The sequence below is a fragment of the Pseudopipra pipra genome, chromosome 20 (genome assembly GCF_036250125.1).
Source record: "Pseudopipra pipra isolate bDixPip1 chromosome 20, bDixPip1.hap1, whole genome shotgun sequence".
Taxonomy (NCBI): Eukaryota; Metazoa; Chordata; class Aves; order Passeriformes; family Pipridae; genus Pseudopipra; species Pseudopipra pipra.
Window position 1 is genome coordinate 4,492,964 of NC_087568.1, and position 131,311 is coordinate 4,624,274.

General features: G+C 42.4%; 1 protein-coding gene across 1 annotated transcript; it reads left to right on the forward strand.

The window, feature by feature from the left end:
• Positions 1–25,259: 25,259 nt before the first annotated feature.
• Positions 25,260–108,084, forward strand: MED27 (mediator complex subunit 27). Its single transcript, XM_064676846.1, has 8 exons — positions 25,260–25,496; positions 28,033–28,177; positions 58,257–58,387; positions 83,346–83,439; positions 92,682–92,789; positions 99,040–99,081; positions 105,117–105,194; positions 107,620–108,084. The coding sequence occupies exons 1-8, from the start codon at positions 25,291–25,293 to the stop codon at positions 107,752–107,754; spliced, it is 939 nt and encodes a 312-aa protein (XP_064532916.1). The 5' UTR covers positions 25,260–25,290; the 3' UTR covers positions 107,755–108,084.
• The last annotated feature ends 23,227 nt before the right edge of the window (positions 108,085–131,311 follow it).

Genomic DNA, 131,311 nt, shown 5'->3' on the forward strand with positions numbered 1-131,311 from the left:
GCGTGGATAAAAACAGGAGGACTGTTTAAAGGAGGGATCTATAATTAACAACCCCTCAGAAGGGGAACTTTCCTTTTAACTTACTATTAAAATGGAAGTGTTTGGAGAATATACAGTTTTGGCTCTGGGGATCTCCTCTGTATATTTGACAGAGCCCTGTGAATTCCTCTACTCCCTGCCTTGGAGTGTGTCTGTGCTTTCAAATCAACTCCTGTCGCCCCACAGAGGGCTCACCTCAATGCCTGGATGGATTCCCATGGGAAGCCCCAGCGTTGCCCCCCCAGCCCTGATCAGGGAGGGCATGGATGGGAGAGGAGCTCCCTTCCCAGGGCAGGGCTGTGTCTCCCCAGCCCTGTGCTTCCACAGACGCTTTTTAACCTGAGGAAGGAATGTGTCACTTCTAATGGAGCTGACAGCAGCAGGGAGGGTTTTTGGGGTAGTGGTTGAAGAACACACTTGTAATGAGTAAAGTAATTGAATAAATGCTGACAATTTGATGTGGAAAATGCATAATCAGCTCGCTGTGGAAGGTTGACTTGTTCTTTTTTCTCTCTTCCCTTAACACTGGGATAAACACTTATCCTTTTCCAAGCAGGTGATGTGTTCAGCAGCACAGAACCAGGAGACCTGTGCACATGCTCCCTCCCAGGCACACGTGTCCCCATCACCAAATAATTGACCTAGTTATGCTACTGTGCTATTAGTAAATACATATATAATAAATCTCAACACTTAACTTCTTCTTGAGTCACATGCTGGTTGAACACTCCCTTCAGTCGTTCACTGGCTCCAGCCCAGACACAGTCCCTGTGCCTGTTTCAGGGAGAAAGGTGCCAGTCCCTGGCACCCTGGTGGTGACAAATGAGGCCACACCAAGTAGCACCAAGAGCTGATCATGCAGGAATAACTCACATTCTAACTGGCTTTTCAGATCCCAAGTGCAGCTAATAAATTGTGGAGGTAGACAGTGGAGCTGACATATTCCAGTGCAGTGTCTTTCCCTATCCGACCATCATCTCAGGTTTATGCAGATGGAAATTGAGTGAATTTCTTGTCATCAAGCCCCCAGTTTTAGTGTGACAATGGGAACAGCATCATCTGTGTCATGTATGTTGGAAGCAATGAATAGAGAGCTGAGCTCACTAATCTATTTGCATATTGAAGATATGGAAAAAACCTCTCTTCTTGCTTACTCTGCTGCCTACTCAGATCTCTGTGAATCAAGGAGGAGATATGGGCCCTCTTTGTACTTCAGATCTTAGTGCCCTTGAATAAAATAATTGCTCAGTCCAGCCTTCTGGGGTGAGTGTGAGACTCAGACAGTGACAGGAGCTCTCCATATCTGCAGGCTGGTGGACGAGAGGCAGTTTCTGGATTAAAAATGCTCATCAAGGTGGGTACTTTGACTTTATGTCATCAGGACACCTTCTCCACTCCACATCCGAATCAGCACTTGCATATCTGGGGCAGGGAGGCTTGACCTGCCAACTGGTAAATAAATCACAGCATACTCCCCCCAAACCATTAGCATGGAACAGCACACATCCACGGGAGAGACGAGCTAAGGACACGGCGCTGCACAGGAACAATGAGCCATAGGAGCCTCTTCCTTTTGGATAGAGTTGAAAGAGTTGTTTATCACAGGAAAAGTGAAATAGCAGCACAGAGCAGTTCATCCATATCCAATGGAGGCACTGGGCTATGACTCCATAGCCGAGGCTGAGCTCAAGTTTGGACTTGGCTCTCCCAAGCCAACTCTGGATTACCTTCTTTTTCACTTGAACAGCTAGTTTTCCTCCAGGTTACAGCTTACTTAAGCAGTAGAAGTGAGATCCAGATCAGGCTTTAAGGACTGGCATTTACATGTTGGTTTTTTTTTCTTGTGCTTCTGGTATTAATTTCATATGCAGTGGAAAAGTAATATCCTGTCTGTCACTAGAGAGGAAGGTGCGTGCGTGCGTGTATACACACAGTCACTGCTGACTGTTGGGCTTTTTCACTCAAATTTAGTTTTTGGGAAAATTTCTAAATTAAAATGAAAATGGGCTGCAGAAGCGACGGATGTGAAATGCCAATAAGGCCAAAGCATGAGGTGTTTTCTCTTGTTTTGGTAGCTCGTGGTCTTTGTGTGTAAGAGTGTATTGCATGGCAACTGCATTCACACTTCCCTTTAATAAAAGATCCAAGCAGATGGACCCACTATTAACGTGTATCCCCCAGATTTGCATATTTCATATTCATGCCAACATGGCACCGAGCACACATGGGATGAACAAGGCTGATATAAACACAATTGCACCAGATTAATGCAGTGATCAAAGAGTATTGTCCCAGCATCCCCCTTAGGAATCCACTTTAATATTAGTTATTAATATTGTTAAACTCCTACCGGAGTCAAATTAAGGTCTTCCAAATACAGTCGGACAGGGCTCTTAGGTACTACAAGTTGATGAATATGTTATGATTCCTGAGAGAGAGGGCTGAGAAACAGCATTTGCATCTGAGCTGTGAGGAACCCAGTGCTGGAAATATGCAGACCTCGAGCTTTGGTCCAGCGTGCTGTGTAATTAGGACTCGCTTGAAATTCAGATCTTATCCAAGATCTGTATCTGGGTTTCTCAGAATTCAAGTGCAATCGCATCTAGTCAGAAGGCAAGCCTATCTGTAATATCTCATCAAATATTAGGCATTACAAAGTGGTATTCTGGAGCCCAAAATATATTTGATCGCATTGTTCCAGTCCATTAATCAAACACTGTGCTGTACATACTAATAGGATCAAACATTAGGAAATATTTATGAATGAGCATTGTTGTGACTGCAAAAATTAAACACAGCAGGTTTTAAATACACAGGATCTCGAAAAGGAAAACTTGATTATCTACATATCTGGTGCCAAATTCAGAGTGAATTTTAAGTGAATCTTAGGTAGCTTGTGCTTGAGTAATTTACACCTCCTTCCAGCTCCCTCCAGTGTGTAAATTATGCCCTCTCCCACCCCTGTTGAACTGACCCAGTGCACTGAGGATACCAATGAAATGCTGTAGCACCAGGTAAAGCAGTTTTGGAGAGGGACTGTGTGCCCATGACGTGATGGTACTCTGGGGGTACAAAACTCAAACCCACATGTGAGATCCCCGGACTACATTCTGCCTCTGCAGCTCTCAGTGAAAATAAACTCCTGCTTACCCCCGGGAGCACTAATGTGATGGTGTTTCCTCCACTTCTGCGGGCTGGGTGGAATCTGGACAAGGTAAAGTCCTTGGATGCTGGGAGTTTTTGTCCCTTACTTCAGCAGGGACAGAATTGTGCTCACTAGATCCAAAGGCATGGCATGGGCATGAGGGATGCAGTAGCCCCACAAGCCGTGGTTCTGTCAGGAATAAATCATGTCAAACCAATCTAATTTTCCCGTGACAGGGCAGCAGGTCTCTGAGAGGAGAGACTGGAGGTGTGATACATCTTGACTGCAGCGAGGCTTTTGACACTCACTCATATGGTGTTCCCAGGAGCAAGGTGGGGGAATGTGGTCGAGGAGAAATGCTGTGAGGCACCAAACCAGCTGGGCAAACACACTGAAAAGCTGTTGGCTGTTTGCTGTCGAAGCGGAAGGATGGCTTGAGCCTGGCGCTGCAGGGGTCTGTGCAGGGTCTGGTATTACTCAATATTTTCATTAGTGGCTTGGGTAATGGAATATGGAATAGACTTATTGCATCTGCTGACGGTGTCAAGCTGAGAGGGGCTGTAAGTGCTCTCAGAAAACAGGAGAAAGATTCAAAAATCTTAACAAACTGATGAAACAGGCTGGAAGGAAGAGGTTGGTGTTCTAAAAGGACAAGAGCAGAGCTGAATGTATGAGAACTACTGAAATGTGCATCTGGAAATGGCTGCATAGGCAGCATTTCTAAGGCAAATGGGTAATATCATGGGCAAGAAATTAATCCTGAGCCAATTGTGGTGCCTTGGTGTGAGCAAAGCAAAGCTGACACCTCTGTGTGTAGAGTGTGCTGTGGTACACTGCTCCCATCTCTTCTGAGTGTTGGGGAGGAGCAGTTTAGGTCATCAGACTGCCAGAGAAATAAAGAAAATGGAAAGAACAGTTGGAGTTCTAGAAAATAAGCCTTCCAAGAAGGAAAGAAGGAAAGAACTGTGGTCCATTACCTAAGGCTGATGAAAATACAGTAATGATCTCCCCAAATGTAAAAGATGCTACAAAAGTAATGAACTCTCGCTCACAGACAGAAGTAGTGGGATTAAACTGCAGCAAATGCAATTTGGGTTAGAATATGGGGAAACTGTTCCATCTATAAGAATAGCTGACACCCAGAATAGACCATCTGGGGAGCTTGTGGAATCTCCTTAAAAACCTCCAGGGATGAACAGGTTAGAGCAACTCCTGTCAAGACTGATTTAGGCGGGGTTGATCCTACCCTGGGGGAAGGAGATGGACTAGGTGACCTCTCAAGATGCCTTTTCCTCTTATCCCCTGTGGCTCTGTTTGTTCTGTGTGGTGATGATACTGTGAGAGCAGAGAGCTTTGATTGTGCATATAGGGTAAACATTTCACATTTAAATTGGAAAGTCTCGTTTACTTGTCAGTCCGTTGTTGTTTCAGTTTAAATTTTACTAATTTAAGTTGAATACTGAATTATAAATTACAGTGATGGGCGTATGAGGAATGTCTGAGGAGACAGGTACTGAAAACTATTAATCCATCGATCCCATTGATTGGAGCGTTTAATTTGGAGTAGCCTGTTCCTATTTTTAAATATGTTTTAAAAGACTCTTTTATAAACAACTTTGTTTTATTGCAGTGCAGGAACTCTCCTCCTCTCTGATAGGTGTGTATTCCTAAGCACACACATGGAAAAAATTGATGTTGGCATATACAAAAGATGCAGGATGAAACCTTTTGCTACCACAATGAAAGGAAACCATCAGGGTTTTTAAATGAAGTCAGGCAGTGGTCTGGCTGCCAATTAATGAACACATTACTGTTAAGTGATAGCTTTAAAAAAAAAAAAGCTGCTGAGTTCTCATAATGGTTCTTACTCCCTTTTCATCCAAGCCTGACCATTTACTGGGAGAGGAGCCCCTCTGGCAGTGGGATGCAGCAGCTCAGGGCCTGGCAGTGAATGAGGATCCCGGACTGTGAGTGTGAGGGGGGGGATCTACGACAGCAGAATGTAATTCCACAAATTAATTTGTTCAGGACCCAGGGGTTAGCACTAATTTTGCACTAAATACCAGGAGAGCTTTAATGACCGCAGATAGCAAACACTTCGGGTTTTGCTTGGTCCCATTCCGGAGCCAAAACTGCCAGGTTTACAGTGCCCTCTAGTATCGCACCGGAGCATTAGCTTTCCCTGCCACCTCCGGAGCTGCCACATCGCAGAGCATCGCTCACTACCGCAGATTTTTCCTTCGGAGCTTTGGCAGCGGAACCGCAGCGCTGGGAGAGCGGAGCGGGGCTGGCCGGGGCTGTGCTCAGCACTGCTGCAGCCAGGCAAGGTCCTGCCTTTTAGCCTTTTTTAGGATAAAAAAGCATGTGAAGATAGAAATGCATGCTCTGCTTAGGGGGTTGCAGTGAGCAGGCTGCCTGGAAGAATGATGCTTGGAAGGTGTCCCTGCCCGTGGAACAAGATGATCTTTGGTCCCTCCGAAGCCAAACCACTCTGTGGTTCCTTTTCCAATAGTTTGTGGCAGTTTGGCAAAGTGATATTAAGAATAATTTGCCTTAAAATGGTACTTTGCAGCTGTTGCTGCATAACCACTAACTAGCAAAATGCTCACTGGTGAAGGAGAGGGAAGGACAAAGGAGGAAAACCTGAGTCATATGAAACCCATCAGACATTACCCGGGACCACATCCCAGCCAGCTGAGGTCACTTAACACAAGGACTTCTCAAAGCTGTGACCTTCAGCCTCACACAGATTTCTTTGTGGAGCAGATGCAGGAAAATTCCTTGGTGGAGTAGGATGTGGCACCTCAAGCCTTTGGAGACTGCCTGGGTAAGACTGAGCTGATGTTGTGCAGCATTCCTGCTGCTCTGAGCGGTGCCGTGGGAAAGGCACCATTCCCATGGAGGCACAGGGAACTTGAACTCCTGCTTGCCTCCAAATGTGCCTTGCCCAGGAATTCTTCCTCAGAAAATCTTTTTCACAGGGGTTGAACTTAGAGTGATTTGTAAAAAAGGTTCCTAGATCTTTGTTATTCTAAGAAATCAGACCAGTTCCTGGTAGTGAATGAGCTGGTCCAGATGATGTCCATGGAACATTTTCCTTACAGGGAGGACTACTCAACTAGTGAACTCCAGCAGGCACAGTCAAGCTGGTGGTATGTGGAAATTACTAAGTTTACGCTAGCTAAGCAAATTTAGGAAATGAATTGTTAATATTCAGATTTTTCACATCATTTTCTATGAGACTGTCATGGACAAAAATTGGCATAAAGGTGGATCTCCTTTAGTATCCAGCATGACTGTGCCTGCACTTTCCTTGGAAACACATAGCCATAGGACAAAGCTTCCTGTCAACTTAGGCATTGACTTTTAGTTGCTTCAATTCCTGGGTAGACACTTGAGCCACCTTTTCCTGATGGCACTGCAGACACCAAAATCTGGTTAATAGCAACTGTTGCTACTTTTTGAGAAGATAAATAACTTTTCCTGCTTTTAAACTTTGTGTGAGGTTATCACACATATTAAAAATGAAAATATCATATGGAATAGTAACCAGTGTATCTAAAGGACACGGAGAAGGCAGAAAAAGTGTTAGTAAAATAAAATAATAGTAAAAGTAGGAGGTGTAAAAGGTAACGAGGAATCATAAGGTGAAACCATTGGTATGTATCTAAGGGCTGAACTGAATCTTATTTTTCTTACTTTAAGATGGTTTTCTCTCTCTCTTTTGCATTGTAGAGCTGTGTAGTACATGCAAATGGATTTATTTTCCTTGGTGTCATTCCTAACAGCAGGACAAATAACAAAAGATGTACAGGGAGAACCTGCATCCCAAACAGGTACTGTCCCTTCACACACCCCCAGACTGGTAGCACACTGACAATTTCTGAAGCTCAGAATGTTTAGCCAGGTCCTTTTGCATCAAAACATTTTCATGCCCTCTCACGTACTGTGCATTCAATGTAAATGATGAACTTTCATTATTGCCAATGTGATTTTCTCACTTGGAGCCACAAGAGTCTGAAATAAGAGGTCTGGAGCCCTTCTGCTTTAAATTCTACCTCCTGCAACTAGTGTGCTAGAAATGAAGAGCTATCTCATTGTATATGCAATATGTAAGTAGTTTGACAAGGATGTCTCTCTACAGCTTAAGTGTCAGCTCTGGATAGATGGATCTGGGGTCTTGAAAGACACGTTACACGTCTCTGCATCATTGTTCGTAAAAACTTTAGTAAGTATCTCAAATTCCTTGCACAGCAGTACAAGCAACGGCCTCAGCTTCTCAAGGGCACTATACCTTTGATAATGAATATATTTAAACAAAGGGGGGAAAAAAAACCCCACACCTTTGCTGAATATAATAGAAATGCAGCTTTCTACTTTCATATTTCATGGGACATGAAGGTTCATCATTTATTGAAAACAAGATTTGGACCATCAGTAACATCCTGTCTGGATTTCATTTTCAGGCTGAAATGCCTTTCTGGTAAAATACAAGAGAGTGCTTTTTTTCAGACAAAACCCTTGTATTCCAGCTGTGTTGCAGTATTCTCCAGACTATTTTCCCCCTTTTGCTGTGTTCTCTGCTATAGCTTGTTTTGCCAGAGAAACTTCCTTTGCAAATCCGTTTTCTCCTTCATGTTTAAAAATGATATCGTTCATGTGGGCCAATTTCCATAAGCCTTCAGGGACTTCAGATTTACTGTTATTCCTCACTGGCCAAGAGACAAATTAATTTGATTAGAGCTCAACTCTCAAGAGAGAATTTTGAGGGAAGCAGAGTCCAATTAAGGAATACCTGAGGTCAGCTAATGAGTGAACACCCCCTCCACAGTATATTCTCCCTCTTCCACGAGCAGAACTCGCTGTACATGAGCAACATCTCCAGCTCCAGATGTCACAGGACATCTCCACTGTGGCAAAAGGACCAAGGCTTGTGCTGCTGGAGAGCTCATGACCTGCAGTAACAGGCACTGAGCTGATGTGGAGGAGGCAACTGAACGTCAAAAACAAGGCAAAAGCACCCAAGGAAGAGGCTAAAAATGACACCTGACCCCCATTCCATAGCAACCAACTGATGCCAAACGCTGCTGAGGACTGGGGACTTTGAATGAGGAACAGAGATGGCAGATAGCATTTTCTAGCAATAGAAAAACCAGAATAACTCTCCTCAGTTTCTGAGGCAGCTCTCTTGCCTGCAGTACGTCTCTGACATCCAGGCTGAACTGGGCAATGGATGCATTCCCAGAGGACGAGGATGAGACCATCAAATCAATGGGCTGCACCCGCATCAGCAATGTGATATTTGCTGCTCTCACAGCCACCAGGAGTGCTGGGTCAGTGGCTGGAGGACAGAGCTCAATGGAAACCTTCTGTGCTGCAAAACATTGTTTGGGTGGTTCAGAAGCTCTGTTTCCTCAGAATCGATATCGGATTAATGCAGGGGTATTAGATTGGAGGCACCAGGCTCTGGGAGATGCTGGCTGTAAGATGAGATATGGAACTGAAGTGTACTTGTAATACCTTCTTGTAATATTTTAACAATTCAGCAACAACTTTGTAGGGCAGGTTATTAGCAGGACAGCGCGAAGCAATTCCAGCCTGAGTAGCCGAGTTCTCTCACTATGAACGTTGCCCCTGCATTTTTATTTCTGTATAATATTCCTGACTTGAGTTCTTGCATGGTGTTGCTATGCATTATTAAACACCCACTATTCTCCACTCCAGAAATGGCTGCATTTAGATTTAGGTGAAATTTTGGTGGAGAGGTTAATCTGCAGAAATGCTATATAAGTGCAAACTATTAATTACTACTCCTGTACTTTTAAGCTCAGAACCCCTGGCTGCAGGGATGAAGTTGGTGCATTGGCTCACTAAGTCACTGAATACTCATTCTCTCCCTGGAGAAGAGCAACTTACACTCTCTCTTTTTCTTTTCATTTTTTTAATCTTTTTCCCCAGAAGAATGCAGATTGTTCATCCTCTTTCTCATTTTGAGTGGTCTCCTAAACAGTGAAAGATGGCTTGGGGAGGGGTTGTTCAGAAGATTGGCATCTCTTCCAAGGGTTGGTCCCCTACTGTATTCACATTTATGAATCCATGGAAAGGACCCTGAAGAATAATATAGAACCTAATGATGCAACAAGCCAGGAGACAAAAAAACCCCAGCCTGTTCAGAGGACAAAGCTAATCAATACTAATAGCAAAGATGAAGATTTTAAAAGCCTCTCAATGAAGTCAGGCACAATGTTACCAGTCAGTCAATGAAAAATGAAGTGTGCTGGAGAGGGAGGCCTGGGGCAGGTCAGGGAGGAAGCAGACCCTGTTTTGGGAGGAACTCAGATGGGTTGGTTCCCCTGGATGGTGCAGCGTGTCCTGTCTGCAGCTGGGTGAGGTGGCAGGAACAGCACTGCCTGAAGTTGTAAAATGCAGACAGGACATGGGAGGGATCAATTTGGTTAGTTCCTCCTGCCTCTGCTTTTCCTGAACTCTTCCAGGTGCAGTTTAAGGATCTGAGCAGCAGGATTACAGTCTGTGTCAATGCCTCTGTGCTCAGCTTTCCTCTTCTGCTCCCAGATCTGCTCTCTTCTGGAGACAAAGGTACTGTGGTTTCACCCCCTACCTGGGATTAACTAATTCTTCCAGGAAACTATCAGTGGTTCCTTCTAACTGCTCATCTCCACAAGGGCAGTTAGGAATTCAGTATTTCTCAGTCATGGAAAAGACACTTCAGATGATCATCTGGTTTTTTGACTATTTTTTTTTTTGGTTTGGCTTCCAAAATTCCTAGACAACTTTCCTAGCCCCTTCTTGCTCTAGGTCAAGCTCTCTGGTACATTTTCTGTTCCCTTTCATGTCACTGAAAGTTTCTCTGGTATTCCCAAAACACAAACACTGCAGGTTTTCCTTCATCAGAGCCATGCCAATCCCTCTCTCATGCCTGCCATGGTGCCCCATCTGTCCTGCCTCTCCCACCCTGTCCTCACCTCCAGTTTAGATTGTACAGCTTTTTTTCTGTGTAGCATCTATGAAATACAGCCTCTCATATCCGTCCACAGAAATGAAATTCAGGTCTAGAATCAATCCTGTGGTTTCTACTGCTGTGTGCTGATAACATCATCCTTCCTCTTGGCCACATCTGACACAAGCCATGTCTTCCCATGCTCTTACAGAAGCTGCTGGTAAAAGTGTTTTCCTACCTGTCTTTGCACCTTTTATCTGACTTCTCAGCATATCCCCATGGGGGAATCCTCCATGAGTATTTGAGAAACCACCTAGTGCTCTTTCAGATGCCTCCTACTCACTCATTTTCTATCCTGCTCCTGCCCACCATGCCGTGAATCCTCCCTGCTGTGTATTGCACTCCCTCTCTCTCTCACACTCCAGCTGGGGGCAACCCCCCCACTCCCCACCACCCCCTGCCTCTCACTCCACCCCAGCCCTGCTAGAAAAATGCTGGTTCTGTGACCCAGAACATCCTTCCCTCATCCCCTGCAGTCCAGCCAAGCTGGAAGGCAGAAGGAAGAGCAGTGTCTTTGTGCAGCAATGAGCATCCAAACACAGGCACCACGTCAGCCAGTCCAGCTGCTCCCAGAGCTCTTGTAAGTCATAGAACCACAGAGTCACAGAATGGCTTGGGTTGGAAGGGACCTTAAAGACCATCTCATTCCAACCCCCTGCCATGGGCAGGGACACCTTCCAGTAGCCCAGGTTCTCCAAGCCCTGTCCAACCTGGCCTTGGGCACTTCCAGGGATGGGGCAGCCACAGCTTCTCTGGGCAACCTGTGCCAGGGCCTCAACCACCCTCACAGAAAAGAATTTCTTCTTAATAGCTAATCTAAACTTACCCTCTTCCAACTTAAAGCCATTCCCCCTTGTCCTACCACTACATGCCCTTGTCAAAAAAAGCCCGAGAGGACTGAGCATCCCTTTGCCCTGTGCGTCAGCACTGGTGCCTGGCTGTGAGCTGCCTGGGAAGAAGAGGAAGGTTGCTCAGCTGCTATAGTTCTGCCAGTCCTTGGCCCCTCTACTGAAACTGCTACAAAAGCAGAAAATCACTTCAGCCAGAACCAAAGGCAGCAGCAGTGCTGTGGAGCTGCGCTGGGATCGTTAGGGTGGTTAATATTCAGCAGGCATATTGCTAAAAAGGCAGTGCATGCTAAGGAAAAAAGCAACAAACCCCAATGCTGCACAGAGGTCCTTCTGGCAGAGATATCAGCAGTGACAATGTTGTTTGTACAACAGACAACTTGTATCCCCTAAGAGCAGACCCTCTGCCACGCCACATCTCCCTGAGGTCATTGTGGAGCCATTGTGAAACCAGTCCTGAAAAACATGGGCCATCTGAAGCCCATGAAATGGAGATTAAATGCTTTTTAGTGCTTTACTGGTCCTAAGATGACTGCTGTACTTCAGCACAAAATATTCTGGTCAAGCTGATAATGTGGCTTTGGTCAGGGGTCCAATATAAAAGGCACTAACTAGCACCCACATCTCCACATATGGATACATATTTTGCAAGAAACCTTACTTAATTCATTGAAAAAAAAATCAGAACTCAAGGAACACTTTTAGAAGGCCCTCAACTGGAGAGAAACGATGTATCATCATATATGCAAGGTAAGAGGAAATTTTCAGTGTATGTAGAGACTCTGTAGTCCAAAATGTGTTATCAGGCAGAAAACCCAAATCCCTGTAAAGGGCCACCTCTTGCTATAATGCAGGTCTTTTCCATAATAGACTCAGCTCTGATGTAGGACTATTGCTGCACTGCAAGATGCAATAAATATTAATGTGTCAAACTGTATGCCACCTCTATTTCAAGATGGAGGCAAAAGCCTTTTGGAGGATGAGTTGCAGCCCTGCCAGGGAGCTGGTGCATTCCCAGGGCTTTTGGTAAGGAATTTTTATCTCTGCAGTGGTTGCATCCTGCATTTCTCTAAAGAACCACCAAACCCTCCATTTTACTCTATAAGAAAGGCATGAAATCTGGCTGTGCTTGGGGCTGTGCCTTGGGGGAGTGATATTTGCACTTCATGCTGTGTTCATTGGAAATCTGCCCTCGTGCCAGTCCAACATTTTTGTATGCAACCCCTCAAGGTCATTCCCTACCAGGTGACAAGTCTGATGTTAAAACCCCAACATCTAGCACCTTGCACAGAGATTCTGGTATGTACATTGTATTTTTTTCTTAGAGCACAATTACTTTACAAATAAAACTAAGTATGCATATAGTTATGTGGATATATCTTACAAACTAATCCTTTCCTTTTCTTACCTGCATCATGACACTGTTTTAAGTATCTTAGCTAAGCAGGTGTCTATGAGTAGTATTACCAGACCAAACATTTGGATGTATACTTGTCTTTAAACATAATATTATTCTAAACGTAGGATATAAATGTAAATAAATATTATACTAAATATTAATGTTTACTATCCCGTGCAACAATGGTGTTTAAATATTTACTAGGCTACTTACCTGTGCTCTTGTGGGCATAGCTGGGTAACTACTTATGCTACAGAGTGATTTTGTGGTTGATTAAAATGCAGCTGTGTGTATATCTGCAATGTTTGGCAGGCCTGGTTAAGCAGCCACTTACAGAAACAAGCAGTGAATGTTCCTTCTTTTAAAAAGTGGAGCTTCTTGTTACAGATTCTGCAGCATCCCTTATGTGAAGGTCTTATTAGTGCCCTGCTCGGTACCTGAGGAGCAGCAGGTTGGTTTTGAAGTTCTGGGATGGCACACACAGTGTTGGTCTGCAAAAAAAAAAATAAAACCCAGGAAGGAGGAGCAGCCTCCATTTGTAATGAGCCCTGATCAGTAGCTTCAGAGAACTATTTTCCTTTCACAGGATTGTGTGTTTCTACTCTGTTAGGTCAGGAGACAAGAGAGAACTGGAAGAGTGTCCCAACATTTTCTTCAGCAGAAAATGGAACAACGTGGCGAGTGGGATGATGATCCCACACTCCCACATCACGGACTGAAGAGGGAAGGGGATTATACACTCCCACTGCAGGAGGATTCAGGTAGCATTTAGTGTTTCTTCCATCCTTTCTGCTCTACAGGCAAGCACTGTTGCTGCTGTTCACTCAATACATTCCAGCAGAAGCAATTTGCCTGCAATTAATCAGCAATGCAACTCAGTTCCTGGGCAATCTCAGGTCGAATGGAGCACAGTTCTCTCTTTAAGCAAGTTTCATACCCTCATGATGCAGAAGAACTGCACCTGCCAACAGGAGATGACAAGCCCTACTTTTTGAAAAGTCACTGTATAAGACTCCCAACAGAAATTATCGCTTTTATTCAAATTTAATTAAATTTAAAAACCTTGTTCGTGAAACTCATTGAGAATTAAGTTACCCACAGAAATACAACAGGAATGAGGAAGAAGCACATGGTAGCACGTGCTTTTATGGTAGATTCTAAGCAAATAACCTTAAAGGCAAGAGGTTGATGTAGTTACAATGCCATTAATTTGAAAGAAATTACCTCCTCTGGGTCAAATTATAACCTGGTGGCAGGTTGTTACACTGGAAAACATCTGGTCAACCAACTCCACAACCACGCAGTATCAACCAGCAGGGCTGAGGAAGGTGAACTTTATAAGGAAGAAGAAACTGCAATGAACATGAAAAAAAATACCTCAAAAGAAAACCATGAAGTGCTTTTTCATCCTAACTAAGTTCATTGTGAAGGGTGGTTGGGAAAAGGGGTAATATGAGACCTTCTTATTGAAAAAAGTATTGATTGTTAGGAATCAATAGCATTAAAAAGCTGTGTCTTAAGCACCAAGCTTTGAAGGACTCCACAAGCTTTTCCATTCCCTGTCTATTCTCCTGCCAGAACTTTGATAGATTCAGCCTGCAAACCAGCAAATGCAGTGATTTGATGGTGGCCAATATATATTAAAAAAATTAAGGTGTCAAGCATGAATTTTATTACATCTGCAATCAGATGTACTTCCTTCAGTCAGCTCATCTGCAATTAAGTCCAGCTGTTCTCAGTGGAAAGGACTCTTCCAAGGAAATTGCTGTAAAATTTAATGGGAATATTTTCCTTGGTGCTTTGTTGTAAATATTGTTTTCCTAATAGGCTTGTAAAGGGCTTTGCTTTTTCATTCAATGGGCGAGAGAAGATCTGTGATTTTTCAGGCATTAGAAAATGAATAGATCAGTGATAGAGCTCATAAAACTTATACAAAGATTCTCATTGTATAGCAACAGAAAGAGCTTTAATAACCTGAAGAAGAGGAGGTTTTTGAAGATTTTTATTTTTTTTTTGGTCTGCATAGTTTTTTGTTTACATATGAAGAGCTATTTTTTAACTGACACATCAGACAGTTCGATCAATGTGCTTTATTGGGTTTCTTCTGCCTAGAATTGGGTCTGACAGCCAGAGAGGGGCACCAGATTGCAGACTTCAGAGGATGATCCTTCATTTCAATATTGCAGTGTAACATCCCACAAGGGCCAAAATATTACACCACGAACCCACGACACTGCAGTGCTTTCATTTACTGTCCCAGAATCCTGTTCAGCCTTTAAGCAAATGACAAGCATTAGAAACTTTTTTATCTCCTTGCTGCTGTGTCCAAAGAGCATTTCTTTCCTTTTTACCAGTTAGGCATAGCTTAGATGTGTTTTTCCTCTCTTCCAGCAATCCTCTCAGTGACATTTTCAATCTGTGTGCTTCTGTCACTCCGGGAGAACAGTGCCTAAAATAAAACAGTGAGATTTGTAATTATTGGCATTATTTTAAGATGTAATGCTTCAGCATTAAATATAACAAAATGAAACTATTTTTGAGAGGGAATGTTGAGGCATGAATGATAGCAAATAGTGTTACTGTGGATTTATTTTCACCCAACCACAATCACACTCCTTCTCTAATGGTGAAATATGACCTGGCTCTTGCAGAGAGAGTAATTTGCTAATTTGTTTAATGTTGTTCTCTGTGCAGGAAAGCCTTCCAAGAGAAAGAATTCAGAATGGATCAAAAGTGCACGTTATTTTTGGGGACAAAATTGAGCCACTTGTTATACCTTAAGACAGTGATCATATTCCTTTTCCTGGCAGCTGTGAATATTGAGGAGAAAACAACTCACCCTGGTCAAAAGCTGCATTATCACTGCTGTATTGGTTTGCAGTGAAAGAGGTGAAATTATCTATCAGCAAAACCCTTCTGCTGAGGCAGAAGTCCTTCTACTAGTACAGTTTATTTGACAGTAGGAGAAATATCCTTTTGCTAGTATACTCATATAGCTACCTTGGCAAATCCTCATGGTTTAGAATCCCATCTCCCATGTCTGCAAATAGCAAGAGTCAGCTGGCACAGTTTGGAGCAGTTCTCCAAAATAGTGTAGCAGGGAAAGTTACAAATATCTGCTGAACATGTATGTTCCTGCATGCAGGAACAGATTGATAAACCTGTTCAGAGATGATTAATCACAGGGGTTTGGATCAGGAAATGATGAGGGAGTCGGAGGTAGCTGCAGAGGAGTGCAAGATTAGGTCTCTGTAGGAGAAGGCTGCCTTCATGGAAGTGATTAGAAAATGAACATGAGAAGCACGTGCTTAACAGGAAAGGCTAGAACATCATCAAGTTCATACTTCAGGTGAACCTGTATATATGTGTTTTATATTTATAGATTGCTTGGTTTTGGTTAAGTCACTGCCTGCAAAATAGAGGATGTGATTTTCATCTTGACGTAGTTCCTGCAATTACAATTGGGGGCTTTTTGCTGTTGTTATGAATTAATCTGCTGGGTCTCCCCAGCCATAAGGAATAGAACAGGTCTCCTTATCCAGGCAATGGCCAGTGCTTGCCTTTCCCTTTTCGAATCCATGTGGGTAATATTTAAAAATGGGCCCAAAACACCATGGGGACTGTGGATAAATGGCATCACTTGGATGAGAAAGCTGCAAATAGCACTGAGGCGCCTTGGTCTGTTCATGCACTCAGGTTCTTTGTATGCCTCTTTCCCAGCTTATATTCAAAACTTACACCTGATGTATAGGACCTTTAAAGGTGTCTGGGTCACATCTTAGCCAGTACCTGGTAAGACAAACAAGCACACATGCACCTTTTAGCTCCCTAGCAGAGCAGGTGCTGTAGGAAGGCGGAGATCTGGTCTTGCCTGCTCCCAACATTAAATGCATTTATGGTTTGTGAGCAGTGATCCATCAGGGAGGTGCATGACAGCTTCTGCAGAAAGCTTTCTTGGTCTCTGAAGGATTCCTGCAAACATTATTCAGCCATCAAATTCACAGCCCCTGTATCAGCATTTACTGACGGGTTTGGCTTAAGTGAAGAAGAGCATGTATAGAAGTCTGGCTCTGTTTAAAATAGTAGATGTGTCTGAGGCAAGAGTCTGGGATCCAGTATTGTATTGCTTGAGACTAAGCAGGTTCTACCTTGCATCTAAATGTTTTGCTGGTTTTTTCCCCCCTTCAGCTTCACTCTGAAGGTGACCAGAATTAATCCCTGTGTCTTAAGTAGAAAAATTCCTCATAGAACTTTAGAGGCTGGAGTGCTCCAAGCCCTCAGGATAATACTTTCCATTCTCTCTGGGCTTCAAAAAGCTGAAAGAATCTTTCCATGATGTGATGGGAATCCTCATGAGAGCACAAGAGAGCATCTTCTCCACAGGAGGTCATGGGAGGTTTCCTTGAGGAACCTGACTGGCAGTTCCTGCTTTTCACAAAACATCTCTCCCTCCGGTATCTGAAGTTTTCATTTGCATCCAAAGCCTCAAACCCAGCTCTGGGACACCTTGTAGGCTGAGCTACGCAGGCAAATGACATTTATGTGCTGTTCCCTTTGTCCATCAGGAAGAGCCTGGTGTCTATAGACAAGTTATCTTCCAGCAGCTTGTCTCACCACTTAGAGGGAACTAATTAAACAGCTCTAGAATGAAAACAAAATCGCTTGGCACCTCTCTTGTCCACTCCTTTTGCATTTCTTGCTGCAGCTCAGAAGGGACACAAGCCAGGTCCCTGCACACAGCTCAGCCCCACAAATGATCAATATAGAGAAGATAAATCTGCTGGAATTGACTACAGGCTGTTCTGTCACTAAGTGACGATGAAAAATGATCACTACTTGAATACACTGCATTTTTATCTATAAATCTTTCAATAGAAGCAGTGTCAATAACAGAGCACTAAATAATCTCTAGATAGAAGGAAAATCTTTCTTTTTTTTTTCTTTTTTGTTAAGAGGGAAGATGGATGCCACTTTTTTGGAGACCTTAAATACTGAAGTATGGAATTAGAACTGCAAATTCCAGGAAGTGATTGTCTGTTTAGACAAACTATGTCTCATTTTAGGAAAGTCTGGCTGGATTCTGTTTGAAAACATTCCTCAGTTCCATATCATGAATGCACCAGCGTAACTGTAAGTGGGATATGCATAAATAAAGTAAATAAGGATTTTTTTTTTCTCATGTTCCTTTGGGGATAATTTATCTCTCTGAATTGGATACACCTGCCAGAGATGGCCTTTCTTTGCTCTAAAATATGTCTGACCTTTCCCTGAGCTAACTGGATGCAGTTTACCATATTGGCCTGAGTATAAAGCAAAGTCTTTTTCAGATAATAGCCTTTGGAAGAAATCCAATCTGTTCCGTCTCCGCTGCCCACACCAACATCCTGATCCCGTGGACACTGTGAGCTGGCACACCAGGGTGGCATCAGGCTGGCACCTCCAGCTCACACCCCTCCGTGTTGCTTTTGGGTCTGCAGCTCTTGGTGGAGCCAGACCCCGACGGGCTGACCCTGGCTGGGGGTGCTGGTGAGTCTGTGGCCCCACTGTGTGTGCTCGTGCTCCAGGTTCTGTCCTGACAAAACCAAGCTGGGCTTTTATTTAAAGCCACTTTATTTCCACATCATCTGGCACCTCCACTATCTCCAAGTGTCGATGTCCCTTTTATCTCATTTGTGAGACAGCAACAAACACGCTGCTGCCTTTGACAACAAATTGGTTAACTTTTTTTTTCCCACCCCTCATTGTTTTCCATAACAGTGTCTGAGGGATTAGAAGCTTCTGGGTGAACCCAGTCCAGTGGCACTTTGAGCAATGCCAGTCAGGTCCTGATGCCATGCAGAGTGACTCTAGGATGCTCTGTACAGTTTTTGGGTACGTGTCTTCCACATGGAGCCCTCTCCAGTGGAAATGTTCTCTTGTTCTTGGACTCTGTGAGCTTAGTTCTGTTTAGCTGCCCTGCAGATTCCAAAGCAGGGTCTTGAAGAAGGCAGCAGTGGTGTAGAAAGGCTTATCGATTGAAAACTCCCTTTGTATGTACTCCAAGTTTAGTTCAGCCTCTTTCCCGAATAAAGGTCAAGGTGAAGTACTGAATTTCTGAAATGCTGAAGTTTTGAATGTCCCAGAACTTTGCTTTATTCTGCCTGTTTTGTCTAGATGTCTGTTAAAAAGTATGGCTGTCTGTCCTCTTTGATGGATTGATGAACAATAGTGAGTGTGAAACAGTTTGAAAGAAAATACTGATCTATGCAGTTCCTAGAAATGCTTGACTTGTCTGGAAAACTGCAGGTTTCCATGCCCTCATTCAGCCTTAAGCATATTTGACTAGGTTTATTTTTGTTGTTAGCCTCCCCTTTTGACAGCTGGAAAAGAAAAAGGGCCTGCAAGAAAAGCAGCAAAGAGTAAAGAAAACGACCTTGTTGTTTCAGAATGGCTGGTGCTTTAAGGGGAAATCAGCCCAGTTTTGTCTGTTAAATATCCTGCAGAGACTGATGGATGTATGGAGAGGTGATTATAAAAGCCAGCAAGTAGCTTAATTAGGATGGAGAGTTATGAGAAGTAGCTTGGCTTTTGTGAGAAGTACTGGAGCAAATGACTCTTGGCAAGTGTCTGGTGGAATGGGGAATGCTAAGCTCAGGAGTTAGCAGGATTGTTGCTTGGCATGCTGCATTTGTATTTAGAAGGAATAAAGCTGAAGATTGCCAAAAACATGCCTGAATCTGGTTCATGTCAGGCCTTATTGTCCTGAGATTACACTTTTCACGAGTAACATTTGCTAATCAGGGACTTGAGAACTCTTTGAACTTGTTTTAGAGATTGTTACTGCGTGGGGTTTTTTAATGAGCCGGGGGAAAAGCAGCCTCTGCTGTTCCAAGCTGCAGGTGAGACTTTGCTCCTGGCAAGAAGAAATACCATCATAGTTACTGTCATAGCACTGGATACACTGCCATCTAAAACTTCCCTGTGCCTGTTCAATGGAGAGCAATATCTAATGGATGTGCTCAACCAGGTATGGAATAACCATCGTGCTTCAAGCTTCCCCTTGCCTGCTGCAAAATCCTGCCTCTGCAAGGGACTGGTAAGGAGGAGAATCGAGCATTATGTATTCAACAAATTCTGCTGACTGCTGCTAGGCAGTGAGGCTGGAATGATTGTGCCAAATCCTGATCTTTCGTGATAATGGAAGCAGAATTTTCCCCAGAGCAAGCCAGTATCAGAGAGAAAACCCAGGGGACAAGACAGAACACTTGAAAACACAGCCCAGGCATTAAAAAAGGCAGATAGACGTTAACTAGTTAAATTAGAGAATACACAAATATCCCAGAATTATGTAAAAGCCTGATCCTGCAGTCTGTGGATTGGGAAAACAATGTTTAACTGTCTCTTAATACTGCAGAATCATCAGTGTAGTCAAGAAGAAACAACTGGGTCATTCTGTCTCAGTCACTTGCATATTGCAGAACTGCTTGTCTGTTCTTGCTACTATTTCATCCCTGCCAATGTCTTATTTAACCTGCTCAGGATAGTTGTCTTTTTGGAAATATGCAAAATATATTAAATTTTAACTGCCTCATTTAAAAATACATATTTGTGCAGATTTTGGGATCTGAATGTGTAGGGCAACAGAACACGACTCAAAGCCCAATTTAAAGAAAGTCTGTTTTGAGCAGCCATCAACAGATAGACTGAAAAGCAAGGCAAAAGCATAGGGGTTTTTTTTAGATGTCGAGTGGACTAAATGCAATGTGAATTTATCTGCAAACCATCTGTGATTTCTGGTATTTTTTGATGCCTTCACAGCTCTAATTTTAAGCAGCTCTGTAGCCTTTAAATAATGGTACTTTCTTCCCATTCGGTTTTACATCAGATTCCCCACTTGATCACTGAATGTTTAAAGAAAAGAAGTGGCTGAGTTCTCTGCAGATTGCACACATACAGAATAAAACAGCAGCCTTTTATTTTTGCAAGTAAAATTTGACATATTTCGGGACAGAAGTCTGCATGCATAAAATAGCACCATGAGTTTTGCTGGGCAGGGTTTACTTTTTGTATTTTGCTTTGCACTTCTCATGTAAATTCGGTGCTGGGATAAGGTGTTAAGTTGACATCTCCAGGGACTGAAGTTCCAGAAGCATCACAAACCAACAGCAGATCTCTTTGAATTATCTTGAAATTCATATCAAGAGTGCCAGTTTCATCAGGCAAGAGGGAATCGAAGAGTCATAATCCATCCAGTCTGTAGTGGTTCTGCAGACAAATCTGTTACGTGCTGGATTTTCTCTCTGTGATGGGGACACTTTATAACCATAAACCGAAAGAGAACACTCTGGATTACCAAATAGCTGCCCGAAAATTGTAGTTCCTACAGTTACAGAAATCCCCTAAGGGGCCTGGGAGGCCTCCAGGTCTGGTTTCCACACACCACGATGTGGGGGAAGATCCTTTTAGAATGTGAGCCTGGTCGCCTGAGAGCATGAAACAATGGGAAGCTGACTCTATTCATCCCCCAGGAAAGCTGATGATAACTACATCATTGTCAGCTCAGCTCATTGTTTCACTGGTTCTTCTGGCAGGAGTGTTCAGAGAAGGTTTTTGCTCACTATTGTGGGATATAGTGGGGGATTCTCATTCAGGGAACAATAGGAAAGAAATAGCACTGAAGAGCAAGTCTCCCCCACATCAGAAAATGTCTTGCCATTCCAACCTTCTCTAAAAGGAGGCAGGACTAATTCCCTTCTCTTGGCAGAAGCCCCAAACATGAGTCGATAACCCCTCAGCTGCTCTTCTCCTTCAATAATGCACAGTGTAGTAAACTCTGTGGCTAACTGAAGACTGAAAACCTGAAAGAAATTAATAGGAGTGTAAAACCAGCAAGAATATCTTACCAATTGCATTACAATTATTTGAACAACAACAACAAAATCAGTTTACTGTATTTATCTGAAGTGCTGTCGAAAATGTAGCAATGAAGTGTAAAGAAATGAAGAGGCTCTGGTGATGAATATCAGTCCAGCTTGCCATAGAAAAAAATATCAGCATTTATCTATGTCATAGGAAGATAAAGATAATTTCTTATGATGTGAGTTATTTCAAATATTGAGCCCTGTTCAGACACGGCATGAGAGATTATCTGCACTTGCTATGAAACCCAATAGTCACCATTAATTGTCTCTCCTGACAACAAAATTAATTTCTCTTAAATGAGAATGCATTTCTAATTGGGCACTTTCTTCCCTAACAAATTGTTTACAGTACCTCTGCAAGGATTCTGAAGTCATCCCTTTGCTTTGATGTTGCTGATTAATTACAGCCCACGTGGTTCTTAGGAGCTGCAATTTGAGTAAAATTGCCATAACATACTTTGCTGTGAAAGGTTCATCTTAATTACACACTCCCCAGCCAAGCTTCTGCTTGAGGAGGGAACTGAACTTCTCTTGCTGCATGTGCTGCCAGGTTGGGTTGTTACTTTTTCCCCCTCTTTCTCTCCGAGTGAGCTCAGAGCTTATGTACGTTACGAGACTGACAGCGCCCAAAATGAAATTCTCTCTTTAGCCACAGAACAGATCCAGAACTGGCAGTTCAGCACAGCCTCCCCTCTCCCATCTCAGTCTATCTGCTCAGCACAGTGCAGCAGTGATGGGGGGAACTGTAGCATCACCGTGTTAGCACAGGGGTCTGCCAGAGCTAATTAGCAAGGCTGAGAGGCAGGTTTATTAGCTTGGTCAGGATGCTGAACTAACAGCAGGCTGCTTCCCGGGCTGCTGTTTGCATCTCTTTACACAACACCTGAGTTGTGCAATGTGGATATACCCCCTGTGCTTTAAATGTGATCTTTTTTTGGAAGAAGATCACTAGGTCCTTGAAATTCTGGTGGAGAGGATAAAAGATACCAGTTCTGGTGCTTGCTCAGGTGTGGATTCTTGCCCATATTGAGCCACTCCAATAATTTTGCAGGAGCCTAAACTCAACAGCTGTCAGATAATAAGATTTTTGGATGTTTTGAACATCAGCTGGATCCTTGCTTCTATGTTTTATTAATGATTTTAAGGCAAGAAGACTTTTATCAGTACCTTGGAGATATCCTGGTTCCACATATTTTATATCCATAATGCCCACTTCCAATGTACCTATAATGAAATTAAATCAGCATACTGCCTTCATTTGGGCAGGCTGCCAGTTAGGGAATATTGCCTAAAAGAGAGAAACATAGGCATGGTGATGCCCTACAAATGAGCACACCAAATTATGCAGTCTTTTCCTTCCAGATGTGGCAAAACAGGAGGAGAAATAACAAGAGGAATGGGAACTCCTGCTCTCTTCTCCAGCCATTATCTTGAGGTGTTGAAGCAGAGTCTGCCTTAACTCCCCACGGAGCCAATGGGGCTCTTAATGCTCTGAATTGCTTGTTGTCTGTTTAGGGGAACTTGGCTCCTCATTTATGCAAGAAAAAGCAGATCCCTGGAGCAAAAAATGTGAATGCCCTCCTTTGAGTTTTTAAGGCAAAGCTGTGCTGTGCTCTTTGTTCCACAGGGGCAAGTTCCAAATGGTTCCTTATACATTTATGGATTTGTTTTCAGGCCACTGTTTTGTCGTTAGTTTAAAAATAGTAAAAGAACTGTCAAACCCTTTCACCCTTCCAGGTAGGATGTAAAATCAGAACTCCTTCATTTGGGTACCTCAATGACAGGGATCTTGGAGATAATTAAAATAAATGAAATATTGACAGCTGAAAATAAATGTTTAAAAATAGTAAATCTCAAATGGAAAAGAATCACCCATTTCCAAGTGATAACATATAAAATAAGCTACAGATATCTGCAATGTGCACCCAGAGTCCAAACCTTGTACCGAGAGGAAAAAAGAATAATGCAGTGCAGGAAGGATCTCTCAGCCTGCAAGTATTCCCTTATAACACAGTACTTTCTTGACCAATCTATTATAGACCAAAGAAAGGTATTTTATGTTTAAAATAACTAATATTATAGATCCATAAACAGCTTAGGTTGCCAGTCTGGCTGAGATAGTCCTGTCTTTTCTGGCTCTGGCTGCTATTCTTTGATTCAGTGCTTTTTTACATAAAGAAATATTCCTGTCTTGTTCCTATTTGCCTTACTAAGTGTGCTCAGTCCATTGCTGATCCTTTGAAGTACGTTGCTATATATTTCACTGTTTATGTATTGCTTCCAGGTTTGCTTTGCCTCAGTGCTCAGATACAACAGCATCACTAAGCTCAAGAGAAGAGGAACCGCAGCCCTTTCATTTTCTCATTCTTCATGCTAAGTAATAGGGTTTCACTTATCAATAACCTCTCATGTTGCCTGAGAACACTTAATTGATTGGATGCAATTTTCAGAATCCGTCGCTTGACAGACAGAAAAGTGTCACTGAGTGGAGGGCAAAGCCTCGCTTCACTTGGCCACTGACATCTCAGCTGCTTCTTGCCGTACTCATTTCCATTTTACATCTAAAAAAAGTCACCTCTGACTAAAGGATCTGTGTGGATTTTGCTTACTGACTTTAATTAATGCCTTTATGAAAGAGGTTGTTATTTACTTTAGAAGCTGAGAAAACAAAAAGCCTATCCTTGTGCTGCAGTTTACTCTGGGTGCAGTGACTATTGGCCTGTGCAGCTCTTCATTTACTTTAGCTCTATTTATTTTAGCTGCGCTCCGAGGGTGAAAAGAGCTGTCGGCGGCATCGGAAACACAAGCAGCTCCTACAAAATCAAACTGTTTAGTGATGTGATAGCACTCAAACTTCACAGTGCTTCGTAAAGGTTGGGTGATGAAGGCCTGGTCTATGTCCTGTTGGATTCAGAAGTGATCATGACTGAAATATAGACAGAATCACAGACTGGAAAGAACCTTAGAGATTATCTCATTCCAACCCCTGCCATGGGCAGGGGCATCTTCCCTAGACCAGGTTGCTCCAAGCCCCAGTTCTGAGAATGGAACTGTAACACGGGGCCCAACTTTCACATCGTCAGTCTTCCCAGGAACATGACGATGGAACTGCTCTCACCTGCTTCAAGCTCAGCACAGTCATTGCAGCAGGAGCAGAGACCTTGCTTGCCATTCTAAATGGTTTTGTTTGTGTTTCTATGCCTGGGAGATGCCCTACAGATCCACAGAACATCCAGAGGATGGAATATGCCCTATATATTCTTCATCATGGTCTGCAGCTTCATTACGTTCTTTAATCTCTGGTGACCAGAGAATGGTGACCAGGGAATGTCATGAGGCTGTGGCAGGGGAGGTTTAGGTTGGATTTCAGGAAAAGGTTCATCCCTCAGAGGGTGGTTGGGCACTGAACAGGCTCCCCAGGGCAGTGGGCACAGCCCCAAGGCTGCCGGAGCTCAAGGAGTGTTTGAACAACTCTCTCAGGAACAGGGTGGGATTGTTGGGGCATCTTGTGCAGGGCCAGGAGTTGTACTCGATGATCCTTGTGTGTCCCTTCCAACTCAGGATAGTGTTTGACTCTATGATTTTGTGGCTCTATAATTCTACGATGCTATGATTCTATGATGCTACTATTCTATGATTTGGGGTGTCTGCATTTGGCACTGGGTGATGTGATTTAGGGGTTACAGTTATAGTGCTGGTGGACGGTTGGACTTGACGATCTTAAATGTCTCTTTCAATCTTGACAACTCTGTGATTCTTGACGTGGCGGGGCAGCAGTGGACACAGCGGCGGAGAACCCCCTGAGGCTGGAGAAAGAGCATAAAAGGCTCCAAAAGAAGCGACTTTTGGCCACCAAGAGCCCCCGCCCCGGCCACGCCCGGACTACATTTCCCAGCGTGCCCCGCGCCCTCGCGCCGGCGCGGCCGGGGGCCGTTGCCAAGATGGCGGACGGGGCGCTGAGCCCCGGCGTGAACCTGGAGGCGTTTTCCCAGGCCATCGCCGCCATCCAGGCACTGCGCTCTAGCGTCACCAGGGTCTTCGACTGCCTCAAGGATGGGATGCGCAACAAGGAGACCCTGGAGGGCCGCGAGAAGGGCTTCATGGCCGCCTTCCAGGAGAGCCTGCACTCCGTCAGCCGCGACCTGGGGTGAGCACCGGGTTCCCCCCGGTGGGCAGGGAAGGGTGTCCCGGGGGTGCCCCGGCCCCTCGCAGCGCCCGGCGGGGCCGTTTACACTCCCCGGGGGAAGCTCGTAGGCAAATAAACGCGAAAACGCTCCGGTTTATTCCCCCCAACACCGCGCGCGTCGCCCCTTCGTGGTGTTCCATTCCAGAGTCCCCAAAGGGCTGGATATGCTCGTAATATTCCTCGTGGTCTTCACCTGTTTCTTGTTCTCGTTTTAAGGAGGGAGCTGTCGGTGGGGTTGCGGTGGCAAGGTGGAGGTGTTCGGTTGCAGGGAGATTTTTCTCTGGTTTTTTGACGGTTTTTGCCAAAAATTCAGACACTTTGTTCAGTAGCAACCAAGAGGTTCAAGAGTGACCATTTTACTACCAAAACTTGTCAGGTTGGTAAGTTAGCCCAGGTAAGTGTAGTTGTTTAGTGCCAGCAGGTGTGTTTTTTGTTAAGTAGAAACTGCTGAGGCTGAAGACACGGAGAAAAGTTATGGGCGGAAGAGAGAGGCTGGTTCATTCAGTTTCACTCAACAATATTGAATACAACATTCAATATTTCATTCAACAATATTCATACAGTTTCATTCAACAATATTGTTCATTTTAAATTAAATTCCCTTTGAAGACAGGAACTGAGTACTAAATGTACGTTTAGGGACGTGGTTTAGTGGCGGACTTGGCAGTGTGAGGTTTGGGTTTGGATTCAGTGATCATAGAGGTCTTTTCCAACCTGATGGATTCTGTGATGGTCCATGTGGATCTTGCCACTGGGCTGCTGGGTTGGGCTGGATCCCCCTGGGAGCCACCAGCACTGTCCAGGGAGGTGTCCGAGGGCAGGGCAAGCACTTGACCACCCTTTCCCAAAACATCTTTTTGGCCTCCAGGGATTCAGTGTTCAGGGGTTTGTGTACAAGAATTTGTTTCTTGCTGGCTGGTAGGCCTTGCTGATTTTTGGTTCTGATTGTGGTGATACAATTCGTTGCCCACTCCTTCCCTTCTGTTGGGAAAGGTGGTAGATATCCATTCTCACGATATTGTACCCAGCTCTAGAAACTTGTGTTTATCCCTTGGTTTTTAGTTTCCAAGTTGAGGTTTCATGGTTCCTTCCATGGAAGCTGAGCTGTTCCTTTTGTTATCCTTCTTGTCTTACACTGGGGCTTTTTGAAGAATTATCTATTAAGACCCCAAAATCTTGTTTCCAAACAATTCAGGAGTTGGACTTTGATCCTTGTGGGTCCCTTCCAGCTCAGGATATTCTATGAATTAGTAAGGGAATACTCCAAGGTGCACTGAAGTCAATTCTAGCAGTGGACCTTTACACCATAAAAGTATTGACTGGGATCCCTGTTCAGCAAATCCTCAGTTATTATGTCTATTCACATTTACTTAGTGTATTCTTTTGACAAGAAGTTTTAAGCAGATTTGTGAGTGTTCACAGAACCAGAGGCTTAGAAATAAAGTAGGCCATGGAAACTCGTAGGAATGATGATTAATAAAGAGGAATTTTGTGGTAGTAAAGTAGGGAAGTCTCTACTGTCAGTTCCCTTATTTTTAGAGTTTGTTTTTGTAGCTTTCATTAAATGCAAATGGAGATATTTGGGATTTTTCTTTACAGAGATTTTCAGAAGTTGCCCTTTGAAGTGGTCAAGCCCTGCTTTTAATTTAGTGGAAGTTCTGAAGTTCGGACCAGGATGTAACATTTGGAAACCAAAAAGAAAGGCACCTGATTAGTCATGCCACTTGAAAAACTGCATTTTATATCTGTGCAGAGTGGCCAGTCTTCCTTCTTCAGATGATTAATGCAAGTTTTAAAAATTGCTTAACTTCTGTTATGATTAAATGTTGTGTTTGACAAATGGAGATATGAAACAATGATAGATCATTTCACAGTGAGGTTGCTTCATGGGAAAATGGTGCTTATTATGCTGCAGTTGAGTATTTTATGGACACCTGAAAATGTACAACTTGCTTATGGGAGTCAGGAGATTCTTCCTTGCCCTGAGAACTTGGAATGCAGATAAGTGCCTGGAGTAATCACAAACTTTGCAGGGGCATCACCAGGCTTAGGACTGATACCAGGTCTTGGGTGTATTTATGTGAGGACAGTGTTAATCTGGAGTTCTCTGATGAGATGATGAGCCATCAGCCTGCTTGATGGTCAAAAGATTACTGCAAGCAATGCTAAAGTCAGAATTGGGTAGTTTCTGAGGGTCTGCATTGCTCAGAAGATGCCCTGGGTTATAAACAGGACCTGCCATAGTCTGACTCTTTCCAGGTTGTCTTCAAGGACTCTTGACTTTCTCTCCTAGAAGAAAAGCTCATTCACAACTAACAGACAACTTTGAATTGTTTGGGTGATGAGAGTGATTATGTTTTCAATCAAATTGGGGAGGTATTTAGTATCACTTAGATTCTAAAATGGAGTTGGTGCTTGATGGCTGCCCCTGCAGGAGGACTGTACAGCTCAGATTCCCAGATCTGACCTTCAAAAATGCCGTTCTGTTTTCTTGCAGTGAACTGGAGCGTCTGAGCACCCTGGTTGGGAAACCCTCCGAGAACCACCCCCTGCACAACAGTGGGCTCCTGAGCCTCGACCCTGTGCAGGACAAAACCCCTCTTTACAGCCAACTTCTTCAAGCCTACAAATGGTCCAATAAGGTAACATTGATATAACTTGGTTGTGTGTTCCCACAGAACGTTTGATTTGCGACACAGCAGACTACGAAAAACTTGCTGAGTTTTTATGAAGTTGAGAAGCATAATATCTACCTAAATATACTTTCAAGGATAAAATGGTGTTTTAATTGAGAGGAGACCTTGTTTTTCAAACTTCCAAGCAGAACAATATTTAAAAAGACAATGCTTTCCATGTTTAACATCTTATGTAGATATAATATAAAAGTATATTGTGTCCTTGCATCTGGCAGTAACACTGTAGCAGAGGGCAGTGGGATATTAGAGCAGAGAATCAACAGTTTATGTCACCTCCAAACTAGGTGTTTTGGATCAAGGAATCCTTTTAGAATTTTCCTAGAAAAATCTAGGAAAGAATCATGCAAGGTTAAGTCTTCATCATCAGAAATCTTGAAGCCTTGTGCAAGACAGCAAGAGTAATAAATCTGAAAATATTTAGAGCATTAACAGAAACAGTTCCACTTTAAATTATTTATCAGGATGTGTGAGCCAGGAAGACTTTGAAAGTACACAAATACTTCATAGGCAAATTCTTGTTATACCTTGAGCCAACCAATCTAATATTGTTCAGATTTAAAATAGAATACTGCAGTAAAGTTTGTATGAATACCACAATAATATTTGTCTGGTCATGTTTCAGAATACAGATATATGTTAGTCTTTTAGAATCAACAGAATTTGGTATTTATAAGAATTTGGTATGATTGGAAAATGGAGGATAGGAAAGATTGTTAAGTAGGGATTTATAAATTGAAAAAAAAACTTCATGTTTGCTTGTGTTTCTTCCTGTTAGCAGCAGATTATTGGCACTGAAGAAAAAAAGAATTCATATGCTACTTTCAGCAAAAACAAAAGTATGAAAACTTCTAACTTGTAATGCAGTTAAGTCTTCAGGGATTTAATTACTTCTCTAGGTCATTATCAGAGTAAACTCGGTTGGTAATGAAATAGCTTTGACAGAGCTGTTCTGATGTCGTTTTTTATTAACTTAGAGTGTTATGGAGCTTTGAAGAGGAATTTTTTGTAATCCTGGATTCTGATTTCAGAAAGCAGGAAGTTTCAGTATCCTGTGCACTCGTATATGCAGTGAAATGTTGCAGGACAAAGCCAGTTGGGTTTTTTTTCTTTCTTTTATCTCTTCGGTCTCTGATTTCTGTTTGACAGCTAAAGGGAAGGTTTCAGTTGCAGGTGATGTGTTGCCTGTGGCAGGGTGTGAGCTGCTGGGTTTGCCATCAGCAGCACAGACTCTGGTGATGCTCCTGTTTACTGCTGCTCAGTTCCTCATTGCTAAAGACACTCCTTGAATAAGTGTTATTTCGTGACTCCTTTTGGCCTCCTTCTGTTCTTGTTACGTGTCTTGTTTTCAGTTGCTTTGCAGGGAGGGTTTAGAAGTGGTGGTGTGTCAATGCACTTTAGGTCTGCCTGCATTTAATTTTTAATTTGTGACCCCTTTGTGGCTCGCCTGCTTGTATTTTTGATGAGCTGAGATAAGGGCATTTTGCTCTCCCTTTGATTGTTCATGCATTTCTGATGGCAGGAGTGGCCCCATGGCTGCCAGGGGAGGAGAGGTGGAGGAGAGTTCTGCAATTCCAGAAGGACATTCAGGAAATACAGGGAAAATGAATACATGGACTTTGTGTTACATGTTTCAGTGCATTCTGTTTAAGACGTGAAGAGACTGTTAGAAGTCACTTTTAAAACAATAATAAGTAAGGTTGATAATAACTGGGTTATCTCATGAGAACAATATATGCAAACACTATTCATAGAACTGTGGATTTAAAAAACCCTCCACTTTGCTGCATTATTTTTGTCTAACATTGAAAGGACAATCAGAGGCCTGAAATGGTTAAAGAAACCCTACCCAAATACCAAAACACCAAACAAAATACCCCTAGCACTTCAGAAGTTATTTTATAGTCTGTTTAAAAGCTGAGATTTTTAGCTGGGCCACTTATCTCGGTGTTTCTGCTTTTGAAATGAGTCTCAGCCAGTTTTTGGAGAATATAGTGACAGTAACCTTCCCAATACCATAAACCACATAAACCTCTTTAAAGCACAGTGCTACCAAATTGGCTCTTTTTTTTTTATGTGTATGAATAAACCTGAAACTTAAGCAGTTCTGTAAATCTGGAGGTGGATCATATCTACCTATATGAGCCTTATTTTTATTGGTCGTACAATAATAACTTGTTTAGTTTTCTTTTCTTAAATTTAGGCTGAGGCTTTAGTAATCATTGTTCCTTGTGGTTCACGAGATACAGGATGTTAGAATAGTTGTTTCTTTATATTTGCAGCTTTGTTTTGATGTTGGGTCCAGCAAATGTCCAATTTTGTTCTGATCTTATATACATTGGCAAGTTTTTGGGTTAAAGAGCAATGCTGGGTGTTAAATGTAATGAAGATGCCACAGACATAAATGGAAAATATGTGTTTAAGATGTGACTGTTAATACAGGAGATTAGACTGAGCTGACACTAATCAACTTGTTTTATTTATCACAATTAATACTTGTAGCTGTGCTTGGCTATGTCTTGTGAGAAGACCCACCTTTAGGTGCAAATTTACTGACCTCTTTGGCTAAGTGCAGTAGAGAGGGGCTGCATTTAATTGTGATTTCACAGATGCTTGCCCTCAACATTATTTTACTGCTCCTGTTAGTCACAGCACTGGTTCCTCCAATTCTGAGTATCTTCAGTTTACCTGCTCCAGGAGCGTGGAAAAGTACAGTGGGGAAAATGAAAACTTCCCTTCCAGAAGTGTGTTTTCTTGGCAGTGCTTGTTATTTATTAGCACCTGCTCTCCTGATATTTACTTTCTGTAGTTTACCCAATAGTTTTGCAGATGGTAAAGTTGTCAGTATAATGGAAGCAGCTGTTTGGGAACACAACAGCTTGTCAAATGCATTAATTACATACACATGCAGCTGTAAAGGAACTTTCCTTTTCCAGGTGTTTAATAGCACTCACCAAACTATAGCTGAAAACATAGGAAGTTTATTTTATTGCAAGCAGCAGCTAAGTGGTTTTTCTTCTTTGCTTGAACTTCTTTTATGTACCAGTAGAAATCATAGAAGTGAATTACTTGGCTGACTGTGGGGTGCATGGAGACATGCAGTAGCCATGGAACAGTATTTAGCTCTACTTGATACATTTCTTTTCCCTTTCTCTTCAATTTTATTTAAGAAAAGAGGTTATCTTTATTACAATTGAAGTGCTGTTTCCCAGAAGGATCCGTATGTGCCCTCTAATGTAATGCTGAAGATACAATATTAGATAAGATAAAAATGAGCTATCATTCTTCAAGGGTAATGCAGAGAGTATTATGGGTAAGACAGGGAGTTTGTAGATAGCAGTAGGTGTTTTTTTGTGGACTGTCTCTGTTTAGTCCATTGTACTTGAATTCTGGTTTTAGTAGTTATGTACATCTCGACTGTTGAGGTTTTTTCTTGGTAATATACTGTTGTATCTGAGCAGGTGAAATCTGAGCTGACAGTAACAGTCAGAAGGCTTTCTGGTTTTTGTGTACATGGCCTGATACTGCCTGGAACTGGCTCTGCAGTGCTACTGCTTTATCCCTCATTACCAGGTGCCTGCTTCCTGCATTATCTTGGAATTCAAGGGAAACCACCATGGGGAAAAGGCATCAGCTCTAAGTTTAGATTAAAGGATATTTTAAAAGTCACTTACTGGACTGAAATACTGATTAAGATTTGGTCTTTTAAAAAAAAAAAAAAAAAAAAAGAAAAAGATATGTGACCTCAGATTTGTAACAGACATTGGAAGAACTCTCTTCTCTTACTCTTCAGGACATTTTTGTGACAAGTGCCCGCTCCTGGTGCTGTTTATTTTATGCATGATGAGACCATCAGCTCATGAATAAGAGCATCATTTAATAAGCAACTACATGTTTGTTGATATTTGTTCTCAGTACTTGGTGACAAGGAGGTTTTCTGGGGGGAAAAGTACTTTAAACCAATATTAGATATTTCTCCATATATAAAATATTCAATGAGGCTTGTGCTGTTGTGGTTGCTCGGTCCATCTGCAGTAATGCTGGTGTGCAGAGTAGGTGCAGATTTTTGGAATGCAGGAGTGTGAACTCATTCTCTGAGTGGTTTAAACTTTGTGGGTTTTCATCTGCAGCCTTAGTGAGGTGGTTTGTTGCCCACAGTCTGCACTGGTGCATCCTCTCTGCCCTTGGCAAAGCATCTCGTGCCCTCGCCCGGTGGGTGCCCGAGGCAGTGGCTGTTCAGGGGTTTCCATTGGCACCAGTGGAACACAAAGTAGTCTGTTGTATGTCCACTGAGCAGGGCAAATGCTTTTATGGGAAGGTTTCTACTCTCTTGATGAGCTGCTCTCAAGCAGCTCATGCCCAACATTTGAGCTGTAATCACTGTAGAGGTCTTTTGCCTGTTTGCTTTTATTTGTTTAGTTGAAGGGTGTGTGCAAAATGGATCAACTCCCAAACCAGTGCTCCAGAATGACCCTTTCTACCAGACTGCAGAAATGCTGTGTTTGTTGGAAAGCAGCAAACTTAGTCTTCCCTGAGTTGCAGCATTGGCAGAGTTCACTTGCCCAAGTGAAAAAGCTCTTCTGCAAGTTGTGTTTCCTTTCCCCCTCCTCTTGGCAGTAAGGGATTTGTTTTCAGACTTTCAGATAATATTATTAACAGCAGTAGAAGTGGGGAGAAGTTACAGCATTTGTGGTCTTGACTAGGTGATGTTATTTGAATTTTTTCCTCGACTTTTAACTTCACTGAAATGCAGTATTGTTTTCCCTGCTGTTTTCAGAGTTGCATTTGTCCATGTGCTTTACTCCAATTCCAGCCCTTCTTGAACCTGTGTGTGTGGATGTCTGTGAGTGGTGGTGGTCTCGTTTTACCTTCGTGAGGTGGTACTTCCAAAGCATGACAACTGTGTGTTTGGGAAGGCTGTTTGCTGCTTTGAGCAGAAAGCAAAAAATCAACTTTTCTAACTTTATGACTTTCTGGGGGAGTAGGATTTAAATCACCTTATTTAATTTACTCATCTGTGAGAAGATGATTTTGGCAACTTGCATAAACTTTACAGTATCTGCGCATTATAAATTTTCCAAGGGAACAGGCTGAACAGGAGCTGTCATAAATTTATTTAAAAGTAATATCCTGGCAAATACAAAATGAAATAAAAATTACTGTTGCTCTGCATGTGGAAATACACTAAAAATATTTGGATTTAAATTTGTTGCTTCATAGCTTCCTCTTGTTTCTACATAAATTTAAAATCGAACTGTTAAGATTACCATTAATGAGTTAAAATGATTTTCTGTCACATGACTGAAGAGAAAAGGTATATATAGGTTTTGTTTATTAAATTATTTTGATGTGTTCCCTGATAAATTATTTGTATAAATTGTGTTTGTTGTAGGACTCAAAAAAAAGAAATCAATAGAGTGTGTAGAGAAAGTCCAGACTTGTTATGACTGCCCTTGGTAGCTTAGTATTGATTAGACACAAATATTGAGTTTAATGACAATAAATGACATTAAATGTTAACCATGATAGTAGAGAAACACTGTTGAACAGGAAAAAAAAATTACTTCATCTTGATTGTAAAAGGAAGTGTTCATTCCAAGGAACATTAATTTTGAATTTCGGATGTGCTCAAACATTTTGAATTTAATGTAGTTTTACAGTAGCATGGACAATGTAACTGAATTAGTGTGTTGGCAGTGCTTTGGAATTTCAGGCAGATGGCCAAGATTTTGTCCTTTTCAGGACTTTTTTCTCCAAAAATGCAGCGTTATGATTTCGTGCCATCCTGTTGCATGGAGACCCAGCTCGTTCTGCTGAGATTTCATCCACCCAAATTGGGAAAGATGTTCTTTCCATGTGATGGACGTGTGGCACTGAGGAGAACTGGGCCATGGCAGCTGGATCTCTCTACCCAGTGCTTCTAGAGGTGGCTTTTGGGGATCACCTGTGTTTGCCAGGATAGGAATGGGAAGGTTAGTGGTGCCACTGGTGTTCTCAGTGAGCTCTAAAGATGTTACTTCAAGAAAGGGTTTGACTGAAATCCCTTGGTTTGATCACAGAAGGGAACAAATGAAAATATAAAATAGGATTTGAATTGAAGCAAAGTGACAAGTCCCTACAAAGGTTTCTCTGGTGGACACTGAAAAGCACATTTTAATCTGCTTTGTAAGAGCAGAATTGGTGCTTCCTAGAGGGACCTGCATTGGAAAGGCTCGTAGGGATTACCAGCTGTGGACTCCTTTCCTGTGCAGATAAGCCATGGGAGTTTGTCTTCCTGTCACTGGAGAAATGCATGATACACAGACTGGTGTTTTCTTGTACACTGGGCACAAAATAGGAGCTGGGCCACTTGGATTCTATTCCTGCTTTTCTTATTAATTGCTGTTGTAACCTTGAACAGGATGCATGTTTTTTTTTTCTGTGCCTCATTTTTCTTGCAGATAAAATAGGATAATAATATTTAACCTATTTCTTCTAGTCTAAATGTGTCTCAAGTGCATTGGGTTCTTTGGACAGAAATGCCTTGTGGATGCCAAGTGTTATATAGCCAGTGACTAATGTTGTTTGCCTGGCAGTCTGGAAAAATGCCCTTTATGGGCTCTTAATTCTGTGTGATTTTAGGCAAATGTTTTGGTGAAATGCCCTTGCTGTTCAGAATTACATTAATGTTCTTTTTTTTCTTTTATTTTTTTCCTTGATATGACTAGGAAACAGGTGGTTACCTCTCTGCTTCCAACTGCTGCAGTTATTAATTACTGCTCAGTTGTCTGCCTGGAGAATACTGACTTTTATTATTGCAGGGTTGATTTTAGTGACCAGCAATGGCAGGGATGGCAAATTCAGGTGGTGTGCAAATTATCCTTGATATTTACAGTGGTGAGAAAGAAAGTGTTTGTACCAGAAGTAGTGGGGAGAGTCAGGAATTCCAGTACTCTACATTTACTTTACTGGAGAAGGAAGAAGGTGGGACATGAAATTTTTCTGAGTGGCATTAGGGATGGATAACATTAATTATGTCCATCTTCTTTTTGGAGGATGCATCTTCCCTCCTCAGCTGTGAATCCCTGGAATCTTCAGTTCTTGGGCTCTTCTGGTTTTTTGCCTTTGATTCCTCTGTTGGTTTTGAACAAAAGTCCAACCCAGTGCTATTACAACTATTTTATTGCTACCCTGTCTAGCTGTAAAAGTGGTTTTGCCATCTAATAATCTGAAGGAAAGGGAGTTAAAGTGTCTTTTTTTCTGTGCACTGCAGAAAGATGCTATGGCAGGGGAGAATTTGCCACAATCTGCCTTGTGCCAATAGAGAGATGAGTTGAATTTCTTCGATATTTTAGTAGACTGAGGTTAGTTTGTTACTTCAGGAAGAGAAGAGTGAGAATGAGTAACTTGTTGCTTAAAAAAATGAGAAGTAATTAGCCTTTGATTCTGACTTGTCTGCTACATGGTTTGAATGGTTTATATCTGGGATCTTCCCAGAGTTATCATAGTAATAATTCACACCAGGCTGCTATTGTAAAGTAAGGTTCTATGTGTCCAAACAGAATTTGCCATTCTTACTGGGTTTTGTTTCGAATGTGAAGCAGTTTGAGAGCATGATATGGTGATTTTCTGTTGTTGTGCCTGGTGTTTGTTATTATTCAGCAGTATTTTTCAAGGCTCTGATCAAAATAATGCTGTAAGCAGTACCAGTCTCACTTTTCCTAATTATGGGAAGTGATCTATCAATACACACTATTATAAATCACAACCCCCTTGTCAGCTAGTGGGAATTATTTAATGCTTTGCAACACCTTTATTTGCTAATGAGTGGGTTTTTTTTTCCCTGTTTCTTTGATAGGTATTAATGTTCTAGCTGTTAGCCTATTTCAGGATGGAAATGATTGATGTGGCTCTGTTTTAACCAAAACACTTCTGCCCAACTCCTGCTTCTTCCTCCTCTCTTTTTTTCCCTCTGCAAGGACTCTTCACACAGGTCATGCTGGATGGCTCAATTCTGTAATTTGTGTGACAGTGATCACTGTATGATGTGATCATCAAGCCAAATTGCTTAAAACTGCATTGCTTTGTTTTAATGGATTTTGAGTCAAGCTAAGCCAGGCACAGACCCAGAACCGTGGGCTGTAGGTGAGTAACTCCTGGTACAGCCATTAGATCAGCAGGAGAGGCTTTACTTTTAGAAGCTGAGGAATACAACAAAGTACAGCTGGAAATCCATGTTTTCTGAGGATTAATTGATGAATATGTAGGACTGCAGAACGAGAGAGTTGTGAGAAAGCCTCGGACCCAGCATTCCTTTGAATTTGCAGTTTGCTGCTACCCCAGCTCCGGGTGCCTCAGACTGACTCTGCTGCTGCTGAAAGCCTCACCATCTCTTGGATGGTGGCCACCCTGAAAGCACAAAGGATTGTTTTCTCAGAGACTCAAAGTTCTGTCTCGCTTCCTTTGAGGCAAATTAAAGATGTTTGTAAAGCATTCAGTAACCTTCATGTGAAGGGCATTCAAAGAATACGAACACTAATATAAAATAACGGATGCAGGTGATAAGCATCCCACTGATATTCTTTATATGGAAAAGATGTTTTTGTAGCTTCTAGAGGAAATCAAATAAAATGGAAAATTTAATGATGTCACCCTGTTGCTCTCTACTTTTGTTGTTGTCAGATCTTTTTGTGTGACTGTTATTTGGTTTTTGTGGTTTTTTTTTTTTTTTTTTTTTAATGCAGAGCTGTGCTCATCTCTATTCTTCTTTGGAGTTCTCTTTTGAAGTTATTGAAGTTGCCCCCCTCAGACAGTTCACAGAGTGATTTAATTGTTTGGATTGTATATAAGCAATACTCAGTTCTTCCCCCATTGTCTCTTAATCAGATGCTGTTGGTAATTGGGCTGCAAAACACAGAGATGGCCTAAAAGCAAGTCAGATTGAGAGTAGTCTGTGTAAGGAGCTGTTTGTAATCAGAAGTGCAGTTCTGCCCACTGGTTTGGCTGCTGCTTTGTGGAAGTGTACATTTGGGAAAAATGTGGCAGCAGTTTTATACTCAGCAGTTAATACTGAGTTTGTGATGTTGAAGGTGGGTGACCCGGAGGGTCTGTGGTGATCCTTGAAATCTCTTCCCTCTTGGGGGTCATTGAAAAATGATTTTTATTTTCCTGGGAGGGAAGAATAATCCTGCCCTGGAGGAGTGGTGGTGTTTTGTGGCTCTGATGCTGTGACAGTTGAAGAATTTGAGTAAGAAATTATAGACCAGGACATCAGGACCATTACTGGACTGAGCCTGGTAACTCTGTGTGTGACTGTCAGGCTTCTTGAGTAGTTTCAGAAACATGTCTTGGCTCTCCTGGAATCTGAGTAGTGCCGTGGTTGGGCAGATTTGGGAGTTGACAGTAAAACAGAGATCAGAATATGAGCATTGCACTCAGAGCTACTTGACTACTAACTCCTAACTGGTATATCTCTTGGTATGAGCTAGCATTTAAATCTGCTAGAGTTGTAAAATCCTGAAGTTCTGGAAATAAAGACGACGTACCAGTACATGTTATCACTTCCTTTGCTGATACAAGATTAGCCCAGGAACGTATAACAGTTCATTTAATCTAATTTTAAATGCCTGAATGTAAAACTGCCACTTGCAGGGGAAACAAAAACCATGAATAAAATCTCTTGGCTACTGACATTTGTTCAGTTACAGTATACCTAGAAAAAGATGTCCTCTGAATTAGTAAAAGCAGATTTAATGAAAGCTGATTGATTCTACCAGGTGCTAGTCTTTCACATTTTTGATCTTTACAGAGAAAGATCAAAAGTTTCTGTATCCTGAGCAGCATTACCTTGTTGTGCTCTTTTATAAGGTTCTTGGCTTAGTGGGAAGCATTCAGTCAGGCTTTGGAGCTCCACTGAGTGTGCTGAGAACTCAAGTTAAATGCCTAAAACCAGACTGTGTGAGTAATCTGAAAGTTGAATTGCCCATGGCTGCAGTTGCACACTTGCCTGGTGTTTTAGTGAGTTAAAAATGCATTTCTTGGAGTGTACATTTTTTTAATAAACCCATTAATTGGCTTGTTCCCAGACACCTCTTCTTCCAAAGCCCATGTACTGACAAGCTGACAGTAATAACTAATATCCTTATTAGTTTGAATTAATACATATCATGGTTATGAGAAGTAATGACCATGTTGAAATGCTAAGGATATTTTCAATTTTACTTCAGACTTGGTTGGAAAGTAGGGTCTTACATGTAATAAAATCAGAGGGGTCTTTGATGTTCAGAGTTGTGCTTTGGAACAAATAGTTCTATTCAAAACCAGCACCAGTCTTGATTCATTTGGCTGCTGTATCTGGATTTTTTAAGCTTCTCTAAGTGGCAGTGCCACAATATCAGAGGTGCTTTGTGTACTGCCTGGGCCATTAGACACAAAGGAGTTGTATCTAGAGGTGGCATTTTACAGTGTATTCTTAAATGCATGTATTTACTTCTCATTATATGAAACTGCAATTCCCGTGGAAATCAATATTGAAAATACCCACTAAAAGGTTCCCAGGATCTGCAAGCATGCACAAAAGGAGCTGGATGCATGTGCTGTTACCCACAAGTGGTGGGTTAAAGTGAATTATTTTAATCTCTTTATGTCAACAGCAATTGAGTGTATTTTGCTTATTGCACCAGCCTGTTACTGCTACAGAAGATGCAGAGAATGTGGACTGGAGCAGAAAGAGTCCTCAGGTGTCTTTAAACTGTTTTAAGCTGCCCATGGTTTGAAAATATTCAAGAATCTGTGATATGAGCTGTTTGACATTTTTCCTCTTCCAAATGCTCAAAGGAATAAATCTACATGAAGAGTGTTAAAATGAGAGAGTCTCTGTGACAACGTCTGGATCTCAGAATGTTACTTTATTTCTCTCTTTTGGCTGACCACCGTGGTAAAACAGCTGAATCAAATACATTCCTTTATGTATAAAATATATTTTTTTGGGTTTTGACAGCTTGTTTCCAGTTTTAGTCTAATTCGGTTTGAAACAGCTGTTCCTGATCTCTGCAAAACAGTTTTTTGATGGAAATCATGACATTTCTCAACTACTGCAGTGTTACTGGGCTCTACCTCATTTCAGATGTTGGCTTTTCTTTATGGAAAAAGAATTCTTCATTCAGCTATCAAATAAGCTGCAGTTAAAAGGATAATGGCTCCTCCTCCCTCTGAGGTTATCCCTCAGTGAGGGTGGATGTGTGTTTCTCTTTCAAGAAAAAACATCTCTGTGTGTTTTACCATTAGTTAGATTTTGATTCTAATGTTCCCTGCCCTACCCATCTGCTTTCAGTTGGGTTCTATTTAGAGTCTTCTCTGCAGTTGTCTCTGCACTCAGACTTAACAAGTTCTCTGCTTTGCCTTATGGTTTAGTTTTACTCTGGAGTCAAATCTGGTATTTTCAGAATTTTCAGTGTAGCATTTTCAGTTTGCTCAGTGACATCTCTTTTCTTTTTTTTTTTTTTTTTTGAGTTGGCTGCACTGTCTTGGTGCCTTTTCCAAAGCTGTTTGTAGAAATTTCATAGATCACAGAGCTGATCAAGTCTGTATCAGGCACAAGAGAACTTAAAACAAAATCTGACCTTTCATCTCCAATTTTCTGGTTCTTTTGGGCACCCTGGCATGTAATATAGAGGGAAGTTAATGACTTTCTGATTAAAAGAACTTGCTATCCAGATGACTCTGAACACAAGTGTATGATCTGGACTGCTCAAAACGCTTCTGATGGGTAGGGTGAAGGTTTCAGGCAGTGATGCCAAGTTTGTAATGGGACTGGAGGGACTCTGGAGTTGTACATCCTCTTCTTTCCTCTGCCCTTAGCTTACTGGATGAGGTTTCACAAGTCACTTTGTTGTGTCACTTTGCACGTCTTTGTTTTCCATCTATAAAATATATAATAATTATAAAATAAGGGTTGTGCTCTCTGAGAAATCAGAGAGATGCTGCACACGAGTAGGGTCACAGGTGTTTGCTGATCCTCACTTCCAAGCCCACTATGGACAATTATCATCCTCAGGTCTCTTGGGTTATTTGTTAAAGCACAATTTATCAGCTGAAATAGAACTAACATCCAACACCACATGAAAGCTTTACTTCCTAAAGAGCTGTTAAATATGTTTTCCATTCCAAATTCAGTGTTTTGCCTGGCAAATACCTTGGAGTGTTCATAGTTTTCCTTGTATTTGTTTTTTTTCCCACAGTCTAAAGAACCTAACTTGGGGCTGCATTAGGATTAAGTGAGATTACTACCATCTTCTTTTCATTCCTCTTGTGTGCCTTGTATGAATACATCCTAATAACTATTGATATTGCATTCATCCTGCAAGAGTCGAAGACCTTTAGTGTCTGCTGATGCTGCAGTTTTGCTGGTGTGTTTTTCTTGCAAGTAAAATCAATTCAGACAAATCTTGGTAACTTTTACAACAAAATAAAATGACTATGCCAGGCAGCCCCGGGAAGGTTTTTAAGTGTGGGCATTCTCTTAGATCACATCTACAGGGTTGTTCCAGCAGAATCGATTGGTTGATCCACTAGATTTAAAGGTCAACTGTAATCACATTTCAGGAAGATGGAAGAAGATATAAAATTGCTACTGTGCTTTTCTGGGTCGTGTACCCGCTTCTGGTGTTCTTTGCTTTTCCCTTGTACATCTTAATTTACTCAGCCAGAGCATCAATACATAAAGGGCACAAGTCAATGCGCTCGCTTTCTGCTGTCGATGAGGGAGCCTGTTAGTTGTTATTTCCTCCAGGCCAATACTTTCCCTCTGGAAGAGCTGGAGCAGAGAGGAGTCGTCCACTACACCCTACAGATGTGGAAGGAACTGATATCTCTTCCAGGGAAAAGCTGTGAGGAAAGCTGCAGCCTGGCTGTCTCGTTAGGTGATCCACTCAGTTGCACGAGTTGATGCATCCAAGGGATGATTTGGTCCGTTCAAAGTGAGCACAAGTGGAAGAGACAGTCAGCATAACCCCCTTCATGGGGGGGCAAACCTTCAAAAGAACATCTCACTAGACATGTATTACACAGATGTCCACAGAGACCAGGCAGCTTTGGAATGATCTGTTTGTAAACGTGGTGTTTCAAAGTCATATTTCCATGTAACAGGCAACAATGGAGAGGGGAAGAAATTTTGTGTTAAGCTTTGCCATAGCAGGTTGCATGAATTAAAAGCAGCAGGGACATAGAGCATTGACCTGCTCAGATACAGTCGATTTTCCCTGCAAAGTAAAAGAGTCCTGAAATGAGAAAGAGGTGGATGTGGGGGGAAAGATTTAATTTAAGGTAGTAAAACAAAACACATTATTCTTCAAGTCTGTTCCCTTGTGAACCATGTTATTGCTGTATTCATTTGACAGGACTTTGTTCACAAAGTTTTGCCCTTTTCCTGTACTGATAAACTTGTCCTTCTGTGTGGATCTTCCCTAGAATAACAGGAGAAAAAGTGTTTAAAATGGAATAGACTTAATGGCATGAGAACTGTTCCTGAATCAGAGAATACAGCATTGCAAATGCTTTTAGCTGATCTTCAAACAAATTTCAAAGTAACTCTGATCTTTTGTGGCTAGTAAATGCATATTTGCTGATGATCAGGCTATGGTAAGGGGTTTGTTGCGTTAGCAGTACATGGAGAGATTGTTCTCTTTAGAGTCACTTTGCCCCAAAATATCTGTTGTAGGGCATGTTAAGTGTTTTACAAAGGTTATTTGTAGTAGAACTCCCTGAGTCTAAATTAACTCAGAGAGTACTGTCCTTAGTGCATTTTCATATGTGCTAACTTGCAAAATGTAGCAATTCCCAGATGGATGGAAATCAGAGTCTGTGGCTTTTCTTTAAGCATCCATGACCTGCTTTTAAAGTAGGCACGGACACAGAGCAGTGGCTGAAGGCTCTGCTTCAGTGGGCTGAGGAGGCATTTACTGTGCATTTATTTAAGGTGGCCTTTTTCAGAGATTCTTGCTCTGATGGCTGCCTAAATTCAGTCTTTGTTTTGCTTTGTCAGCCGTTGTGTGAAGTCTGGAAAACTAATGTCTCCTGTTCACTACTCTTATGGTAAATATGGAAAGAAATTTTTTTTAAATAAATAATGGACCAGGGAAAGTTTTCAGAGACTTGCATGATCAAACAGGAGTAGCAGCACACCCTTTGTGGTTTTCCCAGTGGCTGATGAAGTTAAACATTGCCTTAAGTGAATGATTTGGTTTTTCTTTTCTTGCAAGTCATTAAATCTATTTTTTGTTTTAACCCTTGTTGATGTTTCTTTGTCTTCCTTAAAAGGGTTTGTAGGGAAACAATGAATCTTGGAAAGGGCAGAAATAGTTTGAGCAGGGTACTGCAAATGCAGTTATTCATCTCCTGTCTGTGGTTGCATGTCATCCTGATCAGTAGGTTAGAAAGATTCTTGCAGGGACTTCAAAGAGGTTGAAAACAAGAATACATGACATGTTCATGAAGTTTCCAGGCTACAGGGAATTGTCAGGTTATAAAAGAATGCTTCTGAGTGAAAGGAAGTTTGCAAAGTCAGAAAAACCTGTCAGTAGGATTGTTAGTGTCGTGCAAACTGTGTGCTTTTTTCCCCTCTTGTTTTCCCTGCAAAGCCCAGGGCTCTGTATCCCTTCTTTCTTCACTTTGGTGATTGATGCAGCAGATTGCTGTTTGGAATTAAAACACTTGAATACAGGATCCATCAGTTGCCAGTATAAAGTAACCATTAGAAAAGGGGAAGAAAAATCCCTTTATTATCAAGAGTATTTAAATAAAGTAGGTGTTTAATCAGTCTTAATAGTTTGCTTTCTTGAAGAGTGATGCCAGGAGCAGCAGTCCTGGCAGGAGGATGCTGGGATTGTACATGCAGCTTCTGTTCTAATTCTTGTTGCACAGTGTCTCAGTCTTAAGTCTGGAAAAAGAGGAATGTATCTGAAGTCATCTTCCTTAAAAAGACCTTACTTTAATTACCTACTTGATAATTACTTTAAAGAGCAATACAGAGCTTCCACCTCCATCAGCATTCAGACAGAGCACTGGCCCTGCACTTTGGAGCTGCTTCAGTCCAATTTATTATGGGGTTTTTTTTTCAACTCCAGTTGTCACCAGTTGTAATCTGTAACAACGTGTGTGTGTTGGTGTCTTTCCTCACTACAAATCACACTTTTCTCACCTTCAGTGGGATTTCTCCTGAAATTTGCATCCCAGAAGTTCTTGCAGCCTCCTAAGGAAACATTTAGATTTCAGGAAACACTGATAGGTGATGTCATTGAGTAAACAATACCTGGAGATTGCTTTACTCAAATTCCTGAACTATGGAAGTTTTGGATGTGAAGAATACTTGACAGAAGCATGGGGGGGGGAGGTGATGCTTTGCTGAAAATTCTCTGGCTCTAAACCATATTGTCAGACTCTGCTGAGGGTTTTGGTTTCCAGTGCCTTCTACCAGCATCAGCAATTGTGTCAGTGAGTTTTGATGTAAGAAGAATAATGGACATATTCTACAGTAAAACACTTGTTTTAATGGACTTTTTTTTTTGAAATTAAAATAATCTTGTAAGTAAAACAGGAATGTGTCAGCATAATCTATAGCTGAGTAGCATCACCTGTCAGGGTGTGTAGGGCAATATTTCCTCTGTTAACTCCATCTACTGAGCTTGCCCTTTAAACAACCTGGTTTATCACAGGAAACTTGCAGAGGAAGAAGAATCTTATGCTTAGCTTTAAACTGAGGTTTTCACCTTTGCTCTGATTCCACAGTGAGTATATATTTATTTTAAGAGGTTCCTGTGGTCAAAGGGTTTATAATGATTTGGCCTTTCTGAAAAGTTTCAGGTTAGATTTTCAGATTACAGTCCTTGCATGACAGGTATATTGCTTAGTCACGATGGCCTTGAACTGTAATACTTCCAGAAAATTATTTTGAGGTGTTTATGTGTTTGTCAGAAAGTCCTTCACCTGCTCTTCATGTGTGCTCTGCCACTGCCTCTGGGCATGTCCTCAGGGTTGAAACAGCCCTTCCATTCCAAACAAGCTGCTTGACTGCTCCAACACGTAGTTGGGAACTTCCTTTTGCCAATTTTGGTTTTGTTCCACAAATGAAATAATTCTGCCAGAAACAAACCCAAAAACTAAACCCCCTCAGCTTGGTGATGCTGCCCAGTGCAGTCTGTGCCATCTCCATGGTGTTGAGCCTTCATTATGCAGCCTTCACTCCACACACTTTTATTTAAAGCAGAGCTAAAAGTAGAGCTAAATAGCTGACGTTCAGAGACGTTTGGTGTGATGCAGAATTCCTGGGAGGGGGCCGGGCCAGGAAGCTGCTCCTGCCCTCTGGATTGAGCTCGTTTATTTGCACAGAACTGAGCAGGACTGTCAGAAAAACTCCGAACGAGCCCACGCTTTGTCATGGAATATCAACCAACTGTATAAGAACTTCTGTTTTGTTCTGCTCTCATTTACTTTTCCTTTGTTTTGTCCTCTGAAATGGTGCAGCTCAGTTTGCTGTGACTGTTACAACCAGGCAAACCATTGCTACTGTGCCATTGCAGCATCCCTGTGCCGATTGCTTTTCGTGGAGCCATCTCCATATTGCAGAGCCATCTGTTTTCCTTACTGTCCAGGCATTAGGCTCAGTAGTATAAATTACTAACTGCTCCATAGCTTTCAATTGTTCCTGTTTGTTCAGTGTGCCAGCAGCAAAGGCTTCAGCTCTCCAGCAGGATTTTTTAAGTTTTCCTTGCTCTTTTATTTTTTTTGTTAACGCCTCAGGCAGAAACTATAGTTGGGTGAATTGTCAGCCCTTCGAGTTGCTGAATTATTGGCTTGATAAAATGAACTTTGGGAGGTAGGTAGTGTCCTCATTTACAAAAGGATTTTGTAGCTGGAGAAGCGATAGAAACAAGTTAAAAAATCATGCTTTGCAAAAAGCAGTATTTTGCTTCCCCCCGCCCCAGTTTCCTTAAATGCAACACCAGTTTGTCATACTGCTGGCGGGATGAGCTCATACAGAAAGATCCTTTTTGGATCTGTCAGTACAAGCACTGCTGAAGGTTTTAAGGCTACTTTTGGAAAACTTAACGTTGATCAGCTTGTGTCTGTTTCAAAGTTGTATTTCTAATGTAAAATTCCCACTGTAACGTAACAACAGGGTCAAGTTTTTAAATATTATTTCCTTGTCTGTCTTCAAGACCAAAAATACACAGGTTGGGATTTTTTCTTTATATGTATAATATGTTTTTACATTCTCAAGTCACCATTCAGGCTAAATTAGTCCTTTGCAGTAGTTCTCTGATATTCTGCACCCATGGTACTGCAGGATGGACACCATGCTCCACAGGGAGTTTGCTTCTGGCCAACTCAGACCTGCTGGAGGAGGAGGAGTTACTTTGACCAGTCACATTTCTATTTATTTTTCTGATGGTGGCCACCTGAAGCAATAGGTTGATGTCTGCAAATTTTACTTCATTAATAATGAAGTCCACAAAGCAGTGAGAGGAATGTCTCTTTACTTCATACCCTGAACTGGGGTCCTGATAAACTGCTGGGTTTTGAGCTGGTAGGATTTTCTTAGTGATTATCAAGATGTAGAAATAATTAAGTCCAGATTTAGATGAGGATCTGAAATGTGTGTGGTTAGGTGGGAGACATTTAAGTGGTAATTGGGTTATTGAAGAGTGCCTGCAAGACAGCCAGTGCATGGAAAGTCAAATGTGTGTCAGTCTCCTTTGAAATCCATAAAAACCAATAATTTATGTTTTCCTATGGCTTTAACTGTGCCCCACAGCAAGTGTAACCGTCTCAGTCTCAAAGTCTTAAAACTCTCTGACAACAGCAGTGCAAATTCCTGGCTAAATAATGACTCTCTACTGTTTATAATTTCCAGGCAGGACGTTCCCAGTTGTGTTGTGGCACTCAGCTGTGTGAGCACTGGGGGGCTCGTGCGGGTGGGGACGTTTTATGCTGAGTACAGTGACAGCTGCAAGTCTGGCCTTCAGAAGCCTGGCTTTGGCCCTGAATATTGTTCTCCTTCCCCTCTGTTCCTATTTTGGGCCCAGTAAAGAGAAGCATATGTTTTCTTGCATCAGCTACGTTGGTGTTACCTTGTGAGGCATGACAAGGTCGTGTGTTGGAATGGCAAAAAAGAGGAAATCTCAAACAACGTTTGAGCTGCCTCAGAACTGCTTTCTTCTGGTGATACATTAAAGATTTCCACGCTGTACATGGTTAAATTTTGATTCCTGTAGGTATGCATGTGTTGATGCTACAGTGCTGCTCCTGAAATTGGTACTGTTATATTATTAATATTGCAGATCATGCCAGGGAGGTGTCTTGCATTTAATACAGAACATCAGAAGGTTTGTCTACCCCATATGAAAATCTCAAATTGGAACTGAAGATGCTATAAAAATTTAAAAGGGACAAGGTCAGCCTGAAAATTGCATATTTTAAAAAGCAGAAAATCATCTATTTTTTACAGCAAATTTCTTTACCTGTTAGTACCTCTCTACTAATAACATTTTCAGTTATTAACACTTGAAAATGGTTTTAAGCATAATTCTAATTGTAAAACCACTTAGTTACCATTCAGGTGCCCCATTAATTTAGGGTTTTCTAGTTGAGAGAGGTGAGAACTGGGCAGAAGCATTTGGGTTCCTGTGCTCCTTCTGTGTGATCAAACAATGGATGGCTCACTTTACATCAACATTTTTATTGATGGGGGGAAAGTGGGTAAGAGGGTTTTTCATTATAGCAAACAAAGTTAAAAAGAGTAATTGAAAATAGAAGTTTAACTAATTTGGGCTAATGCTCAGGTGGGTGGTTTAAACACAGGTGGTAGTTAAGCACTGGAAGAGTTGGAGAGGAATCGTGTGGCAGTTGCCTTCCTTGGAAGACTCTTGAAAGTGTGTGTATATTCTGTTTTCTCTAGCTGCATTTGCTAAATTATAAACACGGAGGTAACTTCAATTAGGTAAGAGAGAAGACTAAATACTCACAAAAGTTATTTTAAGTTGACTTAATATTTCCTAGGAAGCTTGTGGAAAGGAGCAAGTCCAGCTGTCCAGGCACTTAACTATAACAACTCTTTTTTTCTTTTGGTTTTTTTTTCTCTGTTCTGTGCTCACTAACTCTGTGCCCTCTAATTCGAGGACTCCAAAACGAGAAGGGTCTGTATCCATGAAAACATGCTGTCCTCCAGAGCTCAGAACTTCATTTGGAAGTTCAGGATCTCCATTTTTAACTTGTTTTCAGAGAACAGCTGGCAGGATGTGCTTTACTTCCAATTAGTGGCTGGTCAAGACAGACAGTTCCAGTGAACTGCCACTGACTAATCCTTTATTTCAAGTGATAGAAGAGGGGGTAGAGATTCCAACCTTGCCATGACCTGGCTTAAAGCCTTTTCTGGCTGCTTCAAAGACTTCCTAAGCACCTGACTGCAATTATTATCTGTAGAAACTCTACTAGAAATATAGTAAGTAGTAAAAACATTTAGTGTTCTTAAAAATTGGAGATTCCTCAGATCCACACCCAGCATGAGTGGAATAAGAATTGTGAAGGTAAATTTAACAGTATTTGTAAAGAAGCAACATAAAGCAGGAAAATATGATAGAAGACATCTGAGAGGAGAAGTGTGGGCATTGTGTGAGATCCTGCAAATAACATTCTGTGCATGAAAATGGTGCTGAGTAACTGCCTCTTCATCCATGTGATCCTGCAGACTGTGGTAATTTGAGGTCTGGAAAGAAACACATAATGAAAGTCTGAATCTTTAGCACAGGCAGCCTGATTTAGATTGGATAGGCAATATGAAGCATTTCCTAGTTACGGAATTCTTCATTTGTAACCTTAATTTTAATGTCACTTTTTTAGCATGTATAAAAATACTTGACAAACGCTCCTTTTCTCTTCAAATAACGCAGCGTTCCACAAAACCTCACATCTCCCTGTGAACGGTGTGTTACAGACACCTGGATAAATACAATAAAAAGCTTTTGGGGAGGATTTCTTCCTTCTGGTGCCAGTGAGAGAGGAGTAAATAAAATAATTGATGTGCCCTGTTAGCTGTCGACCAGGTTTCGTGTGCCGTGTCTTTCCTTTGGCGTGCAGGGAGAAGCAGCGGATTTTAGCACCTCGCCCACAGCATCCACCTCCTGACAGCAAAACTTGTCAATAGAGAAGCATTCAGCACTTCATTATTTCTACAACCTGAGTGCATTTGCAAATTAATTGATGTGTGGGAGGAAAGGCATCTGCTATTGTAGAAGCCCTTAACTGTTGCAGCAAAACTAGAAACAAGCTGGTTGGCTGTGGTGAGCTGATTTGCTGTTGCAGGTGTTGAAGCCTCTAAAGTGGCATCTTGTCCTTCTTTCCTGTTGTTTTTGATTTGTTAAAAAAAAAAAAAAAAGGCAAACCAAACTTCTCACTGAATTGTGACCATGGAAACAAACAGCACAATAAAGATAATACCTTATATACTTCTATGTGGTTACTTAGCAAGTTGTTTCATATTTCTTGCTGGCTCAGCACCAAAAGAGAGTTTTAATTAGGCCTGTAATGAATGACTGGGAGCGTTTTAAAGGCTATTAATCTTGTGGTGTAATTGAGTTAATTATAATATCATTACAAGCTCCCATGAAAATAGGATGAAGTGTATTCCATTTGTTTTGCTCCTAAAGATGTTTCTGAGGTCCCCCAGCTTCAGCTCAGATACTCCTACTGCAAATGTTCAGGGCTGACAGAGAAAACTGTAAAAACATTTCATGTGACACTGCACCAGACCTCCTGTTGTGCATCACTCTGGTCCCAGGCTCTCCGAGCTGCCCTTTTCCCTGGAATTGCAGGTAACTCCTTGCAGTGCAGTGTCTTTTTCAGCTTTCCTTGCCCACAGTAGTATTTCCTTGTTTTTCCTGTTTCCGATCAGTTCCCTTACCCGAGCGTGGCAGATGAGAGTAAGAATATGTGATCTATTTTCAGCCATAAAGATTACAGCAGCTTTCGAACTGTTACTCTTTGTGCTGTGGTAAAAAAAAAAAAAATGTGTAGCAAAAGAGGTGTTTTTGCAAAGCATATGGCTCTTCCACTCCCTCAGACTGCAGCGAGTTTTGGATTTGGTTGTAAAACATCTCTGTGCTTTTTGCACTCTCTAGTCAGAGTGTGACATCTCCAACAGATGGACAGATAAACTTTCCATAATCCATGCCTTTCGTTTCAGAAGAGGAGATGAGATTCTCATTTGTAAAAGTTGTTGAGGAAAACCTAATCTGTCTAAGTCTGTTGTGTGCTTAGATGTAGGGATGTGAAAATTTGATGGATACACAGCTCAGCGCTGGAGTTGCTGATATTTTTGGGACTGTCTGTTTGCAAGTGCAAGGTCAGCCCTGCTTTTGTATGGACTTTAGGCATTATTAGAGCATTTGCCAGGGAGGTTCAGGTTGGACATCACAAGAATTTCTTCACTGTTGGGGTGGTCGGGCTTTGGAAGGGGCTGCCCAGGGAGGGGGTGGAGTCACCGTCCCTGCAAGTATTCAGGGAATGACTGGATGTGGCACTCAGTGCTCTGGGCAGGGTGACAAGGTGGTGATGGGTCACAGGTTGGACTCTCAGAGGTCTTTTCCAGCCTTCATGATTCTGTGATTCTAATGTCTTCAGAACCCTGGAACAAGCATTGTGCTCCAATCTCCTTTCCCTCTGGTTTGGCTGATACACTGTCCTGTTTGCTCTTTGTAACCCTCTATTAGCAGGATTGGTTTGGTTTAGTGTTTTCTTAAAGTCTACAATCAAGAATTGTTTCCAACCTTAGCCCTGCTGGGATGGTAGAACTGCCTTTTTTTTCCTTTCAGGAACTTTGCTGGTCACACTTCTGTATTTTCCATCCTCTTGACTATTACAGATTTTGTAAATAGTTTAGAAATGCCAGCTTGTGATGTATGGGCCTCTTTAACATTTCTTTGATTTATGTGCTCTGTGCTGAAAAAAAGCAGAGGAAGCATATTATTCTGGAAAATAATGTTGCCAGTCTTACATTTTTTCAGTCTTAGTTAAAAGCTACACTTTTATCAATCAAACCTGATAGATTCTTTTTTCATTCCTAAGAACATTCATAACTTAACTCTTTAAAACCTAAAGAGATAATTTGACTAAGACTTTTATAAATGTCTACTTATTTTGGGGATGTCTAACTTGAACCTTTAACCTGATTTTTCTGAACTTGGCTTTTCATGCATTGCAGCTTGGTCATCTAAAAGCAGAGACAGTCAAAAATCACTAAGGGTAGGGAATTTAGTTTTTTAAAAAAGTTTGGCCATATGTTGCTGATTTTTTCTTATGTCTGGTTGTGTATCAGGTAAAATTCCTCAAAGTTCAAATTGCAAGCCATAAATGGCTATTTTGAAAGGTTTAAAAAAAGATAGTTGAGTCTGGAGTTCTTGGTTAATGGATAGTATTGTTTGAGATGGAGAAAACTGTCAGTGAGACTTCTCAGAGAAGGAAAAGCTCACTTTGCTGCAGCTGGATTGCTCTGCCTGCCAGAAGTCAGTGTGAGATTGAAGGCAGGATATCTGTCGTTATTTTCTGATCACAGAAAACCTGAGTAAGGGCAGAAAAGTTCTTTTTTTAATTGCCTTGTGAGGGGAAAAAATAGTTCCAGGTTTTGTTGACCATTGCATTTCAGTGTTCTGGTTGCAGCACAGTGGGTATGGTCCTATCCCACAGGTATTCTGTGGTTCTTTTTGACACTCATCCTCCAGAATGCAGCTCATGTCAAACTTCAGCCACCTGTGGTAATTCCAGGGTTTTTCTGTGGTGTTACATGTGAGGGTGAGAGTTTAAACCTCCTACACCAACCAATTATAACTGTGGCCTTTAATTTAAGATTTGCTCTTATTTGTGTAGGAATGTTTTCTGTGGGTTACTTTGTACTGTCTTGAAAAGAAGGATAAATTAATATGATCGTGAACATTCTGAAGCTGCAGTAGGAATGTTCTTATAGGGAAATGGGCCACGTGCATCTGTTCCAAAATTCACTCTCCAGCTTCAGGCTTTAACTGGTTGTCGCCAGCGGGCTGGAATTTAGCATTCCCAGCAGCCTTCCTTCAGGATGCCTGATGGATGTAAAGAAAGAGATTAGCAAAAGTAACTATTTAAGGAAGAAGTATCTCCAGTTTAAACAGTATTCCTGCAATCCTTTCTGGTGGCAGAGCAGGGTGGTCACCTCTAGTAGAAGAGTGGTGATGTCTGGTGTAGCTTTGTCAGGGTGTATCCATCTACCCATGGCATCCTTGCCTCAGGATGAACTGTGTGCTGGGGTACTGACCTTCCAGGATAATTTCCCCTTCAGCAAGGCCATGGAAGTCTGAGGAAAGCCAGTTTTCCATGTGCTGACAGAAAGACCCTGGGCTGGGCTGTTGTCTGCCACTCAGGCTGGGTGTCTACTACTCTAAATATATTGTGCATTTAATTACTGTGCAAGCGGCCAAAGGCATTTAACAGAAGTTGAAACAATTAAATTTAATGAGTTAAGGGAAAAAATAAATTAGCAGCACAAGTACTGGCTGGTGTCATTACTGTTCCATTCTTACCCACTAATGGGTTTCCCTCATCTGTGCTTTGACCGTCACTCTCCCCCTGTCTGACTGTGCCCCTGGGCTGGTTGGATTTACATAAGCTGCACCTTGTAGACATTTTATTGAAGAACAGTATTCATTTCTTTATTTGTCTGAAAAGTAGTTTGTTGTAGTGAAGCCCAGCCACAGAGCTGCAAATGGTGGCAATGCTGCTGGACAGTTTGAGGAGTGTTTCTGTACCTGATTGCAGCCCTTTATTCCACCACTTAAATTATCTTCACATTTCTTACCTAAGCACCTGAGCATCCCCTTTCATGGGGGCTGCAGGTCATTCTTTATACTGACATTGCTGCCCAGCTGAACCCCTGACACCAAAGATTTAGTCTGAGGCTTTAGAAAATACTAATTTTAGTGTGAGAGCCACGTCTTCAGGGTTCTGGGGGCTGTTCAGGGGAGCACGGCAGCACTGGGGGAAGGTACTAGTTGTGTCCTTACTGAAGTCTTGAGTTCAAATGATGACTTTCCCCTGCTACAGATGTACAAAGATAATACTTCTGTCAAAAAGTGCACTTCTTAGGGTTTTAGATTTTAATGAAATCTAGATTTTAACTGAACGCACAAATGTGAATATACCACACAGAGTGATGCTAGGACCATTTGCCTGTACCATTTGCCTGAACTCCCTGCCTTGAGTTCAGGGTTACTTGAAAATGCTGTGTTTTGTCATTGCACGTGGTTTTATTCTGTCATTTAAATGCAGAACACAATGTAATAATTTTACTTTGCTTTTTGTGATTCTGTCATGTCTGGGTTGTAGCTGCCTATACAATGAAATAAATGCCAGTTCATTGAGTTATCATTCAGGAAATATGTGTGTTCAAGCCCTTCAGAACACCTGGAGGTATAAACATCTCAAGCATGAAGTAGTTATCCTTCTGAAGAAGTCAATAAAGTAGTGTGTAACCCCAGATTGTGATTACTCTGCCTCTTTATCCATTTCAAAGACTAGGTCTCTTTAAAACTCAGACCCTGTTGGCTGTGTAGTGTCCCTTTGTGTTGACATTATCCAAAAATCAAGAATATGTCACTGCTGTAACTATTAAATGGATTGCAGAATACTTTAAGAGAAAAAAATGTGGAAGAGGAGTAGTGGCTTTTGCAGAGACTTTGAACAGTGCAGGTCATTTTATTGGCAGCAAGGATGCAGATGCTGAAGTTTTGACCAATTCCTTGCAGAAAGTGCTGCCAAATTTGCTATCTCTGCATGGTAAAAAGCCAAAGACTTGCAAGCAGTATTGGAGTGAGGGAACATTCATCAGCAGTCGTTCATCAGCAGAACTTCAATGTTTTCGAAAGAAAAGTATGGGGAGAACACACTTTGAGGCTGAAATCTGTCAGTAATTAAAACAGCACCCTCAGCAAAAGTACGAATTCAAAGACAATGGAATAAAAACTGTAGCAAAGACAGTTAAAAGAAACAGGGATATGTATCAGTGCATCTCCTACTACTGTGCCATTATATATATATATATATAAATGTCTAAACTTGGTTTTGAACTCCCAAGCTGAAGGAGGGAGGGAGGCAGGAGAGACCTAAGGGAAAAACAAGATTGCCTGTGCAGGCTGATGTTCTCGGGCTGCTCTGTATCCTGGTTTATTGACCAGGATGAGGCCATGGCTCTGTGCATTTTGGTGCAATGCAAGTACCAGCTGGGGCATGTGAGAGGATTTTAAGAGAAGTGTGAGCTCATTACTTTCCCAGTTTAGTCAGATCAGGATGTTTAGGGAAATGTGCAGTAACTTTTGTAGAGGGATTTTTTTAAAAAAAGGAATGGGGGGCAGCCTTTGTTCCTGTCATGGATAGGTATTTGTTGCTTAAATGTTCTTGTTTGGGGGGCATAAATCCTTTTTAAAAATTGGAAAAAGTGTCTTAATTAAACTGTAAACTAGAATAAAGACAAAGTGTCTAGCTTTCCTGTTAATTGAAAAGCCTGCAACCCAGTTCCACAACAGGAAAACCAATGAGTAAAGAAATCAGAGACAGTTCTTTTGGTTTATTGATGCTGTTTTGGTCAAGTCAAGAATTCAGCTATGCTAAAATGATCAAACATTGTTTGGAGAGAAAGAGAATTTCCAAACCGGCCTCATTATCTGAGAGAAGCTAAAAAATATCAATTAAGGTGGTGTAATTTTTCTCTTGCCTGCTTTAGTGTGCAGAGATGAAACTGTGGGAGTGTCCTGCTCGCTTGCTCGTTGCTCTTTTCAAAAGAATAAGTGGAGTTTTATCATAATGCACAAATCCCTTGTTAGCTGGAAGGGGGGGAGAAATAGTTTAATGATGAGGGGCAGAGCACTGAGGGGCTTAAAGGAGGCAAATGTGCATCCCCAGGATTGCAGTGAACTGGGAAAATGCCACAGGGGTAAGTGTCTGGCAGCCACCTCTCTGAAACTCAGTTCCTTAGAGGAATGGATATAAACATTTTTTTATTACCTATAGCTGAGAAAAATGCTTTTCTGTTTGTGTTTGTGGTCAGTAAGTACGTAAGAACAGAAGAAACAGAGTAATGTGATTGTAAAGAACATCATTCTTCTGATTTCACTTTTAAAAGGAAACCTGTTGGTGCTTAAAAAGCTTTAAATAATGGCAATATGTAAATGTAATGTGCAACTGTGAGCTGATGTGATCAACTGTAAAGGCTCCAAGTGGTTGACTATTTCCTTTTCTCTTTTTTTGGGGGGGAGGGTTTCTTTTCCCTGGTTCTTACCTTCTTTCAACCGATTTTGCAACTCGGGATGGCCTTGTCAGTAAGTGCAGTGCACTGACTTGTTTGGTCAGCACTCAGCACATGCAAAACCTCCAGCCCATGAATTATGCAAACTGAAGACCTCCAGACCCAGAGTCTTTCTAATGGTGGAGCTTTAATTTTTAAATTTCAAATGTCCACGTCTGTAGTTTCATAACAGGCACTGCAGAGTAATCCTACAGGCCAAGATGCAAACCTGTCCCGAGCTGCTCAGTGCACTTCTGTTAAATGAAGGGGCCTTTCTGCAGGTTCTGCTTGGAGCCCTTTGGCTGCAGCAGAAGTTTTCTGTCTGCTCCAGACCTTAAAGACCCTCTGCAGAACACAGTGGCATTTTTGGGCAGATGGAGGGGTTCTTTTTTCTTGTTTTGATTGTTTGAGGAGATGCGTTACCTTATTTCTGGTAAGAAGAGTCAGCGGGGTAGAAGAAATAAAAGATATTATGTGATTAACATCTTAAAAAATATTAATGCTTTCAGACCTAAATCAAATCTGTGATTCTCTAATACACCTTTTCTGTTTAAGGTTCATGTGAAAGCCAAAAAAATCTTATGTGATTGAAGAAATTGCCTTCCTTACAGTTACAGCCATGAGAAAAGCGACTCCCAAGTGCTTTCTCTGTTGTGATGTATTTCCCTTAGTGAGAAAAATTGACACCTGTTAATATATTAATGTAGTTTTCATATACTCAGGAACACTGAAAATGTGAATTATGACACCTGGAAAACATTAGTGATAATATTTTCTTCTAAAAAACATAGGCCATGTGGCCATTCACATAGAAAAATAATGAATGTTAAGAAAATTTTATAAATAATCCAAGTTCTGTTTTTATTTACCTTCCTGTAAAGCTTCTGTATATATTGAAGTGTTATTTTCAGTACTTTTCATACATCCTTGAGAACTAGAGTCGCTTTTGATTTTAAAATGTAGAATTCACACATCAACTTGGAACTGCGCTTTTTAGAAAAATATCAGCTATCATGAGACTCATCATGAAACTCTGCAAGTTGGCACTGGGGTAAATCCTGGCTGCTAAATGTTGTAAATTGATTTTTGTTGTCGTTGTCTTTGATTTCTTGGTTTTCCGAAATAGATTTTCTGTTTCATCTGCACTTATTGGGGGGGGAAAGATCCATCTTATTGAAATTGTGTGGAGGAACATTTCATTAGGCAGCAAAGACACATGAACCAGTTGGAATTCCCCAAAGCTGAAAGACATGGATGCTGACTGTAATAAAGCCTCTGTATGACAGGGAGTTCCTCTGCAGCTGATAAAGGAATGATTTGCAGCACTACTTGTGCTGCACCAATACTCATTTCAGGGAGTATTTACCATATTTGATGGATAAAGCTGTGGCTCTTTGCCATTCTGTTAACCCTCCAAGTGTTTGTGTCCCATGAGCTCCCCTGCATGAGCCTTCCAGCATTCTCTGACATGACATTTCACCTGCATTCCCTAAAGTGGAGAGAGTATGTTTAGAGATGTTCTCTTATTAGTAAGCAAAAATTTGGGGGAGATTGGCTTGTTTTTAGCTGAGATTTTCTCTCCTGGCCGATGCTGGCAGGCAAAGGTGTTTATTTTGCAAGAGGAGAAAGGAACTGAATGGCAATGTTTTATCCATCCATCCTGACTGTAGTTCTGATGCTTGTGGTCCAGCTTTGGCACTATTTTCAGTCTTGTTTCTGCTCCTCAGAACAAATGATAAGAAATTTTTCCCAATCCCTTCAGTTAACGCCCCTTATCCCCAAAAAGGAGTGCATCCTGTGCAAGTGCAGGATGTGATACTTTAATAATGCATAAATCAAGTTGGACAGAAGCTGCCCGTCAGTTTTATTAACTTTGACCTTTTCTCCCAATATAAAGATGGTTTGGTAAATATTTAATCACCCTTATAGATTTTGACAGTTGGATCTGCTTTCCTAGGAGCAAAGGTAGATTATGAAGAAATAATTAGTAAAAATACCTTAATCACTGGGATTCAGCTTTGAGGGACAGAATTGTTTTTTGGAATATATTTCTTTTTAATTCCTTCTGTTGTTTGTTTTTAATACCTGACCACTGAATGGCAGACTGGGAGGTTATGAAATATTTTTAAAAGATTGGTGTGATTGACCTGAAATACCTGTCAGTGTCATTCTACACAGGCAACATCAGTGAATGGTGTCACCAGCACAAAGTGGTGAGGGAGGACTGCAAGAGGAAAAGGGAAAAACATATTCCTGGAGTCTGAGGGAAGTTTGCCAGAGCTGTTTTTTCCTTTAATTCCCTGAAAATCCAGGTAGTGAAGATTGAAAACTAAGCCCCTGACACTGAAACATCACCTTTCAAACATGGACCCTCCGTCACTCCCATTGATTTTTTTTTTCATTTCAGAAAACTGTCGGAGAGAAACAAATGTGAGCAAAATTCATTGGTTGGGACAGTACAACACCCCCCTGCCCATCCCTGGCAGAGCCCAGTTCTCTTCCCATCAGAAATTCCGTGTCTTCACTTGTGCCACAGTTGAGATCACGTGGCAAAGCAGCCAAATAAATCAGGAGCCTGTTAGAAATCCTTATGGATGTGCTGAGCACTGACATGTGAGGCAGATTGGCTCATGGGATCCCTTCCCTCATTTTCATAGCCATTTTCAAATGGATCACTTCCAAGCTTTGTTTCCCTCCTTTTCAGTCAGTTCCTGCAGAACAGCTTGGCCTAAGACCACTTTATTTTCTGAACATTTTTAAGTCATAGTTTTCTAACCATAGCCCTATTTTTTTAGCTGCAGACCTTGGGGTTAGAGGTGTTAACGTGTGAAATGGTTCACCTTTTGCAGGACAAATCTTCAGACAATTTAATGAACACGTGGAGGAAGGCATTGGAATGATGAAGGAAATTATATATGCCCCACACTGAATCTTCTGCTTTAAAAATGGGAAACTAAGAATGTAATTGAAAGTTTTCAGAGGGGAACTTGTGACTTGTTGCACTTGGAGCTGGTTCCAGGGCAAGCACAGCTCTGTAGCTGTTCTTAAATCTGAAAGCTGTGGGAGGGCACTCAAAATCTTGCAGATTCATGTTGTGTCCTTCATAAATTTGTCTTTTGTTGGCAAAGAAAAGAAAAGTTTAGAGGGGAAAGCTACTGAATGTGAATCTTTCTGCAGTGCTGTGGAGATGCGTGAGCAGGTATTTTAAAGGCAAGATTTTTATTTATAGTGGAAGAAAATTCTTTGTGAATGTTTTGTGTTTTTATATTTAAGGAGAAAAAGATGAGTGTTATTTCTAAAAAGCTGGTTTATACAGTGAAAGGGTTGCCTCTGTCTTCCTCTTATCATCTTCCTAAAAGTAAGAATGCTTGGTCCCTTGGGAGGAGAAACAGTCTTAACATTTAAAAGCAAGCCCAGGTTTCAGGAGAGTTAGACTTGAGAGGAAGTCTTTGATTCATCCTCTTACTTGCCCTAATGCATAACTTCCTCCTAATGCCTGTTTCACAGCAGACTTTTTCCATGTGCTTTTATTCCTATCATCTTCCATCCAAGCAGTGTATCTGAAATCCCGTATATTAACTGACTGACAGGCTGTAATTTGAGTCAGGTGAAACAGGTGGCAGAGGACTGACATAGACAGAGTACTGCAGTGGTGTGTATTTTAATATATCCATGTTTTTTTTTCTCCTCCAGCTGCAGTACCATGCTGGGCTGGCATCTGGCCTTTTGAATCAGCAGTCCCTGAAACGTTCGGCCAACCAGATGGGAGTCTCTGCAAAGCGCAGACCAAAAGCCCAGCCAACAACTCTTGTCTTGCCTCCTCAGTAAGTAATGGAATATCTGGAAGAATGTCCATGGTGGGGGGCCAGATTATTTCTTTTCAACTTTTTATTGTGATTCTTGTCTTACCTCCTCAGTAAGTAATGGAATATCTGGAAGAATGTCCATGGTGGTGGGGGACACGGATTTATTTTGAACTTTTTATTGTGTTTTTCTTTAATCACCATCATAGCACCCTTGTGCTCGTTGTATTCTTGTTTCATACAGTATAGATCATTCTTGTTGGAGGGGTGGGTACCTTCTGGAACCAATATTTTGTCTCTTCTGTTCACGGAGGCACCATCACAACAGAAAACTTGCGAGGATTCTTTGTAGCAGGTCATGAAAAGTTCCCGCAGCACGAGGTTGTCATTGAGGAACCATGTTCCCCTGATTAGTATGACTTGGAGCTTCAAGTAGGACTTTTCTGAAGGTCCTGAGAGATGAAGCCAGAAAGTCTTTGGTGTGAGTACTTTCTCGGCAAACGTCTGTTCCGAGTCCATCTGTTCACCATATGTTAATTTTGCGTTGGATCTGAACCTCTTTTACAGGTGACAAGCAATTATGAGGACACTTAGAAACTATTTGAGGACAGAGAGTATCAACACTTTAGGCAACCTGTGTGTACTGATGCCAAAAACACAGAGATGTCCACAGCTAAGCTTATAAATTAATAAACTGCCTAAATTATTTAGTTACATGTAAGAAAATGATTATTGTGTAGAAAATGAAGTGCTAAGCAATTGTTCGTTGTACTGAGCATCCTTGTAGTTTGTGGAAGCTGCCTGCTTTTCTTCATGAAACAGGAGTCACTGAGGTATAAACACTGTGCTACCAAAAACCTCATAGTTGCAATAATAAAAGTCCCCGTTGTCACCAGAGCCCACAGGCCTGTGTTTAGTGGTTTTTTTCTTAAAGGAAATGAGGAAAAAAATCAGAGTCAGTAGAGCTTTCCCCTTGTATATTAACTTTAAAGTGCTGGTAATTCAAGAATCCATAAAATGTTCTATTGGTTTACCAATACATCAGACAAAGGAGAGTTGGAAGGGTGGCTTAGCAGAAGTTTGAAAACCAGATGTTATTTCTCTGATAGGTGTGAAAGAACAGTGGGGATATTGTGACAAAACTGGCCAATCATTTTCTTCCTCTGTTTGGGTATCTGGAGCTTCAAATGGACTTCTCCAAGAAGTCTATAAATTGGAGTATTGTGATACCAGTTGCCACAGTTTTTTTCAGAAAGTCTGTAAAATATTTTAGTGTTTTGTTCGTTTTTTTTTTTTTTTTTTAATTATGGCTTCTCTAGTCACTAGAAATATATAGAGAGAAAGAGCTGGCTTCTGTTTTTGTATAGAGAAATCTGTTCTTCGAAAGCTGCAGCTGTATAAATCTTAATGTGAGATACATAATATACATTTTTAGAAGTATTGTGTGTCTTTTTATCTGCAAGTGATTTTTCCTTCCTTGGTGCATTTACCTAGGATTTGCAGATAGAATGAAATTTTAGTGTGGTTGCTCAACTTCAACCAGCAGCTGAATTATGTTTCAGTATCTTATTACCACTTCCAGCATTATTTACAGGGAAAATGTGTTTCTGCTGAGCTGGCCCTTTGTCTGTCACTGGTTTCCTCCTCTTTGGCTTCTCTTTGCCCTTTCCATATTTGTTCTTATTTGCTATCCTGGTGTGTCTTAAGAGAATAATAGTTATATTAAGTCAAATCAAATACCTGTTGAGCTCAATATCTTGTCTCCAACACAGGGCAGAAGCAGATTATGAAAAGACTTATGAAAATAGGCTTATGAAAAGTATTTAAAAAAAATAGAAGTGTGACAAATGGATTTTAATATCTTGATTTTGCTGTAGTTTCATGCAAATAATGATGAATCATACTGTGATATTTTCCCCCCCTTCATTCTCTATAAAATGCAAAAGAAGAAAACATCCAGGTGCAAAACTACAGATCTCCTTGAAAGGGCATCCTGAATACTAATATTCCCATGGCAATTCAAGGACTGAATTTTTTTTTAGCTTTATTAATTCATCAAGAAAGGGGGAACTATTTCTTGGTCTGTTTTGGCTTTGATGTGTGCTATTAAAATCAAGTTCAGTGACAAGTCTTTGAGCTGAGTAACAATGAGTCAAGTGTTTATTAAATGTTGTTCAGAGTAACTATATTATCTGGAGCCCTTCTTAAACATAAGTAGTCAAAACCAGCTGTATGCCAAAATGTCATTTTAGGAGAGCAGATTGGAGCAAACAGCAACACTGCAGTCATTCCTTTCTGCCAGCACAGGAATGCAGGAAACACTTGCTCAGGAGGTATCACAGGTGATGATTTGGCCAAGGAATCTTCTGAAACCTGTTTTAATCTTATGCAGATTTTGCACATGGATAGTTTGATTGTAAATATGTCTTAATCTGAGTTAAAGGAAGCATTAGAGAGCACGTTACTAATCTACTTATTTATTTATGTTCCTGTTTCTTGAAGAAGCTGCATGAGTAACTTTGGCTATTGCACAACCTTCTTTATATGGCAGTGGTGCAAGCTGAGCAATTATCTTTGGTCTTTACTGCTGTGGTGAGACTTCAGTTGTATTCCACAAACTAAACATACCCAAATGGTGTTTCTTCTCATAAAGGTGGTGATGCAGCACAAGAACCAAGTTTTGTGTCAATTCACTGTTCACTTGAGCCCTCAGTCTCTCTCTCTGCTCTGTTTTTCTCCTTTTTCTCCAAAATGCCTTTAAAAAAAAAAAGCAACAAAGGAACAAACCAAACCCCAGACCTTCTTGGTTTATCTTGGAGGCTCTGCCATCTCTTTCTTTATTTATACTCACAGAAGGAGCTGGAGAAGGGGTTTCACTCATGGCAAAGCTGATTCTTGGTGGGCCCCCAGCCCTTTGTCCCTCGCCAGCCTCCGGGTGTGTTGTGACAACCTCAGGGTGTCTTGGAGGTGAGAGGCTCTAGTTTTTCACCAGTCAATACCTGAAACAGCAGCAGCAATTTTGAATCAAAAAGCTGGTTTTGAATATGGAAGATCTTTGTCCTGTGCAACCACTACCAGGAAAACTTACATTTTCTTGCTCCTCAAGGTGCTGAGCAGCTTCAAAGAGAGACCTTTTGGTTTTGCTTTTCAGTGGTGGTTTTCACTGGCTCTGAAAGTGCAGAAAGGAAGGCTGGATTGATGAGTGTCTCATTTCTAGCCAAATGATCCGTGTGAGAAATGACTAACTGCTGGCTGCTTTCTCTGCCTGCTTTGTCCCTCCTTCTGTCTTCTATTAACAAGACATCTCCCTGTATGTGTTAATAGATGCGTTCCCTCACATGCTTCTCATCTGGCTGCTGGTCCCTTCCTTCTGTTAAGGAGTCTCAAAGCAGTGTTTGCTGAAGTGCTGAAAGCTGTCAGCTCCTTCCCAGTGACTGGGGAAGTGTTTGTGTGCAACCCTCGTGAAAACCAGGGTGGCTGCCTCTGGTTTGAAATCAATAAATAAGGACAATAAGAAATAACAGCTTGGTTTTTCCTTTCCTCTTGAAATGTAGCAATTGATGCAGTTAATTAATCTTATATTATTTTGCTTGGCACCACATCTCCAAAGCAAATGCCCAGTTATGGAGTTGTCTCCATGACCCTGAGGGAGCAGAATGTTCCCAGGGGTTGCCCACAGAGATGGTCCCTGCTGGTGGAACACCCTCCTGGGATCCCAGCAGACTCGGGAATGTCACTGTCCAGCTGGCAAATGACAGCAATGAGTCACTGTGAGATGAGGAAGAAAAAAGAAAAGAGGAAGCACAGGATGCTGACTGTATTTTTGCAGTGAAGTTCATTATCCCACACAAGAGGGTCAGTTAGTTTTAATGGGAATTTTTAGGGGTCTCAGTTGGAAACCCTGTGACTTCGATAGCTCTGTTATACAGGGCCTTCTTAGTGCTCCCAGATTAATCATCTGTCTTCTCTGTCTGGAAGAAAATTGCCAGAACAAGAACTTGATCAGGACCAAAGGTACTGAGACTCTTGCCCTTTGTGGTGCCTTTTAGGGTCATTTGTTGTCACTTTGTGGTTTTGGAGAAATAAGCACACTATAAACAATAAACAAGTGGAAATCTGATTCTTGTTTGACAACTTCGGGCTCAATGAACAGAGAGGTTTGAGTAAAAGAGAGTCCAATATTTTTTTGATTTAAGGCTCTTCAACTTGTCTTGTAAATCTCTTGTGGTCTGATGGATGCCACAACCTGACAGTGAAAACATTGTAATAGGTTGAGTAAAAAGATCTGTGAGTTTGTACTCTATTGCTGGGAGCACACCAGCAAAATTACTTTTCCTTTATTAAAAAAAAAAAAAAAAAAGGACAATGCTGCCCATGATATTGCTCTAGATAAATGAGTCACAAAAACCTGTGAAGATAAGTTTTCTTTTAGGAGTTAGTAAGGATGTACTTGAGGATATAGAGAGACTCTGGACAGCCAGGTTGTTTCTGCCACTTGTTCTGGGTGAGATGGAAGAGGTCTCCAATCTGCTCTCTACACCTCAGAATCCATTTGGATTCTTCTTTTAGAGAAGATTAATATATCCAAAAGAAGTCTATACTTTTTCCATCCTTTGGAACTGCATCAGCTAAAGATGCTCTTTAGTGAGTGGTCTCCTTAAACAAAGTTAATTTACTGGCTCAGCAGGTATCTGTTCATCTGGATTTGGAAAAAAAACGTGCAGATATCCCAAACTCTGTGTTTATTGTAGCTTGATGTAATACCAACATAGTCAAAGTGCTGTTCTGTCATAGCATTGATTCTCTGTCAGTTTAATGGTTCTGTCATATAAGTAGCACTGACAGATTCTGTTGTGTTTGTGTGCTGTGTACATAGAATTGTGCACTGTCAATTCTGTTGCTATTTTTAACAATTAGCTGAAAGGTATGTGTATACATACATATATATATATATACACATATATATTTATAAACTATACACTCAGTCATCAGATGTGCCAGAAGAAATTATTTGGAACTTAGCTTGTATAATTTATCATTTTTGCATTAAGGAAAAATCCTGATGAGCCCTTTGCCAAGAATTTTTTGAAGGAAAACGTTTTTTTCTGCATTTTGTTTTATAAACAGCATCTAATTGCTTCCTGGGTTCTGGGATTTTCATTATGAAAAAAGACAGGATATTCTAAAGGTAATGACAAAGCATGCTTAAGGCAGTAAATTTTCATCAGTTTTGTATTTTTTTAAGAGATTAAAATACACTTCTCCAGTCTGACCTGGCTGTGTTAGAGCTCTGAAATGCCAGCTGGGGATTCACACTTTGAAACCAAATGTCCAAGGCCGGGTTGGACGGGGCTTGGAACAACCTGTGCTCTAGTGGAAGGTGTCCCTGCCCCTGGCAGGGGTGGAATGAGAAGATCTTTAAGGTCCCTTCCAACCCAAACCTTCTGGGTTTCCACGAGGAATCTGATGTGCCAGTTCACCAGGTACAGGCTGTGGGCAGTGGGATTTAACATGTGAGTGTTGTTACTGCAGTAATTCAGTACCATGAGCTGGACTCCAAGCTCTGAGCCTCTTCTTGAAATATTCAAGAGTACAAGAGCCAAGTGTGGGGCTGTATTTTCCCTTTTGAGAAAAGTCATCAGAAGTTCTTTGTGCAGTTGTGAAATTTTTCTTTCCCTGTACTGGCAAAGCTGCATTAAGTATCAATATTCATTAAGTACCATGGAGATGATAATGTAATAAAGCAATAATCCTCAGGCCCACATCTATACTTCTCACCAGAAGAGCTGAGGTTGAGAATATAATTAAAGATTAAAACTCTGTTTGCATTCTGGAACATGGAGATATCTTTTTGTACATGATGGGGAATTGTATTAATAAGGAAGAGATCAGTTTCCAATAACTTTCAATACTGGGAGCTCATTTCATATCCCTGTTCATGTTTAAGTTTCTCATGGAATTCCTTTAGCTTGGTTTTAGCAAGGCAGTGCAACAGGAACTGTAAAAGAACGTGTTGCTGAAACATGTGACCCTTTTGCTCCAGAAATTAATCCCTTTTCATAGGAAGAAAAAAAGATTAAAAATTAGTTCTTTATATTGTAAGACAATAATATTTACAAGAATAAGTTTAATTACTTTGCAACCGTGTACCGTGTCGATGGAACATTAATTTCAGTACTTGGTGTCTTGTGCACAGTTTGGATCACATCATTCTGCTGTTTTCATTTTATTTTTAGTAAATTGTTGAACACCTGTTCCCCAGCTGTTTTGTGGAGCTGTTTCAGTGGCAGTTCCAGGGTATTGCCATGCACTGACATTGGATTTATCCCTCACTGCCATTCTATTCAGTGGGCTCAGAGGTTATGTGCAGGATACTCAAGTCTCATATTTCAATTAAATAGAAAATGCCTTTAGTACCTTTTATATTGTGCTTCATCAGCTTGTTAAGTAACTCTTACTTTCCCTTACTTCAAAGAATCTTAGCCAATGGGTTCTTTGCTCTTTTTTCTTCCTGCCCATATATTTGGTGATGATGTATGTGGTCAGTCTTTGTTAAAGGTTTCTTTGTCTTGCTTTGTACTAAGCTTCCTTATTTTGCACAGGTCAAAAATATTGGCTTTCCCCTCTCAGATATTGGTATTTTATCTGCCAAAGCTAGTCTAGTTAGGTAGAGTGCTAGTTCTTTGTAACCTCTGATAAAACTGGTTGTGCTCTTGAAGCAGGTGGGTTTGTGAGCCTTTGGCCATTCCCTGGAGGCAAATCTGTTCCAGTTCTAAAATCCATGCTGGGTTATTGCTCCTTTCTGTTCTAAGCACAGTGGTGCTGGAGGGGGTTGGTGTAATGATGTGGTTGAATAGTCTGTGCTCCTCTGGAATTTTTCACAGCAATACAAATAGTGTATATGTAGTATTTAGTTTCTTTAGAGGAAAACTGCAGAATATCCAAAGTGCCACCTACAGCTCTGCTGCAGAGAGCAGCAGCATCCTCAAGTGAAATTTCAAACCATGTAGAATATAACAGAGAATAATGAGCAAACAGCAAACCAGCATTTGGACAGCTTTGTTACAGGAGAATAAATGCTGAGAAATTCAGATCACAATGAATTTCAGCAGCTACTGAAAATATGATTGGTTTAAGTTATTTTATGATACAACCATGTCTGGTTTGTTTGGGATTCTTTCTTAATTTTTCCCTGCTGCTTACCAAGCAGATATGGCACCAGTTTGCTTTTAGACAAGTTGTTTTACAGAAAAGAAACCTGACCTTTATAGAGAAAGTCTTCAGTGAGACCTTTGGGTGCTTCTGGTTCTCTGAAATAAGTATTAAAGTTGGATCATAGGGCACAGGAGGAAAGTCATAATTCTGTAATCCCAGTTTCTTAATTTCCTCTTAACAGTGTTTCCCCACCACTGAAAGCTGAGAAGTCTGACTGTCTGGATTACTACAAAGTATGGTATTAGAAATACTGATTTAAGTTACTCTTAGACTCAATGGCAACGTTTATGGACATACCAGGGATATAACATTGGTCATCTTACTATTTGCAGCTAAAAATGCCTTACTAAACTCTGCTCCAAAAAGAGAGAAGGGAGTAATGCAGTTGAACTTTTTATTTCAGTGTAAAAGGTAAATTTTAAAATAAGCTTCTCTTAATTTGCTTGATGTCTCTGCTTTGTTTTCAGTGCTGTTCACTTGGGTTATCTGTCATGTTAACTTTGGAACCTTACAGGTGCTTTGGAACCTGTTTGGATGCCAGAGATACAGAAGACAGGTTTTGCTGTTTTGTGCATCTTTAGAAATACAGTTCTTTTCAGCATTTTAATCTTGATTTAATCTCCTAATATGTTGATATATCTGACAGCAGGGGGTTCTGCAGTAATCTTTTTTGTTATGCCAAATCAATGCTTTTTTTCTTTTGTAGTTATATGCTGAATTTAATTTCATTCCATTAAGTACTATACAGCTGCATAGTTTCTTACAAAGTAATTACAAAAAACCAGCAGGCATTGATCAACACAGATTGTCCAAAGGAAATACTTTGACTAAAACTAAATGTTCCTTATGATATTCATTAACAGGAGAATAATTTCCATCCATACAATACAGAAGACAAGGATCTTGGATGTTGCTTTTTCCGCAGTTAATTATTGAAATATGCATTAGAGAATCAAGGACTGGTTTGGCTTGGAAGGGACCTTAAAGCTCATCTCATTCCACACCTTCCACTAGACCAGGGTGCTCCAACCTGGCCTTGAACACTTCCAGGGATGGGGCAGCTTCTTTGGGTAGCAAATATCAGTTGTGATGCAAAACTTTACAATGTGTTTTAACACAGAGGAAAACTCTGTTTTATTTATTCAGTTTTCAGCAACTCTTCTAACCAGCTACTATGGAAAGAGAGTGCATGTAACTGAGGTTTCATAATTTCTTTACAGTGTGTGGAGCTGCACTTACAGGTTGTGAGCCATTGTGGGCTGATGTGAACGGCTCAGTACACGTGCCTGTTGTGGAGACAAGAGCCAAAAGGGACCTGGGGCTGATGACTCCTGATATTTTGGTTTCATATTCCACAAATAATCCCCCAAATAGGATTGCTGTGAGTGTGATGTGCAGCCCTGTGTGACTGAGCAAAGTGATTTGAAATCATTCCCATCTACTTTGGAGAAGATTAGTTGGAACACTCCATAGTTGGGAAGTGAAAAAACTGAATCTTTTTGGAAACTCTGGGCCATGTACCAGCCTGATCTGCATGTTCATTTTCCAGAACATGCACAGATCCAGAGCAGACCCTTAGTGAGTTTAGTGTTACTGGGGATCTGCAGCTCTGTTGTAAAAGAACAAATTTGTGCCTCTTTGATGTATGTTTGCCTTAAAGGTAATGTTTGTGGGAAACTGTGCCATTAAAAGGTGGCAATTAATTAAAAGTTGTTCCACAGTCACTACTATTAGAAGATGCCCTTGCAGCATTTAGAGCAGAACATTAATATTGCACTGTAGGGAATCCCTGTACTTTCAGTAAAAAAGAAAGTTAAGGATGAAGATTTTAATGTGTAATTAAAGAGTGCAAATACTAGTTTAACTGCTTGTTTCTGTGTCAAATAAAAAAAAAGAACACAAACTATGAGTGGTTGAACCAATTAAGACAGTGAAGAACAAGTTAGATAAGAGAGGAAATTTGTATGAACATAATAATGATATCAAAGCTTTTGCTAAAGCTGTGATTTTATAACATGATTGCTTTAACCCCTTCCCTCTTTTTTGTTTTTTAGCTTTCCTATTTGGGTGATGGGGATTTGAGGCTGCTTTGCTGCAGCAGACAATCAATCTGAAAGGAATAAATTAAAACTGCTGCTTGCCAAATTCAGAAATGCATTACAGCAAGTGTGTCCATCTGCATTGGTTGTATATTCCCTTGTCAGAGACAAGGAGCAGGAGGGGCAGAGCTGGAATAAGGTGGAGGGAGAAGGTCTTTATGTTTTGGTGGCTTAACCAGACCAGCATTATTGTATAATCCTATTGTATAAAGTGATGTGAATTTACTCTGAGTGTATTTATTAATGGCTTTATAGCTTTGCCTCTACATGATTCCAAGTGACCTTTGGTTATCTGAGAGGAGAACTAAACAGCTACACAGTGAGGGGGGATAAAGGTGATTTCAAATGTGAGCCACTGAGGAGAGGAAGCTCTAAGTGTGTGTCACAGTGAAAAGATCTCAAAATGCAAGTCATACCTGGAAATAAAGGCAATTAAAGTCCCCTGGAGTTTCAACAGTGACTCTACAAAGGGGAAGCGTTTTCCAAGTGATGAACTGCATCATCCCCACAGATGGGGTCTGAGGGGACACCTAAATGCCCTTTCTAACTACAAAGGATACAAAGTAGAACTGCTTTGCTCTGCTTTCTTTAACTGATGTTAAAAATAGCTGTTATTACTTTTTAATTTCACTTTAGGGCATTCTCTGGGTATTCATGTGTTTACAAGGAACCCTATGGATGGGTTAAATGAAAAAAAGCTTGGGTAGCAAATTCCAGCTGATGACTTCGTAGTTTTCCCCTCTAAATATAATCTTCATTTGTAATGATTTGAAGTATTTTGATGCACTTATTTTGCTAGTCCCGTTTTCCCAACTGCCAGTGGAAAAAATAAATGAAATAGCACCATTAGAAGTTTCACTGAATGAAGAGACTCGTTTTTCATCCCTTTATAGGTGCTGCTCCACTGTTATTTTCATTCCTGATGGTTTAATTTTTCAAGGCATTTTCTCTTTGCTGTGCAGGTTTTACCTACTAAAGAGTAACACCATCCTTTCCATTTCAGTGATGTTACTCAGCAGAATGTGTGTGTTACTTTGAAAACAAGTGTATTAATGGTGTGATGCACATTTCTAATGAGACATGGATGCATTCACCTCCTTATTTGTTTATTTACCTGACTTTTACCTTTGCATGGGTAACATAAGGAGTAAAATACTGGACAGGGAAGACCTTATTAACTTTGGCAGACTTAGTTTTGACTTTTTTCTGTGGCTGCTTGCAGTTTCTTTACTGTCTGTGAGTCATGGCCAGGGGAATCCTGTAGTAAGCCCTTCTAATTTTAGCAACCAAAAGCATCTCCGTGCAGCAGTTTTTGCATTGAAATTGAATTTACTCTTTTGTGTTGCTCAAGATTGTTCTTACAAATTCTTTTTTGGAAAAGAAAGTAAGAGTTTGGTATGGAGGTAAAGTAGTGAATCACTTATTTAACCTTTACTGAGCTTACCTGGAATGAAGTGAAATAAAGATTGCATTCTGTGTATGATCATTATGCTCCATTATTGCCTGTAATACTTTGATTCTATCCCTCACATTGATTGTGGGATAGCATTCAGCATTTTCATTCTCTGTCATGTGTGTTTGAAAGCACTTAAAGATAGAGATTCCAGAATAAGTTCTTGCAGAGCAAATTGCTGTTTCTTAGAGTTGTTTTATGCCTCAGTTTCCCCACGTGGAATAGTGTGAATTGTTTCATCTGGAAACTCTGCAGGGGAGCTGAGAGTGACTCCATTAATATTGGTACAAAGCTGGGATAAGAGAAGAGATAAGAGAAGGCATTAACCATAAGGCAGATGCTTTCATCCAGGGGAAGAGTCTGGATTTTTGTCTTTTATTGTCAGTTGTTCAAAACCAGTTAATTTTTTACAAAATCCAAAGTCTGCGAGTGAGGTGTTGTGAGGAATGAATGACCAGATAATTCCTACTTGCAAGGCCTAACAGGAAGCTCCCAGTATCCACTGGCAGATTCCTTCTGATAAATGAGTGGTGATGGATTATCCTGTATCCTTTGTGTTCTTGCCTTTAGGTGTTCATTTCACTGATGGAAGACAAAGTGCCAAGACATGAAATAATTACACACCAGGCCTGCAGCCTGTCAGTCTGTGTTGAGCTCCCTAAACTTCTGCAGTCTCTAAATTGTTGGGCTCTGTTGCTGATTGTTGTCAGTGTTTGGTGTTAAAATCAAATGTACTCTCGAAATGGCAAAAAACACCCTACTGTTTTGATGCATTTTAAGTCAGAATTTAATATCTGTGTCCAAAATAGCACTATAAAACTGAGCTCCCCTGAAGCCAAAACCCAGGCTTTTCTACTTCCCTATTTTACATGCAGAACCTTCTTTCATTTTGGCTTTTGCATTTTGACAGTTGCTCAGCAGAGATGATGCTTCTGCTCATGACAAATATGTATGAGCCTTGTAGACAGGTCTGAAAAAGAGCCTTTTGTGAAGGACCGAAAGACAAATCGAACTTGGATCTAAATTTGGGGCTAATCAGCTACATGGCAGACTCACAGTCTGAAGAATCATAGTCATATCTAACAGTACTTTACCTTTACTGCAAATGATACCTAAGCTTAAACATTTATTGCTTTTTAACTTCTTGTTATGGTTCAATTTTACATTTAAGTTAAGAAGGTGTAAGGCTGATGAAGTGGCTGTCGCTGAGGTGTTTTGTTAGCAAGTAACCTGTAAATTTGAAAGTTTAGGAAATAATTCCTGGTTGATAATCACTGGTTTGCTGTCTCAGTAGCTGAGGTGTGATGTGTCCATGGAGCATAGTGAACAGACTCTGTAGCTGTAATTCTTCCAGCTGTTCTCCTGTGTGTTTATTGCTCAGGTGCCACCTCCATCAATCTCTCCCTGCTCCAGCTCTTTGTATTTCCCAGCCAAGTAGGTATTAATGGAAAAATGTGCTGTGGCAGTGGCTGCTCCAGCCTCTCAGCTCTGAATCCTCTTTGATTTCTATTTGGAGAGTGAGCTGGAAGTTCCTGGGGAGGTCATTGAGTCCATCCTCCCATTCAGAGATGGTCTCTTGTCACAAGTCAGTCAGATGAGCTGTGACATTGCCCAGCTGAATCCTGAAACCTCCAGGGATGGAAGGCTGCACTTGTAGCTGTCACCAAAGCAGTCCTAGAGGTCCAGTTAGTGCTTCCTGGTTAGGCAGGTCTGCTGAAAACCCACTTCTTGTGAACCTGGGGAAGGAGGGTTTGAGGGAGGTGGCTGATGGAAGGAGCAAGCAGATATTTTTGGAGAAACTGCAATAAGTGATAATATAGACTAGAGTAGCCTGCTTAAAAAACCACAATGAGAAGCAGATGAGTTAACTAAAAGGAGTGCTACAAGGAAGAGTGCTTGGCATTTAAAATAATAGTTGTATGATTTTTTTAAAAAAATCTAAAATCTGACTTAAAGCAGTTTATTGAGTTGATACTTCCATGATCTTTTCTACTGTGAAAGTTGCTCTTCATTTAGACAAAAGGTTCCTCCTTCAGCAACGTGATTTTACAACCTAATAGATGATAAGCAAATCTAATGCCATCTAATCTTGGATATTCCTAAGGAAGTGCAATGGATTTCTTGACATGACAGAGCAATGGTGACTCTTGTATGCCCCTTGTAAAATGAGCCTGTGGACAGAAAATGCCAGGTAGAACTATTTTAACATGTGATTACGCTTTCAAAATGAAAATGTATTTTCGGTGCAAAGATAGCAGCTCTAACAGCACAGACAGAAAATCAATTATAATTTTTGCTAGTACAACTAAAATATTATCTGCTGCTACTAATTTCTTTCTGTTGTTCCACAATCGCTGTTTTCCCTCTGTTTTTTATTAAGTCATCGACAGGCAGAGAGATTCTGATATTGAAGCCTGAGTGTTGTAATATCCTTTCTCTCCTGCTCTGTACTTTTGCCTCTCTCTGCAGTGCCATGATTGAATCAGCTGTTTCTGTGCTGGTATGTATTTAAGCCATTTAATTCTTTGTGTCTTAGGCATCATCCTCCACCAGAAAGCTCTTATGCAAGTGAGCCACTTTTTTTTTTTTTGCACTAATTGCTTTATTAAAGTGTCAGCATATACTAGATCTTAAAGGTCTGTGTTTTGCATATCTCTCAAATACTCTCTGCTGAAATTCTTGGCACATCTTAAAATGCTGGTGTGAAGAAGGTATGTAGAGAACCTGGGTGTTGGATGGTCCTTCATTTTCAGGTTGTTTCAAATATTTCCTTATCTCCTAACCTGCTCTGGTTGGTCGTTTCAGAGAATTTCAATAAAGAGGTTTTTTCCTTTCACATAAGGTCTGTCCATAGTTGACCCTCTTATGCTTTCAAATCCTAAATAAGTGGTTCATTTCCACCTCCTCAGTGTGAAGGAGAAGATACACTGAGAAAAGTCCAGCTCTGAGTGAGCACAGAGCCTCTCCTGGCATGTCAGTGATGCTGCCCTGTGATGCTGGGAAATGTTTGTACCCCCATGCATTTTAAGCTCATGCTTTAGGAGTTTGGGGGTTTTTTAAAGCCTTTGAAAAGAGCAAAATGAGCCCTTTGTTTTGTTTGCCCATATTTTGTCTTCTGCTGTTGCTGACTTCTCACTGGGTGCAGTTGACTCAGTGTAAGGGGATGGGGTGCAGGACACCAGTCAAAGCAGTAAAGCTTTCAGTGGTGAATATAACTTCAGCTACATTTGTTTTGTTCTCAGTAAGGCTTTCTTTTTCAGCTTTCCCATCTTCATGCTTCTTTTTCAGAGATATTGTGCAATGTTTGTTTCATGTCTTTTGCCAAATAGTTACACAATGCAATCAATAGCAAATATTTTGTCTCATTTCTAAAAATGCCTCTGAAGTGCTCTTAAGAATGGATCTGACACTGAATGAATGCAAGTGTGGTTTGTGTTTGTGTTTTGAATCTGTGGGAAACTTAATGACTGCAATTTTAGGCGAAAAGCAAAAATAATAAGTGGTGAAAGCAAAATCAAATACAGAAATGCACATCAGTGTCAGTGCTGTGAGTAGTGAATGCAAAGTGAGTGTAGTAGGAGAGCTCCCTTAAAACATCTGCAAATCCACTGATGTTTGGAAGCATGACTGCAGGACAGTCTTTTGAGGCAATAGGTACCATTTAGTAATATTTTATCTGTTTCTTTAGGGCATCAGTTTCAACTGGTTGACTCAGAGGAGCTGTGTGGGAGCTAATTAATCATATAATTTGCTGTCATGTTACTGGGTAAACCTGTATCCTGGTAGCAGCATGAATTTGAGATAATGGTTTCCTAACGATTGAAAGAGCTCTAATAGCCCTGGCCCTCATGGTTGACTTCAGCTTTCCTCTGGTGGCTTTTAGAAAGATCTTTGATATAATTTTACTCTTAATGAACGTTCTGTCTGCTAATGCAGATAGTTTGCAGCTCTGTGTATTAATATAGCTGAGTCCCATTCTCTACTTTATCCAGTATATTTTTAATTAAAACACTGCAGTACAATATTACATTGATATATGTTGCACATGTGTTTGGTATCAAACTATTCTGCAGCTTTTACTCTTGATGAACCAAATTTGGGATGTTTTGTTTGGTTTTTTCTCTTTCGTTTGGTATGGTTGGGGTGTTTTGATGGATCAGAACTTTTCCTAGGAAAAGACAGAACTCTGCATTGGGTGGAATACTTCAGCAGATTTGCCTCGAGAGTTTTGAATCAAAAAATTACTGAACTCTTTCTCACAAGAAACCTTTAAGCTTGGACAGTGTAACTGGATAATGTAAAGAACCCTCTCAAGACAAGGAAAAATATAAACAGTAAGTTTAAAACAGAACACAGAAGTAACCTTGCCTTAAAATAGACTATCATTTATCTGCATATTTAATATTTTTTGTGTGTGCAGGGAATGTCTTTAGCGAGTGTAAAAATCTAATTAAATCTTTTCACGGTAGTGATTCAGGGCTGACCCTCTCTTATTGGAGCATCTTTTTGGAATAATAAACCACTCCCTGCTGCGAGCCACTGGCATTGACAGACGGGCCAGACACCCCGGCTGCAGATCAGAAAAGGTTCATCAGGCTGGGGTTGTCTGCAGGGGCTGCAAGAAATCTTTTATTTGCCTGTCTGTGGCAGCACTTTTGAGATGTCATTTGGCAGAGTCCGAGTTCTGGCTGGTGACCAAGTACAGTCCCAGGTACAGGTGGATTATTTCATGCCACTCAAGACTGTCCTTTTTTTTTTCTTTCTCCTTTTTTTTTTTTTTTAAATCTGTACCTATTTACTGTTAGAAATTACCTTACGGTTTGAGATTTCTTTACTTTGAATAATCACCTTGAAGGAATTTGCTGTTTACAAGTTTTGAACTCGATATTCATGAAGTGGATGCTCAGAATTAGGGAAACATAACTAGGAACCAAGCTAGGCAGTGCTAATAATCATGTTTGTATTTACCTAAGGAGATCTTCATTCCTTGGGTTTCACTTAGGCACTTTTCTCAGTTAGTATACTTAAACAGAATTGTATTGTTTTTTAATAGGTTGAATATTTCTCCCTGATAGCAGCAGAGAGGGTGGTTCTAAAGGGGTTATTCTGCTTTAGATATATTTGGCATGAATGCTAGTTGATGTTTTATTTTTTAGGGAACCTCTGCAGGTAATGTAAAACAACTACACTTCTGAACTTCTCTATTTGCTTACAGTGGTACTTGGCTTTAGTCCAGGCCTCCACCCCAGGAAAGGCTTTAAACTCTGCTCTGCCTGTTCAGGGCAGGGGTGGAACACAGGGAGCACAGAGGCTCCAGCATTTAGAAAGCCACTGTGAACATAAAGCCTGTCTGATCTCCGTGGTGGCTGCACAGTGATCCTTGTGAGAGGGGAGATAACAAATGAGAGGGAAAATGGCCAAAAGAGTGGGAAAATGGCCAAAAAGGTGCAGTGAATTCCTGCAGTTCTTTGCCCTGGTATGTTCAGCAAGCCCAGGAGTAACTGCCATGAGAAATCCTTTCCTTTAACCAACTCTTATTTAAAGAGAAAGGTTTTTTTCAGAGAATTTCCTCAAGGGAATTCGCCCTCCTCCCCCACGTTGACTTTCAGCAGAAGCCACGCAATTAATTTCCATAAGCCCTGTAAAAACTCCCAACCTAAGGAACAGCTTGTCATGTTGGAGGAAGGAGTGATGAAAATGTATTTTTCAGAAAATAATGTTTTGAAGGGCTTCTCTCTCCTAACTGATTGTACTGCGAGAGTCTTGAGTTTATAAATGCCTAATTGTACTTGTTATCTCCAGTTTTTGTACTGGAGTGTGAAGATGACCTTGAAGGAGTCTTTTGATAAACCTCTGAGTTTTAAGATAGATTTTTGTCTCTGTAGTATCACAGGCAGATCGAAATACTTGGTCAGAGCATAATTGTGAAGAGCTAGAAATCAGGACTAATTATGAAATTCCCTCAAGGAAAACTTAAAGTAGGTGATCAGAAAAGTGGAAATGTGTATGTGGTAAAAGGTGGTGTAATAAATTGCACTGGGCTGTGCAAGTGATCGTTTGTATCTCATCTTTTCTACTTTTTTCTTCACCTTTACTTGCCTCTTAATTAGAGAATAACAAATCAGTCTTAAGGGTCCTTAAAGGCTGATGTCAAGTATCCTAAGTACCCTTAGAACTAGTGCTATTAAGACTTGTCTGTTTTTAGCACAATTTATAATTTTGACAAAGCACTAGATCTTGAAGTGGATGCTCTTTTTGAGTGGCTGTTTGAAGTCTATTGATGAGGTCTAAAATTTGAGTCTTTACTTCCTAATTGTGTGTATTTCAGTCCTGTGTATGAAATGGTCTGCTCTACTCTCCTGTTTTGATATGTTTGCTGTTCTCCAGGAGGTTATATCCTTAATCCTTCCTTCCTCCCTCCCATCCTCTGGAATTTGTGATGCCTTCACAAAGTTCTGGGACTTGCTGTACCTAACAGAAGTGATCACTAAGATCTCTTCCTTCCAGCAGTGCCTTGTCATATGGTCAAACACAGTGTAAAGAAAGGTCTAACTGGGCACAACATTCTCTATTTCCTGTTCATCAGTCTCTTCACCCAAAGGTAAAATCTTGCTGCTTTTCATAGGTATAGAATAATTAATAGGTATCATGCATCATCTGTTGCTGTTCATGAATGGAGGTGAGTACTGTAATTTCTGCTGTGTTAAGGGAGAAATAAAGTACAAAAAAGTAAGTGAGAAGGCTTTGCTATTGCAGTAACTCTTCAGTAGCAGAGCTGAAAATAGTGTTATAAAATACTGAATTTTGGCTTGAGGAGGCTGAACTTGGGACTGACAGTGTGGAGTAATGCACAGTGTCAGGATCCCATCAGTGGGACCTTTCCCAGATGGCAGAGCCCCATTCACTTTGGGAATCTGACTGGGCAGGTGGGCTAAAAAACCATCCTAGCCCATCAAATTTTCTAGAAGCAGGACTGAACTTGATGCCTTATTCTGAGACGTTTGTCATCAGCAATTCACAGCTTAATCCCCTCTGCCTCACTCAGGACTCACTGGGAGTGCAGGAGAGATGGTTTTACCTCACAGTGAAGACCCAGCAACCTTGGATGACCTGGTAGTGGAGAGGATGGGCATTACCCAGCTCAGAAACACTGTGGGGGACAGCTCCTGAGGAATTTTGGCACAGCTCTGCTACCTGGAAACATGTATTTGCTGTGTGGAAATGTGTTATGTGCATGTGCAGTTTCAGGCTGAGGTGTGGGGCACAAATTGCTCAAAAAGTCAGGAGTAATTCAAGAACCATCTTGTAGATAAACACTGATGTAATAACTCTGATTCTTATCCAAGCCCCTGAAAGTGACTGTTGTTAGCATTTATTGTTGGGCTGTGGAGCAACATCTAGTTTGGTGAAGAAGTGGAAATATAAACAATACATATGTGCTGTGAAGTATTGGTTCTGAAATTATTTTACCACTGATGCTGCATGGTTAAGGGAGGACTGTTTTTCCTCTCAAGGTGTGTATAAAGGAGTTAATGTTTTCCATAGAGCACGGACTAGTGCGGGCTCAGGCAGGATCCTGGTGATGACTGTAAAGTAGATTCATGCTTGTTTTGTTAACCAGTTTTCACACATTCTAATATCCATATTCCTCTCATGATTACTGCTGTGAATTAAAGGCACTTTGAAGAGCATTCCACATAAGTACAAAGAAAAAACTATTTCAATACTATAACAGAATAGCTCTGGGAATTGGGCTGCAAGGCCTCTATTTGTAACTTGGTTTTCCTTATTAAAGTTACACTTTTCAGGGTGGTTCACTGGAATTCAGTGTTGTGAGCAGCTGTCTTTTTGCTGTGTCTCAAGAAACAAAGTATGCACTGACAACATGTGTTTTCAGAGTGTGTTACAGAGGTGTTCATATATAATGTAAGTGTGCAGGTGTCCAGAGACTGTTTGACTCAGCAGCAGGTTTGCATTCCATGAGCATTCAGTGGGAGAGCCTGTGTGTGTTTGTGCCCTCACTGTCAGCTCATACCTTTGAGGATGTTCCCTGCAGGTTTATGTCTCTTAGCAGTGGACTCACGGTAGCACTGAAGAATTCAGAATTGTGTTTGCTGTACAAACAATGCAGTTTAAGTAGCACATTTTACCATAAACCAATATTTTACTGTTGTCACAGAAGGACCCCAGTGTGCCATATTCCTGCCCTGCCATGCACGGTCCCAGCAGGAATTGTGCTGGCACACAGGGAGTTGAGTCATGGAACTGGTTTAGATTTAAACTAGTACTTTCTTTTTTTTCAAGCCAGCTCAGTTGTGAGCTCCAGCTCCTCCAGCACAGCCCAGCTGAGGGGGCTGAACGCTGCTGTGTGCGGGAGGGGATGTGTCAGTGCCTTATGGCACTGGTGGTGCTGAAGGCTGAAAACTGTTGAATCACAGCCTCAGGTTTCTAAATGTCTTTGTAAATCCAGCCCTTAAACACCCTGCCTTGGCTTCTAGAGAACTGTCCAAACGATTTCACATGCATCCTTTAAGTGCTGTACCAGGTTTGGCCTTTTGTGAGTGAGGAGTGCAGATGGTAAGTGTTTGATACAGCTCTGTGTGCATATGCTTTTGCAGCAGACCACCCTGTGTTTATATGTAAACACTGCTAGGCTATTTAGGCACAGAACTTAATCTTTTGCATCCACTCAATAATAAAACAAAACTCCTCTATGACCAAAATAACATCCATAGCAAAGTTGAAAGCAGCTGAATTTGTAAGAATCAGTGGAAGTGTGCCTTCTCTCAGGGATGGAGCTGGATCTTTCAGTGCTTTCAAATGTGTGTTGTCTTGCTTTCCCTCTGCAGGGCAGAGTGAAGTTGGGCATGAACCTTAGCAAATTTGTTCCTTAGGACCTTTGTTCAGGGTGTCTTAGCAAATTAGTTCCCTGTAGTCCACACATTCTGACTTACTTCTTTCCACACATCTGGATTCATGTTGCCAAGACGTTGGTCAAACTTCCTCCTGCTCATTCTGTGTTTTAGCCCCAAGACTGAAGAACTGTGTACAGCTCTAGAGGCTCAGATTTACTCCTTCTGCCCTCAGTTTACCTCATGGTAGTTAGAAGTCAGTTATTTGAAAGAGAGAACGTTTTTCCTTTTTAATGTATCATGAATAAAGATTTTACAGTGGCAACGGAGGCATTGAAGGAGTAGCAGAGACCGAGTTAATGTGCAGATGAGAAGGGAAGAGAAGAAACAGACTCCTGGCTGGAGCCTTCCACCAAGAGAAACTTGAAAACTGGGTGAGAAGAGAGAGAAAACTGCTGAAGCAGTTTGTTCAGAAAGGACAAGAGGACGGTGTTAAGAACTGTAAGAGAAAACAACCTGGCAAGGAAACATAGCTGGGAGGAGAAGTTGCTCAAAACAAGCAAGTTTAGTACTGGAACTGGGAAAAATGAGCATTTTTAGAGAGGTTCTACAGAACTAAAAAGCAAGAACCTGAATTAACAATAATAAAAAGAAAAAAAAACAAACAACAAAACCTGTGGAATTTGTGGAACGAGGCAGAGACTTCCAGGATGGCTGTACAGATGTCAGGGATTGTGCCAGCTGTCTGATTTAGTCTTGAGGCTTGAAGTCTCTCTCGCAGCGTGAGCGGTGTTGAATTTCTTTTCACACTCTTCATTGCCTATCCAAGCAGGAAGTGTCATCTCACCAAAGCTGGCAGAGGTCACTGTTTTAATAACTGTTGCTAATTGATGCTTCTGAAAAGCCTTCTATCAACTTGAATTTGCTACCTGCAGAGACTTGCCTAGCAGGTAGCTGAATCAAATTAAAACTTTAATTCCGTGATGAATAAATCACACTAGAACTGTGATTACCTTGTATGTGTTAAAATATACTATTTCTCTAATCAGGTTGCCTGAAACCTATTGAGTCTCTTTATAAAATCTATAATATTTTAAACCCTGCCGCTGCTAAGAACTTTAAGTTCTATGTATATTGAGTTTTGGTTCTGCAAAAAATTGCTGTTCCATAGGTCTTGGAACGAGTGCAGGCAGGCTCTGTGTCCTGATGCCTTCAGCAGCCCATGCTTCTGAAATATCACACATGTGAAAAGAAATTATTAGCTGGGTTGAAAATAGTAACTGAAAGCCCAAAAAAAAAAATTATAAAAGTCTAGGAGCAAGTAAATACTGTGCTAGTAAGTGAGAGAATGTGTGGAGAGTTTCCCCTGTTGCTCTCCAGAATATCACGAATCCTGATTCAACAAAATTGTAGAGTTTCTTTTCATCTCAAATGTGGTGTTTTCCACTGAGTGTAGAGGAAAGTTTACCCTCTTTCATGTTACAAATGTATATTTTCCTCCCCTCTCTCTTTTTCTCCATCTTGCCAAGACCATTCAGCAAAATTTTCTTTCTTCCAAAAGACCTCCTTGGAAAATGATTATTAATACCTGTATTTCTAATGTTGAAATTGTTGTGTGGAGTGGATAAAGTGAACAGCATGCAAGTGAAACACTGTGGGATAAATGCCATTTAAGTCTTGCCTAAGCTGTTAAACATCACACTAACACTGGATTGCTGGATCTAATCCAGTAAAAATTAAAAAAAAAAATAAAAGAGGTCACATTAGAGAGCGAAGCCATCTGTCCAGTATGGAACTGAAAGGCATTTATAATTAATTACTTTTCTATATTGCTGTCTTTTAGGGGGGCCTTTATGTGAATCAAAGTGATGGTACAAGACCATTTATCTACAGAAATGGTTCCTGAATTATTTCTATGTTGTCAACCTGATGTTTTAGAACTGAAACTTTTCAGTGAGTGTTTTGCATAGATAATTAGGCCCTTCTAAACAGTATTTTCTAACTGGCTTCAAAGGTGTCTTCTGTCTGTTCCAGGTATTGTTCCTCTAATAGAGACCGGAGAATTTATGGATGCACTTCTTGGAAAAATGGCAGAGATATTTTACTTTATTGCAATATTACTTTATTACTTTAGTACTTGGTAAGATTTAATGATGGAGAGACTTGTTGGTCAAATCCATTGTTCTTTTCTGACTAGGATGCACATGGATGTGGATTAGGAGTTGCACATGGATCTGGATTGGGATGCAGGTGTTGATGAAGTTACTGGAAGCTTTTTTGAATGGAATGGAACTATCTTTGGGTGTTGCAACAAAAAGGTGTTACTGTATTGCCTTTTGAGACCTAAAAGAGTAAATAGTATGAAATTCTGTCTATAAAGAGTTTAAATACTGTGCTGTAACACGGGAATTACTGGGTATGATCTTTTGCAGTCTGGCTTCAGACCTTTTTGAACATTCTTTGCATCACAGAGGATAGATGGGGAGGGTCTGTGTCTAGACACTCTGTTCAACCCTTTGTAGGTGGAACAATGCCTGTTCTAGTACATAAAATTTCAGCTCGTGGTTAATTCTCAGAATTCCATTAATTTCTTTTTCTAAAGATGAAAATAGGCCAAGTGCTTGAGCAAATCTGTTTCCATTTGCTTTTCCCTGCTTTGAGTTATTCCTTCTGGGTTTGTAAATGTTCCTTCCAACCAGCATCTTTTGTATGTAGGAGAGAGCTGAGATGTGGGAAGGACGTCAGAACTTTGCTCATTGGCAAAGTAAAATTAGACTTTTCTCCATCCTCAAGTGCTTCACTTCTCTGAGACTGGGCAAGAGGTTCTGGAACATAAATAGGAACCATCATATTTTTGAGCTAAAACTGGACAGAGATGTGTAAGTTGTGACTCTGCTTATTTTGGCACTAAATCAGTGTGTTTCAGTTCTGCAAAATAAGTTCCAGACAGGAGCTTTTTCTCTGACCCTTTTTCCAGACAGCCTCAGGAGTGCACTTTATCTTGTCTTTATCATGTGTTCCTCAGTTTTCTCTGAAGTCATCACCAGTTACACTTTTACATTACTTTGCTGCTTCTGATTTATCGTATCCATCCCTTCGCAAGATGTTTTACCAGATGTCCTCTCTGAAGGGCAGATCTAGAGAAGAATTTTGCCTTAGATTAGGTTGTTTGTCATTTTATATTTGAGGCCACCATGTAGTCAGGCTAATTCAGTAATTATATATGCATCTTTGAAGAATCCTTCTGTTCTGATGAGCGCTCAGGAAAGCCTGGTGTCTACTTGAAAAAAGGCAAAACAATGCTATGTGTATCATGCTCTTTTATCCTGTTGGTCTTGGGTTTTCTCTTGACATCCCACTGACTGAGAAGTAAAGGCCACCACCCAGCCTGGATCCCGTTTTCAAAGGATGAATGTACATGTCTGCTGGGATTTTCAGAAGGACATTAGGCAGATTAAATGCCCCAAGTCCAATTGTTGTTCACATGATTTAAAATCACTTGAATTTTCCTTCTTTAATGCACTGTATCAGTGTCTCGTTTTATGCAACTTCATATTTTGTTTATCTTTAACTTCTTATTGCCCAAAGCTTGGAAAAACTTTGGAAAACTTCAGCTGTGCAATAATCTGCATCGTGGTGTGAGAGGCTGTGCTGGTGCAGAACCACAGACCCTCTCCTTGCCTGTACCACAGCCAGTCATCTCTGTCCCCCCCACAAGCAAGAGATTAATTTATTTGTGGAGCCTGGAGTAATTGCATTTACAAAACAACATAAACTCTCATTCTTTATAAATTAAGTCTGGGGTTCAGTAACGTTTAAAATCAGTTGGGTGTGTGCTGTTGATGTGGAGCTTGCTCATCCTGGAGCAGTGTCTTATGTGCCTCCTCTTTCCCAGTGCTGAGGAAGTTCTTGGCTTTTGGATGTCTTGGCTTTGCTTATCAGCAGCAAGTGTTAATGAGTCACTGCAGTGAATGGGGGAACTTTCTTGTGCACACCTTGGATTAAGGATTTTATGCAAAATTGTCCTAACTCGTTTCATTCTTTAGTTACTTTTAAAAGTGAGCTGACTTAACCAGCTGTGGCAGTGTAGCTTTCCTGATTTGATTTTATTTTTTTCTGATTATTTTAATTCTTTGCTTTGTAAAGCAGCAATTGGAGCATCGGGGGGTTTAACACTAATGTTGGAACTGAATTACATTGAAGAGCAAGAATTCAACATTTTTTTCCTTTATTTAAGCAGATTAAAGGGAAATAATTAGATGTTTTAGTTTTACTGTTAATCTAACTCAGGCAACCAATTTTTCCAAAGTCTTTTTTTTTTTTCTCCTAGAGCACAAATGTGGGTTAGCATGAAAACAGTTTTATTGATGAATTCATTCATGGATCTGATCAAGCTGCAGAGTTTGTAGATGCATGTTGAGCAACCTGCTCTAGTAGAAGGTGTCCCTGCCAATGGCAGGGGGTTGGAACAAGATGAGCTTTAAGGTCCTTTCCAAACCAAACCATTCTGTGTTTCTGTGATAACAAGGCAGGTGCTCCTCCCTTCTGCTGGGTACTTCAGGAGAACCAAAAATAGTACCAGAGTGCACGAGCTGTCCTGTAAACTCTGCTAAAGGAAATATTTGGATTTTAATGTGCCCAGAGGAATGACTGAAGGATGTGAGACTTGCCCATGGGATGGAGTGATGTGCCCTGGGAAACAAGGTCTCTTTAAGGCTGTTTCCAGTGGTAATGGATGTCAGCTCTTAATTTGATCCCAGGGAACAAGACAACTGTGTGCTGGCTCCCCTTGGCCTGCAGAAGCAAAGGGGTTATACCCAGCAGGAAGGATATTATTTTACCTTTGTGTTTGATCACTCCAGAGAAACTCCTCCAATGTACTTGGCAATTTCAGAGTCACCAGTGCATGAAATAAATTAGAAAGATTCAGGAAAAAAAGCACCCCGAAGAATAGTCTGAAGACTTTGATAACACCTCTATCAGTTTAGTTTATCAAAGAGAGAGTAAGGACGTGACAGCCTCTGAATTCCTATGATGGAAGAGTAATTTTGATCATGTGTCCTTCGACCCCCCCGAGGAGAAGGTATAGAAATACAATGACAGGAATTTGAGACTGACAGATTTGGACTAAAAATTGCCTGGTTTTAAGGGCAGAGTAATTAATTGTCAAAACAACTTGCTTAGGGTTTTGGTTTGTTTCCTCTTATCAATGACTCCTTGAATTATACTTCCACGTGTTTTTGAAGAATATGCAGAATTAATTCAGGAAAGTCCCATGAACATTGTTAAAAAGGAGTAATAATCCCAGTCTGTGAGAAGAGGCCTGTGTGTTAATGCTGCTGTTTTGGTTTGGTTGGTAGATACGTTGATGATGTGATCAATCGGATTGATAGGATGTTCCCTGAAATGTCTATCCAGCTATCCCGGCCAAATGGAACCTCTGCAATGCTTCTGGTAAGTTGGATCATTTAATCCTTTGAGCTGAATTTCATAACAGGTTGAATCACTGTCCCTAAGATGTAGGTTATTAAAGATAATTCCTTTTTTTTTTTTTTCAGAAACATGTAATTTATTTGTCACAGCAGTGTAGCATCTTTCTTGCTCTTAGGCAAATGAGTGATAAAAAGAATTGCCCCTTTCAATGAAAGATCTATTGACTTTTTTATTGTTAAATGTGATTGTAGAAATATGAGCACAAATTCAAATATTCACTGTGGTTTTCAGCAGGCTTGGCAATGAGTGAGTCTTAATCATGATAATTAAGAAGGAAGAGAGTGTTGTGAGGAAGAAAAGAAGAAGGAAACCAATATGATTTAAATTTGTTCACATTGTTCTTGGGTCAGTGAGTTTCTGTTTTGTGATGAAGTTAAGAATTTGCCTTTGAAGTAAATGAGCAGTAAAGGCTGGTTTAGAGATAAACAAGTCCAATACATTCAACTTATTTCTGCCTGGCCAGGCAGGATTTCATTCCAGAGGAACCCGTTGTTCACATCCATTTCCACGGGCAGCTGTTGTGCTTATACAAGAGAAGTCTTTAAAGCTCTTACTCCGAGGCAGCAACGTGGAAGTGGAGTCCATAGTGTGGCAGGTGGATGTTGATTTTCTCCAAGCAGGGTGAAAGGCAGAAGTCACATCTTTTGCCAAATTTTAAATAAAACTAGAAAATACACCGTACACACAGATGAAGAACTAAGGCCAGTTCGGTCTTTTCCATTTCACATTTCTCATGGCACTTTCTCTTATTTTTTCTTTTCTCACACAGGCTGTTACAAAAGGCTTGGGCATAGTGTACCTGTCAGTATATTTCTCATTCCCAAAAGAATGAACATGAAAGTCAGATATTTTGTCAAAACAAAACTGATGAGTCAGTGTAAGTCAGTGTTAGGACTGCGCCTTAAATTTTATATTGTGAGTTTATTGACTGTAAAACACTACTATGTTTAGATTTTTGCTTGTATTTTTCTAAGGTTCTGCTGATTTCTCTGTAGTGAGTATTGCTGTGATTAATTTTAAATTTAAATTATTTTGAATTGTGTTTAGTTTTAATTAATCAACTGTCTAACATCTCGTTATTAACTTTCTTTGAACAGCCTCAAATTCATAAGAGATTAACTTGAGTCAGAGGTTAAAATAAACAGCTGGCATTAAAACATTTAATCTGCAATTGTTGGATTCACCAAGTGGAACAATATATTCCAGAAAAGAATGGAATTCATCAGTGCAGCCTTAAGAAGCTCTAAGTCTTGGGAGTTTTCGCATTTCTGCTTAAGCTGAGTTTATATTCATCTATTTTGCTATAGAAAAATGTCTGGGTTTGCTTCTTTGAAACCCTTTCCATTCTCTCAGAGCCCCTCTTTGCATATAGAAGTACCTTGTACTTCTGATGGCTTTTTGAGGTCAGAAAATAGATGATGCTGTTCAAGATTCAGGCACAATTAGGAAATAAGGTAAATTATCTTGGATGTGACTAAGGAATAAGGTAGGGTGGTAAGTGTAAGGGAAGCCCCTTTTACCAGGAGCAGCAATGGAGTGAATTCCATGTGGCAGTTGCTCCCTAAATCAAGGACATTTTTGTTGCTACAAGATCTCAGCCCCGTGCTGAACCAGTGCTATGCATATTTTCCTTGGATCAGAGATCAAAAAGATTGTTTTTAAAGTATTTTTGTATGTGATTGTGTGATGGGTTTATCATTTTTTCTTTCAGGCAGGTTTTCCCTCTCCCCCATCTGTCTCAGTTGACGTTGCCAATATGGCACTTTCCATCTGGCCCTGACTGCTACAAAAGCTTTTGCTGTTTTCAGGCACAGATCCTTCAGGGAAAGGTGCTGCAGGATGGGCAGTGTGAGAGCACCTCCCCCAGAAGGAGGGAGGTTTCATCACCACTTGTGATTTCTCACTCTGAACTTAGCCCAAGTTACATCTGGAGCTGCTCCCTTGCAGCAGGGTGGTTTACCATATACCAGTGTGTTCAGATAACGCTCATTTTATTTAAAAATATTTTACAACCATCCTGTTTGCCCAGAGTTAATTAACTGACTGTATAATCTCAGCCATTTTCATCCTTGGATGTTACTCATGAAGGTCCTTGATGTAAGGGTCTAGTTTTCATGACATCTTCAAACACAATCATTCCATCTACCAGAAAAAAGAACATGTGTTCATCTTCAAAGGCACTGGTAAGCACTGTCCATATCTTAAGAATGTGTAAATGATTGGAAGGAGAGGGGGAAGAAGGGGAAAGGGGATGCCTGTGAGACTCTTTGAAACTTCAGAAATGTTGGGGCCTTTGCCAAACAAATCATCTTTAGGGAAAAGACCCAATACAGCAAGTTCCAGCCCCAGGCTCTACAGCTTTATGTGCACATGGAAATCGGTTCATGTCCTTAGCTGTAGAGGTGGGACTTGCACTGTTAAGATTCATCTGGTGTTTTAAGGGGATGTCTTTCTCTTCAAGAAAGACAAGGAGCTGCTGGGGAGGGTCCAGCGAAGGCCATAAAGGTGATTAAGGAACTGGAGCATCTCTGTGATGAGGAGAGACTGCGGGAGCTGGGCCTGGTTAGGCTGGAGAAGACTGAGAGGGGATCTCACTAATCATCCTCATCCAAGGGGGTGGTGCCAGGCTCTTTTTGGTGGTGCCCAGTAACAGCATGAGGAGCAATGGCCATAAACTAAAACCCAAGAAGTTCCACCTCAACATGAGGAAGAACTTCTTTATGTTGAGGGTGGCAGAGCACTGGAACAGCTGCCCAGGGAGGGCGTGGAGTCTCCCTCTCCAGAGACATCCCAAACCCACCTGGACACATTGCTGTGTCACCTGCTCCAGGTGACCCTGCCCTGGCAGGGGAGGTTGGGCTGGATGATCTCCAGAGGTCCCTTCCAACCCCAAAATTCTATGATTCTGTAATAATTAGCAGCTGTGGGAACCTGTTGGTCAGACTCTCCTGGTGAGTGACCCTTGTGCTCAGCTGGGCTCTCCTGGCCAGGGCACAAACTCTCACAGACACTGGGAAATCTAAGCAAAAGAAAAATAAACTATTTCTGAGACCATGAATGCTGTATCTTGAGAAGTTACAGCCTCCCAGTCCTGTGAGGTTGCTGCTTCCTCCAGACAATGAGGAGGTTTTTATGCTTTAGATTTGCACGCAGCAATTGTTCCTCATTAATCTGGATTTGTGCTACACAGGCCAAACACATAAATAACTGAAACCTTTCAGAGCTCTGTGAAATCCTTGGCTGATTTTAAAGGCAGTTTATTGTGGCTTTTCAAGGTGCTGTTTAATCCCAGTCTTCAGTAGTGGTTTTTCAGTTAATCTTTTAATCCCACTATGTATAAAATAGACTAAATATAGAATTATATCAGCTTTAATAACTGTGTTATGCAAAATTAATTTCCAGCAGCAGCAGAGGGAACTGTGGACTCCTTAAGGTTTTTGTGAGATTTTGTTGGTCAAATGCCAAAAATTGTAAATAAATAAACCTCATCTTGTATGTTAAGAAAACATTAACTGATTTTCCTTTAATGAAAAATACCTAGATTATTGCTTTTTTTAAAAATAATTAGTCATATTCCTAGATACATACTATTTTTTCTGATATAATAATCACACCATCACATTATTTTGATTATTTCACACACCTCGTTTCCATTATCAAAATTAAAATATTTTTTTGTGTGAAACAAATCCTGCCTACAATTCATTCATCAATATCAGAAATACTTTATTAAACAGTAAAATTTAGCCCTACTTTTCCAGCTGACAAATATGACTTCCTTAACATCATGTACCCAGCTACTCCTGCTCAGGGGTAGAAACTTATTTTCCTGTCTACATCTGGGAATTAATTTGTCTTTCAGTTCTTTGTATCCCCAGTATTTGTGAAGAACTCCTACAGAAGTTACCAACTGGGTAAATAGTTTCAGAGATAACTGAACTGTTTTCTGCAATTTCTGTTTCTAAAGCATAATGATATATATAAGTGACTTCCAGTTTGAAAAACTGACTTGTTTCTGCCAAACTCATGGCAGAAATCATGATTTCTTCTTCTCAGGTTGTCTTAAAAATTTTTGATTCTAAATTAATTTTTATAAATTTCTGCTGCTGCTGCCTAGATTTTTAATTGATCTCTCATATAAAAATACAAACCGGGTTTTTATACAATTTTATTCATTCTCCATAAAATCAGACACATTTGCATTTCAACTTTCAGATCTTGTTCCTGGCATTTTAAGCAGTCATTGTATGGCAGTGGGTTGTATTAATTGTAAATAGGCCAGACATCTGTTCACTTAGTAATTCCTCGTGTCTCATTTTTGTTTATCAGTGTTTTAGATAAAATCATTATTTTTGCTGGGAAAATGGATCCTGAAATTTATTATTTGCTCATTAAGAAAGGCTCCAAACTGATTTCTGTGCAAGAGACCCAGATGTTGGAGAACTGGGGAGGGGGGGGGGATTTGCAAAGTGATTTGAAATCAATATTGGTTGGAAACACTTCGGTGCTGTTATTGCCAAAACAGTCTCTTTTCTCCAAAATTCTTTGCAGTGTAAGCATTTCTCCTTGCCTGTGGGGTGGTTTATTAGGAAACATGTGCACCGGATAAAAGGCAGGTTCATGGAAGGGATATGGATCTGATGGGCACGTTTGGTGGCTTAAGCACCTAATTTTTAGTCCTTTAGGATGAATATTCATTTAGGGATTTACTGCCTTGGAGACATTAGCTTGGTTTTAATGGTTGATGGAGCTCCTGGGATGTTTAAGGATCTCTTGGGTGAGCTGGAGGAATCACTCCTGAGCTCACAGTGGGACTCATGACTGCAGTGGCTTCACAGTTTGTGCCTTAAGATGGAGAACCAGCATTTGAAAAGCATTAAAATCAGCATTTGAGGTGAAATATGCAGGGGAAGAATGTCTTGAATTAACAAAGAACATGAGCAGGGGTTGGCAAGTAAATTGTAAATTATTTGCTTGTCTAATATAAGATTGAGGAAGATGAGGAATGACCTTTTGATGGGAAAGGGAACAAGAGTAGAAAAAAGTAGAGAAAGGCCCATGAGAAGTGTCCTCAGCTTTGCTCCCTCCACGGGGTTACTGTGCCTAAAGCCTCACAGGTGTGTATTGATATTCCCACAGATTTACACTGTGCAAGATCAAACATGGTTTTCATCTCTGTAAAATTCCTGGTGTGCTATAATTTAGAATGGAAAAACTTTTCATCTCCCGTAGCACAGTTGGACTGGTGTGACCCTTCGGTGAGTGTGACTGGCCACTGGCAAAATCTGCCCTTGAACCTCTGAACAAAATCCTGTGCCAGTTTTTTTGCCTTATTAAGAGAATATGGAATGTTACCGAGGGAGAAGAGCACCAGCTCATCCTTAATATGGTGAAATCATTTAAAGTCCTACATTTATGTTGACTTTTTATCAGGCACTATTGCAATTAGATTAGACTAATGAAAGGTAAATTCCAGCCCTTGCATAAAAAAAGAAGTCCTTGTAAAGAACCTAATTAGTATGTTTGTTTATTTAGACTCTAATGGCTTAATTGCATCTTATCTTGCTATTTACAAATAGGCATCATTAAAGAATAATGAGCATGTGAGGGAAAGCTCAGCCTTTACACCAGAAGCAGATGAAACATAAAAAATGAGGGGGAAAAATAACTAGTTGAAAGTCTGGGTGTTTGGGGGTTTTTTTAAACTTTATTTTTCATACAAAACCTTATTTTTCAGCATGTATAAATATGATTTCCACACATTGTACTGATTAGTAAGAAAGATCTGCAAGTGGGAGGATGAGCTTATGGCTGGTTCTGTGGCAAGGAGCAGGTGTCTGGCCTTTTGCTGGAAATCTGTAGCTTGGTTATGTCTCTGGTTGGATGTTGCCTTATTTCTGAGGTGAATAAAAACCACACACAAACTTGTGCTCCTTTTTATAGAAGCAGGGAGGTGCCCATGTTAACCAAAAATAATGTTTTCTTTCTTTTAGCTCTGCATTGCAGAGCATCTGCAGCTCAAATCAGCAGCAAATTCCCTGGAATGCTGAGGGGAAATCTGTAGCTTTGGGAATTTTTTGCAAAGTGTTGGAGCTCTTGGTGTTGTCAGCATACATTTTCCTGGTATCAAACTTAACTGAATTTTAAGAAAGAATGTTTGTTGTTTAAATGGTTCATAAAAGGGCTTTTCACTTGATATTGGTTTCAATGAGGAGGCAAAATTAAAGGGGGGGTGGGTTTCAAGCTGTTTCCTCCAGGCAGAGTTCTGCCATAGTAAATTGATTTTCATCCTTTTCATTCTGTAAACTCATTTGGACCCTGGTTCTGACTTACTTGGAAAGGTACTTATTTCTTTTCAATTATAAGTGATGTTAAATGGGAACTTTTTTTAGCAATCTTACAAGAAATTATCTCAGTCATTTTCCCTGATTATTCTGTTTCCCCTTCCCCCTTTCTTGGCATACTGTGTCTGTCAGATGCTCCTTGAGATTTATCTTGGTGATAGACAAAATATTTTTAAAACTGGGATATTTCAAGAAGATTTTTATTTTATATATCTTTGTCAGAAAAGCTGCATAATATTGCAAATTTCAATCAGCTGCCTGTCCTACCTTCTTCTGGAGCTTTCCATTTTAGGAAGCAGGGGATTTATGAATAACTTAACTGCCTGAATTTAGTATACTTTAGTTAAAAGGAAGTTAGAAATACATTGTTATTACACAGCCCAAAACAGAAGCTACAGAAGTATTTAACTTGCAACCGTTCCATTTTCAGCTCACAGAACTGTGGGGCATATTTTTTCATTCATATTAATTGAATTTTAAAGTGACCTTGTACATGTATTGATTTGAATTAAAATTTTCTACATCAAGGACGAGTTGGCATATATCCTTCAGGCAAAATATTAAAAAGCCAAGTGCTGTCTTAACAGGATATCGACAGGAGAAGTTGAAATTTAATAGGAAAAGGTGGCTTAGAAAGGAAATTGTTGCCTTTTTGTCACAATTGAAAGGTATCTTCTGTGTAAGCAAAGAAATTTCATTCAGTTGGTACCTGTGGAAATGCAGGGACATTTCAGTGCCCATTAAATAGGGACCATCTGGATGAGTCTTGACCTCCAGGAGAAACCTGCACTGTTGGAGCTTGGAGTAGAACTATCAAATTACTGTTTTACCAAAGCCATTAGTTTGTTATTACCTTCTTTTGGGTGATCTGTAGGGACACAGTTGTATGACTGTAGTGTAAATTTTATTTTATTCCATACATAGATCTTTTCTGAACACAGACTCCAAGTAGCCACGTTGAGCAGGAATTGAAAGAAGATGGTTTACTGAAAAACATGATTTGAAAAATATCTTTGAGTTGAACAAAAACATCAAGTCCTGAGAATAGTTACAAATCTTGATTACTAAAGGAAAAAATAAAGGGTATTACATTTACTGTGTACAATACGGAATGGGCTTCACCCTGAAAATAGCTGTGGAACATACTTTTGGCTTTGAAATCTTAACAGCATCCTCCAGTCTAGTGACAGGCTGTTGTTCATTCTTTGTACTACTACCCTCATTCTTTCAGTGCTGTTAAAATGATGAACTATAATTTCTCTGAGCTGCGCTTAGTTTTACAAAATTTCTGCTTCTGTCAGACTTAACTAATGATGCAGCCTCACAAAAATCATCTGAAAGTCTTGATCTGTCTCCCAGCCAGCGTAAAACCTATGAGAGTCCTGTGTCAGAGTAAGAGTGGTACAAAATAGCTGCAGTGCCACACGTGGGAGTTTTCAGCTTGTTCCATTCCACTCTTCGCTCTCAGGATTAGTTCACAAACTGTCGTTCAGACTCTGTACTGGAGTTCTCCATGACCCAGGCCAAAGATTTCTCATCAGGATTTGTAGCTCTGCCCTGCTGTTTTGTGAGTATAAATGCAGTATTTACAGTAGTTTGGGTAACTTCTGCAAACCTCTGTATGGTCACCACATTCCTACCCCCATTTCCCCTCCCAACCCTCCTCCAGGACTTCCTGCATCCACTTTGAGTGGAGCCTTTGTGCCACATTTTCCATCCTCCTCCTTAGAGGGAAAAGCATCTTGGAACTTCAGACTTGTTTGTCCTTTAGTCTTTAAGTTGTTCATCACCAGGTTGGGGTTACTTGTGTTGGAACAAGGTGGTGGGAAGGAAACATTTGCAGAAGTTAGAAAGCAAAAACATATAGCAGATCATTAAAGATGAATATTGACTGATGTCTTTGGGTGTGGGTTTGTCTGCTGAGGTCAGCAGTTAAACCACAGTTGTTCTAGTGTGTGTTAATCTATACAGGATGAAATGTTGGGACACTGACAGAAAATGAGCCATTGCTGGTTGGGAAATATTAAAATGAATTAATTGTTTCTTTTTGTCTCGATTTTATGCTTTTGTGGGTGAGGAAATACTCTCTAATAATCTCTGTATAACAAAACACAGTGACAGAATTCTCGTTAGACACACATCTTAACCATATTGAAGTGCAAGTTCATCTTTGAAATGTAAATTGATTTTTAGATTAAAATGCCTTCATTATTGCATTTTTGTCAATAATACAATTTAGGCTTATTTCTGTTGTTATATTCTGACTGACCTTATATGTTTTCCATGATACTGGTTTTATTCTTTGCACTTTAGCACTTTGACAGGAGAAAATTAAACCTTAGAAAATGTAACATTTTTACTTTAAGCTGTAGTTTCCTTTGAAATAATTTTACATTTTTATTGGACCGAAAATGTTTTCCATTAAACTCATGGCATGCTTTTACAAGCCAGCATTAGGAGAGTCCGATTCTTCTTTCAAATTGTGTTTCTCTAAGTGGACTTATATTGGAGAATATCAAATTCATCGAAAATAATCACATTTGCCCATTGTTTTTGACAAGTTATTGAGTTGTGGTGTTAATAAAATGGAGAGAATTGCTTGGCGGTGTCATGTCTGCACAAGGGAATTCTGTGAACTCATACATTTTCAGTTGCAAATGAATGTTTGTTTGTTCTGCACTTTATAGTCTCTCTCCTCCTCATAACACACGCTGCTTTTAGATCTTTTATTTTGGTCTCTCTATAAAATATTGAAAACCGAAATTGCATCAACTTAAGCTGTTAACTTGATGGTCTTATGAATTCAGACACCGTCGACTCGCCTTCAGCTTGTTTTTGTCCTTCTCCTGTTCTTCACAGGTTACCTTAGGAAAAGTGTTAAAAGTGATAGTGGTGATGAGGAGCCTCTTCATTGACCGGACAATCGTCAAAGGGTACAACGAGAATGTCTACACCGAAGATGGCAAGGTGGGTTGTTGCATATCCAGCCACATCACATTTCATTTGCACCTGATATTTACATGACAGAAAACAGGGATCCCCTCACAAGTACACTGGAAACACAGAACTGGCAAAGGCTGTGGGTGTTTGCAGAATGCACTGGTTTAAATTTGTCGTGCTTTGCTTGAATTTTGCATACCCAAATCTCTGAGTTCTTTCTAAGCTCCGAAGCCTTTGCTTGAATTTCTGATTTATCACCTTAGACCCCCGTTAGTAGTGTCTGCTGAGAAAACCTTTTTGCAGTGTAGCAGCACATCAATAGCCCAAGGTTCAGCTTTCTCTTTTCTGAGAGCCACTGGGAAATCTTGGGCTGGTTTTGTGCTCGACTTGACAAACACAACAGAGAGGATCTTGCATAGGTAAGTCCCCAATAATTTGCATAACAGCAGCTCCTAAAGCAAGTGTTACCTCCTTCCACAAGTGATTTGTGTTGTGCACAGTTCACCCTGCTTGAACCCTGAGATTCCTTGTACCTGCACATGCTCCATATGGTTCTCTTCAGTGCAGCAGGAGATGTTAATGGGACCTGACGGCCCTTCAGCTCCGCTTGGTTCTCTTTCCAGGGCGGAATGATCTCTCTTACAGGGACATCCGCCAGGACTCTCTGTTGCCAGTAACAGCACTAAATACCTCCATGTTTCACATTGTCTCTCTGGAGCTTTCCCTTCTGATTATAAAGCCTATTAAAATAAAAAGTTCATTATATCAAGATGAGTATTTGGCACCCATAGGCCATGTTATAATGAGGTGAGACTTCTTTTCCTCTCAGAAGTGATAACTGTATTTTAGCACACAGAAGCACGTTGTGTACTGACCCAGAGTTCAGTGGCTCTGAGTCTGAGCCTCTGTTCTCTGGAAAAGGCCAGGAGCTGAGCTGCTGATGGAAATAGTGCAGCTGCATTTCCCAGGTGAGAGATTCTCCCTCGAAGGGCGGGGGACTGGCCTAAGACGTAGTAAAATAAAAACTGCTTGATTTTGATTTGCATTATGCAAATATGCAGGTTTAAATACCAGTTTGCCACAGAAGCAGCTGCTCTATACTCCCTGTATATTAGCATATAAATTCATAGTTACAGCCCCAGCCCCTCTTCACCCCAAGTTCTGCACGGAAGTGAAATGATAGTCTGCCAAAAGAGCAGTGACAGTGCATGATGGATTCCTGTGTCACACTTCATTTGGGTGTGCTCGTTTTCTCTGATGAATCCAGTTTCCTTTGAAGCTCCCTTGAAATACAATAATGCTATATGTGCTGAAAAGCTAAGTAAGGAGTTCCTTTCTGAAACTCAGCATCTGGCATTGGGCTTCTGTTTAGCTCAAGGTTAACTCTCCCGAGAGCCCCACACTGTTCCTCTGGTGTCGTTTGCTGCGAGGGGAGAGCAGGACCTGCCAAGGCCAGCTCTGGGCACGGGGCACTAACCTTTGCCTGCTGTCAGTGGGGAGCAGTTCAGCTCCTCTAGAGCATCAGTGTTAACACCTGGCTTATCTTCTTGCTTTAAGCCAGTCTGCAGGGGAGTCTGTTTTCTACCGATTTAGCTTTCTGTGTCCAACCCTGGGCTGTGAGGCTGCTCTCAGGAGTGTCCCTCCCGTGACCTTTACGTGGCAGTTTGCTATTCCATTGGGCATCCTGGGGATTTTGCAAACCTGAAGGTCTGTGCTTCAGGTATAAATAGGAACATTTCATTTGACTTAGGTAGAATTGGAGTTGCAGCCGCTTAAATCATGAGTAAATTTGACTTGGAAGATTAAATAAATGCATAGCTTGCTAGTTTTGCCAACTGGAGCACATATTGACAAACAGTGAGCTCCTTTTTTTTTTTCCCCTAATTAACTACACTGGTAATTGGAGAATAAGAATAAGATTGTGCTCTTGCAATGATTTGCTTTCCTCATTGTGCCTGCTGGGAATGAGCGATTACAGTGAGTTACAAACACAGTCCATTGCAATTCCTTCCCTGTCACAACAGATGCTGTTGGGAAAGTACTTCAGTGAGGTTTCACCATACGAGTCTGACTTCTCAGTTTGTAGCCTGATAGCATGAAAAATGCACTAGCATTCAGGAGAGACACGGAAGAGTAAGAAAAACATCAGTGAGTATCATCTTTATTAAATACCAGAAATACAGAGAACACTCAGGAACACGGTAGGAGGTGATAGTTTTTCCAGTGAGCAGTTTACACAGTTATTGTTGATTTGGGAGTTAGCTTATATATTCCCAGGAAGCATTTAATATTTGTAAACAGCAGTGAGAAGATGAACTAGGTGCTTATCAAACAATATGGCAATGCTGAAGTGCCTGTCTTTTCTGTGAGCCACGTTGAAGAAGTGACACTGGATAAGTAGCTGTGCTTTTTAAGTAAAATAGCTGGATGAAGATCTGTTGAGTCACCCTCCAAACTGCACAAGTCAGAAGGTCCTTTAAGTAAAAAAAGTGAAATTCAGTGGAGGATTTTGTCCAAGCACAACAGGGTTTGGGGCAACCAGATAAATTCAATGGTACTCAACCAAAGAACTGGTCACATAGACAATGAGTGAGAAAGGGACTGTGCACAGAAAGGCCAAAGATCTCCTCACTGATAAGGTAGTCATCATTTATTACTGAAAATACACTGTTTTAGCAAATTTTGCATTATTGGGAAGATAAAGGAAAGAGATGAATGCAAACAGCAGAGGTGTTGATGGTCTTCTGGTCCTTTCCTGGGCAAATCTAGGAAAAAAGTCCACAAATATGGGTGTTTCTCATAGCTGTGGAACTGCACAGGGACACACCACAGGTACCCAGGAAAGCTGACATTGCATTTTCCACGTTGCTTTATCTTGCTCTTTCCTCATGTGTTGTGCTGTGTAGTTTGACAGGTACTTACAGGAAAGCTTTATGTGGTTTCTGCTGTGAAGTCTAGTTAAATTGGGCCCTCCCTCTTATAGATTGAAATACTTTCAGAATTAAGGTGAAAAAATAGAAATTTCAAGCTTGCAGTGAGTAAAACAAGACACTCCATTCTGGGGTTTTATTTTCAAGCTTTGCTTATACAGACAGAATCATTGCATTTCTTAAGTGCTTCATGTACTTCTCTCGTGAATTATTCACAGACCCTGCAGAATATGTCTTTGCCAAGTTGCCAGCTGCATAACTTTGACATTTTTGGTGACACTTTGCAAAAACAATAGGTGAGAACTGGCAGGTGTGACATATCTGGGTGCTGTACCTGCTCGCTCTGCAGTCTCTTGCTCACCATCCTAACCCATCATGTCCACCACAGACTGATGCATTTTAATTAGCCTCGTGATTTTAGTGATGGCACAGTGCCACCCTTAATTTCAAACTGTGACATACTCATTGTGCACTGGAATTTAACCATGGATAGCAATTCCTTACTGGTGTTGTCCCGATTCCAGAGGAAATGAAGCCATGCACTCACCCTTGCAGGGCAGGTGGATGGTCAGCTGAGCCATTAGAAGCCCTAGTCTGCCAATAAAAGTAAAAACATATTGGGAATTTTGGGTATAATAATTCCATGCTTGTCTTTGTAAGTAGAGGCCAAGAACCACCTTGACAGGGCATATTTGGAGTGGGTGCTTCACAGCGCTGCCAAATTCCTATTTTTGCATCCCTTAGACTTAACTAAAGAAACATAAGTGTCTCAGTTGAATTCTCCTGATAAGGAACTTGGGTTATGTTAATGCTATGGCTTCATTAATTACCCCATATCAATAAGAAAAGGCAGCTTTTAGCCTCCTAGCGTAAGAGAGGAAAAGAAATAGTCGTATCAAAGGAAAGCTTCAAAGACAGGCAGAGCTGTCTCTCGGGTAATTTCTGATCCCTGCATTCTCACCACTTCAAAGCTGGATGTGTGTGTGTTTGGGTGAAGGGGGGGTTGAATCCGATTTCTCTAATAAGTGTTGGCACCGGACCTGTTTGATATCAGATGCAGGAACATTCTGATTTGTTATCGCCTTTGAAATCGTTCAGACGACCTTCAGAAAGTGGCCTCTTGTTACAGCTGCTGGGGGTGGGTGGGGAGAGGGGGCACTGGGAAAAAAAGCCCCAGTTTAATTCACATGCAGAGGATGCCCTGAAATTGTGCTTTCAGCAGTTTTTTTAGTTACAAATGTGTGTCTTGATTGAAAGTGAAAAGTTGAAGAATAATAGACCTATAACGATGCATTCTTTAATCTACCTCTGCCTTAATCCTCAGTTTCAGGGGGAAAGGTGGGCACTCATTTAGGATGTATGCATGGAAGGGGGGGGAATTGGTGGCTTTTTCTTTTCTTCTTTTTTCTTTCTTTCCTTTTTTTATCATGGAGAACATCATGTCTGTAAGACAGACATTCATTACTATTTCAGCTTTTCCATCTCCGTGCCAGCTAATGAACATTCAGAACCTGTTGGACTCATCTTAAAGCAGCATCTGAAGTGGACTTTTTTTGAGTCTAACTAGAGAGGATCACATACTTGGTTTGATCACTAGAGATTAACAAAACCATATATACATGCCAATTACAGCAGCTCTGCGGTCAAAGAAAGCCTTAAATTACATGAAAACAGGTTTTTTTAAAAAAATATGCATTAATTTTTTATTTTCAAATGTAGATCTTTTTTTATATGGAAGTGCAGTGCTGCCTTCCCAGCAGGCACAGGTCAAATAATACCATGTGAATCAATCCTGGGTCCAAGTCTGGGCTGAACCCTCTGAGTGTTGGTGTTCACACAGGTTCTTGATCCCACCCCAAGAGCCAGGAAATGTAAAAAGGTTTGGAGGGACGTGCCTCAGGGTACTTGTGTCTTCATCCAGCCTGGAAAAGGCATTGAGACCTCAGCTGCCTTTTGTCTCACGGCAAGGTCAGCGGTGCTGAGCCATGGAACATCAATCCTGAAGGGATTTGGGAAGTCTTTAACATCCCCTCCTGTCCAGACTGAGGACTGGGCATACAAGAGTCTCAGCTGTACCAGCATTTGGACATGGGCCACTTAATAGTGTTACTCTTAAAAGAATGAGAGCTTTTAGCATTCTGAACATTTTTAGCATTGTGAATTAATCATGTGGGTTCAGATCCTTCCCTGTCTGTTCCCTCTCTCGCCCCCTATAATGTGTTTTACTCACTTTACATGATTTCCTTGATTTCAGACTCTTTATGTGCCTTTTAAAAGACTTGTAATGTCAGTTAGAACTTAACGGGTACAGAAGTCAGAAATAAAGTAATCAATTGTACCAGTGAAGGAGATGAACCCCCATTTTGGGAACACATGTCCAGCCGTGGTATCAGGCACTAGAGGGGTCATCCCTGCTTCATAAATTCATTCTGAATTTTTTGTTCTTCTGACTAGTCTAAGATTCCTGAGGTTAATGCTGTATCAAACACCTTTCCTGTGACAAATTTTGTGCACATAGAATTGTTGAGTATACTGGAATCTGTAGGGAAAAAAAAGAAGTGATTTGCAAGTCTGGGACTGGAAATTCCTCTTGTTTTTCCTTGCTGCTTTCCCTTGTCAGAATACAAGATATTGCACAGGGCAAATTGAGCCATGGGCAGGTCAGTTGTAATTGTTTAACACTGAGCCATGGGGTTGTTTAACAAGGATTGTTAACCCAGCCTTACCTTCTGGGTTTGGGGGCTAATAAAACTTACATTTCAGTTTTGTTCCTCTAGTTTGGGTATAGTTGAGCACACATTTGAGTCATGGATGTGTGCAGTTATCTACAACCTTAAATCTCTTTTAGTGTGATTTTTGTCTGCAAATGTAAATGCAGTTTCCTGAGGGATGTTTTATTTAGCCCCAGTAGACCAGAGCTTTGGCTTGATTCAGCTAAACGTTCTTTGTGTCGTTTGTAACTGAATCACTTATTCAACACAAGACAAGCATAAACTTAGTAAAAATGCCCTCATTTTAGAAACAGACTGAAGCTGATGAATATTTGCATAGATCAGCCACAACCCCATACAAATGAAGATTTTGCTTTTTAAAAAGAACACATTAATTCAACAGGTTTTGTATATATAATTTTTCTATTGAAATTGTGCTGAACCATGTTCATTCCTCATTGCAATACAAAGGAAATCTTACATTATTAATTCCCTTTCTTGGTTTGCAGCAGGTGAAGGCAGTTGGGTCAAAATAGTGAACTGAGAGCTACATCTCTGTTGATCTGTTTGCTCTTTTAATTTGAACAGCTGCTTCTTTATGTGTGGTAACATATAACTTTTTTTTTTTTTTCATAGCTTGACATATGGTCTAAATCCAACTATCAGGTTTTTCAGAAGGTAAGTCTCACATCATTTCTCTCTGCCTAAGGCACATAGGAGATATGTGGAGTTTATTTTAAAGATCTGGGCCCTTATGTGAAAAAATTCAGAATTTATTCTCTGTCATCACAACTTGCAAATGACAAACAATAATCTGCAACGATGGAAAACTGTGAGTAGAAAAGAAGATCACTTCTGCTGTTGTTTAATTTGGATTTATCGCAGTTCCAGTCCATGATTTGGAATAGGAAACTGGAGATTATACTACATTAGCCTTAAAATTTCATGAGGAATCTTCAAGCACTCTCTCTCTAGTTTAAATCTTGTGGGGAAGGAAGGACTGTTTCAGGTTTATCTGGATTTTGTTTTGTTGTTTTCATAGGGGTTAGTTGCCCCCCTCTCCTCGGGACCTGAGTTTAATAACTCAGCAGAGTTTGGAAATATTTTCTGTGACGTTATTTTGGCTGCTCCTCTTCCCGTGATGGTGTAAGCAAAAAAAGCAACTTACTGGAATAAATTCCGTGACAGAAAGTAAGAAAAGACCGATGAGAGAATGGAAGCAATAAAAATAAAACTACTGAGAAGGTTAAAGTATATTTTAGAAAGATCTATATCTCGCTGTTTTTGAGGAAGAGAAGATTCCTCTTTGAAGGCCTCTTGTCAAAATGCTGTAAGTTCAGATTGATCCTGGTTTAAATTCCAGTTTTCTTACCTTCAAGCCACAGTTCAAGGAGCTGGAGTCTCCAGCTTCCTTTCATCCGCGTTTGTGGTTTGTGAAACAAATGGGAGTCAGGGACTCGAAAGGGCGTAAAAACAGGGGTCAGAAATGGGGCACATGGGCTGTATTTGTGTATCTCCCTGCCAAGATTTCAGTTGCAGTCAGGAGGGAAGGTGTTTGACCTGTGATTTTAACCTGCTGGAGATCAAAGGACAGCTTTTGGGGAGGTTGGTTGCTCTCCCTCTCTGTGGAGCATTAAAGCGAAACTTTGCTGCAGTTAATTCTTTACCCCGGAGATTAATTAATTAATTAAATATTCTTTTTTAGCATCGAGGAGGGTAATACAGTGGGAAGTAAACCACCATTTGTTTATCGGTGTGCTTTAAAGTAATTTTTGCAGTCACCAGTATGGCAATGTGGAAGTGCTGTGCTGAGAAGGAAAAGTAGGGATGAGTAACTGCTCCCCCCCGAGGAGGAGGCTGGGCAGCCCTTTCACTCTGCTGTAAAATCCATCCCCCCTCTGAAGGGCAGGGCCATTTCTCTTTAAAACCTGCACCAGGTTCTCAGGCTCTGTTTTCAGTGATAATAGAAACAACATCTGGAGCTCTCAAGATCCTGCCTGGGGGAGCTGCAGGCCTGTCAAATTCTCACAGGGTTGCAGCACGACTTTCTAGGTTAAGGACCAGAGACCTCTGATCTTCAATCCAACCCTGTCAAAGGAAGCTAAATTTGTCCTGACTTTTTGTTTGCAAACATTGGCTGTGTCAGCAAGGCTTTTCTCTCCCCTTCTTATTAGGCAGTGTGTATAACCTGATGGGGGCCGGCTCCCGGAGGGCCCATTACTGGTAAAGTGTACAGTCATTTTCCCAGTTCCCTGGAGACTCCTTGAAGCTGGTCCTGGGGTGAATAAGCCTTATTGGCATTGAATAGACCAGCAGGGTTAGATTCAGAGAATGGAGCTGAGAAATAAGAGAGGGAAGGCTGAAAGGGCAGAAGCACAAGGAGCAAAGAAAAGGTTTTTCAGGCTTCCATGTTGGTGTGGCATTTAAGCTCTGTGGGAGCGGCGACTGTTTTCATCTTAAACCTCCTTATTTTAACACCTCATGTCTCCTGATCCACTAACAGAAGAAGAGGAATGAAACAGGAAATAAGGAATGATTTTGAGGCTTAAATGTTGGTGGGCAGAATAGGATACATGAGGGCTGCATAATTCCAGGTCATTACGCAGAGAGTTAAAAAAATACATATTTTAGAGAATGGTGAAATGCTCATACTTTTGCATTCAAAAAAGAGGGAAAAACATTGAATAGTGGAACTGCTGTGAGTAGATCAAACTGGGAGATGGTGTCAGACATTAATTGTCATTTATCAAGGTGCTCAATTATGAGCAGTATAGCTGGTGTTGCTGGGTCTTGTGGTCATTTTGGCTGTTTAAGTCATATGCAAAGGCTTTAAACCCATATATTTCATTCTGATCTCTTATTTTCACCTAGATACTCTTACCAGTTTTATGATGCCACAAAGAGGTTTTGTTTTGGCTTGATATGCTTCTCCCCAAAGCACGTTTTAACCAAAACTTTGAGGAGCTGTTCATGCCTGTCCAGCTGTTTGTGATCCGTGTGTGATCCCAGTGAGGGAATTTTCACCACTACAAGGGCACATAAGTATTGTAATGTATGAAGATGTATTCTTGTCAATAATCTGAGAGTGAAATCACATGCAGGATGAATGCATGCATGAGAAATTCTGGGCTGCTGCTGCTGTCTGTTCAAGGAGAGGAGATGGGCTGTTCCTGTGCAGGATCAGTCCCTGGCTCTGTTCAAAGACCTCCTTGGGTGAAATAAAACCTCTGTGACCCAGTCCAAATCAGCAGAACAAGCAAAATAATAACTTAAACACTCTCTGAGCTCTGAAAACAAAGGATAAATCCTACGTTTCAGAGAGGTCTAGTGGTGGTTTCCTGACCTGGAAGTGGGGAAGGGTGTGTAAAGGATTTGTGTGAGTTCATCAGCATCTGTTCCATCCATCATCCTTCCCAGCACCTCTAAGCACCACATTCCTCCAGAGAGACTCAGATGTGTTCTTGGAGAGAAAATTAAGTAATGGGAATCCTTGGAAATGAGCAAAGGCTCTCATGCAGTTTTCCACACTGTAAAAGGTCTAAACACTAATAAAATAACTTCCTCTTTTTTCTTTCTTTCTCTTAGTGCTGTGATCAGCCTCCAGAGCTCATTGCTACAGGCTGCTGTTAAGGCCATGCACTTACAAGAATTAGAAAAAAAAAATTAAAAACCTTCCAGGGGATTTAGAGAATCCCTTTATATTAGAGGGAGTTGTCAGTGCCACTGAGGGGAAAAAACTAGTAATAAGTGGCAAGGAAAGTTGTGGCTCTTAAAGGAAGCTTTGCACCTACTTTTGAAAAGTATATTTCCTGGCAGTGAGATAAAATACTAGGAGAGAAAGAGGTGTTATAATTTAGTCATGTGATGTTTGTGTTTTTGTGGTTTAGTTTTTAGGCCAGGTATAGCTTAATGCATCCATGGAACATACCTGGTCTGTGGTGGAGCAAAGCTGTATCTTAGGTCTTTGGTTTTATGTTGCTTATCCCAGTTCTTCCCAAGGAAGAACTTGCTCAGCTTTGTCCACCTGTGAATTGTAGAATTGTATTTTTTTTAATGGATTTTCCAGCTTTGGGAATGCTGTGTGACTAACCAGTGTCATCAAAGCCCAATAAAGCCATTTTTTGGATGTGTCACCTTTGGAAAGCATATTCCAGCAGAGCAGTTCTGTTCCAATGCATTATAACCCTTTCTGTGAAAAACTGAGCCTCTTTGCCAGAATTTTTTTTCCATGTAACTGAAGTCTCTTTTGCTCAACCTCCAAGTGTTTAGTTAAACAGTAGCTATTTTATTTAGCAGAATTGTGCTGCAGGAGATTGTCTTGTTTTACCTTTTCTCAGACAAGAAAAACAAGTGCTTTTCAATAGAGGAATTGTGAAATATTGAACTTTTCTTCAAGATCTCTTGAAAATCTATTTCAGGGTGCAGAGGAGCAGCTCAGTCCCAATCGATGTGTGCTCTCCAGAATGTGTTCCCCTATAAAAACAGGTAGAGAAATTAGAAAGTGACCCATAACTTAGATAGCAGTGGGTAAGGCAGAGCCATAAAAGTGAAGTTAATAAAATAAAACCCTGAAATGTACAAAATATCATCCTACACCCAGAATAAATTAGTTTCTGATTCCAGCTTGGCTGGAAGAAAAGTGTGTCCCCGAAGTGAGCTGGCGCATATGCAGTTTGTTTTGCTTTGCTTTGGTGTGAAATCCTATTGCCATTAGTAAAGCTGGGTATTGATCTTTTTGGGTTATTTTTCCCTTCCTCTTTTTTTTCCTTTTTCCTCTTCTTTTTTTAATCGTGGCTGGTTTGTGCTTTCTCTCATCATCTCTGTTGTCTTGGAGGGTTAATTCTCTCTTCACTCCCATGCCCTCCCAGTTTCTCCATTGCCCAGCTCTTTTCTGGGTGGGGGAAGGAGGGGAGGGGTCATTCCCCTACTCCTCTTCCTCGGATTTGACACCCACTTTGATCTTTTTTGGATACCAGCAGCTGCTTATGGTAGAAATTGCCTTCTTTTTGTTCAGGAAGCATTATTAGTGTTCCAGCAATGCTGGGATGGCTTTTATCTCCCCAAGGAATCTCATTAGCTCCACATTACAATAGGAACAGCATATGGGTAACTTTGCCAAAGTGGACAGTCAATTTAAATTTGTTAATAGCAGGATTTTTTTTTTAAGCAACTTTCTTCAGTGCCAAGAGAAAACAACTTTGTCATTCAGGAAAAAAAAAACAAAAACAAAAACAAACCACAGTTTGTTAGAAGTAAAAATACAGCAGAAGGAGAGCGGCTGCTCATAAATATCTTCAGAACTTTCTATTCTTTGACATGTCTGGTACTATCCTGTAAAAACACCATCTTAAAAGAAAAAAATTCAGATAGCTGGTAGGGCTTGGATTGGCTTCTGAATACAACATGAGATGTATTTAAGGGAAATGGCTGGTGTGAGTTGTTCTATGCTATTAATCCACTCCTAATCACATTATTTCTGTTTGTTTTTTTTTTATGCTAACATATAAATGGCTAAAACAGGCTGCGGTCCATTTTGTGAGTAGTTTTTTCAAACTCACCAGAATGTGCAAAGTCCCAAAAGTTTTCCCTTCCAAATGTCAGAATCACATGTCCTTGCTCACGCTGAATGGAGCAGCTTTTGGAGTCGGTTTGTGCGAACGCCGGGGAGCGGATCCTGTTTCTGAAATAGCAGGATAACACAGAGCTGGATTCAGCGTGGGCCAGGCTGATGTGATGTGCTGCTCTGTGGAGGAAGTTTGTACAGTGTGAATTAGAGCCTGGCTATACATGGATTTATTCAGAAATATCTCTCTGACGGAGTCACCTCCCTGAATAGCTCCCAGCACGAGCCTCTCTTTCCTCCAGTGAAAGTTGGAGTGTTCCAGCACAACTCCTGTTGCTGAATTAGACCAGCTACAAGTCAGGAACAGCTGGAGTTAGCTGGGAGTAGCAATGGGAATTTCACTTCACACTTTGTCTTACTCAAAATTTGCTATAGTATATAGACAAACCCTGAGAAGAGCACTACTCCTTCATGTTAGAACTAGAACAATTTAATCACTCTCTGTAAAGTCATGTATTCTGTTGGATACTTTGATATTACTGATGAGGACCATTATGAGATTTACAGGTTAAAATATGTGAAAGAGCTCTCGTAGTTTGTTGGTTTGAGTTCTCTAATAGTCCAGCCCAAGGAATTTTTTGAATAATTTCTTCCATTCAGCCTAGAATTTCTAAGAAGCAGCAACTGTTGACTGTACTGATAACTGAGGAAGCTGCCAGGCTGAATACTGTTAGAGAATTGTATCATAGCTGTCAGAAATAGGCCCCTTCAAGAATAATTTAAAAATTAGAGTCTTTTTAAAGAAATGGTTAGTTTTCCTGATTTTTTTTGTAATTATTCTTGTGTATTGTAAATATATATATTTATATTTATAATACCTATTTTATATATATTGTGTCCAGCTGTGATTCCTGGATGTGTGATCTTGTTATGACTCTGTCTGGGAAATTGAAAAGCTTTCTATCACAAACGTTTTAGTAATGCAAGTATTTATAAACCATAATCATAATAATTGATTCCTGGTTTCAGAGGAAACGAAACTGAGTAATCCTGCTTCCCCAGGGAATTTATACAGTTTTCCTGCAGATTAACACTACTTTGTCTGAAATAGAGAATTAATAAAGGTATTTTCTGCTTTTGTCTGATGCAGGTGACAGATCATGCAACCACTGCTCTGCTGCACTACCAGCTGCCTCAGATGCCAGATGTGGTGGTCAGGTCCTTCATGGTGAGTGTGTTGGAAAAGACATTTTTCCAGATAGATTTGAGTTTGCTTAAAGTGATTGACATCAGGAAGTTCTGATAGAGTTGTGATTCCCCCTGTTTATATAAGCTGGACAGTGGAGACTGTAATTCTTTGTCTCTCGTACCAGGATAGGGATGAAGGGCTTGTTCTCATTACCTTGGGATAATTAGTGTTGGGAAAAACTCTCCCAGCCAAATTCTTTCCTTATGGCCCAGCCCTTTCACACTGTTCCTGCTGTGCCAGGAGTCAAGGTCTGGATGTACAAAATGCTCCACTGGAAGTTCCCTGGTAAGAGGAAATTCCCAGTTGGTGTATTCCAGCTGAGGCAGCTTGTCCAGTATGGGAAGTGATGGGCATTATTTAGGGAATGGTGAGAGGCAGGAACAGGATGGGGAGGGTTCCATTTTGCTGTATCCATGTCCAGCCAAAACTCTGTTCCTAAGGAATAGCATGTACTCACTGAGCACAGCAGCAGGTGTTTGGAGAATCAAGGAAATACTGGAGTATTCAGGTCTTTTCTTACTGAGTAAAATTAATCCAATACTATTCTGCTTGACATGCAGATTTAAGTTTATCACCTTTAATTCTGTTTGTATTTAGAATAGTATTTGTGAAATAAACTTGTGTATAAGCAGCCCTGTTAATCAGAGGGTGAGAAGAGTCTTATTCAGAATTCCTTTTACCAAGATGAATTTTGGCAGTGGAGACTTTTGCTGTTCTCTCTGCTGTAGTCTCCACAGGAGGCTTTTGGGAGAGGTTTTCTCTGCAATTCAGACTTTTTCCTTCATTTCCTTCCCTTATGTTACCCCTTCACCTGGAGCAGTGCAGCTGAAACTTTGGAAAACAACAATCTAATTTTGCCATTCACAGTCTTCAGGTGTGTTTAGCAGTGGTTCTTTTACGTCCTTAATTTCCACTGTGTAATTGCAGAACAATCCAACTCCCCTCCCTGCTGTGCTGGATTGGTTATTTAATAAAAAGGCCACTGAGATGAGAGATTTGCAAAGGCCTTTTTCTCTTGGAGAGCATCTTAAAATAATAGGTTTTGAAAGGTGGAAGCAACTGTTAGTGGTCAGACCCATGTTCAACATGTTTCTGAAAATGACTGTTTCACTGAGCGAGTCGCACGTCTGCGTGAGCCGAGGACCTGCCGCATTGATTGGGGGAAACACTGAAACTTCCAACAAAGCAAAACCAGCCCCACAGCACAAGTGTCAATATGTTGAGCCTTTCACATGTCAGTTGTGCAATCCACATGACAGGATGTTCTGAAGCCCTAATTCTCTGATGGCAATGAAGAACCCGCTCCTTTTTTTTCCTGACAACAGATGTCTCGAGCGCACAATTTAACTTCATTTACCTATTTTTGTGTTATGGTTCAGAAAATTCGATTTCTCTGTAGTGCAAGCAAAGCCCATCCAAGCTGAAGTAAATAACAGCAATTTACTTGTAGAGTTGTGTTGCCCTTGTCCCTGTATTTACTGCTAAACCCAGAGAAGATCTAGTTCTTTTGGAGGAGAGTTATTGACGGCCGAGGGTTTGGTTGCTATAGAGAAGGCTCTGATGAAGATGGAAGGATTTGTTTCAATAAGCTCAGCTGACCTCTTCTTCAGAGAGCAATTTTCTCTTATCGATGTAATTCAATAGGACTTTAAATGACAAGATTCATGTGCATCCTTCACAGTATAAATCTGCTGGTCTAGGGGGTTTTCAGTTGTGTATCTCCTGGAGTTGGGAATTGGGTTATGTAAACGCTCATTGCTGTGTATGACAATGGGAACAACCCACTTAGAGGCAGGAACTTTACCTGGGAACACCTGAACTTAGTCTGTGTTGTTCAGCCTTTTATATATACAGTCATCAGTGTAATCAGGTTTAAAATGGTTCATTCTTTTTATGACCAGCAAGTATCGATCCTAAAATCACATTAGAGAGGAAGTTCGTTAGCTGGATGTGGGAGCCCTTCTGTCTCCAGCTCTGAGGAGTCCAGCCCTTTCCAGTGTGATTGCATCAGGGGAGTGAGGGATGATCATAGGAACAAACAAACCAATATTTGGTTGCAGAAGGCACTGATCAAGAACAATTATATTCCAGTAAAAATATGAGGCGTGTTACAACACCCACCTTCCCTCGTGATTCTCGAGCTGCAGACTCAGAGGGCAGGAATTTCTATTAACAAATTTGCTTAAGTGACTAAAAAAGCAAAAGATGATTAATAAAGTGGGAATTCAGCTATACACTGACCTTGTAATACTTGGTGTGTTTCTGTTTATAAAATCACCGTGTACCTCACTGGGGCCTCGCCAAGGTACATCCTCTGTCCTTGCTTTTACTGTTTGACAAGAATGATGACAAAGGGGAACATCCATAGCCAGTTTTCTTTAATTTCTCTCCCTTTTCCTTTTAGACCTGGTTAAGAAGTTACATAAAGCTGTTCCAGGCTCCCTGCCAGCGCTGCGGAAAGTTTCTGCAGGATGGCCTTCCACCCACCTGGAGGGATTTCCGAACACTGGAAGCTTTTCATGACACTTGCAGGCAGTAGTAGCCCAGATGAGACCATGAGGAGTCAACACTCTGCTCTTGGGAAGGCACTGGTGGTCTGAGAGGTGGTTCCATTTCTGAACCTTTCACCTGTACTAAGCACTGAGGTTGCACTAATACATTTGACTCTTTAAAAGCCATTGGTCTGCAGGGCACATGTGAGACTGAGGTGTTTTGAAGATCTGTGTATGATGTGAAATGATCTGTCTGGGGAGACCTGATCATCATAATCTACACCCCAATGAAAATATCCATGTACAGTTTGTGTTTTGAGACAGAATTTGCAATGTTGAAGACTTTTATAAGCTTGAAATATATTTTGTATTCCCAACTTGTGCTGTTTGTTTCATCATTTGATCAACAAAACCCTCGGGTTTGGTGTGGGTTTTTCAGCACTGCTCTGCTCTTTAGGAAAACTGGAAACATTCAACCATGCTGAAATGTTGGGGGCTGGTGGTTGTTGCTTATCTGAGTGCTGGGGGTATTTTTGTGGAAGAGATTATGGCGTTGATTAAACATGGAATTTCAAAGGCATGTGGCAGTTTGGAAGATGCAACGTACTTTCTAAGGCAGGGGGGAAACAGATGTTTCCCTTTACTAAAATTGTAATGAGAAATGTTAACAGAATCTGCATGTATTAAGTGGTTAGAAAACGTGTGATGAGCAGTGACAGTCGTGTTTTAGAACTGAAAGTAGTGAAATAATTCAGCCCTAAAGCACAGTTTCTGCAGAGCAGGCATACAGCGTGTTTCCTAAATGATTTAAAATGTACATGGAACACACTGGAGAAGAGTAGGATCCCTCCCAGCAATTGCTCTGCTTGGAATGGATGTGAGAGTTCTGCTCTTACAAGCCTTGGATGTTTTTCCTTCCCCCCAAAGACAGGGAAGGTCCCTGGTCCTGTCCCAGCCCTGGGGTTGTATCACATGAAGTGCCTTCTCTGGTATTGTTTGAGGACTCCACATTTCCTCTGTCCTCTCCTGAAGGCAAGTTTGATTAATTCCAGTCATCCCCACCAGCACACCCTTGTTTCCTCTACAAGCCACAAAGTCTTCACTAATCATCTGGATTTTGGAGCTGGGAAGGGGAGCTCTGGACAACCTTTGTCACTGTGTTTATTTTTAAATTAATTGGCATTAAGGTAAGTGCTGCAGACTAATTTTCCTTCTGCCTGTGGACCAGCTTCTGGTGCAGAAAGAAAAGCTGCCCCTCCTGCAGGCTTTGGTAGGGCAGAGTTTGGTTTTCAGTGAGGAGTGTTGAATGAAGTGAATCAGATTTAACAACAAGAAGGGGATGAGGGGAACACAAAACCAGGGCAGAGACGGGAGGGATTCTTTTGTTGCAGTCAATTGAAAGATATTTTAAAACACTTGTTTAATTGAATTTGAATGCACAGCATTTTGAAACAGCCCATTTCAGAGCTGTGGAAACTGAAAAGTGTAGAATCTGGGGGGGTAGCACGTTGTAGTTGTGTGGTACTAAATTAACTGTATTTGCTGGTAACATAGAAGATGGAACTCCCAAAGCCAGCAGCTCCTTCCCATGGAGACAGAGTGTGGTGTGGGAATTTCAGCTTTCTAGGCACAGAAGTCTGTGCAGGACTGGCTCATACAAAAGAGGAAGAGGAATTGAAAGAAAACACCTGTTTATGACTTCAGAGGTACAACACTGTGTGTGGAGACTGAGTGTGTGTGTGTTCGAGGACGTTGGTAACGAGACCTAATTCTTTTTTTTTTCCCATATTCTTATTATGAATAATAATACTCCCAATCACCGAACACAAATTGCCATAGCAGTGGGATAATGGCCATTTCAAATCCAGCTGCAGTTGAATTACTTAATGGAAACTTTTTGTGCTGTTACTTGACCCAAGTAGCCCCCTCAGTACAAAGATCACCCAAGACAGAACGACTTTTGCATCTTCGATGAGCCCGAGCCTTGGAAATAAACAGCCCTTCTCTCCATCCTGTTACTGTGCTAATTAGAAGGCCTGAGTTTCTGATAGTGTAAGCAATTTTTTTTGTTAATATAAAGGTCATAATACTGTATCCAGCCTGCCTTAGGCACTGCTGGCTGCTCTGTTCTGTTTATGCTTAAATAATGGTGTAGAAAGCAAATCCTGAAGTTCACAGAAGTATTTTACGTGGAATCGTGTCTTGGCACTTGGAGATAATTAGTTGCAGAAAACAGGATCGTCCAAGTCTGTGTGTTAATTGAGCCTGAAATTTTAAACCTGTAATTGGGGAGTCTGATGGAAAGTCACACAATTCACTGTAGGTACCTCAGTACAAAAATAATTGTCTTAATGAAGTGCAACACAAACCTGTTCATCACGTTCATTCCCCCAGAAACTGCAGCAGAGGGGAATCTTCTCTGAGGCCCTGGGAGGAGCAGGGATTTCTGTCCCTGTAGGCCTTTAAGGGCAACAGGTTGGAATATTTTCTTTTTGGGGAGTGGAATTCAACTGTCTAAATTCTTGCAAAGCTTAGGAATTCCAGCAGTTTGGGTGCAGTCTGCGCCTGTTGTCCTGGCAGTCCATGAGCTCAGTGGCAGTGCCTGATTATTCCTGAGATGTGGATTTCCAGGGCAAGCAGAAGCTGCTTTGAGTTCTGAATGTGAGAGAGAGAAATTAGGAGGTCACTTCTACACTATTGGAATGTGAAGGATAGAAACTGGGAGGTTACTTCTGTTTCCAGAGCCATTCTCACAGTACAGCATTCCAGTCTTCTTCCTCAGCTTTGGCACCTGGATACTGGGCATTATTATTTTTCACCCTTAGTTAGAAGGGGTGAGTGTCCAAAAGTGATTTAAATTGCGGGATGGGTGACCTGGCTCTTTTTTATCATTGGAGTTTGTTGCAGCTTTTAAAGCAGCTCTGATCTCCAAGGCAAACAGCAAGGGCTGTAATCCATAAGGAATGGTTGGCTCTCACCTCTTCCAGAGCATCTTCCAGACCCGCATTCCTCCTGCAAGGTGAGCGCTGCTGCGGAATCGGGAGTGGCCAAATTTAACAGGAGAGGAAACTAATCCAGATGCAGAAACAAGAGCTGCTTTAGTGGCTCAGGCTGTGTGTGGTGGAGCTGCATCATCCCAGCGTGGCTGTTTTCCATGCAGGAATACATCCAGCTCCCCTCATGCTGCAGGAGAGGTGCAGCCCCTCACCCTGGGCACTGTCCCTTGGTGCCACCTGCCCCGAGCCCAGCGTGCTCCTCTATCACCTCCCTGATGGGAAGAAATCCCGTTTTATTTTCCCCTGTGCAAACCCCTCCTGCTGTGCTCGTGGTGCTTGCGAGTGCTAAAGGTTACAAAATCCATCTTTTTGCTAAGAAAGCAACTTAATTAATGTGAAAGTTTCTCTGGTGAAGGGAACCCGCAGCAGATTCGCAGAGCACATTGCAGCCGCTCCCCTTTCCCTCCTCGCACCCCTCCCCAAACCACTTTAATTTCTCTGCCAATATTGGACAAATGTAACAGGCTGACTTTTTAATTTTCTACTCCCAGGTCTCCCTTGTCCCCTCATGCATTTTTCATCACAGCTCATGGCTCCCTCCCTGCCTGCCCTGTGAACAATATTGATCGACTGATTAAGCCATCAAGCCATGGCAAACAACTTTAATTTTCTAACCAAAGCCTTTTAGTTCCTTTCCTTTCTTGTATATTTGTTGCCTTCTTCCAAAGTTTTTAATGTCTGCTTGGAAACAAATGCATTTTTTGAATTAGTCCCTGGGTTAATTAGTGCTGTGCACCCCAGAGAACAATCCACAGGAAAATATTAACCCAAAAATGCAGTAAGGGAGAGCAGGAAACCCAGGTGCTGTCCCATTCCAAAACCAAATTCATTCCTGCACAAGCCTTTGGAGAAGGGCTTGAGGAATTCACAGGGTGCTGCCTTTTCTCTTTGGCCTTTCCCAAGTGCCTTAAATGTCACAGAGCAGAGTGGAAGCCCATCCAGCAGCTGGGCTCTGGGTGCCTGGCTGGACTCCTGCAGGTTTTTCCATCACAAATCCACGTCCTTGGCTAAAGCCATGGAAGGCTCACAGGTTTCACACCCCCCCCTGCTGCCTGCACGCTCTGAAGCCCACTGGAGTTCTGCAAACCTGAGACCCAGTTTGCCTTGCAGAGCACTTTTAAGCCCTGATGATGATAAAGTGAAAGGAGATTCATCCAACCCGAAGCCCAGGGCTGGCAGGTGGGTAAAAGCATCTTTCTTGCAAGCTCAGTGCGTGTGGTTTCAGTGAGGCTTGTCAGAATCGCTCCGTGCGTTTGCAAATTGCTTTTCAAGGTAAAAATGCAGCTTAAACATGAGGATATTTGTCTCTCACTGGCAGCCCTTGAGCTCTGTGCTGTGCAGTGGTGCTGCAGTCGTGTCTCAGGTGCTGGTCCTTTAGGCAGAGCATGAATACTGGGTGGTAGGTGTGGCAGGATCCCCATTTCGAGCTTTTCTGGTGTCTCCAGATGTGTGAATTACAAGATGTGCAAAAACCTTCCAAAGGAACCCGGTGTTGTCCATGGAGAGTTTGCATATGAGCAGTGACAGGACCAGGCACCTTCACACCCCTGTGACTGGTCTTTGTACTAATATTTATCTGGGAATTAGTCACTCCTTGCTCTGTACAAGACACGCAGAGCTGAGCCCCTGGAGGTTGGAGATGTGGCTCCAGGTGCTGGCAGTGAAGGGGTGAGGCAGGAAGCTCCAGGTCCCATTCCAGCTCTTACCCAACACTGGGGAAACCTCAAATGTCCTTCCTGCTGCCCACACTTCCAGAGGTGTGAGCCCAGCACAGATCCATGGGTGGATTTAGTTCACACACAGGCAATAGGGCCTTAATCCATGTCATGGGCTCCCTCCAGAGGGGAACTGTCTCCTCATCAAGGCTGAATCCCACAGCCTGTGCCAAGGTCTCCAATTCCCCTGGTTTATCACAAATGCACCACTGCCAGGCAGGGCTTCTGCTCTAAACTCGCTTGGTGTCCTTCAGCTGAGGAGATTTGCTGCAAGTAAACATGGGAACTGTCAATTTGGCTGGATTTCTTCACATTAGATATCAGCTGTTTTTCCCATGGCCATTCCCTGGCTGGAAGCAGCTGGGGGATGGATGGAGTTGGCTGTTTTTTAAGCAGCAGCCCCAAAACAAAGCTGGCTCCGAGTCACTGGGGTTTGTGTTGCCTCTCTTCCTTTGAGGGACAGTGATTTCAATATCAGATAATTAGTTCCTATAAAGACATTTGTCTGTCATGAACTCCTTAGAATTTTTGAGGTTGCCTTTTTCCTTCCCTTTTAAAAGCAAATGATCAAAATAAGAGACATCTCCAGAAGTGCCCTTGTTAACACGAGGAGAGCAGTGACCCTCTGGGAGGGCAGGGGTGTGTCTCTGCAGCAACTGAGGTTTTTTATCATCTGGCATTTTATCCTCTGTAAAGTTCAACAGCAGCACTAATACCTGATTACTGGGTTTGTGTCATAAAAATGAAAGGAGGATTAAAAAAAAATGAAGTTTGGCATAGGAATGTAAATTGGCTTTTATTGTCCGTTGAGTTGGGAGAACCCGGGGACAGCAGAGCATTTCTCATTTTATTTACTTTTTTATGTTAATAAGGAGGCTAATTTAAAATGAGAGTCTTTGTAGTTGGTAACAGAGGGGGTTGTGCTGATCAAAAAGTTGCTCTGAAAACCAGAGGGCCGGGATCAAGGACAGAGAAGTTTTGTTACTCAGGTGCTGAGACTGGTTGAAAGATGCCTCGGTGCCCCACGCTCTGGTCTTCAACATCTCCAACAGTTCCTGCAGATCAGCCCAAGGAATATTGCCAGAAGACAACAAATACGTGGAAAATATTAGCAGTGAGATCATTTTGAATTCATGAGAACAAATATTTGCGCCGAGGACGTAATTATAAGAGTTGCGCTCACGGACGGCAGCGCGGGCTGGGATTTGTGTACCCAATTACAATTAACCCCTGGTAGCAACATTCCAGCTATTGAGTTTTCACAACAAGCTGCTCGTTCAGCATCCTCAGGTGAAGAATTATGAGCAGGAAATTTCAGTGTAGCCTTGGTATAAAAATAAAGCTGAGAGAGGGGAGAAGCAGCCTGTGCTTGGGCAGCGCTGCCGTGCCCTTGTCCCTCGCCGCCTGAACTTCCTCCGCGCATTTTGGGTTTATTAAGGTATTTTTAGCCCTTTGTCTTTCCTCACAGCCTCACTACTGTTGACAATCCCTCTTTAAAATGCTGAGAAGAAAGCAGGAGTGTCTTTTTAAAGGCACTGAAGTGTCACCAGCCGGGGCTCGGGGGTGACAATGGGCTGTGGGTTCCCCTCAGTTCGGAACAATCCAGAGAGCAGCCACGGGCAGAGGTGACCTGTGGCCACTGCTCATTTTCTGCTGGATGAAAAAGTCTGCCAGGCATCAGATCCTGGAGCTGAAGAAGCTGGAACCTGCTGGGGGACCTGAAGGGAAGGGAAATGTCAGATGAGAATGGCAATGCTGCCGAGGCACCGGATGGTGCTGCATCCCACGGGAGGGAATAAAGGTGGGGAGGGCAGAGCAGCCCAGCCCCTGGGGCACGGTGAGGCAAGGGCAGGTGGTGTCCCAAAATGCTGGATTTGAGCAAAAATTCTAAAATAGGACCTTAACAGGAGACTTAATTACATTTTGTTTTCTTTCTCTGAGGTTTTACCCAGCTCTTCTATAAATCCTGCTCTTGTGATAAATTCCTCCTGAGCCAGGAGGTGACTCTGATGGAATGCTCACGTGCTTCAAAATGCTTCTTTCTAAATTTTCCAACCCTTGGTTTTTTGACAGAAAGCTGAGATGTGCCCCCACATAAGGGGAGGGAGAGAAAATGTACTGGTCCTTCAAGTCAAGGTCTGCTCTGCTCAGGCCATGGGTGAATTCCCTGAGCTTTGGGTGGCTGTGCCCCCTGTTTCTGGGGATGAAGTGACTGATGCTGCTACACAATGTGCTCCTGCTCTCACCCCCCTGCTCAGTTCAGGTTCCACCACTGCACCTGGGGCTGAGGCAACACCCAGGGAAGGTTACAGTCAAATCAGAGTCTGTGCATTAAATATTTTTCTCCTACTGGAAAACATGAGGAAATGAAACCCAAAGTATTCAGCAAAACACTCCAAGAAGCAAAGCTGATTAGCTCTTCAGATTTGCTTTTTGTTTTCACTGTGCCCCTCGCTGTAATTACAGACATCCATGAAATTAAAGTTGCAAATTGCTGATGTAAGACAGTGGAAAGGCTGGGCTTGGAGACATTTAAATTGCTGTGACAGGACATTCTACCATCCTTAAAGCAGCAGTGTGGGATCAGTAAGGAAGAGAAGTCCTGCCAGACTCACCTGTCAACTCTGTTAATTGTGCTGAGAAAATCAGGTGAGCTCTGATATCATCACAGCTGATAAATGAAGAGTTTGAAGGTTGTCTGTGCCTGGTGCCCCCTGCAAGACAGAAATTCTCAAACTTGCTCAAGAGACTTTAAAGCTGTACATTGTCCTCACAAATTTAGCTCTAATCCCTGGGTAAAGTCCCACATTTGACATCTCGGTTTCCAAACTGGTTTATTTGCTGCTGTCAATAACCCTTTTGTTTGTTTTGCTGTTAATGGACTGTTACAAAACTCAGCAGAAAGGTTAGTATTTAATTTTCATCTATGAACATTTTTAAAGGGTTTTCTTGGGAAAGAGGGGTGGTTCACCACTACTTAAAAAGCAGTCAAACATGGGCAGGCTCAGAGCTAGAAAAGAGCTGAGTTATCTCTTTTTTTAATACAAGCCACCTTATAGCACGAGGTGGAGAAATCGATACACCCTCACCCGGGTTATCAGAAGCGCTGAAAATATTCAACATTAAATAGTGGTGATATAAACAAAACCTAACACCTTCAGCCCTTGAGATTAAAAGTGGATTTACTTTACTTTTTCCCAAGTCTAGTGCCGACAGGGCTCTGCACGAGCACTGTGTGAGAATTGCTGGATAGAGAAAGTAAGGCTTTTGAAGGGCATTGAAAAGGCAAAGTAATTAATTTTTAAAAAAAACCAAATCAGAAAAAAAACCCCAACCACCTTGAAGTCACTGGTTTTTAAGCTGCACTTTAAATTGGTGCTGCCAGCCAGAACTTCCTCCTCTAAGGCTCTTAGCACAGAGTAACATGCTTTTGGTCTGCTTGAATGCCATTTGAGTTCTGTTGTTTTACCACCTTTAGATAAAGCTACTCCTTTTTAGGCTCCTAGTTCAAAGAAATAACTTTGGGATATTGTCCTCTTGTGTTATTTCGAGGAAGCTGCAAAAAATAGATTTTCTTGGCTTCTCTTTACTGCACTCAAAGGCCATTGGGGCTGAGGAGTCTCCTGACTTGTAGCATCCTTCAGCCTGAGTTCTGAGGTGGGTTTTGGCACGTGTGCTCCTCTCTGTCCTCCAAGTTTGTGCTCAGACTTCAGCAGCTTTCCCCCTGTGCTCAGTGTCTCCTGAAATCAGGAGAACGATCTCTTGATTCTCATTACAAGAGGCAATGCCAGTTTTTTACTGGTCATGGAAAACTGACTTTCTTTAAAATGTAAATTTTTTGAAAAAGTAGTTTTTATATCTTTCATCCCTGAGGTATCACAGGCTTTACAACCCCTTTTTAATCTCGGATTGATTGACGTCGATGGGAGTTTTCCTCTGGCTTCGACAGATCTTGGATTGGTCCCAGGGTGCAGCAATGCAGTGATCTCTGGAGGGGATGCAGCAGCTGTTAAACCTCATGAGGTGATGCTCGAGGACAAGAGGAGGTGCTTTATCAGGCTGAATAAAATACAGGTAGCTCACAGGTTGGATCTCTGGGTGCATAAAATACAGGTAGCTCACAGGGTGAGCCCCTGAAGTAGTAAGAGGTTGAAGATGGGTCTGGGCAAACTGCCTGGATCCCACTGTTGATTTAATAACCCCTCCAAAGGTGGCCCTACAGCCTCTATCTGAGCATGGGATGTGCTGGACACTGGGGCTCACAGACAAGGGGGGTCTGGAACCTGCAACACTGGGACATGGGAGGGGTGGTGTCCTCCGAGGGGTGTCCATGGGGTCTGGGATCAGGGATGCTGGATGAGAAGGGATGTACTGTTTGATGCTCATCTCTCAGTTGCATTGCATGGGAAGGGGAAATTAAGCCTTTTTTCCAGGGGAGAAAAAGAGAGAAGGGGTCCAGACCTCAAGAACAGTCGGGGTGATCCATGGGGAGACCTGATGTCCCTCACATTGCCCCATGGGCAGCACTGGCATGGGGAGGTGTCAGGTCCCCAGTACAGGCTGGAGGAGCACTGGCCTGTCCTCTTCTCCAAGCAAGGTTTGTAGGAAGGTGTTTCTCCCACCAGGATTTGGTGGCACCCCATGAAATATCTCCATCTTGTATTACACAGCTCCTTAAAGGAGCAACACCACTGGGGGGGGGCACGGACTTGTGTTTGCTCAGGCAATACAAGGCCTATGGAAATATCCAGATATGTGGTGTAATATGGACATAAATCACACCACTTTTTTGTCATGGGCTTGATCAATCTGTGCTAGAGATCCCCCAGTCCCCCCATCCATAATGATCCATCCATCTGCGGCACAAGATTAATAACAGCCCGTTGGAGAACATTAAGATGACATTATCTGGGAAGAGAGCAAATACCGTTTGAAGTTGGGATTGGAATAGGATTGACAGTCCCAGTTTCTGCAGGAAAAGGTGAGTGACTGCTTGTTCCCCTGGAAAAGCCCCTGGTGCACAGATTGGCAGCAAAGTGTGGGCACCTGTGTCTTGCTCAGGTGGCTCGGCCTCGGGGCTGGGATGGGGATGAAGGGGCACAGCTCCATGAAATGCTGGAGATTATCCAGCACATCACCCGAGATGTTTTGAACACTGGGATTTCACAGACATGGGACTAACAGGTACCTTCTCCCACAGAGCCCTGCATGAAGAGCTGATGGATTTTCCTTTAAAGATCTGAAAGCCAAGGGGTGAGATCCCAAGAGATGCTCCCAAGCCACCATCCTCCTTTCACACGCTTTCCAGAAGCTCAGCACGAGAAGCAGATGAACTTGTCACAACCTTCTCTCCTCTCCACACCTCCCTCTCCATTCCCAGCTCTGCTGGAGGACCTGTGCACAAAGGTAACTCCTCCACGTGCCGATGTCCTCTACTTGTCCTGCTCTGAACTATTGGGTTGCAGCCTTTTCTTCCAAGCTCGATGCTAAAAATACTTTAAAGGTAAACCCTGGGGTGGCTCATTCCACCGATTCATTCTGCTCCTGCCTCCTCCTTCCCAAGCAATTTCCCCACAGCCGAGCTGGCTCTTTTATCCCAGTGGAAACGTGGTATTGATCTCACCACTTTACAAAGGGAGGGGAAACACGACCCCTTTCATCTTCTCCTTGCAGAGACTGACCCCCTTGTCCGTTTTGCATCTGATGATGGGAGGGTTTTAATCCAGGAGGATTGGAAATCTTTAACTTATCAAAGAATCCCCCTGCACGGTGAAGGCTTCAGTTGGGGGCTGCAGCTGCAGCGAGCGGGTAGAAAAACAGGGAAGCCAAAGGGATGCCCTGCTCAGGAACCAGCCTCAGGTGTTTCTGGGGATGTAACTGCAAACCCAGCATCATGTGGCAGAAACCCTCATGTGGGATGGCACCAGCCATTGCTCCAAGTGAAACCCAAACTCCTGTGTCTGTGTAATTCCCCCCTCCCCTCTGCTCCTTCATTAACGCAGCTGTTTTTGAGCGTGAACACCCGGGCAGTAAATCTGAGGCCATTTCGCAGGTTAGGTGAACTGTGAAAAGCAGATTTGCACAATTTGCAGATTGCTTGTTGAGGTGAGAGCTAATGCTGCTGACTCACAAGCTGAGCCGATGCTCTTGGCAATCCTTCCCCACTCTCCAGCTATTTCCATCCAGCCCTTCACCCCTCTCAGGTTTTGGCAGCATCCAAAGTTTATTCCAAGAACAGAAGTTTTCTGCATCCAGCAAAGCCACCCCCAAATGGTGCAAATACACCACTGTCTTTTCCAGACCCTGGCCCCAAACATGGTTTTTAGTGGGCTCAGCTCAAAGCAGTGATTAGTATTCAGGCAGGAGAGCTGTTGCCTCGGGAGAGGCAGGAATGCCTCGGCCCCATCTTTATTCATAACCCAAAGGCGTGTTTGCTCTCCGGGTTTGGGTTGCTGCAGTACCAGAGGAGTCGGCCCTGGCTGAACCCCACAGGACCTCTGAGGTGCTCCAAGGCTCTGTTGGTTTTCAGCATTTCTGGATCATTTCTGAGCTCAGGCTCTTGCCCAGCCGAGGAGGGGCAGAAAACCCTCCCAGCTCTGGTGCTGGCGAAGCTCATGGGGGTAAAGGCTTGGGCTGAGCAGCAGCAGCACCTCCCGTCGTGTCTGCTTGGTTTTGTCTCCCCATCACACCCACTTCTTGTTGCTCCTCATCTCCTCTGTGCACTGGCATAAAACTGCCTCCAGGTATGAACTTTGTGGTGGCTTCCATTGATCACTTGGAAATCTGCAGCAGGGCAGGGGAGAAGGGTTTCCCTGCCCTGAGCATCGCTCCCACCAACCCTAAGCTCCAGAACCACTAAGGCTAGGGAAAAACACTTGTTCTTCCAGCCCAAGGGCCTTTAGTCTGGGATTTGTGCAGAAATGGGGATTATTTTTTTTAATCCCACTTCTCACTGTGATTTGCATCCTCCTCCCAGTGGATAACAAGGTCTGGAAGTTTCGCAGCATCTCCCAGCACCTGCTGTGTCCCTGCTCTGGGATTTGCTGGGAGGAAGGAGTGAGGGATGTGATGCTTTTGGGGAGCAGGTTTTCATCTCCCTGGCTGGGACACCACCGTGTCCTGAGCTGCCACAGAACACCTGCCACGAGACAAACACCTCGTGAGCTCCGTCCTCGCACTGCCTGGGGAGAGGCAGTGATAGATTAATCTGAACAAAGATTGATCAATAATTTATGCCGGTGTTTTCACTCACCTGGGGTTTAGACAGACTTTGATATGATTTGATGGGGTCAGATCCACCCTGCTTTAATTAAACATGATGCTGAAAATTAAAAGGAAAACCTATTGGCTACTGGAACTGAAATCAATCTGTGATCAGTAACAAGAGACTGATTAAAGAGGTGATGCCCAGGAAGGAACGGGCAGGTTCAGCAGACGCTTCCTGAAGGCCAGATTAGCGGGACATATTGAATGTAAATACAGCTATTGGCGTTTTGTCACGGCGTGGCCTTTAGCAGGGAGCTGCTGGTGTGGTGATGAATGGCTTTGCACCAGGGAAGGTGCTGCAGGAATTCAGGGCTGCGCTGGAGGCTCTGCCGGAGCATCGCGGAGGGTTGGATGGGGACAGCGAGGGGTGTGGGGGGGTAGAGCAACATCAGCAGAAGAGCTGAGCCCTGTGTGCCCACCACACCTTGCAGGCAGGTTAAGGCAGAGGGGAGCACAGGTTTTCTGTTTTTTTGGCAGAAAGTTGCCCACCTGCAGGTTTGTGCAAAGGCAAACCCAGACAGGCCCCCGGGCATGGCAGGGGAGAGGGGCTGAGTGTCCTGTGGGTGCTCCTGCCTTTCCCTCTGACAGCTGAGCTGTGCTTGGGCTTTGAAGAATCAGAGCTGCAACAAAACACACTCTGGACTGAGAGCAGGAGGGAGGTTAATGATGGAGCCAGCGCTTGGCAGGGACTAATTAAGCAGCATTGCATCAGCCCTGGGGAAAAGGAGATGCTCGAGAAGGAGAGATGAGATGGGAAAGAGGTTGAAACCAGAGCTCTGACAGCACAAAACTCGAGGTGGGGAAAACAGAGAGACCAAAACCAGTGCTTTCAGGAGGAGAGGTCTTCACCCTGGGAATGGGGCAGTGTTTCAGAGCCCCAAGTGAAGTAGGGCTGGTTGGGGGAGCTTGTGGGAAAGGGAGCAATTCTGGGAGCAGATGCTTTGGCATTGTCAGTAACGAAGTAAAACGTTCTGAAATTCAGAAATTATGGTGGAGAGGGGTGCTTTCCTTTCACCTGTCTCCAAAGTAACTGGGCAGGCACTGAGTTAACACATGATGGTGCTTTGCTGTGGGTTTGTGAGTGGCTCTGCCATCCTGGCCCCATGGCCTGGCACCAGTATCCCCCTGCACCGCTCCCCCTGCAACCCCTCCGGTAGGATCTGACCCTGGGCCACCCCTCTTGTGGGATCTGCTCTCATTGGTGTGACAAAGGGAGAGCCTGGAAGCCCTCCCAGTCTCCATTCAAAGCCTGAGGCATCCCTGAGTGCAGGGACATTGCCCATCTTTCTTTGCTGAAAAGCAAAGAGGAAAAGAAGTTGAAATGTTTCCTCTCTCTCCATTCCACCCTCACCACAGTTCCATACCAGACAAGGGGGACAAGCAATGTTTTTCCAGGCCCCACAATTCCCTATCCTCTGCTCTTCTCCACATCTGCAGCTCCGTGACCAACATCTGCAGAGATCTGGAGAGATGAGACAGAGGATGGGGACGGGGATGGGGAAGGCTCCTTCCCTCAGCTGCTCCCAATTGCTCTTTTTTAACTTCCTTGCCAATTTAGAGGGGGAAAGAGACAGTGGGGGAGAGGCACAGGATTTTAAGAGTGTCAGAGGCTGTGGGCAGGAGAGGGAGTCCCCCTGGGCAAGGCAGAGCTGGGGATAAAGCACCCACAATAGTGCTGTGATTTGGGGGTGAGGGGGAGAAGCCTCCCTGGGAATGAGGTAACTCACATGCCTTAAAATAAACCTTTGCCATCAATTATTAATATGCAGGATCTTGGAAGGAGCTCAGAAAGGGGGCCTGTGTGTGATGGACACCACAGGCTCATGGGGACAGGGACAGGGAAGGGGATGGGGATGCAGGCAGGGATGAGGATGGGGAGGGAGGCAGGTGAGGTGCAGCACTCAAGCTGAGGGACCTGCTGGTCGCTTGGGGAGTTTGGAAGCTGCTTCCTCCCCTGCCTGCCTTGTTGGGGCTTTGATTCCTCACTGACAGCATGCTGAAGGATTGATCTGAGCAGGGATAAATAATTCATGAGCTTTTGGGGGGCTTTTTTGAGCAGCTGTGAATTCTGAGATGCGAGCTCTGCACAGCAGACGCTGTTGGGACTAAAAGAGCAGTTTGAGGAGAAAGCTGCATATTTTTGTTGTTGTTGTTGTCTGTTGCCGTTTATAATTTTTAATCTCCTTTTTCTCTTTCTCCTTCTTTATATTTTTGTGCATTGTTTTCCCACACACAGGCCTGTTTTGTTCCTCGGGCTCTCAGCAGGCGGCTGTGGCAGAGGCAGCATCCCACCGTGAGGGGATGTGGCTCCACCAGCTGAGCTGTGCTGGGGCACTGTCTGACTGACACCTCAGCTCTGGATCCACAACCTCTGCCTGGAGGGAGATGCTTCCCGAGGGTATCCACCTCAGATCCACCTCTGCCTTCTACAGACTCTGTGCTGCTTCAAGCCCTGAAGTTCAGGGGGGTTGGATAATGCCTCAATTCCTGCCTCAGCATCCTGAGAACTGCAGCTGCAGCACAGCTTCTCTGCTGGACTCTGCTCCCAACAGGCAGCACAGGGATCTCTGGGGAAAACGAGGGTGGGAGCAGCTCTGGGCATGGCAGCATGGAGAGGAGAGGGGCTGAGAACCTTTCCCCGGGTGTGTGTGGGCACAGGGCTAGAAAGGCTGGTGGGCAGAGCCATGGGAGCATCTGCACAGCTGCTCCAAGGGCAGCCTGGGCTGCCAAAACTGCCCCCAGCCCTGGGTTAAACCTCTGTGACAACAGATGGGTGGTTTACATGGCATTTAAAGTTTTCCAGGTTATCTGGTGGCATTTGTTAGCTGGCACCCCTGCCTAGATCTTTACCACCAGCTTAAAATCAACTGTGCAAAGATGTGAACATGGGAACAAGAAGAGATTTTGGCCTAACCCCCCGATCCACACTCACGGCAAGGCTGTGTGAAAACCACACTGAACACCCACGGGCTGACTCCAGATCCCAGGAAGGGAAAACAGGGTTCAAAAGATTTCGTAAGGAAAAATTAATGATAAAAATATTCTGTTGCAAGTCAGCCAGAAATTTCCCAGCCGGGTTCCCAGCAGAGGCAGGCAGTGCAAGGGAGGCATCACGCAGCTGCAGCCACATCTGGGGGGAGCCACTAATGCCAGTACAAACCAGCGTGGAAAAATCTTTGCAAAGAGAAGCTTGCTTAGGTAAAGGGGAGTAAGAGGCAGCCCCTGCACTGCTGAGGGATGTGTGAAGCCTCCTGAGAGCCCCTGAGGGCAGCCTGCACCTCTGCTGCCATCCTGTGTGGAGGGGAGGAGGGAGATGAGGCAGGAGTTCTTTGCCCTCCTGCCCCCCAAAACAACCCAAGCGCTGCTGTCTGAGCCCAGAAAGCCCCTTCCTGGGGTGCAGGGTTTGCACCTGGGCCAGGCTGAGCTGGGGAGGCTTCTACAACCACACAGAGAGAGAAGAGCTGAGACTGGACACGTGTCCATCTCAGCCCCTCGTTCTCCACACAGCAAAATCTTCTCCAGGGTTGCAGGGACAGACCCTCACCCTGCACCAGGAAGGGGCTGGGGTGGGGCAGGACCCTTGGTGGCTCCACAAAATCCTGTTTCACGGCTTTCACTCCAGGGTGAGCTTTTCCTTGTCGCTCTAAACAGCTCTTGTTTGCCAGAACAGCAAAACTGGTGGAAGCCATGAATCAGGATAGGCCACATCATGGGGAGGAAGGTGTGTTGGGAGGGGAGGAAGGTGTGTTGGAGCTTCCGCCCCACTTCACCCGACTCATCCAGGTTTTCATTTGTTTGCTGTAGAGCAAGAAGACAGGATGAAGCTGCTCCACGTTGGACCTGGGAGAAGATCCTCAGGAACTTTGGGGTCACTGTTCCCAGCAAGTCCTGTGGGTCCTCAGCTCCTGGGGACTGATGGACATCTTGCTGCTGCAGCTCCCAAGAGGGGAGAGGATTCCACGCTGGTATGGGCACCTCAGGCTGAGTTTCATCAGGCATAAGCAGTTTCAGGCTGATGAAAATTATTCATGAACTTGTGCTGAATTAGATGAGGAGTTGATGAATGGGGGGGTTGAGTTCTGTGTCAAAATGTTTCTTCATAATCCTTAAAAGATGGAGTATCTTGACTCTTTGTTTTGAAATGATGTGAAAATAACTAAATTTGGCCAACACTAATTTCATAAAGAAGGAGAACACCTACACAGCGTGAGGCATTAGGTTTGGTGGCAAAACATTTTCAGTATTTTTTTTGTCATTTGCTTATTTTGACAAGGGAAGGAAAGAGGGAGCTTGGGTGGATTTGTCTTTTTTTTTTTTTTAATTTTTTTTTCCTGAAGGCCACAACAGTTTTTCCATCCCTACCTTTTGCTGGGTGGGTGGAGGTGCCCGGGGACAGTAAAGCGATATTTGCTATTTAATTCTTGGGCTGTTACATAGAGGAGAAGGAAGATACTTAAACAGCAGTAAGTTAAGTTGTGTGCTTGGCGTGTTGTTTAAGAAGTACTTAAGAAGTACAACATGCCAAGCACACAAGGGCTTTTCTGCCTCACTCTCTGCCATCCCAGCACCTTCCTGCAGGCCCTGGGTTCACCTCACTGGCGAGAAAAGCGACAGAGAAGTCACTCAGGTTGGACACATGAATGGTTAATCAGCCAATTAACTAATCAGTCTCTGGGATCCAGCTGCCAACCCAATTTAGCCGGGTTTTGTTTCTCTTTGGTGGCTTAATGATGCTCACAAACAACTTTTCCTGTGGGCTGGGAGATGGACCCGCAGCAGTGAAAACTTGATGTCAAGAGCTTGATCTACCCAGTCCCACCTGGCTGCCACGGAGGAGGCACAACTGTGCCAAGCAGAAGAGATAAACACTTGAAACGTGGGGTGAAGGAGGCTTCAAACATCTCTGCTGCCTGCAAAATAGATTCCTGTTTCCAGCTTCCTCTCTGAAAGCCACAGAGATCACAGGGAGATGCTCGGAACAGGTGGAAGTCTGCGTTGAGACATTACTTATTCATAGCATAATGTGTAATCATTCCTGTAAAGCTCTGGGGTGGGAAGGGTCACTGTAATTCAGATGGATCCAGCTCACGTGTTTCCATGTCGGGATGGTGGAGCCCAGCATCGAGCGGGATGAGGGGAGTGGGGCACTCGCCTTCCTTGCGGTTGGAAAAACACAGGGAAAACTCAGGAAGGGTTGTTTTTTGTAAAGGCTGCTTCAAACATGGTCCCTGTTGAAGAGAAGAGCAGCTGCCTGCTCTGTCCCAGTGTAGAGGGGCAAAGTGAGCACTTTCTCTGGGAGAGGTGTCTGTGAGGGCTGAGCGACATCGCCTTGGAGGGGCCTCCTCAGGGCACAATAGCCAAAAATTGGGAGGGAGCAGGGCTCTGCCCCATATTCCAGGGATACCTATAGGAGCTGAGGGATGCTGTGGGATGCACATGGTCCCTGGGTGCTCCTCTCCCCCACTAGTGCTGTGAGCACCAGGGTGACAACCACGGGCTGCTGCCTCCATCCCTCAGCAGCTGCAATTCCTGCGCTCCAGCTCCTCCTTGGCCAAGTTGTTCCTCTTCAAAAACGGGGGCACAAAAAAGCCAGTGGGAAATGAGGCATGTTGTGAAAGGGGGCAGCCAGTTTGGTTAATCAATAGGAGATCAAATGCTCCTGGCCGGAGCAGTGCAGCGCAATTACAGTTATGAGATTCGCGGGTAGTTATCACATCGCTGCTAATTAATTTGCTGTGTTACGGTGTCTGGCAAAGGGCTGCCGGCACGGAGTCTCCTGCAATAATTCACCCAACAGAGGAAATGAACTGTAATGAGAGCTGATGGACAGCATCAACGGGGAGCACTTCATCCCATGGGGGAATATCGCTGCCTCCAGAGCTCCTCCTGAAGCTTTCACTGCAGCAGTGTCCCGAACGGCGGTGTGGAAGCAAGGAAACCCCTTTTTTTTTTTAGCCAAATCTGTGTTGATTATTTGGGAAATCACAATTTAGTTGCTCTTAGCACCTTCTACTTTGGAAATGCATCATAAACCTGAAGCAGTGCTGTCAGTCAGACACGGACATCTCTATCCTGCAGGCGGTAAGAAGCGGTGGTGGCAGTGGGATCCCTCCAGCACAGCAAGGACAGGGGGCCTTGGGTGACCTTGTGTCCTTCTGATGTTGTCCAGGCCATGTCAGGTATGGACAGCTGCCTGGGGACAACTGCCCTGTGCAAGGTCACTTGTGTTGCACATGTGGGTCCTGGAGCATCCTGGCTCCTTGTAGCTCTCACTGCACACCAGATTTTTAAAGCAACAAGAAAATTAAGAGAGAATTGATCCTGGATGCTCAAAAGATGTCTGGGAACAGACTTTCCCGACAATCCTGCTTTCGCCCATGTGGCCATGACCTCTCTGGGGCTCCTGTCCTGGCTGGGACTCCAGGCTGCTGCTGGCACTGACTCCTCCTGAACGGCCCCGGGCACTTCACAGGGCCTTGGACAAATGCCTGGTCAGCTCCTGCCTGGAGCCAGGATCTCATTAGCTCACAGTCAAATGTTAGGGCTGGTGCTGCATGTCTGATAGCATTTCTAGTGCTCCTGCCTTCCCTGGGGCTGGGAATTGCTTCTCCACCCAAAAGCAGAGGATTCAGAGGGGCTCCTGTGTGAATCAGTATGGAGAAAGGACCAAGGAGCTTCCAGGGATGGGGCTGTAATTTGTCACCCTGGGGCATTAGGCTGCAGCTATCCCAGGTCTCTGGGAGAATCTCCTCCTTCCACCCACTCCCAGAGGCTCATCCTTGCTCTTTTAATCAAACTGAAATACTTTCTGTGTGCCCTCAGATGCTGACAGGAGAGCTGTGATGTGCCATAGCCCAGGTCTTCAGGATAAACCCAGGTCACTCTGTAAAGCCGGGTGCTGGGGCTCTCCATCCCCTCAGTGCCACCCCCTGCCCATGGGAGATCAGGCTGAATCAGGCTCCTCCTGCAGGTTGTCTCCTGAGCTCAGGTAAGTCATTCACAAAGTGGGTCCTGGGGACATTCAGGCTGGACGGAGCCTCGGGAACAGCCAAGGTCCTCCTCCCTTCTTTTGTGTGCAAAATTATAAAGGGGGAAAAAAAAGAAGAAGAAAAGAAACCAAATCAAACCCAACTAGTTCTTCAGCTTTATTTGGATGGAGGCCCAAAACGCAGTCTGGCGAGGCCCCGCACGGCACAGATGGAAATCCTATCTGGGGCTACTGACTCAACGGCACTAAAAAAAACCTGTTAGTCAACGTTCAAAAGGGCTGGAGCTCCCGAAGAGACTCTCCATAGTCCCCACAGGGATGCTCCACTGGGGGCTGCTGTGGGCAGGGAACTGTGCCCTGGGAGCTGCTCTCCCTGAGATGCTCCCGGGGCGATGGGTGTCGAGCACTCGGGGCCTCGGCGGGGTAATGATGTGGCTGTTATTGACCGGGGCCTTCGCCTCCCTCTCTCCTCTTTACTGATTTCCCATCCCTCCCCGTGCACTGCGCTTTTTAATCCATCCAGGTCACGGCCTGCTTGAGTGGGGCCAGCCATGGGGTCAGCACTAACGATATGCTAATGAGGCTGGGGCAATCAATTCCCCCTAATCAGGCAATCGATCCCCACTGCAGGTGTTTCTGATCTTGGGCTGTGCAGGAGCAGCATCTGATTTTATTGTGGAGGGGCTCTTTGAAGCTGCTTGTCACAGCAGAGCCAGACTTGGAGGAGACTTATAAGGCTTATAATAAAAAAGAATTAAAGAATAATTTTAAAAGAGGGTTTGGGGATTGGAGTATCCTTTTGAATCCAAGTGCTGTTTTGCTGGAGGTGCCTGCTATAAAACAGTGGATTTTTAGTTGGTTTTAGGTCTCCTGTCTCTCATAGTAGCCACAAGCGGATGCACAAGAGCGAGCAGGAACAGGGTGTTTGATCCCCTATAATATGTTTGAGCCCTCTAATAGATTTTAGTGTCAACTATTTTTAGCTCAGGGAATTTCCTGATGCTGATGTTGTTTGCCCCCATCTCACTGAGCTCCTCATTCACTCTTCTCTTCAGTTTTTTTCCACCTGCATTGCCCTTGGATAAGGATTTCAGCAGCTCAGCTGAGAGGGAAAAGATATCCTCAGCCCGAGCAGGAACTGCTGGCATTGCCATCCACAGGCTCGTTGGGATAATTAGAGGCGTTGCTTTGGGCAAAACCCTCTCTCCAAAACAGCCCTGCCCTGAATTACCCCGGGCAGCCCAGACGCCTCTGTGGATCCACACAGATGTGTTAACCAGGGCTGGGATCTGGTGTTCCCACTCAGTCATGCCCTGTTACTCTCAGAGAAGTAAAAAAAGGATCAAAACTGCAAGAAATGCACTTCAGAGCCGACCAGTGTTTCTGAAGTGACATCACCTGGGAGCAGAAGGAGCACAGCAATCCCCGGGAGGCAGAAGCGCTGTCAGCACCGAGACTGGGAGCAGGGGATGGCCGAGGGTCCTGCAAAGGAGGTGATGGAGGAGCTGCTCGCTCAAAGAACCTGGTGGGTGTCAGAGATGGAGGCAGCTCTCAGGGCTCATCAGGATTCCCCACAGAGCAGCCGTGGCAGCACCCAGTGCTCAGGCTCCCTGGTAATGCTTGCTCCAAGTCTGGGGGAGGACACCAGGGGGGTGTTTGTGTTAGGGAGAGGTGAATCTTGTTGGACACGTTTTCTGGCAGGTCAATTAGTTCTGCACCTTTTTCCCCTGATCAACCTGTCAGTCCCGATATTATCACTAATCCCCAGCCAGCTAATGCAGTGTGAGTGGCCGGTCGTTACCGGTGCTCCTGCGCTGATCCAGGTTCGCATCCCGGCGTCCTCACCAGCATTCCCGGTGCCACGGGGCAGGCTCGTGCCTGCAGTGCTCAGGTGCCGGTACCCATCGGCTGCTCCCGGCCCTGCAGGTGTTGCTCAGCAGCTCCTGCCAGCGCTGAGTCAGCAGATTCCTCGCCTCAGATGAGTCAGCAAAAGCAGCATCCACCCACCCACCGGTGCCGGGCTGTGCCTGGGGTGAGGCAGGTGCTGCATCAGAGGGGGAATGCCCACAAATCGGCTCTGGCAGGGGGTGTAATAAGATGTTTCTACCGGTTTAATGCCATCTGCAGCCACACGGTGATCCCAGAGTAACACCAGCAGGAGGACACCAGGCAAGAATTTGGCCCCGCAGGCACTTGATGGCAGGTGATGTTACAGCAGTTTTGGTCCCATAAGCACCCCTGGGGTTGGATTTACTGCTGCTGTGCTGGGCTCTGAGGTCCCTGATCACAGACCCAGTGGGTGTCACCCCAGCAGAAGCTGTAGGGCTTTGCAGGCCAAAGCACCCTCTCCAGGTGAAGAGTGGGGTTCCCCAAACATGGGGGTCACTGCAGCCTTTGAGCTCTCCTGGCTCCCCTGCACAGAGCTGCACCCTCAGCTCAGCCCCTGCCCTGGCCAGAAAGCAATGGGGTGTTTGGGGTGCTGAGCTGGGCACAGTCACCTCCCCTTCAGCACCCCTGTGCCAGCCCTTCCTTGTGTCCATCCCCTCCTGCTTTCCTCCAGCATCCTTCTCCTGGGACTGGCATGTCCCTGTTCTGATTGCAGCTTGTCACTGTCACCAATTGCAGCCCAGAGTTGGCATCTCCCCTCTCAAGGTCAGGAGGAGCTTTGGGGTTATCTCTGTGCTCTCCCCACGCTCCACTTTCCCACCATTGTGCTCCCTTCATCAGCAAGGAAACTGTCTTTTCTTAACACTTATTAAGCCCTAATTTTCATCTTATTCATTACTACCAAGTCATTAAGCTGCCCAGGAATTAAATGAGGTGAAATGAAAAGAATTGAAAGAGACTGAAGTTTTTGGGGTGGTTGGGTTATTTTTTGAAAGAGACCAGAAAATAATCTCCCAGGATTAAGCAGGTGAGAGTGACTAACCCTGCAGAAGGGCATGTAAGACTCAGAGACGAGGTTTCTAATTAAAAAGAGGCATAGAAGGACCCCGAGGGGCATCTGTCTGCTCCTCCCTGCCCACTGAGGTGACAATGAGGACAGGGGGCACTGGTGGCTCCTGGATGGCAAAGCAGCTCCTCCTTAACTTCTCTGCTCAAATAAAAGCTGCTGGCAGCGAGAAATGGGGGGCCCAGTGGACATTGTGAGGCTTCCAAAAATAGCCTCTGCCAAAATCACTGCTGTCGGGGCCAGACTAAGGCCTTGAGCTTTTATATATATATATATATATATATATATACAAACACATGTATGTGGGGGGGGATATTTAAGGATATTATTGTATATATTGATATGCTAGCTATAAATATATGCTAATATATTAATATGTTTAGGGTATATATTTATATATTCCATTGCTTTTAGGAAACAATCTTGGACCTGCAGGGCTATTGACTGGCCCCTGCTGGGCATTTGCTCCAAGGATGGCTCTGGCAGCTGAGTGTGCACATGGCATTTATGGAATGCTTTGAAATCAAATCTGGTAAGTGTCTGTCTGTCTGTCCTGCCCTCTTCTTCAAGCATTTGATATCCTGCTGCCCCTGTGCCCCCAGGGCTCCTGGCACAGCCTTGGGTCAGCTCCTTGCTCTGGGATGTGATCCTTCATCCAGGCTCAGAGCTTTGAGGAGACCTGAACTCCATGGGTGACCTGAGCATCCCATCCCTCGAGGAGCCCATAATATCCCTGTTCCCAAACCCATTTCCCACCTGGGCTTTAGAGCCGCTGGGCAAACCAGAGGGATCAGCTGCTGCCTGGGCGTGCCACGCCAGCCCGTAGCTTTTTCTGTTGTTGTTTCCTCAGACTGAATTAGAACAGCGGTTCTACGGAGCAGTGCCAGAGCTGCCAAAGGAATCCCATCTCTCTGGTGGCTTCATTAGTGCCAGTGCCTCCAGTCAGCAAAGTCACGGGGCTTTATTAGCGCGTGGTGGGTTTTCTTCCCTCACCCTGGCGCGTGCAGAACCCTCATTAGTGGCGAAGATGGAGCACTAAGGAGACCTGTTAAGTTTCCATCCAGACTTGTTTCATCTCTTCCTTTCCTGACACGGTGCCCCATCACCTCCATTTTCACCAGCATCTCTCATCAGCACTCCTCACTTCCTGGCCTGAACTGGTGTTACTGGTTTTTCACCCCAGCGGGGTGGGAAGCTCTGAGTTCCTGGAGTCCTGGCTTAGCCGGTACCCAGCGGGTTGGAGTTTGTTTCTAACCTGCCACTTCCAGCCCTACTTCACATTCCACACATCCCCGGTTGAATTGCGACCCTGCTGGTCTCCCGTTCATTTTTGATGCATTCGGGATCGTAAGAGCCTGTTATTTTATGATGGATTAACAACGCTGTATTTGCTTTTAGCCTGTTTTATGGTGCCCCGAGTGCCTTGGCTATAACTCTTCTGTGTATTTGTTTTATTATCCCAACAGGCTGCTCAGGGAGATTACTGTGAAAACACCCACCTCCTCCATCAGCTGCTCCCCTGGGGAGGCTGGAGGAGAAATCCCACCCCAGGTGAGGTGCAGGCCCATGGCTCAGCTTGCCCATGCTGTGGGAATGTTGCTTTGAATCTGGGCATTGCAGGCTGGG

Coding starts and splice junctions, on each gene's coding strand:
- MED27 (XM_064676846.1), top strand. CDS start 25,291: ATGGCGGACGGGGCGCTGAGCCCCGGCGTGAACCTGGAGGCGTTTTCC. Junction 58,388..83,345: donor ACTCTTGTCTTGCCTCCTCA/GTAAGTAATGGA, acceptor TTTGGTTGGTAG/ATACGTTGATGATGTGATCA. Junction 83,440..92,681: donor GAACCTCTGCAATGCTTCTG/GTAAGTTGGATC, acceptor TGTTCTTCACAG/GTTACCTTAGGAAAAGTGTT.